General features: G+C 44.2%; 3 protein-coding genes across 7 annotated transcripts; all 3 read right to left on the bottom strand.

The window, feature by feature from the left end:
- Positions 1-5,914: 5,914 nt before the first annotated feature.
- LOC122943115 (urotensin-2 receptor-like) lies at positions 5,915-7,580 on the bottom strand. The gene has a single exon (XM_044300580.1). It carries the CDS (start codon positions 7,313-7,315, stop codon positions 6,326-6,328), a length of 990 nt encoding a protein of 329 aa, XP_044156515.1. The 5' UTR covers positions 7,316-7,580; the 3' UTR covers positions 5,915-6,325.
- Positions 7,581-7,756: 176 nt separating this feature from the next.
- On the bottom strand, positions 7,757-59,804 carry LOC122943114 (arf-GAP with dual PH domain-containing protein 1-like). 5 transcript variants are annotated; one of them, XM_044300579.1, is made up of 11 exons: positions 55,816-56,114; positions 53,784-53,914; positions 49,696-49,787; positions 46,501-46,583; positions 46,087-46,199; positions 45,041-45,187; positions 35,658-35,741; positions 34,366-34,428; positions 31,120-31,191; positions 28,428-28,443; positions 7,757-7,955 (listed from the first exon to the last, which is right to left on the bottom strand). In XM_044300579.1, exons 1-11 carry the CDS (start codon positions 55,904-55,906, stop codon positions 7,927-7,929), a joined length of 921 nt encoding a protein of 306 aa, XP_044156514.1. In that variant the 5' UTR covers positions 55,907-56,114; the 3' UTR covers positions 7,757-7,926. The 5 variants fall into 5 exon arrangements, with proteins under 5 accessions (XP_044156514.1, XP_044156511.1, XP_044156513.1 ...); XM_044300578.1 differs by lacking the exon at positions 55,816-56,114 and adding an exon at positions 59,712-59,804 and having other exon boundaries at positions 7,759-7,955; positions 28,215-28,443; XM_044300577.1 differs by having other exon boundaries at positions 7,759-7,955; positions 28,215-28,443; positions 55,728-55,867.
- A 37,658-nt stretch (positions 59,805-97,462) lies between these two features.
- On the bottom strand, positions 97,463-103,398 carry LOC122944008. The gene is made up of 9 exons (XM_044302203.1): positions 103,357-103,398; positions 102,077-102,140; positions 101,692-101,784; positions 101,538-101,609; positions 101,342-101,434; positions 101,123-101,257; positions 100,913-101,038; positions 99,223-99,590; positions 97,463-99,096 (listed from the first exon to the last, which is right to left on the bottom strand). The coding sequence occupies exons 2-9, from the start codon at positions 102,077-102,079 to the stop codon at positions 98,991-98,993; spliced, it is 996 nt and encodes a 331-aa protein (XP_044158138.1). The 5' UTR covers positions 102,080-102,140; positions 103,357-103,398; the 3' UTR covers positions 97,463-98,990.
- Between the last annotated feature and the right edge of the window lie 40,781 nt (positions 103,399-144,179).

Below are 144,179 nucleotides of genomic sequence, written 5' to 3' on the forward strand. Positions count from 1 at the left end.
GGGATTAAGCTTTTTTTACTCACACTAAAGATAACATTACATTTAGGCCTCATGCAGACTACCACTGTTCTGGTCCGCATCCGAGCCGCAGTTTTTGCGGCTTGGGTGCGGACCCATTCACTTTAATGGCACCGCAAAACATGCGGACAGCACCCCGTGTGCTGTCTGTATCCGTTGCTCCGTTACGAAAAAAAATAACAGTCCTATTCTTGTCCGTTTTGCAGACAAGAATAGGCATTTCTACAATGGGCTGCCTGTTCTGTTTCGCAAATTGCGGAAGGCACACGAGCAGACTGCAAAAAACGGAACGTTCATGTGCATGAGGCCTTATTGTGTGGGTCAGTTCAGTTGTAGCGATGCCAAAATTATATAGGCTTTCTTATGCTTTACTACTTAAATTTTTCTTTAAAAGGATGTTTTTTGCATTACCATATTCTGACACCCATAATTATATACTCACCTAAAGAATTATTAGGGACACCTGTTCTATTTCTCATTAATGCGATTATCTAGTCAACCAATCACATGGCAGTTGCTTCAATGCATGTAGGGTTGTGGTCCTAGTCAAGACAATCTCCTGAACTCCAGACTGAATGTCAGAATGGGAAAGAAAGATGGGCTACAACAGCAGAAGACCCCACCGGGTACCACTCATCTCCACTACAAATAGGAAAAAGAGGCTACAATTTGCACGAGCTCACCAAAATTGGACTGTTGAAAACTGGAAAAATTTTGCCTGGTCTGATGAGTCTCGATTTCTGTTCAGACACTCAAATGGTAGAGTCCGAATTTGGCATAAACAGAATGAGAACATGTATCCATCATGCCTTGTTACGACTGTGCAGGCTGGTGGTGGTGGTGTAATGGTGTGGGGGATGTTTTCTGGGCACACTTTAGGCTCCTTAGTGCCAATTGGCCATCGTTTAAATGCCACGGGCTACCTGAGCATTGTTTCTGACCATGTCCATCCCTTCATGACCACCATGTACCCATCCTCTGATTGCTACTTCCAGCAGGATAATGCACCATGTCACAAAGCTCGAATCATTTAAAATTGGTTTCTTGAACATGACAATGAGTTCACTGTACTAAAATGGCCCCCACAGTCACCAGATCTCAACCCAATAGAGAATCTTTGGGATGTGGTGGAACGGGAGATTCGTGCCCTGGATGTGCATCCTTCAAATCTCCATCAACTGCAAGATACTATCCTATCAATATGGGCCAACATTTCTAAAGAATGCTATCAGCACCTTGTTGAATCAATGCCACGTAGAATTAAGGCAGTTCTGAAGGCAAAAGGGGGTCCAACACCGTATTAGTATGGTGTTCCTAATAATTCTTTAGGTGAGTGTATTTACATCTATAGAGCTGTGTGAGGGCTTGTTTTTTTTCTGGGTGAGCTGTATATTTTTTTATTTTTTTTTGTAAATGCAACTTCTTGATCACAATTTTTTCAGGAGCCAAAAAACAGCAATTCGAGCATTTTATCTGCTATGGAAATTCACTGTTCTGGATAAATAAATTTATATTTTAACAGACATTTTCATACACATTGATACTTACACATTTTTTTTATTTTTACATTTACAACTGGGAAAGGGGGTGATTTGATAAAAAAAATTCTGAACATCTGATCATTCAATTGCTCACAGACTGCATTGCTTAAAGGGGTTGGCCACTTTCTGGTTATTGTTGACCAATGTATTTGTGAGATAATAATACGACACTTACTAATATAGCCTTTGTTGAAATTCTGCATCATTTTCTAAATTTCATAAGGTATACCCCCTTGTTTACAAAGTCTTTTGTGCTGTCCACTCAGAAGTCCTGTCCATAAGATGGCCGCTGCTGATGGAGGGTCATGTGACGAGGCAGATCACCCCCATGTGATGTTTTCTTCATTCAAATACACTGCCATCTGCACTTGTACTGTTGGAGGTTTAGTGCAGGTGCTGTGTGTTTGAATGCAGGAGACTAAGGGCTGTTTCACACGAGCGGATGCCGTGCATGTCATCTGCTGCGTGAATGGCAGTCAAGATGAAAATCACAGTGAGATAAAGTTGTCACTGTCATTTTGTAGTAAAAGTATCACAGAGAGGCACGGAGTATTATCAATTATGTTAATGCTCCGTGTCTCTGCTGTCCAGTGTGGGGCTTGGCTGTCATTCACGCAGCAGATGACACACACGGCATCCGCTCGTGTGAAACAGCACTAAGTGTTGTATCTGCTCACATCTTCATCAGCGGCCATCACAGGCGTACATACAGGGGTCACAGTTGCGACCAGGCCCGGCACTCCAGGGGGCCGGGCCGCCTGTGGACCCCTGGTCCCGCCCTGCAATAGTGCTGTGTACCGTAGTATCCGCCACCCAGTGCTCCTAGTTTCCGCGCAGCCTGCCCCTTTAATATACTTACCCTTCCCGGCCAGTGCTTCACTGTCCTGACCGCGTACAGCGTCAGGATGTAGTGCGCGCACTATGACCTGACGCTGCACGCTGTCAGGAGACAGTGCAGCACTGGCTGGGAAGAAAAAGAGAGGAGCAGAGTGCGACTTCTGTCGGAGGCCCAAAGAGGAAGAGTAGCCCCGCAGCGCAGAACAGGTAAGTATTGGGGCCTGGGGATCACTCTGGGCTGCCGCCGCTGATTGATCTGAGCCGATGGGGGTCTGATGGGGGTCTTTGGGCTGATCTGAGGTCTGATGGGGGCTGAGTGGGGGTCCTTGGCTTGATCTGAGTTCTGATGGGAGCTGAGTGGGGGTCTGATGGTGATGGGGGTTTTTAGGCTAACCTGAGGTCTGATGGGGGTCTTTGGGCTGATCTGAGGTCTGATCAGTTTTGCACCGGGGTCCCATGGATTGTGTGTACACCACTGGCGGCCATCATATGGCCAGGAACTTTGTGTGAACAGCACAAAAGACTTTGTAAACAAGGGAATATACCTTATAAAATATAGAAAATGGTGCAGAATCTTCTACAATTGTACTATTGCTAAGTAACCATGGCAACCAGGGATGCAGTAGCTTCCTGGTTGCCATGGTTACCGATCGGAGCCCCAGCGATTAAACTGGGACTCCGATCGGAACTCCGCTGCCACCAATGATGGGGGGGGGGGGGGGAATGGGAGGCCGCACACTGCCACCAATGGTTGTTACTACTATAGAGAGAGGGGGGGCCGATGGTGGGCGCACACTGTGCCACCAACGATTTTTAACTATAGAGGGAGGAAGGGGGGGCGATGGTGGGTGCACACTGTGCCACCAACGATTTATTACAATAGAGGGAGGGAGGGGGGGGGCGATGGTGGGCGCACACTGTGCCACCAACGATTTATTACAATAGAGGGAGGGAGGGGGGGGGGGGCGATGTGGGGCGCACACTGTGCCACCAACGATTTATAACAATAGAGGGAGGAAGGGGGGTCCGATGGTGGGCGCACACTGTGCCACCAACGATATTCAAACTGGGGAGGGGGGGGGTCTGCCCCCTGCTGCCTGGCAGCCCTGATCTCTTACAGGGGGATATGATAGTACAATTAACCCCTTCAGGTGCGGCACCTGAGGAGTTAATTGTGCTGATCACGGCCCCCTGTAAGAGATCGGGTGCTGCCAGGCAGCAGGGGGCAGTCATGTACACAGTTTTTCAGTATATTCTAACCTGAAGCGTCCCAATCACCATGGGAACGCCTCTGTGTTAGAATATACTGTCGGAAATGAGTTTCACGATGTAGCTCATATCCGACAGTATATTCTAACGTAGAGGCGTTCCCATGGTGATGGGGACGCTTCAAGTTATGTTCGGGTGTCCGCCTGGCCGTGCGGAGGCAAGCGGATCCGTCCAGACTTATAATGTAAGTCAATGGGGACGGATCCGTTTGAAGATGACACACTGTGGCTCAATTTTCAAACGGATCCGTCCCCCATTGACTTTCAATGTAAAGTCTGGACGGATCCGTCTGAGGCTATTTTCACACTTAGAAATGTTTTAACAATATAATGCAGACGGATCCGCTCTGAACGGAGCCACCGTCTGCATTATGAACACAAGTGTGAAAGTAAAGGGACTCCTGACTTTACATTGAAAGTCAATAGGGACGGATCCGTTTGCAATTGCACCATATTGTGTCAACGTCAAACGGATCCGTCCCCATTGACTTGCATTGTAATTCCGGACGGATCCGTTTGGCTCCGCACGGCCAGGCGGACGCCAAAACGACTTTTTTTTCAAGTCCGTGGATCCTCCAAAAACCAAGGAAGACCCACGGACGAAAAAACGGTCACGGATCACGGACCCCGTTTTTGCGGACCGTCAAAAAAAACTGTTGTGTGCATGAGGCCTTAAAGAGGACCTTTCACCACTCCTGACATACCTGTTTAATAGCTTCATGCATTCCACATGTAATAACAATTCTGGAGCATCCATTCCTTTATTATTACTGGGAGTAACCAGTTTGAGGTGTGAACCAGCACAGTCTAAGGCTGCTTTCACACTTGCGTTCAGAGCGGATCCGCTGCAAGCAGCGTTCAAGTGTCCGCCTGCTGAGCGGAGCGGAGGCTGAACGCTGGCAGACTGATGCATTCCGAGCGGATCCGCGTCCACTCAGAATGCATTAGTGCTGGACGGAAGCGTTCGGGTCCGCTTGTGAGCCCCTTCAAACGGAGCTCACAAGCGGACACCCGAACGCTAGTGTGAAAGTAGCCTAAAAATGGCAGCACTGATTAGATAGAATGAGTCTGTGCAGGTACACCTCTCCCCCCCCCCCTCCCTTCCAACTGGTTACCACCCCTCTCTACCCTTACTGCAGACTGCTAGCAGTTAATTTATAACCACATGGGGAATGCATGTAGGCATGTGAGGAGAGGTGACAAGTCCCTTTTAAGGTTGAATACAGTCTTATAGCATACAGACAGTATAAATGACTGTACTAAAACAGAAACAAAGGAATAACAAAAATAATGATTGTGGTTAAAAATATGCAGTAATAGAAGGAAAAACCGTGGCACTGAAACTTCCCAAATCAAGTCTGTGTTTATTCTTCACCCAGCGTGCAACGTTTCAACTCCACTGAGTCTTTATCAAACATGCTTGATAAAGACTCAGTGGAGTCTAAATGTTGCACGCTGGGTGAAGAATAAACACGGACTTGATTTGAGAAATTGGAGTGCCGCAGTTTTTCCTTCAATTTCTGCATCTTGGGATCCCTAGAGGCTAAGATCTAACACCACAGGCACTGCCACCGAATGAATTAACTTAGACACCTCAGAAGGTAGTGCTGTCTTACTTTACTTTTTTCTATAAAAATATGCAGTACCACCTGCTGCCCAGCGACAACTGCAGACTGAAATGACACCTGTTAGGAACTCACAAAATCATCTGAGGTGAGGTTGCGGGGGATCATATGTCGATTCTCTTTCCAAATACCATGTTGTCAGGCAAAAATGTCTTCCTATATTAGGTTTGGCAATATCTAAATAAATCTTTCCCATACCTCAAAGAATTTCTGCAAATGGCACAAAGGTAGTCAGGGGGGAACTGGCCATAGGCTCTACAGGGAAATTCCCTGGTGGGCCAATGCCCAGGGGGGCCGCCAGAGCCTGCCTCATGGCCTCTGCCCAAGTACATAATGATCTGATGCTCTCAGCATTAATGATGGGATAATCAGGCACTTATGCACCTGGCCAATGGCCGCAGGCCCTCCTAAACTCAAATGTATGCCTGTGCTCAGGACACTGATAAAGTTGAATACCGTGGCGAGGGTGGCAGTATTTTATGTGGTCAGTCTGAAGACAGCTGCTTTTCCAAGGTATATGGTAAACCGGTTATAACATGATGTAAACAGAGCCTTACTTCAGAGATACACCAAAATATTAAGGACAATTGGAGACAGGCAGAAACATTTAATAACAGCAAGATTTGTGATGTTATATTCACTTCTGTCTTCATACATGTTGCTTGTATAGTCTTGTGACAATAGCAGTAACATCTCCTTGTTCTCCTAATCTCTCTTCTGAAAGCTGCAGAGCAAGGGGTTAACTACATACGCTGTGTATTCACCTGGACCTCTGCCAGCATATTCCAGATTACAATCTGCTGTGAAGTACACAGTTTCTCTGCTGACCAATAGTAAGTTATCTGCAAGTATTTCAGAAATATCTGTGAAATTCTGTCTAAACCTCTGAAACCTGTGATACTACTTCAATGGCTGGACAGCAGCTCAATGGCCATACAAAATAAGAGTCCAGACAATAGTATCACAATTTACATCACCCACAACATAAGCTCTATCAATGATATGTTCCATACTGTTGTTAAACTAAAACCCTTATTTATCTCCCCAGGGTCCTTCTCTGCACGTCAGTATTGGCCTCACGCATCCGTTTGGTTACATGCTCCCTATAGTTACGAGTCAACAACGTATACAGAAGGGGATTCACACAACTATTGGCATAGGTTAAGCAGGTAACTCCAAAGTTCAAGTAAATGTGAGCAGATGTTGCCAGTCCTAATAACTCATATTGATATGATTTTGCCAGCTGCCATGCCCAGAAAGGAACAAAACAGGCCCAATATACAATGATTATTGCAAATATGCGCAACATAACACATTGATTTAGTTTCCGTCTTGACCGTCGAAGCTCTTGTCCAGACATCCAGTATGCCCTTGCAAGACAGCTATAAAGATATACTATGATCAGACCAGGTCCCAGAATACTTGTAAAGAAAAGGACTGTCAAGTAGTGTCGGAATGACTCTGGTGTCCATGTAGGAAAGCATATTTTCTTGCCTGACCCATACTGGCTGTCCTGTAATCGCATCATGCACATCATGGGCAAGGTAAGGAGAAGAGATATAAGCCAGATTGTCAGGCTTGTTAATTTTCGATAGCACCGAGAAATGCGAGACTTTAGAGGTTGTACTATCACTTGGTATCTCTCTAAACTCATTGCAGTAAGAGTATAGATGCTGGCATGCATAGTGAACAAGTCCATACTTAGAAGAAGTCTGCAACCAATATCTCCAAAGTACCAGTCTCTGGCCAAGTATGTGCTCACAACAAATGGAATGGTGGATAGGTACAAAAGATCTGCCAAAGCAAGGTTCACCAGGTGGACACACATGGAGCCTACTGGTGTTTGTGATAACATAGTAATCACCAATACATATAGGTTTCCAGCCATACCCAGGAGAAACATAATAGCAAGTACCGCACTCAAAGTAGATGTAACCAAGACCTCTTCAGCAGAGCCTGGAGCTTCCATAGACACGTTGGCTTTGTCCTGTATGTCCATTCTCCCATTAGGTGCTGGGTACAACATGTGAATTGGGATGAACAAGAGAAGATCTTTTCTCAAGATTGTTTGTATTCTTCACAATGAAAAGTAAGTTGTCCATAAGCCAGTATCCCTGTAAGCCCAGCAGAAAGAATGATCTTTACCAGAACGTAATCTCAGATGTTAGTCCCCTAACTGTTCATTTCTGGTCTCACCCTTCACATTCTTGATATGTCCACTGGCAGCTCGGGCATAAAGCCAAAAGTTTCCTTCTCGCAGAGGTGCCTAGAGTGAACTAGCAGTGTGACTTGCGTGGTCTTCTCGTTGCCTCCCTGCTCTCCACCCTTTCATGATTTAATCCGAGGGCCACTTCTAAGCAGACCAGGTATGCTGATCCATGTTTACTTTATTTCTACACAAAATATTGTATGAATTTTAAAATAATGCAATAGACAGACTGCATGGGTTACATTTTTTACATGGTTTAATAGGCAGTGCAAACACTTGCCTGGCACAGAGTTAAAAGATTATTTACTATACAATAAAACAGACATATTCAACAACGTGCTGAAACACCACACGTGGATAATAAAGTAGTCCAGTGTCTGAATGGCTGGAATGTTGTGCAGTTTCTTGTGATTTCAGGCAGTGATGTGTTAGAAACGGTGTTTAAACTGAGCTTCAACTAGAAGAAAAGAAAAAAAAAACAGAATCAGTTCACTGAAGAACAAGTAGACCGAAGTACCTGGAGATAGTATAGTTACAACATACAGTATGAAGTGACATGTAAAAATGGAATACATGGATGGTAGCGCTCTGATTGCATCCAAGGATCACTTTGAGGTACACTGTACTTTGCCTCAACGCTGCCTTTAATAGCTGATCTATTGAGTTTCCCCGGAAGGATGCCATATGTGGGCTAAACTCTGCCCAACCACGGTGCCAATGGCTGCATGATTTGGTAGGTAAGCATACGTGCAAAGGAAGAAAGCCTTTGTTGAGGTTTGATCTATGATTGTTTAACCATCTGTGAAGAGATTGGGTGGTGCGCCTGACATAGTGTTTGTCACATTTATGTATTATGTAGTTAGGCTGACATGGTATGTTAGTTTGAATATTTCTCCAGTGAAATTAGACTTGAAGATCTGTTATTTATGTTTAAAAAAGCAGTCCCACAAAAATGTTTATTTTCTGGCAAGGTAGACAGGTAACATGATGTAAATTGTAGTGAAGATAATCTTCTTACCAGTGACTGTATAAATTATCCACTTTTTATGGTCCTTAGCTGTGTCATGTGATCGACACTATGACTCCAGCTGACACGGCGTCTTATGTGTGGACAGGAAGTCAGTATATTTATTCCTACGAGACTCACATCAAGACTCTAGGGATTTTATTCACCGTCCACTGACTCTCAACTCAGACTATGAGAACAAAAGAATCTCTGAAACAATGGTGGGTAGTCCACTGGATCGGACACGAAAGTTTACCATACTAAATGTCTGAGCCTGCTGCACTGTCTCTCCTGCTTTTTTAAGGCTTTGTCATTTTAAGAATAAAACAATAAATACATTTAAGACACCGAATCACACGCTCACTCATACTATATGTCTCCAATGTTACTCATATCATTGTCAGTTCACAGCGATACACTTTATTCAGTGCAATAATGTCGAGTTCAAGCGTGTCCATATTTTATCAAACTTCTGGGGACATCATTTTCTGTTGGTATACAGGATTTTGTATAAAGGAACATATTTATTTATTAGCTGAATCCAGTGAGTAAGGTTAAGCGAGACAGTGGATTTCCAGGACATTATTAATATTTTGCCAGCACAAAAGAGGACAAAATGGAAAAAAGCTTATCATATGCATCTATAATACCTAATAGACATATCTGGGAAGTAAGACTCCTGGGGAATTGGAAATGAGTATTATGGAGCAGTAGGACCTCTGGCCAAAACTTATTGGCCAAAGGACACGACCATGCCGTGTGTATGTACGTCCCAATCATGTGTCGGAGGATGAAACACTAATTTGTCTTACAGGGGTATAGTATATCCTGTTTAAGAATTTCATTTGGATGAGTAAGTCACGGGCACTAACCACTGAGGAAACATAAATGCACTCTACCAACCTCCATTCTTCAACTGCTAATGTTGGGATATCTGCTGACCAATTAGTATAGGATTTGTCAAAGGGCTTAACTCCACTAGACTGCAATAAAGTATAGGCTTTGGTTAGCGGTTTATAGAGTTTCGGGGTGCCAATAAGGACTTCCAATTTGTTTTAAAAACTGTTTTTATTTATTTTGTTGTTCAACAAATAATGATAAAGAAAAATACTTTTCCCGAATGTAACTGTCACGAGGGTGTCAAGAGCCACGTCTGACTCCGTTATACCCGGGGTCAGGAAGTCGCAGCGGGTGGCTGCGCGCTCTATGTCTAAAGATCACGGTGTTTCTTAGTGTTTGTTTTCTGTGTTTGCCTTGCTATCCTTTTTGTCTCACTCAGGGATCCGTAGCTTCTCCTCCTCAGCTGTTTCTTGTCTGCCACTCCCAAACTCCTTATATTCTCCTCTCACACTTCTCTTGTTGCCAGTTATAGAGCTTCCTGCCTGGACATCTATGCTGACCCACTGGAGCTGAGAATCTGGTTGTTGTTCCAGAGTGCTACCCTCCGGATCCCTGTTGGGCTTTTGTTGTCTCCTGTTGTTGCCCTCCTGGGATTATATGTTTAGTTTGTATTGTCTGTCCTCCCCTTGGTGTTTTCCTTTAGAGCTAGTGGTGCGGACTAGTGTTCCCACCGCCCTGTTCACTATCTAGGGCTCATCCTAGGGAAAGCCAGGGTTTTAGGCACGTGATCGGCGTACGGGTGAGGAACCCGTCTAGGGACGACAGGGCAGCCAGGCGCCAGTCGCAAGGTGAGTCAGGGGTCACCACCTTCCCTCTCACTAGGGCAGGGCCTCCCTCTTTTCCTCCCTCCGTATATATATAATTTTTTTTTTATTTTTTTTATTTTTTTTTCTCTACTTAGAATCCAATATGGATCCTATTGCTGCTTTGGCAAAACAGCTTCAAGGCCTGTCTTTGGAGGTGGCAGGATTGAAGGCGTCTGTCCTCCAACAGCAGCAGCAAATGCAGCAGACCGTAAGCCCAGCGGTTGCTATGGGTAACCAGGTTGTTACAGAACCCAAGGTTGTTCTTCCTGACAGATTCTCTGGGGGAAGGGACAAATTTGTGTTGTTCCGTGAGGCCTGCAAATTATATTTTAAGCTGCGCCCTTACTCCTCAGGTAATGAAGAACAGCGGGTGGGGATTGTTATTTCCCTGCTTCAGGGGGACCCGCAATCCTGGGCGTTCTCATTACCCCCTGGTTCCCAGGCTCTCCAGTCAGTGGAGGGATTTTTTGGGGCTTTGGGTCTCATATATGATGACCCTGACCGTGTCGCCCTGGCTGAGTCGAAGTTACGGAGACTCCTACAGGGAGATCGGCCAGCAGAGGAATATTGCTCAGAGTTCCGCAGGTGGGCTACGGATACTCAGTGGAACGACCCGGCTCTCAGGAGTCAGTTCTGCTCTGGGTTATCTGAAAGGGTTAAGGATGCGCTGGCGCTGTATGAGACCCCCCTTTCCCTTGATGCTGTTATGTCCCTCTCTATCAGGATAGATAGACGTCTTAGGGAGAGATCGAAAATTCCTGAGCAATCGGTAACCTCTCCCAAGCAGCAGTTAGTCTGTACTGACTTGGATGAGCCTATGCAGCTAGGAGGAACTTCTCGTCAGGTCCGTCCTCCTGACGTTCGCCGTATGTGGGGGGCTTGTTTTTTCTGTGGGGGGAAGGGTCATTTCATTAATGTCTGTCCCTCCTTTTCCCAAAAACAAAAGACCGTCGGAAAACTACTAACCCCAGGCTGTGCGGAGAATGTCAGCCGGGGGGTATACGTTTCCTCCATACGAACATCTCAATTTGTGTTGCCAGCGGTTATTGTTTTTGGTGTTAAGACGGAGTCTATTTCTTTTTTTCTAGACAGTGGTGCAGGGGTAAATTTGATAGATGCCCATTTTGCCCGCACTATGGGTTTGTCTCTCTGTACGCTGCAGAGACCCATTCCCATATTCGCTATTGACTCTGCTCCTCTGTCTCAGAGAAACCTCACTCACGTTGTCCATAACTTACATCTTCGGGTAGGAGACCACCATAAGGAGCGTCTTTCATGTTACGTTCTGGAGGGCCTTCCCTCTCCTGTGGTATTGGGTCTTCCCTGGTTGGTAGCGCACAATCCAGTGGTGGATTGGCAGGCCAGGGAGATATTGGAGTGGAGTGAGCATTGCAGAGAGAATTGCTTAAATAACAATTGCTTAATCGCCTCCATAGCTTCCCTACCTACATTTATTTCGGACTTTGAGGACATTTTTTCTGAAAAGGGTTGTCAGAAGCTACCACCTCATCGTCCTTATGATTGCCCGGTTAACCTGATTCCCGGTGCAAAATTACCCAAGTCCAGGTTATATAATCTTTCGGGTCCCGAGAGACAAGCCATGAAAGATTATATCTCCGAGAGTCTGGCCAAGGGACACATCAGACCCTCTTCTTCACCCGTGGCTGCAGGGTTTTTCTTTGTTAAAAAGAAAGATGGGGGCCTGCGTCCTTGCCTAGATTTCCGTGAGCTAAACCGGATAACCGTCCGAGACCCATACCCTCTTCCTCTCATTCCTGACCTTTTTAATCAGATTGCGGGTGCTAGGTGGTTCTCCAAACTTGATCTTAGGGGGGCCTACAATCTGATTCGTATCAAGGAAGGGGATGAGTGGAAGACAGCTTTTAACACCCCTGAGGGGCATTACGAAAATTTAGTCATGCCTTTCGGTCTGACCAATGCCCCTGCTGTCTTCCAACATTTCGTTAATGATATTTTTAGTCATCTCATCGGCAGGTTTGTAGTCATATACCTAGATGATATCTTAATTTATTCGGCTGATCTGAAAACACATGAAGTACATGTCAGGCAAGTACTGCAGGTCCTACGGACGAATAAATTATATGCGAAAATTGAAAAATGTGTCTTCGCCGTTCAGGAAATACAATTCCTGGGATATCTATTATCTGCTTCAGGTTTCCGTATGGATCCTGGGAAGGTCCAGGCAATTTTAGATTGGGATCTTCCTGAGAACCTTAAAGCTCTACAACGGTTTTTGGGTTTCGCAAATTTCTACAGAAAGTTTATTAAAAATTATTCAGTGATCGTTAAACCCCTTACTGACATGACTAGGAAGGGGACTGATTTTTCTAAATGGTCTGACGCCGCTAAAATTGCATTTTCCTCTCTAAAAGAGAGATTTACCTCGGCACCTGTCCTAATTCAACCTGATGTCTCCCAGCCTTTTATTGTTGAAGTTGATGCATCGGAGGTGGGAGTGGGGGCTGTATTGTCTCAGGGTCCGTCTCCTGGCAAATGGCGTCCTTGCGCTTTCTTTTCCAAAAAATTATCTGCAGCAGAAAAGAACTATGATATTGGAAATAGGGAACTGTTGGCTATTAAACTGGCGTTTGAAGAGTGGCGTCACTTCTTAGAGGGAGCAATCCACCCCGTCACGGTAATTACGGATCACAAAAACCTTCTGTACCTAGAATCGGCTAAGCGTCTCACCCCTAGACAAGCTAGGTGGTCGCTATTCTTTACCAGATTTAACTTTGTAATCACCTATCGTCCTGGGGCAAAAAATACCAAGGCAGACGCATTGTCTCGTAGTTTCCCTGGAGGGGGTAATGTTAGTGATCCGGTACCTATTTTACAAAGAGGAGTGGTTGTCTCTGCTGTACACTCTGTTCTAGAGGGAAAGGTGTTAGAGGCCCAGGGGGACGCCCCGGCCTCTTGCCCCTCAGAGAAATTGTTTGTACCGTTAAACCTGCGTCTTGAGTTATTGAAGGAACATCATAATTCGGCACTTGCTGGGCACCCGGGTAGTAAAGCAACCTTGGAGCTATTGTCTCGTCGTTTTTGGTGGCCAAGGTTGCGTCAGGATGTAATAGATTTCGTGTCTACTTGTTCTACTTGTGCACGCGCGAAAGTCTCTCATACACGTCCAGCAGGGTCTTTATTGCCACTTTTCATCCCCAATAGACCATGGACACATCTATCAATGGATTTCATCACTGACTTACCTTTGTCTGCGGGTAAAACAGTTATCTTGGTAGTAGTAGACAGGTTTAGCAAAATGGTACACTTTATTGCGCTACCCGCACTTCCTAATGCTAAGACTCTTGCTCAGGTGTTTATCAGTGAAATCGTGAAGCTTCACGGGGTCCCTTCCGATGTGGTTTCGGATCGGGGAACCCAGTTTATTTCTAAGTTTTGGAAAGCTTTTTGTACCCGTTTAGGGGTACACTTATCCTTTTCCTCAGCTTTCCATCCTCAGTCGAATGGACAGACTGAGCGTACCAACCAAAACCTAGAAACATATTTAAGGTGTTTTGCGTCTGAAAACCAAGAGGTGTGGTCATCATATTTACCGTTAGCCGAGTTTGCCATAAATAATCGCCGTCAGGAATCCACTGGCAAGTCACCATTTCTTGGTGCATACGGTTTTCATCCCCAATTTTGTACTTTCAAAGAGGGGGGGTCTTCTGGGGTTCCCGAAGTGGAACGGTTTTCTTCATCTCTTTCATCGGTATGGCAGAAGGTGCAAGCTAACTTGAAAAATATGAGTGGTAAATACAAATGCATGGCCGATAAGAAACGGTCGCCAGGTCCGGACCTAGGAGTGAATGACTATGTGTGGTTGTCTACTAGGAATATTAAGTTGAAGGTTCCCTCTTGGAAACTGGGTCCTAGGTTCATTGGTCCTTATAAAATTGTAGCCGTCATTAACCCTGTGGCTTTTCGCCTGGAGCTACCTCAGACTTTTAAGATCCATAACGTCTTCCATAAGTCGCTGCTCAAGAAGTATGTTCCACCTCTAGAACCATCACCGCTGCCACCTCCTCCTGTTGTTGTGGATGGTAATCTGGAGTTTCAAATATCCAGAATTGTTGATTCTCGTCGGGTCCGCCACTCTCTTCAGTATCTGGTGCATTGGAGGGGTTACGGTCCCGAGGAAAGAATGTGGGTTCCAGCGTCAGAGGTAAACGCCAACAGGTTGATTCAGGCTTTCCATGTCTCTCATCCGGAGAGACCTGGTCCTGAGTGTCCGGAGGCCCCTCGTGAAAGGGGGGGTACTGTCACGAGGGTGTCAAGAGCCACGTCTGACTCCGTTATACCCGGGGTCAGGAAGTCGCAGCGGGTGGCTGCGCGCTCTATGTCTAAAGATCACGGTGTTTCTTAGTGTTTGTTTTCTGTGTTTGCCTTGCTATCCTTTTTGTCTCACTCAGGGATCCGTAGCTTCTCCTCCTAAGCTGTTTCTTGTCTGCCACTCCCAAACTCCTTATATTCTCCTCTCACACTTCTCTTGTTGCCAGTTATAGAGCTTCCTGCCTGGACATCTATGCTGACCCACTGGAGCTGAGAATCTGGTTGTTGTTCCAGAGTGCTACCCTCCGGATCCCTGTTGGGCTTTTGTTGTCTCCTGTTGTTGCCCTCCTGGGATTATATGTTTAGTTTGTATTGTCTGTCCTCCCCTTGGTGTTTTCCTTTAGAGCTAGTGGTGCGGACTAGTGGTCCCACCGCCCTGTTCACTATCTAGGGCTCATCCTAGGGAAAGCCAGGGTTTTAGGCACGTGATCGGCGTACGGGTGAGGAACCCGTCTAGGGACGACAGGGCAGCCAGGCACCAGTCGCAAGGTGAGTCAGGGGTCACCACCTTCCCTCTCACTAGGGCAGGGCCTCCCTCTTTTCCTCCCTCCGTGTCACGTATGTGACAGTTACGCCGATCGTGATAGTAACCAAAAATACATAGTTAGGACTTCCAATTTGGACGGGGTCAGTGTAACAGTCAGGGACCCAAATTGTGCCTGTGTAGCATGCCTAAGTTGAAGGTAGTAAACATGCCATGGGATCACGTATTTGTCTCTAAAAGCATAAAACGTGAGAAAGTTGCTATCAGTTGAAAACAGATGGGTCAGATATTTGATCCCTGCTCTAGTCCACATTTTAGCGCCCGGTAAGCCTAGGAAGTCAGGGAGGTCAGTGTTAGACCAGATAGGAGTCCTATGTGAAAACACATCAACCTCAGTAGCCCTAAAAAGCTTTTGCAAAAGTGACCAAACATGAGCAATAGTTTTAGGAGAGAGGATAGAGACCCATGGACTGATACCTGTATAACAGGTTTGTAAGGCTTTCATATAATCCTAGGAGGGCACCTCGTCCGCCAGATATACTAGTGTATCATCCTTGTACATGGATACTTTTTCAACCAATGGTCCTCGAGTGATGACTGATAGTTGGGAAACTACGGATAGCAGCCGCAAGCTGCTCAATAGCCAGGGCGAACAATAAGGCGGACGGGGGCAAACCTGATGCATACCCCTTTTCAAAGGGAAGGGACCTGATACATCTAGATTTGTTCTAATACGTGCCCTGGGAGAGTCATAAAGCAGTTTAGTCTTGGTATAGAATTGGGGCAGTAGATTCCAGAGATAAGGCCACTAGTGTTGAGCGCGAATATTCGAATTGCAAATTTTTTTCTCGAATATCGCGATTTCGAGATTTCGCTAATATTTAGAATATAGTGCTATATATTCGCAAAATGGAATATTCATTTTTCTTTTTTTTTTTTATGCTCCAGTCAGTGCCCGTTGCCGCTTCTGCCGACTTCCGTGCTCATGGAGCGTCTCCATCACCATGGGAACGTCTCCATATACTAGAATGTAATGTCGGATCTGAGAATTCAAGTTATAATAATCGAATTGCGATTTCAACTTAACACTGCTATATTCCATATTCGTTAATTCTAGCCTAATATGGAATATAGCAGTGCTAAGTTGAAATCGCAATGCGATTACTTTGAGTTATATTAATCGCATTGCGATTTCAACTTGGACCTGGTTTACTATGGTTGGCTTCAATGGCTTGGTAGAATTATTGAATATGACGAATGTATTTGTCATATTCCACAAAACAAAGATATTCTCCATCTTCTTTTAGCTACCTATTCATCAACTTCGCAAATTCTAGCAATCATATAGGAAAGTTGACTATAGAGACAGCTAAGTTTAATTCGCTATGCGATTATATTACTTATAATTATTCTATTTATAAAAAAAAAAGCTAATAATTATCAGGTATTATAATTATTCTATTTATTTTTAAAAAAAAGCTAAGTAATATAATCGCATAGCGAATTAAACTTAGCTGTCTCCATAGTCAACTTTCCTATATGATTGCTAGAATTCGCGAAGTTGATGAATAGGTAGCTAAAACGAAGATGGAGAATATCTTTGTTTTGTGGAATATGACAAATACATTCGTATATTCGTTTTGTGAAATATGACGAATACATTCGTCATATTCGCTAATTCTACCAAGCCATTGAAGCCAACCATAGTAAACCAGGTCCAAGTTGAAATCGCAATGCGATTAATATAACTCAAAGTAATCGCATTGCGATTTCAACTTAGCACTGCTATATTCCATATTAGGCTAGAATTAACGAATATGGAATATAGCAGCAACCATAGTAAAACAGGTCCAAGTTGAAATCGCAATTCGATTAATTCAAGTTATAATAATCGAATTGCGATTTCAACTTTTTACGTATATTCTTAATATTGCTATAACTTCGTATTTTAGAATATTCGTAATATTGCTCTAACTTCGTCTTTTAGAATATGACGAATATTCTAAAAGACGAAGTTAGAGCAATATTACGAAATTTCATAAAATACACATATAGACTGTAATTTAGCTAATATACTGCTATAGTAATTTTTTTAACAGTGTACATATTTTACAAAACTTAAGTTCAGAAGAGGCAAAAAAAATTAGAGGAAAAAAATAATGATTATAGCACTATATTAGCTAAATTACAATCTATTAGTGATGGGAAGTTCGGATCTTTCAGATGAATCGGTTCATTTGAATCAGCTCATTCAAATGAACCGATTCATGAATCGGATCTTCGGTTCACTTCCTGAGCCGGCAGAAGCAAGTGAACTGAAGATCAATGCGCATGCGCAGCTCATCGAATCTTCGGTTCACTTGCTGAGTCGGCTCTCAAGTGAACCGAAGGTCAGGTGGGACTGGCTCCTGGCAAACACAGCTCTGCTGCAGTGAAGCAGACTGTGATGTAGTTGCTATAGTTATTGCAGGGACTCAGATAATTGTCTGAGAGTTTTAGTTAAAAGAATCGTGTCACCGAGTCCCTACCAGACTTCCTGCACTGCTACAGCATGTAGCAGAGCTGTGTGTGTACAGGGTGCATGTAGCAGTGTAGCATGATGCTACACTGCTGCATGCACCCTGTACACACACAGCTCCGCTACATGCTATATTAATGCCCCCCCTTCCCCCCGGACGGACTTACAGGGAGCCGCAGAGCAGGGAGCCTGGCAGGGACTCGGTGACTCACGGTTCTTTTAACTCAAAGAATCAAATGAGTCTCTGACTCATTCGATTCTTTTAACTAATAGACTCAGCCGATTCTCTGAGTCCCTGCGACTCCCCCTGTGCTGGGAGTCAGTGCTGGACTGCTGGCTGCCTCTGATTGGTTGGAGGGCGGGGAGGGGCGGGGGTAGCGTCCACTGTCGGCTCCTATTACACTGCCTGCTGCTGCCTCTATGCTGATCTGACTGAGCCGTGTATATATGTGTATTTTACGAAATTTCGTAATATTGCTCTAACTTCGTCTTTTAGAATATTCGTCATATTCTAAAAGACGAAGTTCGAGCAATATTACGAAATTTCGTAAAATACCGTTGCCTTATACTATTAAAAGAAAAAAATCGCAATACGCGATTAATTAAATCGCATATTATTCGCGATAATTGGAAAAATTACGAATATTCGATTTCGACAAATATAACACGAATATTCAATCGAATATTCGCGAAATATCGCGAAATTGAATATGGCACCTCCCGCTCATCACTAAAGGCCACACAATGGAATCAAAGGCTTTGCAGCTATCCAGAGCTCTCTGCAGCTGCTAAGTTTAAGTATAATCTATGGATGTTTATATCGGTTGACTTCCCTGGTATGAAACCAGTTTGGTCGGGATGAATCAGGGAGAGTATTACTTTGTAAAGCCTCATGGCAAGTATTTTTGCTAGTTCTTTAATTATCACAGCTTCTAAGAGAAAATATGTTTGGTGGCAGTTGAAGCATGGAAGTGAGCATGTGCATCCACCTCAATGAGGTGAACAGAGAATAAAGAAAAGAGCAATTGGTAGGTGGCGCCATACTGCATGTCAGCTCTTAGCTTAGCAGAGCAGGCAGGAGCCCTCTCAGCTAATTCTGGCATAGTACATGGGTACATAATACTCATGTGCTATGCCGTTGTTAGTAATCCTCCGGGGGGGCACGGGCAGGAGCAAAAATATGCGCTACTGCCCGTACTCACAGCGCTGCTGCGGCCCCATTCATAAATGTCATAGTCTGTACTCCATACACCACTGAGCAGTCAGCAGTGTACTGAGTTTTAAAGAGGACCTTTCACTACAATAAAAAATCTAAACTAACTATACAGACATGGAGAGCGGCGCCCAGGGATCTCCCTGCACTTACTATTATCCCTGGGCGCCGCTCCGTTCTCCCGCTATAGGCTCTGGTATCTTCATATTTTCGGCTCAACTGGGTGGAGCCTGTCGGCGTCTCCTTAGCTCATAGCCTGAGAGAGAAAAAAAACTCTCGGGCTATGAGCTAAGCGCTGTGATTGGTCAGCGCTACAGCCTGGGAGAAGGAGACACCGGCAGGCTCCACCGAGTTGAGCCGAAAATATGAAGATACCGGAGCCTATAGCGGGAGAACAGAGCGGTGCCCAGGTATAACAGTAAGTGCAGGGGGATCCCTGGGTGCCGCTCTCCATGTCTGTATAGTGAGTTTAGATTTTTTATTTTAGTGAAAGGTCCTCTTTAAGCGCACAGTGAATGGTGCACTTTAGGTAGGGAAAAGCCTCAAAAATACAAAATTAATTAATAAAGTATATTACAAAAACTTTGTTTAGGGCATTAGGGAGAACATATTAAAATTTGATGCAAAGGTTTAATTACTCTAAATAAAAACAATAAAATCCAGCAGATTTTGCACTGGCCACAATGCCTTATAATAGGCACCACTTCTTGGTCTGTACAGATCACTTTACTGCAGTTACCTGCTTATCTATACACAGAGGCGATATCATTACAGGTAGGATGAGAATGACAGATAAAAAAGGATCCACTATTCACAATAGGTAATTGTCAAAGCTTTTCTATTCTTTCCTTGCACAGGTAACAGAGCATGCCTAGAAAACTCTCCCATAGAAATCAATGAGGTCCCTTCCAGACCATGGTGTTTATTGACCACGGAGCTGCCGTAAAGCAATTTTCTTAAAGGGAACCTGTCATCATCTTGATGTTGCCCATACTAAAAGCAGTATAAAGTAGAGACAGGTGAGTTGATTTCAGCAGTCTGTCGTTTTGAAAAGTAAAAATAAGTGGTTGCCGAGGACCAACATCACAATCCTTGCAGACTGGGCCTGGAAAAGAGTCACGGACACCTGAGAATAGTCATGGTTATTCATGAGTTCTTGCTCTCCTGCCCACCTGCTGATTGACAGTCTTCTACCTAGTTTTCTCCATTTCTGTCTAGGAGAGAACTGCCAATCATCAGCAGATGGGTGAGAGTGCAGGAGATTATGAATAACCAGGACTCTTCTCAGGTAGATTTGACTCTTTTCTAGGCCTGGACTGCAATGATTATGATGTTGGTTCTCGGCAACCACTTACTATTAGCTCATGAGTGACACATCGCTGAGATCAGTATTTCTGTCACTACCTTATTCTCTCCTCAGTGAGGTCAGCATAAAGCTGATGTGAGGTTCCCTTTAATCTTTTTTAAATGCTTTCAAGAATAGCTCAGGCAACATGGCTGCCCCCATAATCATGTTCAGTGTTACTATCTGTTTTATTTGGCGCATCGTCCTGAGTTCCTTGTACTAGAAAAGAAATCTACTCCAGCAAAGGATCTGGCATAGTGTTCTAGTCAAATGTGCACCAATTTTCTGGAGCACATGTTACATGAGTCGGCCCATGAAGGTTCAAGACCACCTCCTGCTGCCCAATTTTTTCAGAAGTGTGGAGGGAGGTGGAAAATGGCAAAAGGTCTCAATTTGTGGCACCCAAAACAAGTGTAGAAAGATGATACATTCACCTCATGAAGTGCCGATCCAACAGATACAAGTAAGCCTCTTCATGGATGAAAGAGTCCACCCACAGGGATGTTGTAATGTCAACGCTTGTTTAGAGTGAAATGACAAAAGCTATAGGTTCTCTGTGATGGCTGCACCATACACCTCCCCTGTATGGGAGCAGGTGATCGCTGCAGCCCACTCTGATGAACTGGGGCTGCTCTGATTTTGCAGGACCCGAAAAACTTGTCATAATTAATGGAACCAGGAATTCTATCAGAAAATCCTGAAAAAGAATGTGTCTCCGTTAATTTGTGACCTAAAGCTCAAGCGTAGTTGGGTTATATAGGTTTTGAATAAATCTTCTTCTTCAGTAAATGGAATGGCCATTTAAAAGCTGCATTGTGTTTTCTTACATTGTCTTTATCTTTTATAAAAACAAGCTGGATGAAATACAACATTTTAATGTGACAAATTAGCAAAAATAGAAGAAAATCGCATGAGAGGCAAATATTTTTTCACAGTACTGCAGGCTGTGTAATAAACACTGTCCGCAAATGCAACCTATATGGCTGAAATCGACAGCAGCAAAATCTGTGCCAAATCCTGTGGATTTGACAGCAGATTTCAGTGTGTAAATACTGTAGATTCACGGCAGATTTGACTTTTTGCATTGCAAACGGTGAAATCCACATTTGAAATATGCAGCATATGTTAACTGCTACGATTCAAAAATTCTAAATGCATGCCAAGTTATGTGCAGATTTGATTGCAGAAACTTTCCACGGCTCATGGAAGAGATTTTAAAAATGTAATCCTCTTTGCTGTTACTGTAAATACTGTGGATTTTCCACATACAATTTAATTGCAGAAGATTCGCAACTTGTAAACCTGCTAAATATGGTTTCTATAGTTGCTACTCTCTGAATGCAGCTATAAGAGCAGAAAAAACGAGATTTTTGTATAACTTACCAGTAAAATCTCTTTCTCGCTCTTTCCTTGGGGGACACAGAAGACCTTGGGTATAGCTCATCTCCATAGGAGGCGTGACACTAAGTGAAAACTGTTAAGCCCCTCCTCCACAGCTATACCCTCAGCCTGGAGAGAGAGACTGCCAGTTGCGTGTCCAAGCAGTGAGAAAAGGCAAAGTCCAACAAGGAACCAACAAGCCAACTACCCAACGGGTAACAAAAACTTGGAAAACGTACAGAGAAAAAACAATGAATGGGTGGGTGCTGTGTCCCCCAAGGAAAGAGCGAGAAAGAGATTTTACTGGTAAGTTATACAAAAATCTCGTTTTCTCGCCCAGTTTCCTTGGGGGACACAGAAGACCTTGGGACGTTCAAAAGCAGTCCAAAAGGGGGAGGGACCACAGCACCAAGGTGAAGCACCCGAAAGGCATCAATGAACCGCCGCCTGTAAACCCAGGCGGGGTAAGGCAGCATCTGCCAAAGTCAGAGTATGCACCCTGTAGAAATCAGTAAGGCGTGCAAGGCAGACCTGTGGCCGCCGTGCCCAAATGCACGGCCGAAGCCCAATGCCTCCGGCCCAGGAGGCACCGACCGCTCTGGTGAAAGGAACGGTGACACCAAAGACAGAATCCTGCCCTTGGTGCGGTAACCTCAGCAATAGCCAATCTGATCAAGCGGAGGAAAACCACCCTGGAGTCTGTCAACCCTATGCACAGCCCTCCTGGAAACCCAAGAGGCCGAACGTCTGCAAGAGTCGGAGATCTCCAAGTAAAAAACGGCAAGGCCCAAACAACGTCCAAATAGGTGAGGTGTTGAAGCGAAAGGCAAACACCACCTTCAGAAGGAAGGAAGGAAGGAAGAAACGGGATGCAGAACAGCCCTGTCCTGGAAAAGACAAAGCTCGTAACAAAAAAAGGGGCCATTCCGGCACCCGTCAGAGACACGACTGATACGGAACACAACCGTACAGGACAGAAGGGGTAGAGAGAACTCCTGTAACGGCTCCAAGGACAAGATTGGAGCGCCGAGAGTACAGTACAGAGGAACCAAAGAGCCACTCCGAGGAAGAAGGTCTGGACAGGCCCCGAGGGCCGGGGAACGCTGGAAGAGGAAGGACAGCGCCGACACTTGACACTTCAAGCAAAGGAGTCCCAGTCCCAGGTCCAGGCCGGACTGGAGAAAGACAGAACCATGGGGGGGAGAAGGGCAGAGTGGGGAATGCCCAGCTACCCACCGACACCCAGACAAAAAACCCTAAGTCCAACGACAGATCCTGGACGAAACACAGCCAGGAGCGAACAGTAGCGAGCCCGCTGGAGTCACCTGGGCAAGCGGATAAAAAACCCAATGTGACCAGGCGCAGACCAGTAACACGGGCAGAAGGGTCGGTAAAACTGGTCCCGTCGGCCTCCGAGCAACGTTGTCCCGTATCCACCCGGAGTGGGGGAGCAGAAGGACAGACGGAAGGGAACCGAAGGGTCCGCCCAGCATCCGCCAGATGCCAGGACAAGACAGGCTAAAGTCCATGCTTATGTAGCCACCACAGGAAGACTATCTACAGTCCTGGTGTGGGAGATCGAAGGACAATCTGGACCGAAGGGCAGTCCCCCCAAGTTACCAAGAAGGTAAGTCTACAGCAGGACCACAGCCTAGAATGGAAAACGCAATCTGCACCCAGCGGGAGGACAGAACGCGGTAGACCCAGCAAGAGGCACACAGCTAATACAGCCAGTGTGAACAAGGGAGACAGTACGAGACCAAAGGAACACCGGAACCATCCACATGAACAACCATGCTCCCCCCAGAGGGGAGGACAGTGAAGGAACAGCCTCTGAAGCCTGGCCGGGCAGAAGCCACATCGGCGTGATCTGTACCGAACGGGGAGCCAAACAGAGCCGGCGAGACAAGGTAGTCGAGACAGAGGCCGGCATCACACCCCCCAACCGAAAGGAGGAGTGGGCAGCAGGGAAGTCATAGGACAGCCCAAAAGCAGAACCCTGCTACACTGTGAGACGCCAGGTTCACCGCCTCGCAGAAGGCAAATACCCTGAAGAACCCAAGGTGGAAGTCCTCCGGACCTGGGTAATAGAGCATCCAAGAGAAGTTGGGTGATCTACCCGAGAAGAGTGGCCCGAACCTGGTAGCAGATCAGACCGAAGCGTAGAGGGCGCCAAGAGGAAGGACTCATACCACACTGCATCCGAAGAGGAGGAAATGGTAATAGGCGAAGGAACCATAGTCCCGCCAGAGCCAACGAAGAATCCGAGGGGCGCTGCAGACAACAGCACGCATCTAGGAACCACGAACACTTCCCGGGAGGAAGGGCCAACGAAATGAATGAGTACCACCCAGCTCGGTGCAGTAGAGAGCACAGAGCCCTCCGGGTCAGGTGGACAGAACGATCTCTGTAGAGACGAGTGCAAGGCTTGCGGCAAGTAACCCAAGAGAACAAAGGGATGTCGCAGGAAGGAGGGGAAGCATACGTACGAGCAGCCCCGTAAGCAGTGAGAAGGCCAACCCACCTACGGGAGGAGAAGGCATAAACGGCCCAAACAACGCACAAGAACGGCCGCTCCCTGCAAAAAAGTCACTCAGAGAAGAGGGCCAGCCACAGAGTGCCCCAGCATCTATGGAAGTGCAAAGTGCAACCTGAAAGGGAGTTATGCATAAGCCTAGCATGGCACGCGATGGAACGTAAGCAGTCCGCCCCGAAAGAGGGGAAATGTACCTGGCAAACTGCAGTCGGCAAGAGTGCAAAGGCCCACCCCAAAAGGGGGTGACGCCTAAGGCCGTACCTACTCCAGAGACATAGGACATACCATACAATCCTGCAGGAGCGCAGGAGGTCCACCTAGTGAAAGGGGGACATGCACAGGGTTATCCTAGCATTAAGAGAGCGTGCAATAATTCCCCCAACACCGAACTTTGTGAGAGTGCAACCACTCCGCCAATGAAGGTGACATGTACAAGTCCAGCACAGCACGTACAAGGACAGCCGTGAATCTCATGAGCGTGCAAAGGTCCGCCCATGGAATGAGGGGTGGTCACACACAAGGCCAGCACCGAATCCAATGGGAGTGCAAGCGTTCCACCCATGTACGGCGCTGGTGCGATGTGTAAACATGACGCCCGCTTGCACGTGCAGCGGGCGTCATGCACATGGCCAGCATCTCATCCAGGGAGAGTGAGAGCACCCTGCCATGTACGGGAGTCATGCACATAGCCAGCAACGTACTGGCGAGAGACAAACACAGTCAGTGAGAATGTGTGTATGTCGCCTGAGGAAGGGAGGCATGCCCATGGCCGGCAGCGAATGCGAATCCAGTGAGAGTGCGTACACCGCCCACGGAAGAGGGGCCATGCACATGGCTGACAGCGGATCCAGCGAGAGTGCAAGCACCCCGCCATGGAAGGGGTTCATGCACATGGCCAGCAACGCACCGGCGAGAGAACAACCACAGACAGAGGGAGTGTATGCATGCCGCCTGAGGGAAGGAGGCGTGCCCAAGGCCGGCAGCGAATCCAATGAGAGTGCAGCATACCACCTATGGAAGGGGGTCATGCCTATGGCCAGCCGCGAATCCAGTGAAAGTGCAGCGTTCCGCCTATGGAAGCGTGTCGTGCACCTGGCCAGCACCGCATCCGGTGAGAGTGCAGATTTCCGCCTAATAAAAGGGGGACATGCACATGATCGGCAACAAATCCAGTGAGAGTATAGCGTTCCGCCAATGGAAGTGGGTCACGCACATGGTCGACCGCGAATCCAGCGAGAGTGCTGCGTTCCGCCAATGGAAGGGGGACGTGCACATGGCCAATACCGTATCCGGTGAGGGTGCAGTATTCCGCCTATGGAAGTTGGTCACGCACACGGCCGGCAGCGAATCCAGTGAGAGTGCTGCGTTCCGCCTATGGAAGGGGGACGTACACAGGGCCAGCCCGCAGCCAGGGAGAGTGCAGTATCCCGCCTGGGAGGGGGGGGGGTCATGCCCATGGCAGGCACCATACCTGGAGAGGGTGACGAATGCTGCCTACAGAACTGACCGCATGCACTTGGCCCGCGCTGCATCCCGGGAGAGGGCAAGAAACCGCCTAAAAGGGGAAATGCACCTGGCAGCGACGCAGGCTGGGAGCGCGAAACCATGCTGCCTATGGAAGGGGGGCATGCAGACAGGCAGCACTACTGCGATGAGGCTGCAGCGTCCTGCGCAGCCCACAAGAATCTGTTAGACATCTGTTTATTCATTATTATTTCATATTTTTTTATTTTTTTATTTTTTTTTATTTAAAACAGCCTCTCTGAGGCTAAAGGGGAACCACCATATAGGGGCACAGATTCTCTTGATGCAAGAGAAAAAAGGGGTGGCCAACCATACAGGCCCATTGGGAGCCGGCCTGCACCCAAAGGGTTAACAGGGAGCCGGCCTGGGGGCCGGCGCTGCGATCCACTGGGGGCGGAGGAAGCCCCAGGCGGGAAGAATTCGCGCCTGGAGAAGTACCCGCCCCCTCCAACAAAGGCCAGAATTTCGCGGCCTAGTAGGCCGTAAAGCCGGGGCCTAAATTTGTGCGGCGCCCGGCCGACCGGGGCCGCATAGTATTATATACCGCCGGGACTGAGGCGGAGCGGCGCATTAAACCGGCCGCGGGAGCCCACCCCGCAGGCCGGAAGAGTCGGGCCCAAATGGAGTGCCGGAATTGCGGCCCCGCAGGCCCGATGGCGGCCCAGCAGGTCATTGCGGCGCCCGGCCGCACCGGAATGTCCATGCCGGCCGGAGGCGAGGTCTGTCAGGAGCGGGCCCCAGGCCCTGAGCAACGCTCCGGTAAGGAGATGGGGGGACCCCGAGATCGGGTGCCCGCGTAGTATCATATACCGGCGGGACATCAAAAGATAAAGGGGGACAGCAGCTGCATGTCCTATGGGGCCAGGAGGGGGAGGGGGGGAGCAGGGAGCAGATTGCCGCCCTGCGGCACCCCAGGGGCCAGCCTAGATCCAGCAGTGGAAGGGTTAAGGTTTGTCCAGGGATTCGAACTCATGACCTCTGCCATCAGAGGCAAGGCATTCACCATCACAGCTATGAAAGCTGTTCAGAGAGGCACAGTATGGGCCATGGGGGGGGGGTTAGGCCCGCAGGAGACCGGGTGGTGGTGGTGGTGGAAAGGGGGGGGTCGTAGGGCTGGAGAAGCCAATCTCTCACCATAGCCGTCTTCACCCTCGGTCCATTCCAGCAGGGTCGCCCCTTCAGCTACTGGCACCGTAGTGGCAGGACGCTGGAAGAGGGGCTTGGCGTGCGGGCGACCCTTGCGCTGGCGGGATACAGGGGAGCTGGGCTGCCCTGGTCCACCTTGCCTTCTGTGGGGGAGGCAGCAGTGCGGTGACCGGCACTGGCGCAGCTCGACCCCGGGAGAAACAGAGAGGTCTAGTGCGACTCTGTTGTCCCTGATGATCTGGAACAAAAAGAAAAGAAAAAAGTAAAAATCAAAATTTAAACAAGGAGAATCAGCCCTGCAGTAGCAGGGAGTGTCTTGCCTCCTTGGACACTAAGCAAAAACTGGCAGTCTCTCTCTCCAGGCTGAGGGTATAGCTGTGGAGGAGGGGCTTAACAGTTTTCACTTAGTGTCACGCCTCCTATGGAGATGAGCTATACCCAAGGTCTTCTGTGTCCCCCAAGGAAACTGGGCGAGAAATTGGCAGCAATAAAAACCACAAGACTAAATGGTAGAATTGTCTGACCAACGTCTGACCAATAGTTCTGACCATCGAACTATTGTGCCAAATCCAACATACTGTATAACAGATTCCAATGGCTCATGAAAGACACAATTGACTTATAATTGGGTCCATCAAACTTTTGCAGTGGTATCCTTTCTTTTGATAGCTGGAATAGTGGTGCATGCTCTGCTATTTTTGTAATCTGATATACTGTCAAATGCAGGTTCCAAACTGAGCTTCCAACAAAATTTATTAATTTATACATAAATAACTCTATGAAAACATCTAGACCATGACAATCGCTGCCTGAAACGTGGGCAGTCTGCAAGGACAACCTCATGGACCTCTGGGGAGCAGGTTAGTAAAACTGTGGAGATGGCTTTTGCAGGAATGTCACTTTTAGCAGATGCAGTAAATGTCAATCATTGCTATTACATTTATATTAGTTTCTATTGTTATTACTATTACAGTTACAATTGCAGTCATCTCAACATACATGCTTTGTGAGTCTGTTAGTAGCTAGAGACATTTTAGTCCATTAAATTAGTAAGTTAAGACTTAAAGTGGTCATCTAGGATTTATTTTTATTTACTAGCAGCCACTCATCCCACATAGCAGGACCTTTGAAGAGATCTATACTTCTTAACTCCCCACCACTCTGTTTCAACTCCATTGCCGTCTCCTGCATAGAAGTGGGTCACATACACTGCTGCAGTCAATGTCTGACCTCAGCGGTGTCAGAGAGCTAATGGATCACATGGCGCTTGGGGAAATGTCACTCCTGGGGCCAATCATTGGCTGCAATGGTAGACATGACTCTGAGCCAGAACAGATAAGTATAGATCTCTTCACAGGTCCCCCTACGTGGGAAAAACTGCAAAAATAAAAATGCTGGACAAACTGTTAAGCAGGCCATACACACTAGATGAGATGTATGTCGGCTGGACCTGATTTACTGGCAAATGCCTGCATAAAAGGGATTAAAAGAGATAAGGGATGTTTTACCTGCATATTCTCGTACTGTCATGGGTCTACTGATAACCTTCTTAAACACACTGAGCCAATTTTCCCTTTCTTGTTCACTTTCACAGGTAAATAGGTAAGTACGGTCAGGAGTATTAAAAGATATGCCATAATTCCATATATTGCTGTATGAACTTGGGATAATCTCAGCCTTTACTTGATAGCCATTTTCACTACTTCCCAAAAACACCTCACCTTTAGCAAAAGCATCCTGAAATAAAAATGGAGAAAACCTTGTTAATAGAGATCGTGAAGTCACAGTCAACTAGAAAAGCTACAATTTCTGGGGAAATTGTGTGAAGTGTTCTTGTAGTTTAAAAATGATAAATCCTACAGTGAAGAGCTTTATATTGTGAGAATTACAAGACCCAGACCTACATTTTGATGCATAGTATGTCTCTGAAATAAATGAAGGCACAGTCGCAGTTTAGAAATTGCCCTTCAAATTTGAGGTGGCTAGAGTGGAGTTTCAATGAATGTCAATGGGCGATGTGAGTTGCAAACAAATAGTTTTCACAATATGACCATCAGGACTATGGCTTAGCCATGGACATTTTTTGTGGCAGCAGGGATAGCTAAACGTTTTGATATAAGATTTGTGTAGGTGGGCTTGAAAATGAGGGAGTGGTGGCAGTTTAGAAATCATGTCCTGATTTTGTCAGCTCCCACTCTAGTTTTGAACATTCCACCATTCATTCCTATGGGACCAATTTTGCCACCAAAACGCAGCTATTTCGTGAAACATTTGGCGAAACGTTCCCCAAAGACGGTATATTACTTTCTATGTAGTGTAAAAACTGTGGGAGGAGTTAGGGTGGTAAATTTGGCTATAATAAGAAGAATATATATGTGAGATAACAGTAAGTGGTCTTGTCATGCAAGGACACTTAAGGTTGAGTAGTATCATCTTCTCATTGGATCTGCCCCTCATTGGATAACCCCTTATTGACCAGCCTGTTTTGAGCCTAATAACCAAGGGAAAACAGCAATACTGCTATTGAGTTTTTAACATGATAAATTTTGCAGCTTTCATTTTTCATCATAAATAATACAATAAATTTACTCTCTGGGTCAGTAAGATTATTATAACGATGCTAAATATATACCGTTTTTCTCCTCGGAGTAAGTACTGAAAGTTCAAAATGTATTTGCTACCAGCAGTTCTCCACGCGATGAACCCTGATGTGCTGGATCTCTTTTGGAGATGCTCCCTACCGAATGCCTCTTTATTTCACATTTTCTGGTCTTGTCCGATAATGCCATTTTGGAGGCAAGTGACACGATTATTACAGGTTGTTATAGATACCCCTATCCCTAGGGATCCATCGACTCTACTCCTAAACATAGTCCCAACTACATTGAGAGGTTAGGGTGCCAAGGCTGCTCCTTCATATACTAACTGCAGCAAAATGTCTGATCGCTCTCCATTGGAAACGCACCGCACCACCTTTGGGATTAGATCTATATGCTGGGATACACAAGACCAGATCTCTGGAGTACTCGGTGGCTCTACTACAGAATACGACAGACAAATTCTTGAAATGCTGGCAACCATGGGACACTCAAAAGACAATGATAGCTTTATAGACTTGGAGAGACATTGTGTTTCATTTTACACACTTTTATTGTTATATCGTGCATTGACATTTACAGAAGTCTATTTGTAAAGTATGCCAAAATTCTTGCAAACTGTGTTTATATTTTGTAAAAAATCAATAAATTATAAATGGGGAATAAAAATTATTTGCTTTAAGGTCTGTATTTAACTGACAATATTTTAGAATTGATACCTGTTATCTCTAAGGCTACTTTCACACTGGCGTTTCTGGGTCCGCTTGTGAGATCCGTTTCAGGGCTCTCACAAGCGGCCCAAAACGGATCAGTTCAGCCCCAATGCATTCTGAATGGATAAGGATCCGTTCAGAATGCATCAGTTTGGCTCCGTTGCGCCTCTATTCATCTCTGGAGGCGGACACCAAACGCTGCTTGCAGCTTTTGGATGTCCGCATGACGATGCAGAGCCAAATGTAAGCCAATGGGGACAGATCAGTTTTCACTGACACAATATGGTGCAATTGAAAAAGGATCCGTTCCCTATTGACTTTCAATGTAAGTCATGATCCGTTTTGACTTAGACTTTTTTTCGAAAGAATAATGCAAACGGATCCGTTCTGAACTGATACAAGTGTTTGCATTATCGGTGCGGATCCGACTGTGCAGATACAAGAGGGATCCGCACCGAACACAGGTGTGAAAGTAGCCTAAGTTAAAGAGGTTGTCCAGGCTTTTAATATCGATGACCTGTCCTCAAGAAAGGTCATCAATATCGGATCGGCGGGGATCCGGCACCGCTGCCGATCAGCTGTTTGAGGAGACAGCGAAGTGCAGTGCGCATGTGCCGTTTCCCTTCTCTCTTCCTGCTCTGCTGCTGTGTGTCTATGGAAGAGCAGCAGCGGACAGGAAGAAAGAAGGGAGGCGGCATGTGCGCACTGTGCGTGCCATCTCCTCAAACAGCTGATTGGTTGGGGTGCCGGATGTCAGACCCCCCTCCGATCTGATATCGGTGACCTATCCTGAGGACAGGTCATCAATAGAAAAAGCCCTGACAACCACTTTAATATTAGGACACGATAAAACATGTCCTTCCAGCATTAGCTGTCCTAGGCTTGCCGGTCCCCTATAGAAAGTTCAATAATTATAAAGTGGTCCTCAGCGTTTCTGCTAATAATCCAGCAGCCTTTCCCTCCAGTAGGCACCGGAGTGCACTTGTCAGTGACAGTACCGCATTAGTCAGCAATGTATTTTTTGTGAGCTACTTTTATGTAACATATAGAAGTCAATTTTTACACAAAATATTAAATCTGAATCTCTGTATATAAAAATTTACCAGAGGGTCTTTGAAGTACATTAATCTCCTGTGATCTAGGGTGAACCATCTCTTCTTAAATGCATCAGTAGGCTATAAAAAAATACAGTGGTTTTAAACATACTATCAGTTCATATTAGACAATATATTTTTTTGCTCTTAAAGGGGTTTTCTTGTACATTTATGTTGATGGCTGGCCATCAATATTTGATCAACAGGAGTCTGACACCCCTAACCTGGTTATTGCAGCGCTTCTCCCATTGAATTGAATGCACTGTCCACTATACAATGGACAGAGCTGTGTAGTTGTGGGTGCCTAGTTCTAGCAGTGGAGTTACTTCAGAACAGCTGATTGACAGCCCCCCCCCCCCCCAATCCTGAGGACAGGCCATCAATATAAAAATATTAGTATAAATACAGCTCTCCCATCTGCTGGTGAGTCTGTCACCTAGTTTTCATGTAATAAAGTATTACCAAATTACAAATGTTCCTGATCCTCCTTTCCCCAGCTTTCTTCACTTCCATTCGCAGCCTTCTTATGAGGTTTTTGTAAAAAAACAAGGAGATCACGTATGTCGTACACTATGCTGGTCAGAAGTAGGGAGACTGGAGGGTTGGGCTTCCCTGATGTGCTTTCCTATTATAAGGCAGTTCAATTAAACAGATGGCTGCAGTTGATGTTCCCAGTAGGAGAGTTTGACCCTTTTGTTATAGCCAGCGTTGAAAACAGCAACTCTGATATAGGGTACATGTGGATCCCAAATCCTAAACCCAGATCGGTTTTGGACATAAACCCAATGTTACAAGGTCCTGTGGAAGTTTGGAGACAAATGGGCAACACCTTAGCCCCATGACCTTCCCCACTTATGCCAATGTCCTCATTGCCAGCTCTTCTCTCTTCCCCAGGTTCAGTTAAGGAGGGTTTGTGGCGCACTCTGGACACTACGGGACGCTTTTACTAGAAAATCGATCCCTACTATAGAAGCGTTTGGGAGCTTTCTCCCAGCAGATACACCTGCAGTGACATTGTCTTTCTATTATACTGACTTCAGATATATTTGCTCAAAATTTTTAGCCCTTGACATAACAGAGAGAGATCTCTGAGCAATTGATGGTTTCAAACCTTTCCAGAAAGAGGAAGATTTCATACTTATATCAACATTTTTTGATAAATTCCCAACATACAAAACTAATCTTCCTGAGCTCCTGGGAAAAAGAACTTGGCCTTACTTTAAGACTTAGAGGTACGCTTTATTTGGCACATGCTCAAGGTTTCTCCCGATGTGTTCGGCTTCAGGAAAACCATTATAAACTCCTGAGCCGTTGGTATAAGACTCCTGAAATCCTCTTCTTGCACAAAAGCCATTGAGTCCGATAGGTGTTGGCAATGTCAGAAGGCTATGGGCTCTTATTTGCACATCTGGTGGACGTGTGACACCATCGCATCATTTTCCATTTGTAATCACCCCTGCGATGTTTTTTCTGGCAAAAACCAGGTGACTCCTATCGTCCCTCTAAATCAAATCTTATCACACATTTGCTGGCTGTGGCAAAATCACTGATCCCGCTACACTGGCTACAAACGTCTCCCCCTTCACTGGAGGAATGGTGTACGAAGGTTGATCAGGTGTGCAATTTTGAAGAGCTTATTAGCTGGACCGAAAGGAAGCATAGGTCCTACTTGAAAATTTGGAACAAATGGAGATCCTGGAGGGGCATAACATGAGTGCGTTTATCCCCATATAAACCTTCCCTTTCCCAGTTTTCCCCCTTCTGTCTTTAGCCCTTTATGTTTTTGTTTGTCAATCCTGTCCTTGGTGTTTTCTGTTTAGTTTCTTCAACATACATATTCGCGTGTGGTATAAACATGTTGCTTGATGTTGGATTGATACCTGAGCTGATTATGTCAAGCTTTAACCTGTAATAGGAGATTTCAAGTGGTGCTGTGGTTAAGGTGCCTCATTATGTATGCTTGTATGTAGTTTATTTGTGACAAAATTAATAAAAGTGAATTTAAATAAATTATTACCAAATTATTGACATACTCTTTCTTGTGTTTCTGTTCTCCAGAAAAGTACGTTTTAATCAATATGTTAATGAGGTCCGAGTGCCCAGGAGGCCATTTCCAGTGCTCAAAGTGCCCATGCCCTCCACTCATTACAGTTCATAGCTCTTCTCCTTTGCTCTTCTTGACAATGGGTGTCCTCCTCTTCCTGGTCCTATAATACACAGCCCGTGGCTCATGCACATTATGTGCTGTGATGCCGATGCCCACAGTAGGTATTTTAATGCAGGGGGGTTGGGCAGTAGTCTGCATCTGCACAAGACTACAAAGTGGAGAAGAGTAATTCAATAGGAGCAAAGATTTGTACGAGTAGAAGGTTTGGGTGGTTTGAGAGCTGGAAACCACCCCTTGGGCACCACCAGGGATCCTAAAATTAACCACTTCTCTGTGATGCACCATCAGGCAGGGAGTCCCAGCACCGGAAACGATATTGTGTAAGCCTTTTTCTCATTAGGCTACTTTCACACTATTTTTTTATTTTTATTTTTTTGAATCAGATAATTTTTATTGAAGTAAAAGTAAATACAAATGTATTCAATAAATACATAACTAAATCTCCCATAACTCCAACATTCACACTAGTTTTAGTTTTCCGGTATTGAGATCCGTCATAGGGGCTCAATACCGCAAAAAAATGCTTCAGTTTTGTCTCCATCTATTCTCAATGGGGACAAAACTGGACTGAACCGAACGGAATGCTCCAAAATGCATTCAGTTCCATTTAGTTGCGATCCCATACCTAAGAGCAAACCGCAAGCCATGCCTTATACTGTTAGCTCTAGGCACTATAGCAGCTGAAAACAGTTGTGGAGGTATCGGATGTCAGTTTCTCCCCTGATAAGTCATCCTTATCTGTAGCCTGGAAAACCCCTTTAACCGCAGAGTTTCTGAGATTAACCCCTTCACTGTCCTAGGCCACCAGCTATACTGACATTAACCCCTTCACTTCACTTGACCACCAGAATTACGACATTAACTGTTTAGTTTCCAACAGGAGCCTATAATGTGCAGCGCTTTCCTAGTGTCACTGACCCTTTGATCTGGTGATCAGTACAGTAGGGCCTACAATGGTTGTACCCAAAATAATCAATCAGTCATCGATACAACTTATGCAATACATCATGAATGTCTTAAGTGATGAAACACATTTAAGTTTAAATTGAAACAATTTCCCTTCATTCTTGGACATTGCCATCACCTACCTTTGGCCCAGTCTTCTCCATATATCCTTCCTTCAAGAATTTCTGAGGCAAACGATTTAAAATCTAAATAATGTCAAACATTTAAGAAAGTCTTGAATATTTTACACATTATTACTTACTTCAGTTTATTACAGATAGTTGCTTATCTATACAGTTGCATACATCTGGAGCATATGTTCAGCAGACCATTTGAAACAGTGGCCTAAATTAAAGGGGTTGTCTGAGTTATTTTTTTTTTACCTTTGTATGTTTCTAACTAGGCAAATGTAAGGGGTTTACAATGCACTTTATCTGCAGTGGCTCCTTTCTCAGATTTCTCTGAGGGTCATAAGACATGTGATATCAGCTTCTCTCCCTGCTCTGATGATGTTTTGTGCACAAGCCGGAGAGAGCAGATAGGTGTCTGCACACAACATCACTGTACTGGCCACACCCCCTGCACTGCTGTCTGCCTTCTCCCTGGATTCAGGACTAGATGCTTTGCTGAGTAGCTGCAGGCAGTGAAGAGACACAGAATCTTCCCTCCTCATCCTGCAGACACAGAGCTAAAAGACTGGAGGAGTTCTACAGAGCGTTGCACAAGAACAGGTAGGGGGAAGATCCTGTATCAGCTGTGTCATTGTACAGCTGGGACTTGTAGTCCTACACATACAACATGCTGTTGAGTCTCCCAGCAGGCGGACATGTCACTCAGGGCAGACTTGTATTCACTCCCTATAAAGAGTAGGGGGAGGGCCACAAATATTCATGAGGGAAACCTCAGAGATTGTTATTATTGAAGGTAAACAAAAGGCCAGAAGAGAACGAGGGAAATGGGGAAATAGAATTTATTTTTGCCTAAAATTGCTTAGCTTAGTTATAAATTGCTGACCATCAGATTTACAGTGCTATATATATTATTTTTTTTCATAACTTGGACAACCCTTTTAACTAATGTGTCTGTGCCATGTCTAAAAAGTGGTATAAGTAGGTGCAAATAGGGTTTATTCAATTATGACTAGCTCAAAAAGGTGTGGGTTTAGTGGAAATTTTGTGGCTTCGAAGAAGGAGGTGTTGCCTTAGATACAGTGTTTTGATTGAAAACTGTCTGAACAAAAGCCAGCCAATAGTTGGTATAGAGTTAGAGAAAAGTGTATATCCTTGCACCAGATGTATTGTCCAGCCTGAGCCCCTGTGATACATCTGGTGCAGGTCTAGACAGTCTGTCTAAGCTTTGGACCATCTACAGGATATCGATACATGTAAATATGGATATTTCTACCACCCACTGACCCTATTTTACACCTGGTTACCTCTTTGTCATTTGCCGTGGGAAATGCGACTTTCATGTAGCGAAATTGAGCAGCTCGGATGGCATTAAACCAGCTGACGATTTCCTAAGAAAAAAAATAATTATAGGCTGCTTAGACTTAACGCATGAAACATGAGCTTCATTCTGACTGCCATTATTTACAAGTAGTCTTTTGGACTAATAATTGCCTTACTTTCAAATATGCCTCTTGTTATTGCTAAGACGTAACTTTTAATACATTATGTTTAAAATGTATTTTTTAAAGAAGTAATAAATCCATTTAAAACTATCAGTTGTGTTAGTAACATAGTAACATAGTTTATAAGGCTGAAAAAAAAAAACTGTGAGGTAGAAGCGAATTTTCCTCACTTTAGGGGAAAAAAAATCCTTCCCGACTCCAATCAGGCAATCAGAATAAATCCCTGGATCAACGACCCCTCTCTAGTATCTATATCCTGTAATATTATTACACCCCAGAAATACATACAGGTCCCTCTTGAACTCTTAGTGAACTCACCATCACCACCTCCTCAGGCAGAGAGTTCCATAGTCTCACTGCTCTTACCATAAAGAATCCTCTTCTATGTTTCTGTACAAACCTTCTTTCCTCCAGACGCAGAGGATGTCCCCTGGTCACAGTCACAGTCTTGGGGATAAATAGATGATGGGATAGATCTCTGTACTGACCCCTGATATATTTATACATAGTAATTAGATCTCCCCTCAGTCGTCTTTTTTCTAAAGTGAATAATCCTAATTTTGATAATCTTTCAGGGTACTGTAGTCCACCCATTCCAGTTATTATTTTAGTTGCCCTCCTCTAAACCCTCTCCAGCTCTGCTATGTCTGCCTTGTTCACAGGAGCCCAGAACTGTACACAGTACTCCATGTTCTTATAACGGGCATCTGTGTCCCTTTTAATGCAACCTATTATCTTCTTGGCAGCAGCTGCCTGACACTGGTTTCTACAGCCTAGTTTGCGGTTCACCAAAATTCCTAGGTCCTTTTCCATGTCAGTGTTACCCAGTGTTTTACCATTTAGTATGTACTGGTGACTTGCATTATTCTTTCCCATGTGTATAACCTTACATTTGTCAGTGTTAAACCTTATCTGCCACTTCTCTGTTCAAGCCTCCAATCTATCCAGATCCATCTGCAGCTGTATACTGTCCCCTAGTCCGAGCATTCTCATTTACTAATCTTTCATGTGGTACAATGTAAAATGCTTTGGAGAAGTCCAGATATACGGCATCCATTAATTCGCCGCGGTCAAGTCTACAACCTACCTCCTCATAGAAACGGATTAAATTAGTTTGACATGACCGATCACTCATGAAGCCATGCTGATATGGCGTTATTTGCTTATTTTCACTGAGGTACTCCAAGATGGCATCTCTTAGAAAACCTTCAAAGTTTACCCATGACAGATGTTAAACTTACTGGCCTATAGTTTCCGGGCTCTGTTTTTGGACCATTTTTTAATATTGGCTATGCGCTAATCCTGTGGAACACTCCCTGTCAGTATTGAGTCCTTAAATTTCAGAAATAAGGGTCTTCTTATGACATTACTTAAGTATCTTAGGATACAGGGGCGTATGCCATTTGGTCCTGGCGATTTGTCTATTTTAATCTTTTTAAGACGCCGCTGTACTTCTTCCTGGGTCAGACAGGGCACTTTTAATGGGGAATTGAATTTTACATTCTGCATTTCATCTGACAGTTTATTTTCCTCAGTGAATACAGTGGAGAAAAAAATATTTAATAGCTTTGCTTTCTCCTCATCACTGTCATGGCTACAGGGGAGGGACAGAGAACTAGGCCTCAAGGCTAAGGAGAGGGAAAAGGTCACCTCCTAGGAAGACCCTAGACCTGGCCCTGACTCCTGTCAGTATGTATAGACCCTGAAGGTGGGAAAATACATACGCCAGAACCTAGACCCTAGGAGCCCTGAAATGCCCTAGGCAGTGGCAGGGAATGAGACTACTGGATCCTTCCCAGGTGAACAAACCAGCATCTGCCTAAGGCCTAGTAACAACAAGCACAGAGGAACAACCAAATAGAAAGAGCAGTGCAACTTATCTTATAGAAAATGGATGAGCAGGAACACAGGTAAGGTCCACACACACCAACTCTTCCAAATCCAAGCAGAGATTATCAACCGCATGGTATGAAGTGTGAGACCAAACTAAGTAGGGAATGCAGTAATGACCACGGGCTGCACCTGATAAGAGGTGTGGTCATTGCCAAACCACAACACTAAGAATCAAGAGACTGATCTTCTAACCTCTGTCTCAGGAGGTACCTTGACAGTACCCCCCCCCCCCCCTTCCTTCTACGGGTGACCTCCGGACACCCAGGACGGAGCTAATTCGGATTAGCCCTGTGAAAGGCTTTCACAAGGCGACTGGCATTAACGTCGGCTGCTGGAACCCACATTCTCTCCTCTGGACCGTAACCCTTCCAGTGAACGAGATACTGGAGGGTTCTACGGAGAATTTTGGAGTCCACTATCCTGGCGATCTGAAATCCAAGATTACCGTCCACCATGACAGGAGGGGTGGCAGGGAGGATGGTTCAGCAGGATCGACTTACTTTTCGGTAATGATTTGTGGAAAACATTATGAATCTTTAAAGCCTGCAGAAGGTCAAGACGAAAGGCTACCGGGTTAATAATGGCAGAAATCTTATATGGACCAATAAATCTTGGGCCCAACTTCCACGAAGGTACTTTCAACTTAGTGTTTCTTGTGGACAGCCACACAGTATCACCCACTCTCAAGTCCGGACCACTCATACGTCTCTTGTTAGCCATTCGTTTATACTTCTTGCCCATCTTTTTTAGATTATTTTGAATTTTCCGCCAAATAGATGACAAAGAAGAGGAAAATCTTTCCTCTTCAGGTATACAAGAAGTCTCAGTACCAGAAAATGTGCCAAACTGCGGATGGAACCCATATACCCCAAATAATGGCGACTTATAAGTGGACTCCTGCCTACGGTTATTTATGGCGAACTCAGCCAAAGACAAAAAAGAAGACCACTCCTCCTGATTGTTTGAGACAAAAACATCTCAGAAAGGTCTCCAGATTCTGGTTAGTGTGCTCAGTCTGTCCGTTTCGACCGAGGGTGAAAGGCCGAAGAGAAGGACAATTGTACCCCCAAGCGAGTGCAAAACGCCTTCCAGAATCTGGAAACAAACTGAATCCCCCTATCACACACCACAGAGGGAATACCATGTAGCTTCACGAACAAACACTTATGCAAGAGTTTTAGCATTAGGTAGCCCTGGTAATGCTATAAAGTGTGACATCTTACTGAAGTGATCAACAACCACCAGAATCAGTTTTTCCTGATAAATTCAGCAAATCTGTGATAAAGTCCATGGGCAAATGAGTCTAAGGTCTGGACGGGATGGACAACGGAAGTAGAGATCCTGAAGGCCGAGTATGTCACCTTAGCACGTGCGCAAGTACTACAGGCTGACACATAGCCCTCCACAATAAATGGCCATGACACATCCGGCTGCGCCAGTAAAGGAGCAGAAGCAAAACATTCCTTTACCGATGAAAAGGCATGTAATGCCTCAGACCAGACTGAGAAATCAGCACCTTTCTAAGTCATATCTGTTAATGGTTTAACAACAGTCGAGTAATTCAAGATAAATTTACGGTAGTAGTTGGTGAACCCCGAAGATTGCATGAGTGCTTTCATATATTCGGGTTGATCCCAGTCCAACACATCACAGACTTTCTCCGGATCCAAATGAAAACCCGAAGATGAAAGTAGATAACTCAGCAATTGCACTTCCGGAACCGCAAATACACACTTCTCCATCTTAGCATACAATTTATTCTCCCTTAGGATCTGTAAGACCTGTCTCACGTGATCATGATGCTTCTCCATGTCGGGGGGAATAAATTAAAATATCATCCAGTAGGGCTGCACGATAAATCGAAAAAATAATCGAATCGCGATAATCGGCAAATGCGATATGGCGATTTGGCCGACCCGAAAATGCAGCGATTATATATAAAGGGGCCCCGCGCACATAACTGCCTTTGCGTGTAAAGTGTTTTACTAGTGTGTGTGTGGGTGAAACAATCTCTCTCCTAACAGGTCCCGCCTCTGTACTCACCATGAATGCAATGCACTGCAGCGAGCGGCAGCGAGCTGGCCGGCGCGTGACTGACATCACTTAGTAACGCTCCTCCCACTTCAGGAAGCAGGAGCGTTACTAAGTGACGTCAGTCACGCGCCGGCCGGCCAGCTCGCTGCAGTGCATTGCTTTCATAGTGAGTACAGAGGCCGGACCTGTTAGGAGAGAGATTGTTTCACCCACACACACACTAGTAAAACACTTTACACGCAAAAGGCAGTTATGTGCCCAGTTTAGAACACATGAGGGGGACCAGCATAAGATGCCATATGTCTTAAGCTGACCCCCCTCATGGCCCTATGTGTCCTCCACACATCCCCTATAACAGTGCCATCCACAGGTCCCCCATAAGTGTCCTCCACAGATCCCCCATATAACAACGCCCTCCACAGATCCCCCATATAACAGCGCCCTCCACAGATCCCCCATATAACAGCGCCCTCCACAGATCCCCCATATAACAGCGCCCTCCACAGATCCCCCATATAACAGCGCCCTCCACAGATCCCCCATATAACAGCGCCCTCCACAGATCCCCCATATAACAGCGCCCTCCACAGATCCCCCATATAACAGCGTCCTCCACAGATCACCCATATAACAGTGTCCTCCACAGATCCCCTATATAACAGCACCCTCCACAGATCTCCCATATAACAGCACCCTCCACAGATCCCCCATATAACAGTACCCTCCACAGATCCCCCATATAACAGCACCCTCCACAGATCCCCCATATAACAGCACCCTCCACAGATCCCCCACAACACAGCGTCATCCACAGATCCCCCACAACTCAGCGTCATCCACAGATCCCCCATAACTATGTCATACCCAGCTGCGTCAGCGGCTCATATGGGAAAATCCAAGCAAATAGACCTCTAGCACAATTCCTTTAAAATATCGCATCTCATATCGTTATCGCAATTTTTAGGGCCCTAATCGCAATCGCACAAAATTCCCATATCGTGCAGCCCTATCATCCAGATACACCACCACAAACCTGCCTACCAGATGATGAAATATGTCATTGATGAAATGTTGAAAAACAATAGGCATGACCAAATTCTCAAAGAGAACACCTTGGCACCGACAATCTGATTGAACAAATCTGGGAACAAAGGAAGGAGATAGGGATCAAGGACAGCTCACGGAAATCCAGACATGGCCTAAGAGTTCCTTCCTTTTTCTTAACAAAGAAAAACCCTGCAGCAACTGGGGATTTGGACGGTCTAATATGTCCCTTAGCCAAACTCTCAGTAATATACTCTTGCATGGCTGTTCTTTCGGGTTCAGAAAGATTATACAACAGAGATTTGGGAAATTTATCTCCGGGAATAAGGTTGATAGGGCAATCATACTCCCGATGTGGGGGGTAACTCCTGGTCTCCACTTTCAGAGAATACATCAGCAAAATCAGAAATAAAGGAAGGTACAGCTTTAGTGGTTACAACAGAAAGCGATGTGCTAAGACAGTTGTCTATGCAATAATCACTCCAATCAAGAATCTGTCTTGCTTGCCAATTGATAGTAGAATTACTTAACCATGGTAAACCTAGCACCACCGGAGCAGTCAGACCCTCCAGCACAAAACACGAGATGGATTCTTCATGAAAATCACCACCTTTAAACCTTAGGCACGAGTCCACTGATAAACCTTTAAACAGATGTCCTGCACAATTTGTGATAAACATTTTTGAGTGAGTGAAGCGTAATCAATTGCAAACACAGAATTTTTTTTGTCTAATGCATTTGTTGTCAAACCATGTATACGAACAAACTGACCATCAATTGGGTTAACCCCTGCCTCACTGTCAATAAACACCTCAATTCCCAGAGTTTTGGAGTCTAGCGCCACCTCGGCCGACAGGAGAAATCGGGTACTACCAGTAAATTTAAAAAAGTACGTTTTCTGGCTCCCCACGCACACTACCAATAGTAAGTTGGGGATGATGAAACTTTTTTAGTTTTTTTTTAGTTTTCACCTTGATGCTGAACGTTCGGACATATATTCACAAAATGTCCTTTCTTTCCCCAACAAAAACAGACTCCCTTGATATGACCAAAGCTCTTGCCTAACTGCATAGGCTTGTCACAAGGCGTAACCACAGGTGTCTCTCCAACATAAGTGTGAAAGGAAGCCGCCACATTATTTAACAGTATGTGAGGAACCCTAGATCTCTCTCTCAGGCATCTAACAAGACGTACAGCAAGGGATATAGCTGCTTCCAATGACTCAGGATTTTCATGAAAGGCCAATAAGTCCTTCAGCCTCTCAGATAGCCCCTGACAGAATTCGCTACAGAGAGCAGGATCATTCCACTCCGTACCTGTAGCTCATCTCCTAAATTCTGAGCAATAGGTCTCCGCGGAGCGCACTCCCTGCCATAAACCACGTAATTTGGTCTCGGCCTGAGAGATCCAATCTGGGTCATCGTAAATAAGACCCAAGGCTCTAAAAAATGTATCTACCGACTGAAGGGACTGTGATCTGGTCTGCAGAGAAAAAGCCCAACACTGGGCATCACCTTTAAGTAATGAAATGATCATACCCACACGTTGACTCTCATCCCCAGAAGAGTATGGACGCAGCTTAAAGTATAATTTACATGACTCTGAACCGAAGGAAATTGTCGATATACCCGGAAAATCTGTCGGGGAGGGCAACCTTAGGTTCAGGGCAGGCCTGGTACCCACCACCGGAACCAGCCGCCTGTGGTCTCTGAATCTTCAAGACGGTCACGCGGTGGTCAGCTACCTCCAAAGAGAGACCCTGCAGCTGTCTGATCGGTGCAGCCATAGGCTCCATAGCTGCACTGATCCGAACAAAATGGCGGTTTTTGGGCAGTTGATAATGTCACGAATACAGGGGAGGGACACAGAACTAGGCCTCAAGGCTAGGCAGAGGGAAAAGGTCACCTCCTAGGAAGCCCCTAAACCTGGCTTTGACTCCTGTCAGTATGTATACACCCTAAAAGGTGGAAAAATACATACGCCGGAACCTAGACCCTAGGAGTCCTGAAATGCCCTAGGTAGTTGCAGGGAATGAGACTACTTCCCAGGTAAATGAACCAGCGTCTCCCTGAGGTCTAGTAACAACAAGCACAGGGGAACAGCCAAATACAAAAAGCAGTACAACTTATCTGATAGAACAGGGCTGGCCAACCTGTGGCTCTCCAGCTGTTGCAGAACTACAACTCCCAGTATGCCCAGTCTGCATACAGCTATCAGCCTACAGCAAGGCATGGTGGGAATTGCAGTTTTACAACAGCTGGAGAGACACAGGTTGGCCAGCCCTGTTATAGAAAATGGATGAGCAGGAACACAGGTAAGGTCCACACACCAACTCTTCAAAATCCAAGCAGAGAATATCAACCGCATGGTATGAATTGTGAGACCAAACTAAGTAGAGAAATCAGTAATGACTACGGGCGGCACCTGACACAGGCTGTACCAAACCACAACACTGGGAATCAAGAGACTCAGTTAACCTCACATGCAGTCAGTCTCTCCGATCTTCTAACCTCTGTCACAGAAGGTACCGTGACAATCGCTCTCTGCAACTCGCCCCTCATTACTCTGTAAAGGGACAACTCCTTCAGATTTATACTTTTTACCATTTATAAATTGAAGAAAATTTTAGGATTAGTTTTACTCTTTGGCAATTAATCGCTCTGTCTCTAGTTTGGCTGCTTTTATTTGTCTTTTACATATCCTATTTTTTTCCTTATAGTTTCAATGCTTCCTCGCTCTCCTCCTGTTTTAGTGATTTAAATGCTTTCTTTTTGTCATTTATTGCTTTCTTTACTATTCTATTTATCCACAATGTTTTTTTATTGTTCCTTAACCTTTTATTCCCATACGGAATTAGATTTTCAGATGCTTTTAAAAATATCCCATTTTGTGGCTGTATTTTTATTTTTGAGGACTTTGTCCCAGTTAGTTAGTTCTATGGTCTCTTAGTTAGCAATTTTTTTTGAAGTTTAGTATTTTTGTTCCTCCCTAAAGAAACACTTTTGAATGACAATTTGTAGGTTATTACTTTATGGTCACTATTTTCAAGGGGTGTCCCCCAACCTGCACATCTGTTATTCTGTCAGGTCCATTGGGTAATATTAAGTCCAGTATGGCTGTCCCTCTAGTCAGGTCCTTAACCAGTTGGGAAAGGTAATTGTCTTTGGTTATTACTTTATGTTGCATTCTTTTTCCTCAATAGTGAGATATATGACGCTATTGTCTTCACAGCGCTCCTATTGTAGCAATAGACTGTGGCAGACTGGTTGCTGCGCGCTGCTACCAGCCTCCTCTGCTAGCAAGGAACAGAGACATAGAGTGCAGCAACCAGCCTGCCACGGCCCATTGCTACAATAGGAGGGCTGTGAAGGCAACAGCGCCATATATCTAATTATTGAGGAAAAAGAATGCAACACAACTGATAGTTTCAAATGGATTTATCAGGTCTTAAAAATACATTTTATACATAATGTATTAAAAGTTATGTCTTAGCAATACCAATAAGAGGCATATGTGAAAGTAAGGCAATTATTAGTCCAAAAGACTACTTGTAAATAATGGCCTGCACATATGTCTTGGGTCTAATTTTGTAATTTTGTACATTTGTAATCAATCTGACTGCCACACATATGGACAACTGATGTTTTACCTCACTTTTGCCAGTAACCTTAAAGAAATAGTACAAAGAATTTGCAGGCAAGAATAATATCCTAATGTGTGCAGGAACATGGCGGCAAGTGTTTAAAGGGGTTGTGTCAAGATTAAATTATATTTTAATATAATTCAGCAAGAAAAAACTGTTACTTTTGAACTTTACTTTCTTTTCCAAAAATGCTCCAGTTTGAGATATTCTCTTTACTTGATTGTAATGGTGCCCCCTGGTGTTTAAGCTGTGTAGTAATGTGCACATCCACCTATTGAGCTGAATGAGTATGCTTGCACATGATCTATTCCATACTTCAACTGCCACCTGCTGTATCTACTGTTAGTAGATGTGACAAAACATGCAAAGGTAGAAAGAGTGAAATATATTACGATGTATTTACAAAGTAGCTGAAGTCTTTTCCTTAATAATATGCAGATGTGTGTGTTAAAGGTGAACCGTTCCTCTAAATGAAAGATGTGCCAGATCAGTTTCACTTGTCAATATACTGCCCCCTACTGGGGCTGAATGTACTGCAACCCATTCAAGCAACAACCCTGCTTCACTTCACCTGCCCATCGTTGTGGTACACAAATAAATTTCTCGCTCTGTTGTCTTTGACATATGTGATCTGTAAACCGTTGTTGTGTTTCATCTTCTCTGGCTGGAAGGTGGCATTAATAGTGTCAATTTTTATGACAGCCTTTGGTTCCTTTGACTGAAATAGAAAGCATACGAGGAGTTAAATAGCTATAATAAATCCTGTGTTTTCTATAGGACTGTACAAAAAGTAACCACAGCCACGTACTGTACATAATAACATGGAGAGTAGAACTATAGCGCAAGTAGGACTTGCTCAGATGCATAACGTTTCATTATTCTGCCATTAATCTTTACTTACATAGACTTTGTCAGACTGGGGTTCCATGGCCCCACCAGAGGAAATTAATCTTGGGCCTTATATTATCAATAAAGTCTAATAGTTTTGAATGAAAGAAATAGACCCCAGTGGCAAGTGATTGGCTCCAAAGGCAGCTCCAAATGGAATTTTTCTCCTGGACTTTTGGGGTTCACTGTGGCGTCAGACACTGGGCCCACCCGAGGATCCTCTGGTACTTGGTGGGTCAGTCCGACCCTGGACTGGACATTTCTTTTTACCTTGATAAACAATGTTTAGGCTACTTTCATATATTCCACATTACACATTGATGCCGTTTCAGACCATGATCAGATGTGGGAGATTTGCAGATGGGTGGTTTCCACTGTGGATTCAAGTCGGCCGCATGCCTATTATGTCACATATTATATCCCTATGGATTTTTGCCATGAACTTCACATTTCGCAGAACAAAACATTAAAACCCACAGCAAATCTGCAGGGAAAATTCAAGGCGGCAAAAAGTTGTAAGCTTTTATATCTGTACTGCTATTTGTATGGAAGCATTAACAATATGAATGTGTGATTTATAAAATGCACAGAAGTAATTCTCCTACGATGGAGCTGTAAACAATGGAGGATGAAACTGTGTTGTGTATGCATGTTAGCCTCCATTGTCTGAACAGGTTTGTAAAAGGAAATCTATTTGATTCTGATCATCCCCATCTCATTGATACTTACATCTGACTTTATGAAATATTTCAAGGTGCCATCCATCTCTGTCAGGACAAACTTCCTTGCTAGATAATGTCCGTTATCTCTTCCTCGCTTGAATAAGGTTCCTTCCTTCACTCCTGATAAGAAGAACATTAAATCTAGTGATAGAGGTGAAGACTACATTCCACAGGCATCAATGATTCTATTCCTATTATTATTTTACTTCACACAGAAATAACCATGGATGGAATCTGCATGTTTAAAAAATATTTTACAAACACAATTGTTTTTTTATTAGAAGGAAGTGTAGAATCAACCTACATGACTATACTATGAAATAATAAGAGATAATGGCTTTCATGTCTATGCTATAATATAAAAAAGACATTGATGACAAGATGCCATGGTCTCCATTTCCAAATGATCACGTCTCCTTACCTTTGGTAAAGTCATCTGAACCTTCCTTTTTCATAAATTGTTTGCGTTCATATTTAGCCCGAATCCACTGTTCTCGCAATACACTGTAAATGAAAGATAAAGCTAGTAAAGAAAATCAGAGATTTCAGAAAACCTTTGCTATGGCAAAAATACAGTTTTGATCAGTTCAGGTCCAATCTCTGTGGGTCCCAATGATTGCTACAAAGAGGAGAGAGAAGCGCTTTGCAGGTAGAGGAAACTAGATGGACTGAATAGAAAGTCTATGGTCATGTCTCACTTGTGTCTCCAGCTGGAAAGAGAACGTGATATACAAGAGCTTCTCTCTCCGCATTCTAGCAATCGTGGCAGTCTGTCTTAGTGCTCAGACCCCCAGCGGGCAAAACTTTTGAGATGTCTGTAAGTTTTCGGAAAACTAAGTGACCCTAAAGGCTACATTCACACGTCAGTATTTTCCTATATCCCGATTTTTGGTCCGTTTTTTGCAGATCCGTTGTTCCTGAAAATGTTTCCGTATGTCATCCATATGTCATCCGTTTTTTGCGGATCCGCAAAAAACGGAAACATGTATAAATTTCAATAATCAAATAAAGTTGTTTGGATTTCTTTGAAAAAAAAAAAAATTTGTTATCTGTTTCCAGGAACGGATTCCGCATAAAACGGATGACATACGGAATGACATCTGAATGTCTTCCGTTTTTTGCGGATCCATTGACTTTGTATTGTACCAGGATCTGAATTTTGCGGAAAAGAATAGGACATGTTTTATATTTAAACGGACATGCGGAACGGAACAACGGAAACGGACAGCACACATTGTGCTGTCCGATTTTTTTCCAGGACCCATTGAAAATGAATGGGTCCAGATCTGGTCCTGATCTGTTCCGCAAAAAACGGAACAGATCAGGAAAGAAAAAACGGACGTGTGAATGGACCCTTAGGCAGGGTTGTCAACCAGAATTTATTTTTTCTGGGCAATTTATCCAAAAATCACGGGCAGCAAAAGTTTTTGGGGGACAAATTGGAAAACCATAAAGAAAGATAAAGATCAGAAGTAATAAATGTACTGTATATAGCTCAATAAAATATTTACCAACAAAATTATCTAACCAAGTACCACCAGCCTCAAAAAAAAAAAAGTCACGGACACAGGAAAAAAGTCACCTATTTTTAAGGAATGTACAGAAATTTAAGAAAAAATGCTACCAATCACTGTTCAAGTCAGGTTTCTTTTTTTTCTTTTTTTGCAAAAAAAAATACAAAAACGCCATAAACAAAAAAGACTGTGTGAAGTAGCCCTGTCAGAGGTTCTTTGGGATTTTTTGGAACAGTGCTGCAGAAATCAGCCCTGGCTGCTACTGTAAATGGAGCTGTGCAATTCCATTGTCTGTTTCTGCCATCAGAGCTACTGAAAAACAGCAGATCAGTGGGGTTGCCGGATGTCAGACCACCTCCAATTTAATACTGATGGCCTATTCGAAGAATAGGTTATCACTATAAAAGTCCCGGAGAACCCCTGTATTTTTAGCAATGCTGCTCGGTGAATGCATTACAACCATCATTACTGATAGGGATCACTGAAGCAACAAAGGAATGTTCAAACACAGCAAACACATTCAGACTAAATAAAAAAAATTGGGTTGATGCAATCTACCGGGAGGCCTCTGAACATAACATTTTCCTTTCTTTTTCAGTAGCTTAGAAAAATAAGTGTCATTAAGTGGCAAAAATGATATTCCTTGAAATTGGTGTGAGACAGTACTGCACTACCATTATACAGTTATACAAGATAACAGCACTACATAGTGTGTATGGCTTGTTCACATCTGTGTTGGAGGCTCCATTTGGGGCCTCAGTCGCAGATTCTGTCAAAAAGACTGGATAAAAAAGCCTGCATGCAGGACTTTTGTCTGGTAAAAGACAGGATCCCGAGCGGAAACTGAATGGACTCCATTGTAGACAATGGAGTCTGTTCAGCTCCATTTGTGTCAGTTATGTGACAAATCCGACACTACCATTATTTTCTGGGCAGAACAATGGAAATATAGAAAGGTGAACTGCTGAACAACAGTATCATACAGTGCAGTAAACCATTCACCACATTACTACTGTGCAGTGCCCATATGACAGTGGCAGGTACCCAAATGCCAGAGTAATGGAGGCAATAGCCCAAAGGTAAGGAAGGTTGGCACTTGGCCTTTCCAACCTATAGATGTAAACCTATAGGATAAAGGGCCATTTTGCTCAAACGTGCAAGTATACAAGGCTATTAATATTTATACGTAGACGTGATGCATACACCAAGTTTTAAAGCAGTGGAAACCATTACAGAAGGTATAATAGATTATGCCAATTTACATGTATAAATTACAGATCTATATTATAATCATATACATTTTCATTTAAAAAGAACCTGTAACCATGAAATGCCGTGTAATTTGCAGCCTATTATAGAGCGGGAAGAGCTGAGCAGATTGGTTTATAGATCTATGAAATTATTTAGTAAAACTTGTAATTTATCCATTTAAATCTCTGCTCTTTCTGAGCTCAGTGGCCAAGACAACCATCTTATGAGTGGTTGTTAGTCTCCCCAGTGTAAAGGGCCCTTTACACTGGCCGTGAATAGCATAGATCATCGCTAAGGAGCGTTCAAAGTCAACACAAAAATTTGAGCAGGAGGAACCGAGCTGATTAATGTATAGTTTATGGCAAACGTTTCCAATAACTTGCATTTCATTCATATCAATTCCTGCTCATTCTGGGCTTTGAAGTCAAGGAGACGGTCCTATCAGTGACTGGAAGCTATCTCTGATATTGACAGCAGTCAGTGATAGGACCGTCTCCTTGACTTCAAAGCTCAGAATGAGCTGAGATAGTAATGGATAAATTATAAGTTTCACTGAATCTTTTTCCACAAATCTGTATATGAATATGTTCAGCTCTTTCTGCTCTATAACATGCTGCCTGAAGATTGTGCTGCATTATCATGGGGACAAACACAACAGTGCTGGTAACTGTGCTGCCACTAACAACCAAAAGAAATGAGGAATTCTTAGCAGTAGGCTTTCTGACCGGCGGAGCACGTTTATATTGGACATAATGGATTGTTCTAAATATATTAACAGCAATTTCCATGGTAACCTGACAACTTCAGGAACAGCAATAAACCAAGAAGAAAGAGATGGAAGGTATGCTTACTGGCAGTCCTCATGTGTGAGTCTGTGGTAATAGATGGGAACATGAGCCTCATATTTAGCTTTAGCTGTATCATTGCCATGCCTGTCAAGAAACTAAGAATTCAAGAAAAGAAGTTAATACATCAGAACAGTTAAAAGAATACAATAAATATAGCTGAAGTCTTCCGCATACTGTATTGTTATGTAAGACATGAGTATTGCAGAATATGCAGTATTTTGTAACCTGCTGAACTATGTGACCATGTAACTCCATCGCATATCATTCACCTGTCATCTACAAAATTTTGCTGACATCAGAAATGGTGTCACAATGAGACATTTCCTGTTTAGCAAGCTTACTGTTTACCTGACGCCTGGTATACTGTATATTGCTGCTGTGAATGCACTGTACATAGGGTAACATAACACACAAGTGTGGGTATAAAAGGCAAAGAGAGGAGGCAGCGCCTCATGTGTGATACTGTTTTATAAACAAATATGGTAAGATAGTAAATTGCGCTTACCGCATGCGCGCCGGGAACTTGCCTAAATTAGAACGGACATTTGAAGAGTGGCGTTTGCCAGCAGTCTGTGACACAGCAATCCAGAGAGGCTGGGTTAGTTTCCAGACTAGATGAGCTCTTCGACGTTGCTCATGCTAATGCTCTTAGCACAATAACAATTGCTGAAAATACGGAGTTCCCACTAGCTCACCGAGAAAAGGGAAGAAGGGGATCAATGGCTGGTATAGATTCAAAATTTGCTGCAAAGAAGACAATCAAAGCAGCTAGACAGAAAGAAATGCTTGCTAGAGAACAGCAATGGGAAGACTTGCAAGGAAGGCATAATAAAATGGTATCTAGTGAAGAAAATGAAGAGGCAGGCAGTAGTCGGGACTGAGATGTTGGGGATGAGGGACCTGTTGAGGGTTGCACTTATCAGACTTCTGCAAAAATAAAAAAAGAGGTAGAGAAAATGCTGTAACACCACAGCTAAAGCTACTATGGACAGAACAAAGATTTTAGATCGGAAAGATGTTTGTCATTGCTGAAACTGCAAACAGCTTAGGTCACAAAATTAAAGACCTTGTCCTCAATCATGACTCAATTTGCCAAAGGAGAATGAGTTTCAAGGCAACGTGCCACTGGTGGTTCAGTGAGATGGCAAACCCACTGCTGATCTAACAGCCATAGAATAAGTTGATAAAGAGCTGTCCACCCGGCACTGGAGGAATGGAGCATATGTTTTGAAACACGGGGCGACTTGTTGGTGCTTATGTTCGTATGGAACAAAAGCTCGCTAAGGAACTACTATCGCTGGCATCCAAACATCATATAATAAAACTGATCACTATGCTATGTTTGAAGTTTGTTTTCGAGTCACATCATCTCCATTATCTCAGTCAATGGATAATTAGAGGGAGTTTTGGGAGGTGGTTTTAATTGTTCTTGAATCTGTCCCAGCGAGAGGAGTCCAATTTGTGGCACCTGGGGCCATGTATCACTCTCTCTGGCCATTGAAAGAAATTAACAATCTTAAAATTTGGGTGTTTCAAGACCAGTTCCATAACTACTGTGAAAAATATCAACTTTATTTTTTTTTATTTTTTAAGTTCCACCCTACTACGTTTATAGTCTGTAAAACAAAACATGCAATGCAACAGCTCTCTGCAAACCAAATAAAGTACAAAAATGCATAATAATTGCTAATGCTATACTTATAAATTAGAGATGCTTGGCAAATCATTTTGTACAAAATTATTTGAGCCCGTCTGCCACACGTCAAGGCGATCTCTGTAAGATGGGCACATAACAGGTAGAATTTAGTGTTAGGAACCCGTCTTACAGAGATCGCCTTGATGTGTGGCAGACGGGCTCAAATTATTTTGTACAAAATGAATTGCCAAGCATCTCTAATTTATAAGTATAGCATTAGCAATTATTATGCATTTTTGTACTTTATTTGTTGCATTGCATGTTTTGTTTTATAGTGTTGTTCTCAGCCATAGAAACGTGCCCCTGTGCATTGGGATGTGCTGACTGACCCCCTTTTTTCTATGCAGTTTGTACTGGAGGTGTGGCTGACTCTTCAGTCGTGCTTTCCTGACCAACTTGTCTGCCCCATAGGCTGATTTTAATTAGTGTGAGTATATAGCTTGACTTTCTCTCCCTCACTCACTGGAAGCCATTTGGCACCAGGAGAGATATAGTTGTGGACTCTCATTGCAGTCTTTGGTGGCCATTTGGCACCAGGAGTGGTGTGCAGTGGGCCCGGCATGCATGTTAGTACCTGCATTCCTTGGATATAATGGAGGCCATTTTGGCACCAAAGATGACAGAAATTAAAGCAGGCCCAGCATGCATGTGGAACCTACACTCCCTGAATTGTATGGTAGCTGTCATGGCACATAACAGGTAATATTTAGTGTTAGGAACCCGTCTTACAGAGATCACCTTGACGTGTGGCAGACAGGCTCAAATAATTTTGTAAAAAATGATTTGCCAAGCATCTCTAATTTATAAGTATAGCATTAGCAATTATTATGCATTTTTGTACTTTATTTGGTTTGCAGAGAGCTTTTGCATTGCATGTTTTGTTTTACAGTGTTGTTCTCAGCCATAGCAACGTGCCCCTGCGCATTGGGATGTGCTGACTGACCCCCTTTTTCTTTTCAGTTTATATTTATGAGTGTAGTGCATACAAAATGTGCGTACCAAGCGTGGCCTCCATTATGTCTCTTTCCCAGACTGCTAAATTCCAAATTTGCCCAGTTATATAGTGATAAATCCCTTCATATACATAGACCAACTTGTCATTCAGGTCTCTGGAAACTCTGGGTGGCAGCACTGTACAACTGCATAGGCCACAACAGTTTATGTTGCCCTTGTACCGTATAATAGATTTACACAATGTATCAGGGCTGCATAGTGTGTATTTTATATAACCAATATGTCCCCCATAACCGCCTCACTGAGATTGGTACCCTTCTTTCCCAGACTGCAGAATGCCAGATCAGCCTTTTTATGAATTGGCGAATCCCCAGTATTGTAGAATACCTAGCTGGATCCTGGGAAAGCTGGTTAACAAATCATATTTAACGTCTACTCATGTAAGCATATGTATTTAATGCTCTTTAGCTATCTATTAAACTATTGCCATTTATAATATACTGCATAATACTGCTAATCTCCTTTATCAACAGCAACGCACAATGCAAACATGTCCATCCTCCACTGCTTTACTTTACACATGTGACCTTCGCTTCTACCTTTTGATATATGTCCAAACCTGCAATAACATTTTTCATGTTTTATGAAGTATTCCAAAAGCTTCTACTATAAATGATTGTTACTCCATGCAATTATTTCTTATATTATCATAGTATATGCCAGGGGCGTAGCTATAGGGGAAGCAGGGGAAGAGGCTGCTTTGGGGCCCTGACCCAGAAAAGGCCCATCCAGGAGGAGGAGGACTAAAAATAAATTGTCAGGGCCCCCTCAACAGTATTACACAATGAAATTATATACAGTGGCAGTATGGACGGATGGAACAGCTGCCGGGCCTGGTCTGAGAGAGTGATCTTTACTAGCCACAGGAATGGGGGTGGCATGAAAGGAAGGGGGTGCAAAAAAAATTACTGGGGGGGGGCCCCATTCAAAAATTTGCTGATGTTTAGTATATTGGGGTGTAATTGTGAATGTTCAGCATTCAGAGACAGGAATTCATACAGCACCTTTTTGGTTAAGAGGGGGATGCAGGCCCACCTGTAATTCAGTTAAACATTCTGAACTTGCAAACTCTACAAATTCACCCGGTTCATACTTCATAATATGAATATTATTACCTCAGCTGGAAACCTTTTTCTTCCACCTCAGTGGGGACATACCCTAGCAATGCACAGAGACCTTTGGCCAGTTTTTACTGTGTCTACGTTGTTGCACACTGATGTGTGTAATGAATAGAATTATCTTATGGTAAGTGGTCAGTAATCACCTCTAAGTTATAAGAGAAAAGAATATATTAAATATCTACTGTGGACATTCTGGTCTATAATAAAGAAGGAAGGAAGGGATTTGGACATGTATGAACTATGAAGGAAGCATCTATTACCTGAATCTGGTCCTCTTCCCATTTGGCCATACTCAAAGACTTCACCTTACTGATTTCGGAGAGGTTTCGATGAATACCACTACAGGTCACACACAAAAAGACACCCAGAGTATAGGAGGCCCATTGAGGATCTTAAATAGAAAATGCAAGATCTTCAGTGAAGATTCTGTTGTGAACTCAAATAAATGGCCGCATTAGGCCTCATTCACAATCACACACAGACATAAAGAGTGAATATGGAAGGTTTTGTGTTATTATGTCAGTACTGTGCCATTATCATGTTGTTCTACTGTTTTTCATCCATACAGAGATCTCATGCACATGACCATAATTTAGGGGGGGGGGGGGGGGGGGGGGGCATGCTCACAGCTGGAATCTATGTTTTGCGGATCTGCGATTTGTGGACCACAGAACACTTACGGTCGTGTGCATGAGGCCTAAAGCATGCAAACAGAATGAACATGGAAGTACAGCCATGAATAGTGCCATAGACTAAGGCCTCATCCACACAGTTGTGTCTGTATTTCAGTCTGCAAAATACAGATACTTGTGTGCATTCAACATATTTCTCACTCCCATCAATGGAAATGATTATTCTCATTTGTAATGTGGACCAGAATAGGTAATGTTTCATAATTTGCAGAATGACTACACGGATCAACAAAAAATATGGATGTGTGCACAGCATGAGATGAATAGGTTAGTGTGCTAGCCGCAAAAATGCAGGTACCACACCATTGAAAAATACAGTCACGTGCATGAGGCCTAACACTGATCTATCTTAGGGACCTATTCTATAAGGTACATGTACATATGGCGGAATATGCGCTGAAAGGCCACAGAATGGTACAGTACCAGCAGAGTGTATGAAATGAAACAAATCTGTACACTTTGCAGATTTTTTTGTGTGGAAAGTGACTTGCCACGTGGATTTACAAATCTGCAGTATGTCAATTATGTTTGCGGTTTTAGCTGCGGATTTCACCCTTTTCTAATGAAGCAAACCACATCTAATCCTCACCAAAATAGCTGTTAGAAATTGCAGTTTTTGGTGCGGTTTGGGTGCACAAACGCACAGATGCCCTAATAGGTTATATACACAGGATGAGATTACCCCTTTCATGGTTCATTCACAACTGCCCCAAGCTGTATATATAGACCAATACTGAAAACTTCACTCCTCAAAATTTCGCTTAATGGGATCCGAACCTGGTTTTGGCACCAGATATGCAGCTCTTAGACAGTCATATTATAGAAATGTAAATAAGTCATTTACTGTCGTGGGATGATGTAGCAGGATATTATGCAATGTTCAGGCAGCTTCCTATTAGCTCTAATCGCGTACAATGGGAAAGTGACTTGTCACTGACTTGGACCATTACAAAAGTCATGCAGGGCTGGATAAGGATGACATTTTTCAACTATGATCCCATCTGGTACCTTCTCCATAATTAAGACCTTGGCACCCACGTGGCATTATAATGTTTTTTCATAACTACTCAAAAAGGCACGAGTTAAGGAGAGAAAACACTATTAGAAGGCAACATAATCTGTAGTCCAAATGAGACAGATACTTCTAAGAAGAAATCCAGCACTTGCTTTAAAAATTCTTGTTGCGTTTTATTAATCCATCGTAGCAATATAAATTACAGGAACACAACGCTCCACAATAGCATTCGTTAACGCGTTTCGAACACAAACTGTGTTCTCAATGGTAACTGAATGAGACTTGCTTAAATCACATGCTGAGCCCCACACCTGGTTAATAGAACAGGAATGAGGATTCTGCAGTCCGGTCAATCCAAGCCTACAATACTCAGTCGCAAACACAGATACTTCTAAGCCCGATGTTCTCACCATAGTTTGCATTTTATGGCTAAAACCCAAGCTGCAGGACAATACAAAGGTGAACAGCCCAGGACAATGCAAAAATGCCTTAATTACCTTGAAATGTCGTCTTCCTCCCATTACTTCCTCGCTTGCTTTGTTAACGTGTTTAACCCACCCTGCCTCTCCTTTCATTTTCTCTCACCTGGCTCTCCGCAGTCGGCACATTTTGTATTTCCTTCTTTTCTCAACAAATTCCTGACTGACTTCTTGTTCCAATCCTGTTCCCCAGACATTGTAATGTAAGGTATAGTTCACAGTTTCAGATTAAAGTGACACTCGTGACATGGAGATATTCCTGGGCCAGATGTGACAGCCATACACTGTCCAGGTGCCCAAGAACAGACTTGCAACCAAGCTTATCTACGTCCAGGTGGCCACATCTACAGCGTCAGAAATGTCTTCGCAGGGCGAGGTGACTGGTACTGTCTGTTAGATCCAGCCTCTTATGCAGACTGCTGCTTAGGGGGAGGGAGGTTTTAATTAGTAAACCTGTTTTTCAACATTTCAGTCTGGCATGACACTTGGAGGAGGCCACAGAATATTCGCCAGGACTTGTACACACACATACTTATAAAGTGAAAAATTATTCTAAATGTCATTATGCATTGGTTTAGTATCACACGTTGCTTAAAGGGAACCTGTCTTTACGCTGACCGTATAAAATAGTGACAGAAATGCTGATTTCAACGGTGTGTCACTCATCAGCTAAAAGTAAGTGGTCGCCGAGAATCAGCATCATAATCATTGCAGCCCAGGCCTTGAAAAGAGTCAAATCTACCTGAGAAGAGTCCTGGTTATTCATAATCTCCTTCTCTATCACCCATCTGCTGATGATTGGTAGTTCTCTACTAGACAGAAAGGGAGAAAACTAGGTAGAAGACTATCAGACATCAGCAGATGGGTGAGAGTCCAGGAACTCATGAATAACCAGGAGTCTTCTCGGGTAGATTTGACTCTTTTCAAGGCCTGGGCTGCAATGGTTATGATGCTGGTTCTCGGTAACCACTTACTTTTAGTAAATACTGCAACAAATAATAAAAAATGTATAAGGTTAAACCTTATATACAGCTAGGAACCAGACAGGTTCTGGAGCAGTTTAATAAGTTTATTAAAGAGATTTTTTAAGATTTTTATATTGATGACCTATCCTCAGGATAGGTCATTAGTATCTGATCTGTGGTGGTCTGACACCCAGGACCCCCGGCGATCAGCTGTTTGAGAAGGGACTGGCACTTGCAGTAGCGCTGCGGCCTTCTCTCAGCTTTCCCTAGGCCAGTAATGACATGTTCATCGATCACATGGCCTAGGAGCAGCTCAGCCCCACTCAAGTGAATAGGGCTGAGGGAGATACCAAGCACAGCCACAATATAATGTACGGGGCTGTGCTGGGTGAGCTGCGCGAAGGCCGCAGTGCTCACAGGTGTGCCGATGCCTTCTCAAACAACTAATCGGTGGGGGTCCTGGGTTTCAGACCCCCATCGATTAGATACTGACGACCTATGCAGAAGATAGGACATCAGTATAAAAATCTTGGAAAACCCTCTTGATGCAAATTTATTTCCCAGGTCAAAAAAAGGGACATTTAGGAGTGGACAGAGAAACTTGGGTCCAAATGAGGGACTGTCCCTCCAAAAGAAAGACACTTGGGGGTATGTATACATTTAAATGAAGTAATGTCTACCTTGGGCCACAGCGAAAAAAAAAAAATTAAAGCCACAAATAAGTTCACATAATAGAAACTCGACAGGAACACTTACTAATGATGGAATATTATTTCCCAGCTGAGTTTCATGCTGTCTGATGTTCAGGTGGAATATTCGGTACACCCCTTTCTAATAAAGCCAGTTTTTGACCCCCCCCCCAACCCCCTGGGGGGGGGTTCTATGGCAAATACCAGAAAATAATTAAAGGGGTTTGTGGGCTAATTATACTGATTACCAATCATAATGGTCATCTATATCAGATCTGTGGGAGTCCAAAACCCAACACCCACACAAGCAGCTGTTACCTGCTAGCACTACCACTAGGGATAAGCGAATCGACTTCGGATGAAACATCCGAAGTCAATTCGCATAAAACTTTGTTTTAATACTGTACGGAGCGAGCACTCCGTACAGTATTAGAATATATTGGCTCAGATGAGCCGAAGTTATTACTTTGCGAAGTCTCGCAAGACTTCGGGTAATAACTTCAAAAATGAATTTCTTCTGTTAAAAACCACTTGGAACCAAACCTGAGTTCAGGAAAAGGTAATAACTTCGGCTCATCTGAGCCAATACATTCTAATACTGTACGGAGCTCCTGCTCCATACAGTATTCAAACAAAACTTTATGCGAATTGACTTCGGATGTTTCATCCGAAGTAGATTCGCTAATCCCTAACTACCACTAAAAACAGAGCCAGAAGAACAACTCTATTCAGGATGTGGAAGCCTTGCAGGGTTACTGCATGAATGGAGGTGAGCTGCAATAACCCAGCATGGTCACAAAATTTTGAATGAAGCTGTGATTCCCAGAGCCGTTCTCAGTAGTTAAGGGGTTTTGACGACACCTTCCCTTGAATAGGGTAGGGTTGCATAATAGTGGTTTAAAGAATTTATTAGCAAAAGAGGTTCTTTTGTTTAGGGATTTAATTGAAAATAGCCACCACCCGATTATATTGTCAGAAATCTGTCCCAGGATGTATATTGCATGCAGTAGAATGAGTAAGCTACGCTCAAGTCCTGTGTGGGAGTGCCGTAAGAGCTCCTTCCTGTTCAGACTGAGCGGCAGCAGCAATATGAGCACATAGTGTACCTGTGCGTTAAAAAAAAAAAAAAATTGATATGTCATACGTACTAATCCACTGATCGCTAGACTTTCTACTGAGCCCGTCTCTTGCACAGAGCACTTGTTTCACATTTGCGTTGTGGCTTTCCTGTTTTGAGATCCGGCAGAGGATCTTATAACCGGAATTTAACGGATCTGTGCCATTTAATACATGCGGATGCATCAGTTTCGCCCAGTTGTATTAAATCCAAACTGGAATACCGGATCAGGTATGAAAATCATTGTTAGTCAATGCCACCGGGTCTGATGCATCCGGGTGTATTCCAAAAAAAATTGATCTGGCACCATTGACTTACATTGATTTTCATGCTGATCTGGTTGGTTCCATTTCACAGACCGGACAGAAAACCACAGCTTGCAGAGGTTTTGTGTCTGGTCAAAAAATGCAACAAAACAGAACAAAATGCATCCTGATCAGTTTTGTCTCCATTGACAAAGAATGAGAACAAAACTGATCTGTTTTGGCCCATGTAATGCTAGTGTAATGATAAAGCTAAACTGATGGCCAGCAAGCGATTTGTACCAGACACACTTTGCGCAAGCCGTCACACTCTGAACACCCCTGAGGGCCGTGGTACTCTTTACCCGCCTCCAGCTGGAAAAGGGACTTTGGCAGAGCCCTTCCCAGGTGTCAGTAGCAGGGCGGTTGGTGGCTGGGCACACCGGCCGCAGTTGGGAAAAACCCAAAGTAAATACCGTGACACTATGCAATGGCCAATAGTGAAACACGAGACTGGTCAGTAAACGTAAGCCAGGGCACAAGAACCAGAAGACAACCAAAACCACTCACCAGAGTCAATAACCAGAGAAACCACTCACCAGATAGCTTCAGATCCAGAACCAGGGAAGTAACTGAATAATCAGCAGTGAGGGAAAAGACCAGGTTTAAATATCCCTCCACAGATCACCTGACACCGCTGAGGTCACACCCAATCTCCACACTCAGACAAGGGAAGCACAGGTGAGGGCTGAGAGTGTGCAGAGGAGGGAACCTCCCACCACATATCTAAGTCAGGAGACATGACAACAGAGGTTCCCTGGGAACAGCTGACGCTAGGGGTTCCGGCGTCCCGTCTCCCAGCAGTAGCAAGATCCGGAGTGGAACTTATAGAGTGACGTGCGTGCGTAAAGCGCAAACCTTTACTAGCTACACCCTCCAGGGTTGACACCCCGCCCCTTGTGGCCAGAGAGGGGTGAGGGATGTCCTACCGGAGGGCCAGTGACCGCCTGGGAGACACGTCTTCGCGTGATGGCATGCTTCCGGTGAGACTGCGTATGTCTCCCTGGCTGCCTGACAGCCCAGTTTTGAGATCCTCTGCCAGGTCTTAAAACCGGAAATCCACAACGCAAGTGTGAAACAGGCCTAAACTTGAGCATGTGTGTTGTGCACAATCAGTCAGACAGGATTTAGAAATTTTGACAAAATCTCTCTTTAGCTGTTCCACAGTCAGTTGCTAATGCTGTTCTTCTAGTCCCCATATAGCTCACCATTTGCTCCAACAAGAAGGTACATTTATAAAACAGTTAAAATACACTTATTGACAACAACAACATGCAACATGAAGTGTAATATAATGATAATATATGTAAGTGGTTACAATATTACCCTAAAAGAATAAGTTTACTGGAGAAAACTGTTCAACTGAAAGCAGGCTCTAGTACAATGTTGGGCGGCCTCTAGCATGGATAACAGATGAGATACAGTTGGGCATGGAGGCATTCATATTCTGTATAGTATCCTGCGGCAGATTGGCCCACAGAAGTTACAGCTGGGTCTGTAGATCCTGCACACTTAGAGATAAATTTGGTGACTGGGCAGCCAAGGAAGTATTGCAGTCTGGTGGAGACATTCCTAGGAACCCCTTACTGTGTGTGGGTGAGGATTATCCTGCTGAAAAATACCAGTTGGAAGCTCTGCCATGAGAGACAATACATGTGGCTTCATGCTCAAACCCAACCATCCAGGTTTCTAGTTCATGACAACACTGCAAACAAAGCAGATAGTGGCTGGTTGTCAATGGCAGGACACGTAATGGACATCATGACACCAAATTTCCTTTTGTTAAGCTCCTGGAAATGGTCCAGGCAGAGACAAGGGTGTATAACCTGTGTCTGAATGGTGAACAACTAAATTGTGGGAGCTGCTCATGCTTGTTGGTAAATCAGATCATCCTCTCTAATGGTGGCCTGTTGGGATTGTCCACAGCCTGTTTGCCATGTACATGACCTCAACAAACCACTGTTCCAGACATCTCCTAACAGCTAGGTCAGAATGGCCTGCATGACGGGCAATTTGTTGAATCAACCATCCTGCATTTCTCAGTCCAATGATGTCCCCTTTCAAAGCCTGTCAACTGGGCAAAACATCTTTGAGTGCATTGTAAAGGCATGTCTACCAGTCAATGATCTCTCTTACACTACCCAAAAGTAGCCTCTGAGAGTCTTTTTAAAGGGCAGCAGGGGAAGCAATGTTATGCCTTCTTGAGGCAACACCCAGACCATACCTGTGATATATTTACATATCTGCCTGAGACATAACTGCATGACGAGTTTTGCATCAATCTAACATTTCTATCTGGGTGCATTATTTTTATTTATTTTTTGTCAAGGAGTTTATTTTATTCGGCCAGTTACTAATATGCTTTATTTTTAATAATTGCTGCCTTTCACCACTCTAAAAACTTGTCATATAACCACACTCCTGCTGTGCTTCTTCTGGATCAGTAATAACATAGCATACATTTGTAATGTGCTTTTCTCACACAAGGGGCTCAAAGTAGATAGTATTAGAACAGGGGAGACCATGGCTGCCATATAGGTGCTCCTCCCCAACACCCACTAGGGCGAATGTCATCGGAAGCCAGTCTACCTTTTTAGAATATTTTTGAAGTGTTTGGAGGAAACCAGAGTATCCAGAGAAATCCCAGCCAAACACACAAACTCTATGCTGATGTTGCCCTTTGTTGGATTTAAACCCATCACTGGAAGGCAACGGTGCTAAGCACTGAGCCACCATTGTGTTTTGCATTCTAATAATATGTCCCATTTTTGAAGCTCATAAGCCCAGAGAAAATGAAACGTCACTGATCATATGACTAATCATGTGTGTAGTGGCATGAACCAAAAGTAATGAGCATGTAGCCATAAGGTTTTTTGCCATACTGGATATAGTATTAACCAATAGACCTGACAGAACAACATATGTGCAGGTGGGGGGATACCTGGGAAATAGTGACCATAAAGTAATAACCTTCCAATTATCCTTTTAAACGAGCATTTCTACAGGGAGGAACAAAAATACCAAACTTCAAAAAAGCTAAATTCAGCCAAATAAGAGAGGCTATAGGCCTAACTAACTGGGACAAAGTCCTAAAAAATATAAATACTGCCACAAAATGGGATATTTTTAAAAGCATCCTAAAATCGAATTGTGAGAGGTACATACCTAATGGGAATAAAAGGTTAAGGAACAAGAAGAATCCAATGTGGATAAAAAGAACTGTAAAGAAGGCAATAAATGACAAAAAGAAAGCATTAAAATCACTAAAATAGGAGGGTAGCGAGGAAGTACTGAAAAACTAAGGAAAAAATAGAATATATAAAAATAATAATAAAAGCCGCCAAACTAGAGACCAAGAGATTAATTGCCAAAGAGAGCAAAACTAACCCTAAAATGTTCTTCAATTATATAAATGGTAAAAAGTATAAATCTGAAGGTGTCGGCCCTCTACAGAGCAATGAGGGAGGAGATGCAGAGAGCGATGAGGAGAAAGCAAGCTATTAAATATTTTTTTCTCCACTGTATTCACTGAGGAAAATAAACTGTCAGATGAAATGCAGAATGTAAAAGTAAATTCCCCATTAAAAGTGCCCTCTCTGACCCAGGAAGAAGTACAACAGTGACTTAAAAAGAATAAAATGGACAAATCGCCAGGGCCAGATGGCATACACCCCCGTATCCGAAGAGAATTAAGTAATGTCATAGCCAGACCCTTATTTCTGATATTTACAGACTCTATACTGACAGGGAGTGTTCCACAGGATTGGCGCATAGCAAATGTGATGGCAACATTCAAAAAGACTATCAGTAGATTTGGCTTTCGATACCATCTCTATGCTGACGACACCCAACTATACACTTCGTCCCCTGACATTACCCCTGTATCTAAAACTGAACCTCTCAAAAACGTAACTTCTTGTCTTTCCCCCATCTACTAACTCACCTAAACTTGATATTTCAATTTTGGTCTACAGCACGATCATAACTCCTGCGCTGTCTTGGGGCCACATTTGACTCCGATCTCTCCTTTGTTCCCCATATTCAATCACTTACATGCTATTGTCATCTGCACCTCAAGAATATCGCCAGAATCCGCCCCTTTCTTATGGTGGAAACGGCAAAAACTCTTGTTGTTGCCTTGATTCATTCTCGTCTTGACTACTGCAACCCATTACTAATCGGTCTCCCTCTCACTAAACTCCCCCCCTTCAGTCTGTTCTAAATGCTGCAGCAAGACTCATCTATCCATCCAACCGCTACACTGATGCTACTAGTCTGTGCCAGTCACTTCCACCACAGAATACAGTTCAAACTTTTCACCCTCACCCACAAAGCTCTCCACAGTGCTGCACCTCCATACATCTCCTCCCTCATCTCCATCTACCACCCTACTCATGCTCTCCGTTCTGTTAGCGACCTAAGATTAATAACCTCCATAATTCGTACCTCTCACTCCCGTCTTCAAGACTTCTCTCGAGCTGCACCTACTTTCTAGAATACTCTGACCCGGAATACTAGGTCAATCCACAACTTCTCCACCTTCAAACATGCCTTAAAAACACATATTTTCAGGCAGGCTTATCAAGCTACCAAAACTGAGTATTCCCCGACTAAACCTCCTCCCACCAACTCCTCTGGCCTAAACTCGATCCTCCAGTAGTTCCAAACCCAAAGCAGATAGGCCAGCACCACTCCTGTCAGTTCAATAATGGCACAAATCAAACTTAGCACAATCAACTACCTTGTGTCACCCCCTATTCCTCATAGATTGTAAGCTCTTGGAAGCAGGGCCCTGACTCCTAGTGTTTCAGTTGCATATTATCCAGTTATTTTTGTCTTGTATATGAACCCTATGAACTTGTAAAGCGCTACGGAATATTGTGGCGCTATATAAATAAATTTTAATATTATTATTAAAAGGGTGCAAAAACAGACCCTGGAAACTATAGGCCGGTAAGTTTAACATCTGTTGTGGATAAACAGTTTGAAGGTTTTCTAAGAGATGCTATCTTGGAGGATCTCAATGAAAACAAGCAAATAACATCATATCAGCATGGCTTCATGAGGGATCGGTCATGTCAAACTAATTCAATCAGTTTCTATGAGGAGGTAATGTTCTAGACTTGACAGAGTTGAATCAATAGATGTCGTACAGTACGACATCCATTGATTCAACTCTGTCAAGTCTAGAACATTACCTCCTCATAGAAACTGCTCGGACTGGGAGAAAACGTCTGTATGTGGGTAAGTAACTGGCTGAATGATAGAAAACAGAGGGTGGTTATTAATGGTACACACTCAGATTGGATCACTGTCACTAGTGGAGTACCTCAGGGGTCAGTATTGGGCCCTATTCTCTTCAATATATTTATTAATGATCTTGTAGAAGGCTTGCACAGTAAAATATCAATTTTTGCAGATGACACTAAACTGTGTAAAGTAATTAACACTGTAGAGGACAATATACAGCTACAGATGGATCTGGATAGATTGGAGGCTTGGGCAGAGAAGTGGCAGATGAGGTTTAACACTGAGAAATGTAAGGTTATGCACATGTGAAGGAATAATGCAAGTCACCCGTACATACTAAATGGTAAAACACTCGGTAACACTGACATGGAAAAGGATCTAGGAATTTTAATAAACAGTAAACTAAGCAGTTAAAAACAAGTGTCAGGCAGCTGCTGCCAAGGCCAATATGATAATGGGTTGCATCAAAAGGGGCATAGATGCCTGTGATGAGAACATAGCCTTACCAGTTTACAAATCACTAGCCAGACCACACATGGAGTACTGTGTACAGTTCTGGGCTCCTGTAGACAAGGCAGATATAGCAGAGCTGGAGAGGGTTCAGAGGAGGGCAACTAAAGTAATAACTGGAATGGGGCAAATTGAGTACCCTAAAAGATGATCAAAATTAGAGTTATTCACTGTAGAAAAAAGACGATTGAGGGGAGATCTAATTACTATGTATAAATATATCAGGGGTCAGTACAGAGATCTCTCCCATCATCTATTCATTCCCAGGACTGTGACTGTGATGAGGGGACATCCTCTGCGTCTGGAGGAAAGAAGGTTTGTACACAAACATAGAAGAGGATTCTTTACGGTAAGAGCAGTTGGACTATGGAACTCTCTGCCTGAGGAGATGGTGATGGTGAGTTCATGAGGGGCCTGGATGTATTTCTGGAGCGTAATAATATTACAGGCTATAGCTACTAGAGGGGGGTCGTTGATCCGGGGAGTTATTCTGATTGCCTGATTGGAGTAATGAAGGAATTTTTACCCTCTTAAAGGGGTTGTCCGGGTTCAGAGCTGAACCCGGACATACCCTTATTTTCACCCAGGCAGCCCCCCTGAGGCTAACATTAGAGCATCTCATGCTCCGATGCCCTCCCTTGCCCTGAGCATGAACTGCTCCGATGCTCCTGTCAGGGGGGCTGCCGGGGTGAAAATGGAGGTATGTCCAGGTTCAGCTGTGAACCCGGACAACCCCTTTAAGTGGGGAAAGTTGGCTTCTACCTCACAGTTTTTTTTTTGCCTTCCTCTGGATCAACTTGCAGGATAACAGGCCGAACTGGATGGACAGATGTCTTTTTTCGGCCTTATATACTATGTTACTAAATGCCCATGCACTTAACATCAGGAAGGAGGGTATGGCTAGGAGGTTACATTATCAAAGGGCAGGCATCCCCAGTGGCTTGGCATTGCAAACAGTTCTCAGTGACAACCTGCAGCTTCTTGTACACACACAAGTTGACAGTCATTACAGGAAGATAACAGTACATAAACGGCTGGAATAATCCCCAGCGACCAATAAAACAGTTTATATTTATGGTATGGACTTTGCACAGAGAAGTACAACTAGACCAGCCCTGGCCGCAAAATGTACAAAGTCACCAATGCAGAGTATGCACCACACCTCCTAAAAGTCCATGGTGTAGGGCTTAAAGGAACTTTACTGTGATAGAGCTGGGAGCTTTCACAAGACTTCTGGTTCTCTATAGAAAAAATATACAATGGCGCACATTGGGCATCACCCAAGTAAAATATAAATGGATGCATGGATAAATGTGCTCAGGAGCATGGATAATCAATAAGGTAACAATCCTTACGTCTGACTGGAACTCAACCAGAAGGTAAAAGGATTTTGCCAGGTGCTGCAGGAGGTGGATACGTTAATTGTTTTCTTTTTACCTTTTATTTAGCTGTGTAACAAGGGATGCATTTCGGGACTGCACTAGTCCCTCCATCAGGCATTACACATGCAATCTAAGGTGTGAGGACCCAGTGGAATAGCTGTCAGGACTTATTTCATCAGAGCTTAATGAGTGGAGCTGGGGCAGTGGTGCATCACCATCAAAGTGCCCGTATCTGTATACCAGGCGGGTGTTTTTTTTAAAGTGATGTGATAAGTATGTTTTTTTTATTACAGCTGTCTGTATTATTGACCACCTTTTTAGTACTGGTGGTCTAGGACTGGCAAAAAATAATGTAGTATAGGCCCAGGAGGCTGCATGGCAGTATGGCAAGTAACATGGACTACTGTGGTACATTTCATACATCCCTTTGTGAAGACATGTTTTTTTAATCCCAAGTGCCAACATGGAAGTATGGTAAGCACCATAAACTACTAGAGTACTCACCATACTTCCATACATCACTATGTGCAAATGTCAGCATGGAAGTATGACAAATGCCATAGAATACTGTGGTACTTGCCATACTTCTATAAGTCATCTTGTGAAGAAATGTGTTTTGGTAGCCCCAAATGGTAGCATGGAAGTATACTAAGTGCCATAGGTTATTGTGGTACTAATCATAATTCCATATTTTACTGTGTAAAGAAATGTGTTTCCCTAGATCAAAGTGGCTGCATGGAAGTAAAAGTATTGTAAGTACCATAGAGTACTGTGGTACTTGCATACTTCCATTATAAAATAAAAAATGACACAACTTGCTAGGCACCAATAACATGTAATTCGAAATGAGTATTTGTTGCCCATAGCAACCATTCACACCACTGAATGGATTTTTTAAATTATACATTGGTCTGAATGATCATCCAGGGCAAGAAATCATTGATATTACATAATAACGGCTTGGACATGCTGGGAGTTTTAGTCCTATCGTCTTATATGTCCCCCTGTAAAGTGCTCTGATATTAAATAATAGACATGCTGGGAGTTATCGTCCTCTCCTGTTATGCCTCCTGCAATAATGTGTTCTGAATTAGGGCTGGGACAATGGATAGGGAAGGGTAGTCATCTGCCTAGGGTGCCACTTCGCTACCCATAAAGGGGGGCGCACTCATGGCGGTCCAACTTCACAAGCCTCAGGCCACTAGGCCTCAAGCCTGTGAGGCGTTAGAACATAGCAAGAAGCCAAAATGACATCACTGCAACCTCCTGTTGTGGGTCTCGCATGATGACGTCATTACGTGAGACTTGCAGGTGCAGGAGTGGTGATGTCATTGGGAACACATGCATCAGGACACAGCAACACAAGCCACAGGAAAAACTGTGGTCTGCATCGCAGACAGCGGCAGGGGGACGGGAGGGAGGCAGTTTTTTTAAAGTTTTTTATACAAAATGTCCACACTGCTGGGGGCACCAGGGAAGGGGAAAGGAGATCATTATATATACTTGGCACTACTGGGGAGGAATGGAGGAGCATTATATACATACTGGCACTATGGTGGAACATTATTATATATTGACACTATGGGGGGAAGCTTTATATATTGGAAATATTGGGGGGGCACTACAGGGGGACATTAGAGCCACTGGGAGCATTATGGTTATATTATTACTACTAGAGTACTGTAGGAGCGTTATTATTTGACGCAATATGGAGGGCATTGCTACTAATGAGGGCTATCTTGGGGAGTATTATCACTATTGGGGGAACCATTACTAATGAGGACAGTCTGGGTGTATAGTTGTCACGGCTGAGGATGGGAGAAACCCTCAGCCGTGCGGCGTTAGAAGATGGAGTCGCTGCAAGGCCAGGACAGAGAATTAGGGAGCAGGTCACCTCCTATTGCATCCCTAATCTGACCCTAAACTCCTAACCATATGAGCCAACCCTGATGGTAGGAGGGCTCATACACCGGAACCTAATAGTCCCTGCTAGCCCTCAGGGTGGCCCTGGACTAGGAGCTGGGAAGACAACCTGTTCCTTCTGGATACGGAGGAACAGGAGTCTCACTGGCCAAGCTGCAAGGAATGGGGGAACAAATACAACATATGACAGGCGAACTAAAGCAGTTCCAAACCTACCTGCCACAGCCACACTGACTGGAACCCATGCATGACTACTGATGTCCACAAAACAATAAGGGACACAGTACACATATCACATATCACACAGGTACCCAGGACATCCATAGTTGCAATAAACAGACTAACCCATAAAGACATAAACTAACACCAGACATAAAGTTTATGACCACCAGGGTGGCCCTCACTGGCAGATGGTAAGTAACCAGGAGGATGTCTCCAGCAAGCATGGCTGAAGAACCCCCACTGACTACTGCTATTCACTGAGGCTTTATAGGGCCAAGTAGCCACACCCACAGTGAGACACACCCAGTGCACACACACACTAGGAAGGAAGTTAACCCTTCCAACACCAGGGAAGGGAAGACATCAACTTAAAGGGGAAGTGCACACAACACATATAACACCCCGTGCACACCGATAAAAGGCACACCTATAAAGAGAGGTTGCCAGGTGCAACCGCATGCCTATTGCAGCAAGCTGCCTAGCACCGCTCAGGCTGCTCTGCTGCCACATACACAATGTTGCCAGCGGCAACCACAGGTGAGGCAACATACTATAGCCCTCACCTGTGATTGACAACAACACCAAGACTGCAGGCAACTGCATGCGGTTACAGGAGTCATGACCATGACCAAGGGTCGTGACAATAGTATAGTATAGTGTTTTTGGACATGGGGGAGCACAACAGGCACAGTATTGGGGGTAGCTTCAAGAGGTTCTCCGGGTGTTTTCATATTGATCAATATTAGATTGGCGGGGGTCTGACACCCGGCACTCCCGATGATCAGCTCTCTTCCTGCTCTGCTGCTGTATGTCTATGAGACAGCAGCACTGAACAGCACGCGCCGTCTCTTCAAACAGCTGATCAGCGGGGGTGTCGGACGTCAGACTGTGATTTTAGCACATTATTACAAGATGTGGGCCCCTGCTTTTGATTTTGCCCAGGGCCACATTTTGTCTAAAACCGACCCTGCCGCAATCCCAGTCCAATAATGCAAGAGTTTGGGACATATCCACACTAAATGAAAGAGACCTGCTTCTTCCATACCTTATCTAGGACATTTGTCAGTAGATTTCAGACCCATCCTTTTGAATAACAGTAGGGAATAGTACAGCCTATAAATAAATAAAAAGTGGAAGACCCCGTGGAAGGCCCTCATTGAGACCAGAGATCTTTCCACAGCTCCTCCGATAAACCGTCAATATCTTTTTTCCATCTCTCTTTATTCAGTAACTCAATCTTACTCTGATTAATTTTTTACAATAATCTTTATCTCCCTTTTTCTTTCCTATTATCCAAAAGCCGATTGATATCTTCCATAGGTGCTTTTTTATATCTCTGAAAATCTACTCCTGATGAAGTAATTGGATCTCTAAGGCCTCTTTCACACCTGCGTTGTCCGGATCCGGCGTGTACTCCACTTGCCAGAATTACACGCCGGATCCGGAAAAACGCAAGTGTACTGAAAGCATTTGAAGACGGATCCGTCTTCAAAATGCGTTCAGTGTTACTATGGCAGCCAGGACGCTATTAAAGTCCTGGTTGCCATAGTAGGAGCGGGGAGCGGTATACTTACAGTCCGTGCGGCTCCCGGGGCGCTCCAGAATGACGTCAGAGCGCCCCATGCGCATGGATGACGTACCATGCGATCACGTTATCCATGCGCGTGGGGCGCCCTGACGTCACTCTGGAGCGCCCCGGGAGCCTCACGTAAGTATGCTGCTCCCCACTACACTTTACCATGGCTGCCAGGACTTTAGCGTCCCGGCAGCCATGGTAAGCATTCAGAAAAAGCTAAACGTCGGATCCGGCAATGCCCCGAAACGACGTTTAGCTTAAGGCCGGATCCGGATCATTCAATGGGCATTAATTCCGGATCCGGCCTTGCAGCAAGTCTTCAGAATTTTTGGCCGGAGCAAAAAGCGCAGCATGCTGCGGTATTTTCTCCGGCCCAAAAACGTTTTGTTCCGGAACTGAAGACATCCTGATGCATCCTGAACAGATTTCACTCCATTCAGAATGCATTAGGATAAAACTGATCAGGATTCTTCCGGCATAGAGCCCCGACAACGGAACTCTATGCCGGAAGAAAAGAACGCAGGTGTGAAAGAGCCCTTAATTGTAAATATTTTAAAAACTCTTTATTCAAAATCCCAAATTATTTTTTCAATGTCTCAAAATCTTTAAACACCTCTCCATCAAACAATTGTGACAAAAAATAAACACCCTTTTTCTCCCAAATTACATACTGCTTTATTTTCAGAATTTCTATTAAATTAATATTAGACCAAATGGGAGTGAAGTCTATGTATCCTTTAATATCCATAATTCTTTTAATTTCTCTCCAAACGTGATCCATTAAATTAAAAATATAATTATTAGTGTTTGTGCTCCCCAATATTCCAGATTCTAATACTACCATCATCTTAAACTGATAATCTTTCCACCCCAAATTCTCAAAGTGCCATCTCAAAGTAGGTGCCATATTAGCCCCAACTATGCACCAAAATTGTGCCACCAAAAATATATATACCAGTTTGGAAGTTCCATTCCCCCCTCTTTAGTTGGTAACTGCAAAATGTCCTTCCTTATCCTAGAGTTCTTACCATTCCAAATAAATTCCCTCATCACCCCATCAATAATAGTGAAAACCCTAGGACAACACAGGGGCACATTGCAGCACATATAGAATCTTTGGGAGAAAAACATCTTTATCAAATTGATCCGTGCCACCATTGACATTGGTAACCTCTTCCAAATATGATTTTTTTTTCAATTCATCTATAAGAGGAAATATATTCAACTTTGTATAATCACCCAAATCCTTTGTAATATTTATTCCCAAATACTTAAAACTACTTCCCCTACCCACAACATGCACATCCAAACACTTATCATCTACCCCTTTACCCAGTGACATCAAATGTGACTTTCCCCAATTTATTTTTAAACCAGAAAAATACCTTCCTTTTTCCAATTATCTCTATTGATTTAATCAACTCCACATCTGTGTTTTGCCAAAAACAATAATATATCATCCACGTACAACATTATTTTCTCCCTTACATTTCCATATTGAAAACCTTTAATTATTTCCCTTTCTCTAATAATGATCGCCAATGGTTCTATTGCAATTGCAAAGAGCAACGGGGATAGGGGACATCCTTGCCTAGTGCTCCTAAAAAGAGAAAAAGGCAGGGACATAACCCCATCCACCGCTACCCTCGCTCAGGGATGTGAATAAATAAACTTAATCCAGCCTATAAAAGAGTCCCCAAATCCAAAGTGCCTGAGGACCTCCCACAGGTATTCCCACTCCATGCAGTCAAATGCTTTGGTTGCGTGCAGTGACAATATCCCTTTATCCCTGTTTTACTATCTTATTTCCTTCTATATTAATAAATAACCTTCTTATATTGGAATATATCAATCGGCCGGGAATAAATCCGGTCTTATCTTCATTTATTATTGTTTTTATTACTTTTGATAATCTATCAACCAATACCCTAGCCAAAAATTTGATATTGGTATTCAGTACGAGATTGGTCTGTATGACTCTGGCTTTAGTAAATCTTTTTCAGCCTTTGGAATCAAAATAATAGTGGCCTCCTCCATAGATTCAGGAAACTTCTTTGATCTCTTGGCCTCAACGATGGCCTCTATTAATTCCAGAAGGAGTTCCTGACTAAACTCTTTATACACCTCAAATGGTAATCCATCACCTCCCGGATCCTTTCTATCTCTAGTTGAGTGCAGGGTCCTCGCCAATTCCTCCAATCGTATATCCTCCTCTAGTTGTTTTTCTTGATCTTCAGTAAGCCTCTTAAAGGGAATACCATCAAGATATTGACACAGATCCCCATTTGTGTACACAATTTTTGACCTGTACTGGTGATATTCCCGAATTGTCCCCTACTAATCTGTTCCGGAGTTCTAACTAATCGTCCCCTACTATTCTGTAATGCACAGAATAGTTTTAATACTGAAAAACAAAATTTCAAACCTTTAAGGCAATTTTTTTTTCATAACCATATTCTGACCCCTATAACTTTTTTGTAGCTATGTGTACGGGGCTCATTTTTTGCGGGACGATCTATTCTTTTCAGTGATATCAGTTTTAAGTGTGTGCGACCTTTTGATCACTTTTTATAAAAAAAATTATTGGGTAGTTGAAGTGACAAAAAATGTCAAATTGGCTGTTTTAATTTTTTTTCCCGCTAAGCCATTTGCCGTATGCCATTAATATTGTTATATTTTAATAGTATTGGCATTTTCGCACGCGGCGATGCCCATGATGTTTATTTTTATTATTGGTTAAGTATTTTTATTTTAAGGAAAGGGGGGTGATTTGAACTTTTAGTTTTTTGTTGTTTTTTTTGTAAAAACTTTTTTTTTACCTTTTTAAGTCACTTTGGGTGACAATAACTGGCAATCATCTAAATAGCCATCATTGAAGACTTAATTTGCACTATATCAATACAAGGCTGCCACCTAGTGGCCTGTATTGATGTATACATCTAATTGACTCTGAAGCCTGCTCGAGGCTTCGGTCAATTAGCGCAAGGTAACAGATTCACCAATCTCAGCCGGGGAAAGTTGTTACCGGACCGGAAGCGCGTGACTTCCGGTTCAGGTCTGCACAGATGCTGTGGTCACATTTGACCACGGCATCTCAAGGGCAAGATGTATGCGATCAGCCTTATGGCGGTAGTTAGGAGGTGTCCTCAATATTAGGCTACTTTCACACTTGCGTTTGGTGCGGATCCGTCATGGATATGCACAGACCGATCCATTCACATAATACAACCGCCTGCATCCGTTCAGAACGGATCCGTTTGTATTATCTTTAAAATAGCCAGGACGGATCCGTCTAGAACACCATTGAAAGTCAATGGAGGACGGGGTGGGCAGAGCTAGCCGCGAGCCGTGATGGACGCCTGATCTCAGAGCGCCTCACTGAAGCTGCCTTTTCCAGCATAACAGGCTCAAACCAGCCACAACATGGTCAAGACAGCTTGTGATCGCTCAGAGAGTATACCGAGCACGCCAAGATCCGTGAAAACTAAGCAGGAGATGGCTAAATTCCTTAAAAAATGGGAAACATCGCCAGCATGGAAAAAAAGATGGTGTCCGGAGGTGACAGAGCAGCCGCCGTGCAGGAGGAGTCGGATGGAGAAAACTCCTATACCATGTCTGAAAGCGCTGGAGACACTGAGAAATTACCCCTCTCAAGTGCATTCTTCAAAAAGGTACTTTACAAAGCACTGTCCCCACTCCAGAGAGACATAACAGATATCAAAACAGACATCAAGCAGATCAGTAATAGAGTGGTAACGCTGGAGGAGACACAGTCAGCCATCATCCAGCATAGTGAGTCTGTTCATACATTGCTATACAATCCCACCTTAATACTGCTCTTCTCCAGACAGAAGACCAGGAGAACAGGAGCAGGAGAAAAAACAAACCTTCACTTAAGGGGTATAACTGAAGATGTATCAGCAAGGCGGTGATGCAAGCGGTGTCTGGCATTTTCTCCTCTTTAGTGGGTGAAGAAAGAGCCTCATCTATCATAGTGGAAAGAGCCCACAGGGCACTAAGACCTTGCCCGCCTTCAGGAGGCCCCCCCCCCCAAGGGACATACTTCATTACCTGGACACCACAGCACTTTTACGTGCTGCCAGGGATAAACAAAAGACCCAACATATAATGGAGCCCCAATCCAGGTTTTTCAGGCCAAGCGCCAAGACTTAAAGCCGCTAACAGATGCGCTCACGGCTCACAAATTACCTGTGAGATGGCTATTCCCTTTTGGCCTAGCCACAGCTAAAGATGGTGTATAAAGGATATTTATAAATACTTCCTCCTCAACTCACACCAGCAAAAGTAACGTCTCCCTATTTACTCTGGGAGCTGTATAGAGCCCATAGGATTAGTGAGGTAGTATGGTCCTTATTGTAAATGAACCACCACTCCACTCAAATGGCGGCTCTGCATGTATCTTAAATCCGTGAAAACTGAACATAAATAGGCGTACTGTGTAACTTGACGCGTTTCCCTGCCTATATAAGTCAGTATTTCCTCAGGAGCAAATAGTACTAAATACGGTATCGTTCAGATATTCTGCTGCAGCACTGTAGTGGTGAGTGTGCAGCGGTATCGCCAGCCTATCTGTACAGTGTATAGGGCTGCCTAAATTGTCTGACTGCAACACTCTGATCGTAAGTGTGTAGCAATCATACCAGCCCATCTATACTGTTAGTACATTCAGTTGTATCCACGCTGCACGCCTCTGATGGCGTGCGTGCAGCACATTGGAGCCTCTGGCACTATTAGAGCTGTAGCGCGGGCGATGCCTGCACTGTTTAAATGGAGAACACTCCTCCTGACTTGGAGTCAATGAGGCGCGACCATAGAGATTGCCACGCCTACTCCTGTCATTCATCATATGCTTACGGCATCGGGGATGTAAAAGTTATTGTGATCTCCGCTTTATTGGGTTCACATAAGTCTTAGGGGACATGAAGTCTATTCAGATGTATGCCATGTATCTACATCAGAGATGACATGCGGTACTGAGTCATCTCGCGTGGCTGCATAGACATCGAAGTACACAATACTGTGATCCCCAATCATTCAGCCATAATAGCTGTAGTATGTTATATAGTAAGGCACTACATGGTATATAAAAATATAGAAATCAAGAGCTGGCAAAAATATAGTGCAGGCTGTATATAGTTGGAATTATACAGCCTGCACTACAAAGGTGGGCATCCCAGGACAGAGGGCCTAAAACTCGTCCCTATTAACAATAAGTAGTTAATATATACAGAATATCTCTACGTGCTGTATCATAGGTCCCTATGACACGCACCTGGACATCATCCAATGTCCTATTCTTCGGATGTAGAAGAATAGGACATCGGATGATGTCCAGGTGCGTGTCATAGGGACCTATGATACAGCACATAGAGAGATTCGGGCACTTCTGGCAGAACACTGGGACATTTTGAGGTCTGACCCAGATGTGGGGGACCTGATGGGGGGAATACACTCGGATCACATATCGCCGTGGTGGTAATCTAATGTATATCTTAACTACTTATTGTTAATAGGGACGAGTTTTAGGCCCTCTGTCCTGGGATGCATACCTTTGTAGTGCAGGCTGTATAATTCCAACTATATACAGCCTGCACTATATTTAGCTCTTGATTTCTATATTTTTATATACCATGTAGTGCCTTACTATATAACATACTACAGCTATTATGGCTGAATGATTGGGGATCACAGTATTGTGTATTTTGATGTCTATGCAGCCACGCGAGATGACTCAGTACCGCACTGCGGAGGTGTGCATATGGCTGTCATCTCTGATATAGGTACATGGCATACATCTGAATAGACTTCATGTCCCCTAAGACTTATGTGAACCCAATGAAGCGGAGATCACGATAACTTTTACATCCCTGATGCCGTAAGCATATGATGAATGACAGGAGTAGGCGTGGCAATCTCTATGGTCGCGCCTCATTGGCTCCTAGTCGGGAGGCCTGGCAATTCAGGGGGAGGAGTGTTCTCCATTTAAACAGCTCAGGCATCGCCCGCGCTACGGCCCTAATAGTGCTGGAGGCTCCAATGTGCTGCACGCACGCCATCAGAGGCGTGCAGCGTGGATACAACTGAATGTACTAAGTCAGCTTTACGAACAGTATAGATGGGCTGGTATGATTGCTACACACTTACTATCTGACCTGACGGATGCCTGGGACAATCTGGGAATCACGCCAATAGAAGTCTCCCCTTGGCTACCACTACCGATAGACTTTCAACTGCCGGAACTTCCCAAGGCTCCATCTTGGCAAGTGGTTCGTGCAAGACGATCTCCCAGGGCCAAGAAGATGGCACAAGAAAGGAATAACACATGACTCTCTCTCCTCTTTCACGAACATAACTGAAACACTCAATGCAAATGACATGGCTTGTGCTGGCTACTTTGGCCTACACTGTAGGTAACACCCAAGATCTCAGGTTAAGGGTAGGGAAAACTCACTATGTTCCATTTAGTCCTTATGTGAGCGAATATACCCAATACAGACACTCCTATCCAAGAGGACGAATACTAGATCTATATGCACTTAGTCCCCTTTGACACGGGTGAGTTTTCCACGCGGGTGCAATACGTGAGGTAAACGCATTGCACCCGCACTGAATCCAGACCCAGTCACTTCTATGGGGCTTTGCACATGAGCAGTGATTTTCACGCATCACTTGTGCATTGCATGAAAATCGCAGCAAGCTTTATATTGTGCGTTTTTCACGCAAGGCAGGCCCCATAGAAGTGAATGGGGCTGCATGAAAATCGCAAGCAAGTGCGGATGCGGTGCGATTTTCACACACGGTTGCTAGGAGACGATCGGGATGGGGACCCGATCTTTATTATTTTCCCTTATGACATGGTTATAAGGGAAAATAATAGCATTCTTAATACAGAATGCATAGTACAATAGGGCTGGAGGGGTTAAAACATTTTTAAAATAATACAACTCACCTTAATCCACTTGTTCACGCAGCCCAGCTTCTCTTCTGTCTTCTTCTTTGAGGAAAAGGACCTGTGGTGACGTCACTGCGCTCATCACATGGTGAGTTAAATAATTTTTCATTTTTTTAACCCCTCCAGCCCTATTGTACTATGCATTATGTATTCAGAATGCTATTATTTTCCCTTATAACCATGTTATAAGGGAAAATAATACAATCTACACAACACCTAACCCAAACCCGAACTTCTGTGAAGTCCGGGTACCAAACATGCCGATTTTTCTCACGTGCGTGCAAAACGCATTAAAATACTTTGCACTCGCAGGGAAAAATCACGCATGTTCCCGCAACGCACCCGCATTTTGTCCTGCAACGCCCGTGTGAAACCAGCCTTAATGTGAAACTGAGAGAAGATTGATCCTCAAGTTTAAGTGATCTTCACATCACTTATTCCTATGAATATAATATTGTTTAGTTTAAGTATAATAGGCAGCTAGTTTCCAGCCAATAATGACTTTTCTCTCCCCTCAACAGGTGCGCTCTACCTCCCTGGGCCTGTTCCAGATAATAACCTCTTTACATACGTGGTCCACATCTGGTTCTGGTCCCAGGAGATGGACGTACCATTAATACTGTATGTATTCTGTATGTATTCTCAGAAGTTAAATTTCATGTATATATGTTCTTGATTCTCGGGGCTTGTGAAATGGTCACATTGTTGGAAAAAATGCCATGTCTACATAACGTTAATGGTTTAAATATCCCACAAAAACTTAAACAATTACTTGCTCTTTTACACAAACAGAAAGCGGACATAATACTTTGGCAAGAAACTCATTTCCACCACATAGCAAAATTACAATACTCTAAGTGGTTTCACTCAACACATTCATCAGTTATAAGGGGTGTATCTATAGCTATAAGGGATTCTATACCGTTTCAACTTACAAAATCGTATATATGGACCCAGAAGGTAGGCTACTAATTATTCAAGGATTACTTTATAACACTAAAATCACGATTGCAAATATGTATGCACCTAATAAGAAACAAATCCTGTGGATCCTTGAAGTTCTTAAAAAAACTGAGAGATTATGCAGAAGGGGTAATAATAGTGGGAGGAGACCTCAATATCTCCTTGGATGCACTGGACGGGTAGATTTTCAAAAAGACAAATGCTAAAACTTACAATGGCAATTGCGGATGCCCACTTAACTGACATGTGGAGACTCACACACCCTACAGCAAAAGATTTCGCATATTTCTCCAATGTTTATAATACATACAGGGGTGTGGAATTTTTTTTTAGAAACTACTTGTCGAAGGACTAAAGCGGGGACTCGATCTACTTGTCCTGATAGAAAAAATAATTTTAAATCAAAACCATATTTCCATGCACCGCCACGCTTACTTATGCAGGGAGGTGGCTGTCTTGCATTCCAGTCTTTGTGGTGTGAAATGACTAAGTTCAGTCCTCGTTCACACCAGAGGATTCTGTCCAGAATGCACTACATTGCGGCCGGCTCACTATGTTGTGGGGCAGGAGGGGGTGTGATGATCCATTGAAGTGAATGGCACCGTAGCCACAGCCGCAGGCGATCGGATGCACAGGATCCCAAGGCACAATTATGCCTGAGGAAAGGTCAAAATGCTGCTTGCAGCATTTTTTGGGGACTGACCACAGGCATAATGTGCCTTGCGATCCTGTGCAGCCGATTGCATTGCAGCCGTTGGGCATGGTTATGGTGGCAATCACTTCAACAGACCACTACGCCCCCTCGTGCCCCACAATGTAGTTAGCCGGCTGCAATGTGGTGCAGTGCATTCTGGACAGAATCAGGCCGGAACGCACTGCCTGGTGTGAACAAGGCCTTAATGTGATCACAACAATTAGTTTAGTGCACACTCTTGCTCTTAGCACATTACTACCCGTACCTCTAGGTGGTTTAGGCAAATTAGATGCTGATGTGGCATGGAAAGGATCCCCCTCACCTTCGCAGTTTGACAACACCTGCAGAAAGGGGGTCCTCTGAGGGATGTTGGCAGAGTGGAGAGCTCTATCAATGCCCCTGGCTCTGTAACGGCTCTGTCACTGCTCCTCCCCCCCGAGCCAGAGACGTGACAGAACTTTTCATTGCTCCACTCCTCCAGCTCTGTCATTTCTTCATCCCGACGCTGTCACTACACCACGCCCCCCCCCCGCTCTGTCATCGCGGCTGGGTCACTGCTCTACGCCCACTGCTCGGTCACTGCCGCTCTACGCCCCCAGCTCATCGCCGATCCACTGCGTCCACTGCTCCGGTAAACAAAGCCATCTCAGCCCTGCTACTTGCCCAAGTTGCCCGCAGCAGGGCTAATCTACTGAACAAACTACCTGCCCGGCACCCGGAACTGCATGTCCCGGGCGTCGGGCGATATGATTTCCACACCCCTGACATATCACCATATAGATAACATGTTCCTATCAGAATCCCACATACAATCAGTTCGCAGAGTGGACATTGGAAATATAGTAATCTTGGATCATGCCCCAATTACGATGTCCCTGACTCTTAAATTCCTCCCTCCGAAACATGGACATAGAGACTTAATAATACAGTTTTGGACTCCCCAACTCTTGTACAGAAGTTAAGCAAAAGATTGGAGGAATACTTCAACCTCATTGCCACACCTAACGTATCTATGCCTATGATCTGGGAAGCACACAAGGCATACATTAGGGGTGAACTTATCGCTCTAGGATCGCATATTAAAAAACAATATACAAAAGAACTTAATTCACTTATGGCCAATATTCAATCACAGGAAAAACTCCATAAAACTGCACAAACAGAAACCCACTGGGCTGCTTTAACCTTATTCAGACAGAAGGTCAAAGACCTTCTCAATATTAAGGCTGCTAAATCCTTACATCTTTTAAAATACAAAATATATGCACACGGTGACAAAGGAAACAAATTAATGTCTCACCTCATAAAAAAAAGAAGACTTTCGTCTTGGTGATCAAAACACAAGGCTCACAAAAGGGTCAATACAACCCCGGCTATAACTAAAGCTTTCCAGACATACTATGCCAATCTTTACAATCTCCCAACGCAAAAGCAAAGTAAAGAAGATCACATAGACCAAACACCTTCAGTAATCTCCTCTTTCCTTCATAACAATAACTCTCCCATGCTATCAGAGGAAGAGCAAGAACAATTGCTAACGCCAGTCACAATTACTGAATTAAAAAAAGTCCATTCCATCAGGGAAGAGCCCAGGCTCAGATGGACTACCAATTATTTACTACAAAAAAATTCAGGAAACAGCTAATGCCACATTTTTTTTAAAACTATGCAATGCTCTTATTAAAGGTGCTTCACTTCCCCCTCAAGCTCTAAGAGCTCACATCACGATCATCCATAAAGAAGGTAAAGCCCCTGAAGATTGTGGTAGCTATAGGACCATATCATCACTCAATTGTGACCTCAAATGGTGGTCAAAATTACTAGCACAAAGAATGGCCCCTCTTCTAAAAAAGTTAATATGTCTGAAACAGGTGGGATTTGTTCCTGGGAGAGAAGGCAAACACAATGTATGGAGAATAATACATGCAATACATGCTCTTGCTCTTAGGAACCGACACAGAAAAAGCGTTTGACCGAGTGAACTGGGAGTTTATGATTGAGACTATGAAAAAATTAAATTATCCACAACAGTTCCTCAATGCGGTATTCTCTTTATACACACAACCGTTAGCACAAGTCATAGTAAATGGTTCCCTGTCAGAAGAGTTTCTCATCAAAAATGGCACAAGACAGGGCTGCCAACTTTCCCCCACTGAATTTATTTTGTGTCTGGAAATGCTCTTATTAAAAATCAGACAGTCAGATGCGATTCAAGGAATATCCTTGGGACGATACACACACAAGACCGCGGAATTCGCGGATGACATGTTACTATTAGTCTCTAACCCTGTTGAAGCCTTCCCAATCATCATGTGGATTCTAAAACATTATAGGAAGGGATCCAATTTTAAAATCAACTTTTCCAAATCTGAAATACTGAATATCAATATACCCATACACCTCCTTCAGGACCTCAAAGCGTCCTCTCACTTTAAATGGCAATCTAAAGCCTTAAAATACCTAGGTATCCAAATACCCTCAGATCCAACTCATCCGTTTAGACTCAACTACACACCACTTATACCAAAAATTAAAGCTTTCCTGAATAATATTCACACTCCCTTTATGTCATGGTTTGGGAGCAAAAATCTATCTACTTATGTGCTCCCACAAATCTTATATGTAATTCAGAAGCTTATTTATCAAATTTCTCTGGAAGGCAAGGAGACCCAGGCTTGCCCACTCATTGCTCATCCAAAAAAAGAATACAGGAGAGATATCATTACCAGATCTTGCTTTATACCATCAATCCATACAATTAGCTAGATGGTCGTTAATAGCCAACCATAACCTAACGGCACCATATCTAGACATAGAGAGACACCTAATGGGACGAAACTTACATACTATACTATGGACACAAAATCTGCTGCCAACCCAACAAAATAGACTAAGTGACATAACAAAGGGGATGATTAAGGTATGTCAGAGATCTTCCCTTTTAACACAATGCACAGGTTTAATTTCTAAACTGGCCCCCATGAGCATCATTCCCAACTTTTTAGACCACAAATTACCAATGGTAGCGAGCTGGTGGCACAAGCTATGCAATATAAGAATAGGAGAGGGCATTAAGTCTTCATCCGCTTTAACTTTAACGGAAATTTTCACCAACTTGAAGTTGGGAAGCCCCTCGACCATTCACAGCTTAGACTTTTCACAAACTTGGAGGACCTCCAATCTTTTACCTGATCCAACATGGTTGGAAAATCTTACCATATGTACAGAACCACCAAAAAATTATATTTCTCTGATATATACTAATCTTCTAAGTAGGCAGACCCACTCCAAACCCTATTATTTGGGATATTGGGAGAAGGAACTGGAGAGGAACTTCACAGAAGAAGAGATAAAGTACATTAAGTCTAATGCATGTGGTTTCTCTAAATGTATTCATTTCCAGGAAAATTCCTATAAAATGATTATAAGATACAAAACACCTGACTTCCTCCATTTAATTGGCTTATTGCCAAATGATAACTGCTGGAGGTGAAACAAGATAAAGGTATCATGCTCTACATTTGGTGGACATGTCCATTGATCATTGATTATTGGAAGGGAATAGAAAAATCCATTAATGACATCTGCTCATCTTCCTTTACTTTAACCCCTGATCTGGTTCTCTTGTGGTTACCTCTCCAATCCTTTTGACCATCCAAACATGATCTTATAACACATAGAATTGTTGTGGCAAAGTTACTGACCAAATGGAGAGAAACCTCACCTCCCATATTAGACATGTGGGTAGGGAAGATGCAACAGGTGAACAGAATGGAGGAAATAGCAGAATGGGAAAATGGTAACAGGGCCAGGTACCTTAGAACTTGGCAACCTTGGCGGAACACACAGCAACAAAAGGGAAATGTGGGATAAATATATCAAAAATACATACAGATATAGCAAAAGTTGTAGACAAATAATCTTACGTACTAACAGAATAATGAACAAGACTAAGTTCACGTTAGTGATTATTTGAAAATGTGAAGATCGTATTTTCCATAGCCTCACAACATACAGGTCCTTCTCAAAAAATTAGCATATTGTGATAAAGTTCACTATTTTCTGTAATGTACTGATAAACATTTAACTTTCATATATTTTAGATTCATTACACACCAACTGAAGTAGTTCAAGCTTTTTATTGTTTTAATATTGATAATTTTGACATACAGCTCATGAAAACCCAAATTTCCTATCTAAAAAAATTAGCATATTTCATCCGACCAATAAAAGAAAAGTGTTTTTAATACAAAAAAAGTCAACCTTCAAATAATTATGTTCAGTTATGCACTCAATACTTGGTCGGGAATCCTTTTGCAGAAATCACTGCTTCAATGCGACGTGGCATGGAGGCAATCGGCCTGTGGCACTGCTGAGGTTTTATGGAGGCCCAGGATGCTTCGATAGCGGCCTTAAGCTCATCCAGAGTGTTGGGTCTTGCGTCTCTCAACTTTCTCTTCCCAATATCCCACAGATTCTCTATGGGGTTCAGGTCAGGAGAGTTGGCAGGCCAATTGAGCACAGTAATACCATGGTCAGTAAACCATTTACCAGTGGTTTTGGCACCGTGAGCAGGTGCCAGGTCGTGCTGAAAAATGAAATCTTCATCTCCATAAAGCTTTTCAGCAGATGGAAGCATGAAGTGCTCCAAAATCTCCTGATAGCCAGCTGCATTGACCCTGCCCTTGATAAAACACAGTGGACCAACACCAGCAGCTGACATGGCACCCCAGACCATCACTGACTGTGGGTACTTGACACTGGACTTCAGGCATTTTGGCATTTCCCCCTCCCCAGTCTTCCTCCAGATTCTGGCACCTTGATTTCCGAATGACATGCAACAGTCCAGTGCCGCTTCTCTGTAGCCCAGGTCAGGCGCTTCTGCCGCTGTTTCTGGTTCAAAAGTGGCTTGACCTGGGGAATGCGGCACCTGTAGCCCATTTCCTGCCCACGCCTGTACACGGTGGCTCTGGATGTTTCTACTCCAGACTCAGTCCACTGCTTCCGCAGGTCCCCCAAGGTCTGGAATCAGTCCTTCTCCACAATCTTCCTCAGGGTCCGGTCACCTCTTCTCGTTGTGCAGTGTTTTCTGCCACACTTTTTCCTTCCCACAGACTTCCCACTGAGGTGCCTTGATACAGCACTCTGGGAACAGCCTATTCGCTCAGAATTTTTTTTCTGTGTCTTACCCTCTTGCTTGAGGGTATCAATGATGGCCTTCTGGACAGCAGTCAGGTCGGCAGTCTTACCCATGATTGCGGTTTTGAGTAATGAACCAGGCTGGGAGTTTTTAAAAGCCTCAGGAATCTTTTGCAGGTGTTTAGAGTTAATTAGTTGATTCAGATGATTAGGTTAATAGCTCGTTTAGAGAACCTTTTCATGATATGCTAATTTTTTTTGATAGGAATTTGGGGTTTTCATGAGCTGTATGCCAAAATCATCAATATTAAAACAATAAAAGGCTTGAACTACTTCAGTTGTGTGTAATGAATCTAAAATATATGAAAGTCTAATGTTTATCAGTACATTACAGAAAATAATGAACTTTATCACAATATGCAATTTTTTTTTAGAAGGACCTGTATGTGATTGAGTATTGTACATGCTGCTCACTGAAATGACTTTGTTATACCTTATAATCTTGATACAAAAAAAAGAGATTAAACAAAAAAAAGAAAGTCAATAGAGGACGGATCAGTTTTCTATTGTGCCTGATTGACTTAAAGGGAGTCTGTCACCACATTTTAGCATGTTAGACCGTTAAAATAGGGTTATGTGATCCAGCCAGAACATAAAAACGGTACCTTTGTGGTAGAAAACAGACTTTTCTATTTGCCGAAAACGAAGTTATAAGATTATCTTCTGAGCCCTCTCAAGTGCCCAGGGCGGTCTCTCAATCCTCGGAGCCCCAGGCAGGCACCTCCTAAACGGCTGATAACTCCGCCCTCCGTGCGCCTCTGCCCGCCCGTTTACTCCCCTCCCCTGTCCCTTTCCACTGCGGCTGTGCGGTACAAATCGTAGCGGGTGCATGCGCAATGCAATGCCCGCTCCTGGCAGGGAATCGCAATACCTATTGCGCATGCGCCGGCTAAACGGCGCGAAATCTGCAGGAAGGAGGCGGCGCGCCAGCTAGTGAGTGAACACAGGGGAAGAAGAGGAGAGCCGAGCAGACGTCTGTGCGATCAGCTGTCCGGAGGGTGCGCAGTGTTGACAGGTAAGTTTAGCAGCTTCAGACCGGCAAACCCAACTCCCTGGGGGCTCCTTTCTTTGGCTACTTATCTTTTAAGATCCCACCCTGCCTCTGAACTTCATGGTCTGTCTACATAAATGTTATATTATTTGAGCACTCTTGTTTTAATGGGGGGGCAATTGGGGGCAGGGGGGGGGGTCATTTCAGCAATTGTGGGCACACTTTTCTGTGGTTCCTGGCTATAGAGAAGAAAGAGAGATAGATCTATCTATCAATGGGGGCCATTATTATTATTTTTTGGTTCTTTGGGGGGGGGGGTAATAATATGTGAGATATTTATATCATTTGGGGGCACTCTTATGGGGTTCCTGGCTATTGGCTATAGAGAAGACAGAGAGAGAGAGATAGATAGATAGATAGATAGATAGATCTCTGTATTCTCTATAGCCAGGAACCCCATAAGAGTGCCCCCAAATGATATAAATATCACATATTATTACCCCCCCCCCCCCAAAGAACCCAAAAAAAATAATAATGGCCCCCATTGATAGATAGATCTATCTATCTATCTCTCTCTGTCTTCTCTATAGCCAATAGCCAGGAACCCCATAAGAGTGCCCCCAAATGATATAAATATCTCACATATTATTACCCCCCCCCCCACACACACACAAAGAACCAAAAAAGAAAATAATGGCCCCCATTGATAGATAGATAGATAGATCTATCTATCTATCAATGGGGGTCATTATTTTCTTTTTTGGTTCTTTGGGGGGGGGGGTAATAATATGTGAGATATTTATATCATTTGGGGGCACTCTTATGGGGTTCCTGGCTATTGGCTATAGAGAAGACAGAGATAGATAGATCTATTATTGGGGGAGATTATTTGTTTATTTTTGGACGCAATAAAAGCACACAGAGCTATGGGGACTGGGTATTGCGGATGTGCTAGCGGCGATCTAGCACAACCATGTCCTCAGCTCTATATTCAAAATCCTGCTGACAGGTTCCCTTTAATGGGGTTGTGGGGTAATAAAAAAAAATTGTGATAGATATTTATATATATTAATATATAAAAGTGGGCTGGGGGGGGGGGGTTATTGAATAGAGACAGATATGAGACCTATATATATCTGTGGGGTCCACTCTGCTTTTATTGAGAGTGTGTTATTGAATAGACACAGATATAATGAGGTATATATCATTGCCAGCCACTCTTCTTTTTTTGGTGTAGGGTCTGGAGATTGAGAGTGTGTGTGTGTGTGTGTATATATATATATATCTATCTCATATCTATCTGTGGATGCAACTCTGTTGTCATAGGTGTTACTGGTTTTGGACACATATATACTGTACTCGAACAATCTATGAGGACCTCTTTATTATAAGTGGTGGTGGAGGCACGGCAATTAACCACACGGAAGCGCTCCCTAGTGCTTCCATGTCGTTCCGCTCCGTGTTAACGCACCGCATCTCCTGTACCAAGGATCCATTGAATAGAATCTTTCCTTGAAACGTGATCTGTCTGGCAAAACGCCTGTGCCCTTGTATTGTGGCCCGTTGTCTGCGGGACGCAATACAACCACGTCAGGCACACGTTCCTGTGCAAGAGGCCTTATATAGTTCTTAAAGAGTACTTTTGTAGACTTTCAGTTTATATTGAAGGGGGTTTCAGTATGTGGATTATGGGTCCCACAGGCTTTGTATGGTTTCTCTTGCGTTAAATTACAGTTCAATTTTTCAAATGAAAAATTATAATGGTATATTTTTATACATTAATATTAATCTAGTTACATTTTTTGTTTTATTGTAGTTTGACTATCATCAGCCTTCGACTTCTAATCCTGTTGGTGATTTTTATAGGTGGGTGAACATCCAATGAAAACTAGAATTCATAATATATTTTTGATATCACCTTATGTTTTTCTATAAGTCAGTGTTGATATTGATTCATATTTGAAAGGCAGGGTTTGTGGGCCACGTCGCTGTAGCCGCACATTATTAGGCTACGTTCACATGACGATATTATTCGCGCCACAAATCGGGCACAACTTTACTGAAACATTTGTTCCGCGACATTTTGTTGCACTATTGTCGTGCAACAATTTTTAGAATGGCAGTCACATTGCGACATGCTTTGACTGCGTAAGTTGCTGAAAAACCGAGCTTAATGGATTTTTTGCGACTGTCGCAGTATGTTGCGTGTCAACTCCGACACCATAGACTCCAATTGCAAAAAATGTCGCACTACAATAAGTTGCATGACAGGGCACAACTACACTGCAACATTAGTCGCGCAACATTTTGTTGCACCAATGATGCGCGACAATTGTTATAATGTCAGTCTATGGTTGCGCACTGCAACATACGACATACTGCGACGCAACAGTTGCAGAAAAAGTTAACCATGCCCATGAAGTTCACATATTTAGCAGTGGCCAGAAAGTTTACTATAGAAGTTTGAGCTTTCACAAGGGCAATCCCCAATTTCAAAAATTTTAGTTTGCCTAGTTTAGTTTTATCAAATTACAAATATTATAAAAATTCCTAATCTATCACAAATCATAAGAGATTAATATCTGTAATCCAAAAAATGGGATTTGATATATACCGGTAATATATATATTTTTTTCATATTTTAAAGACGTAAAAAAATTAATCATGATTTTTTTCAATCTGAATTAACTTTTATTGTTTTTTATTTTTTTTTCTCCAAAATGTCCTAAGGTCAAAATCCCTCAATCAAACATGCCTTCGTGCATTGTTAACCAATGTCTCAGCAAGTCTGGAAGAAAGGGTCAAAGCGAGCATATTATTTTACATAGGTTCCCAAAAGACAAAAATAAAATAAAAATGTGGTTACAGAATACAGGACAACAATTCGACGATATTGATTCTTTATCAAATAAGATCATTGAAGGTGGTGAAAATAACAAATACAGACTTTGCTCTGCACACTTTAACTCGGATAGCTACAACATTGATCCGAACGGAAAGTATTTGAAGAAGGATGCAGTTCCAACCATTTTCTCAATATTGCAGGAAGGAGAAAATATCATTGAGGAAACACTCAAGAAGGATCGAAGGCGATGTAGAAAAAGAGTATTTGAACCAACAACACAGCTATCATCCCCGAATGAAGGTGCTATTATGGTGGACGAATCAAGATATCACATGGGAGAGGAGCCAACATCAACAATCTACAGCACAAATATAGTTGCTTACTGCAGTGTTGCAACGCAGACAGATTTTTCACTTGAAAATTCTATTTTAATTCCCAAGACCGGAAGTGAAGATCAGTACACTGAATACAATGAAGATTTAACACCAGGTAAGTGTAATGAGTCAAGATGGATGTCTACACCCACTCACTGGATGCCAAGCAAACCACATGAAAAGAAATCGGATTTATCATCACCGCAAAAGAAAAGAGCACACATTAGTATTGGTCTTTTTCAAGAAGAAAGAGCAGATAACCTTGAAGGAATCCTACCTTTATCACCAATACTGGAAGAAGCATCATTATCTCCAGATATTCAAAACATAACTATTGACGACGAAGTTGAGGAAACAGAAAATCAGTATGACAGTAGCTATGTTCTGGACAAGTCAAACCTAGACAGCACAGACAACTCAAACTTAAAATTACTTTTTACAGATTCTCTGGAAATTAATCCGCCAACTGTAACAGCGTTGTCCGAAAGAGAAATTGTAAAGGAAAGAAAATTATTGGTTTGGGAATCCTGTCTCGATCTCCTACTCTACAAAGTCAAATGCCAGAAATATGCCAGCTGTAATTCCACGATTAAATCATTTTCAAAATTCTTCGAAGGATCATATTGTAAAGTTAAAGGTACATGCAATGCTGGACACAACTTTATTATGTTTGAGAGTCAACCAAAGGTTGGTAAGTATAGTGCAGGAAATGTACTCACAGCTGCGGCAATTTTGTTTAGTGGTCAAAATTTTCAAAAAGTTAATGAACTCTTCAACCTTCTTGGAATGGTAAGTATCTCTGAAAAAACATATTACAAATACCAAACCATGTTCCTTTTTCCAGCTATCGACATTGCTTGGAAAGCAGAGCAAAGAAATATCAACGAGGACATCAAGACAAAGCCGCTATGCATAGCTGGAGATGGCCAATGTGACAGCCCCGGGCATAGTGCGAAGTACTGCATCTACTCTATGATGGACACAGTCACTACCAAAATTATTGATTTCGAAGTGGTTCAGCGCACTCAATGCACATCGTCGGTAGCCATGGAAAAACATGGCTTTACACTGGTAATGGATCGCCTGTTAAAAAAAGGACTAAACATAAATTTTTTGCATCTGACCGGCATAGCAGCATCCGGAAAAAAGTATGTCTGGACTATTCACAAATTCACCACCAGTTTGATGTATGGCACTATGCCAAGTCATTGAAGAAAAAATTGACCAATGCAAGCCGTCTAAAATTGTGTAAGGAAATTACACCGTGGATCAATAAAATTATACTTCATTTCTGGTGGAGCATTCAAACATGCAACTCCAATTCTGAACAACTGCGTGAAAGATGGTTTTCCTTGCTCAACCATATCGCCAACAAACATCAATGGAATGGCAAACTGTATTGTAAATGCTCCCATGGACACATAGATGATAAAGACAGCAAAATTTTTTGGCTAAATCCTGAAACACCACCATTCACCCAAATTGAAAAAATTGTGACTGGGAAGGCGATCGAAAGGGATTTACCACATTTGACACGCAATTGCCATACGGGTCATCTCGAAAACTTTCACAGTCTTGCCTTAAAATATTGTTCCAAACGAATACACTTCGGCATGGACGCAATGGAGGCCCGCACCAAACTGGCTGCCCTAACTCATAATCATAATGTCGGGAGAGAACAAGCAGTGGTTCGTAGTGCCAAGCGAAACAGTGAATCAATTGGAACAAGAAGAACGTGTTTGGTTGTTCCCAAGGGATCTTCCCGCTGGATAGTTCGTGACGTTTTTGAGAAGGTATCTGTTCATTACCTAGAAGACATCTGTGTAGATGTCCTCAAAATAGTTCAGGGAGAACTACAATCAGAGTGGACCTCAAGAGCACCAACTCTTCCTCCAAACCTATCGAACCAAGAAAGGCCAAATAAAGAAGACCTAAAGCGACAACGTATCAGTCGTTTTAAAACAAATTTCCATTCCGAAACATTAATTTAAAACTTTCAAGTTCTTAATCTATTGTTTTTTCTTCCAAGATTGGTAGATTTCTTTGTAATAATAAGTTAGTTTTCTTTTTTTTTGCATTCATTTTATAATTTGAATTTTTCAGAAACTTTAAGAATTGTTGAAGACAAAAGACGCAAGTTCAGTGACCTTTCGCACGTGCTTGTTTATGATCAAGGTAAATTTATTTAAATTTAAACTTATTAAATCTAAATTAGTTATTTAAATATATTCAAATTTTTTATTTTTATTTTTCTAGGTTACTGAATGTGCTAGTGAACCTGTACTTGTTAATATTATGATTAATTTTATTTCCTAAATTGTGTTAATCAGGATACTGTTTAAGAAAAAAGGTTTATTTAAAATTCTAAAAAATCTAAAAAAAAATCCATATTTTTTAATAGGTTTACAAAAATTAATATATAGTTAGAAAAACATTATTAGGACAGTTAAGTAGGAACTTACGTTGTAAAACTAGAAATTTTTCTTTATAAACGTTGATGTATAATTTTTATTTTTTTATATATATTTAATTCAAATTAGCACAAAACTTACTTATATGATTAGTTTGATAATATATAGGTAAACAACATAGTTCCCTACAGTTTAATATAGCTATAAAATAATAGTATAAATTTAATTACTACATTAAATTAATAATTAATAACTATAGTTTTATCAGTTATGGTAGAGAAGCTACAAATAAAATGGTCTTTTAATATAAAAAAAAATATTTTAAAAAAAAAGCAAAAAAAATTATCAACATTGTCCATGTGGGAGATTAGTGTGATGCTAGTGGACTTAGAGCATGTCTTCAAAACCCCCACTAACAAAATATAAACAAACACCTACCTTTCATTAAATTGTGCCTGATAAAAATAACGCGATCAGTGTTTGCCAACCATGGCACTCCAGCTGTGGTCAGAGTTCGACTGCAAAGATGCCTCTCTTAGGCCACATGTACATGGCATTGAAAAAAATTGTCCATTAAAATTGGACACACTCTATTTTTCATAGCCATTTAGCATCAGTGTGTGCATCCATTTACCGTAAGTGTGTCTTCGTTCTGAATGTACATTTTGCAGCCGTTTTACATCATTTTTTCATGTCCGTGAAAAACGGACATGAAAAAAGGATTAATTTGATTGGCATTTATTTCTCGACCCACCCATCTGACTCAGATCATCTGTGGATGACACTGTCATGGGGGGATCTGTGGGTGAAACATATCTAGCATCTTATGCTATATAAGTGTTACTCACAGATCCCCATAACAGGGTCCTCCACATATCCCTGATTAGTGTACTCCACAAATCCATCATTATGACAGCCTCAGTGTCCTCTTTCAGTATTGAGCAGTATTCAGTGCCTTCATGCATAAACCGCCCCACCTGCCTTGTTCATTCATAAAGTGGTTGGATCAGGCTGTCGGGACCTGAGGCGCTTGGAGGAACTGAGAGTGCGCCTCAATTCCCGCCTGCCTGCTTGGCACACTTTATGAATGAACAAGGAACGCGGGCGTGTGGCGCATTAAGGCACCGAATACTTATGACATACTCTATAGGGGCTGCGGGGCCGGCGTTCATGGCCTGTCTACATATTAACGTCCGTGAGACTGGTGCCTTACTGTCATTCTGCCGTTAAAAACAGTCCTATTGATTTCTTTGGGTCTGCACGGCCGTGTAAACGGACAGAAATAGGACAAGTCCTGTTTTTGGATGGACGCTGTTTAATGGACGCTAGACTTACATTACTGCTAAAAATGTAAGTTTGACGGCCGTTACTTAAAGGGCCATCAGACGGCCATTTTTCATTGTCGTCTGCATAAGGCCATACTGGTCTTGCTGCAGAACTGCATTGACATGAATGGAGCATGCTTGGAGTCGGAGTTTGAAAACAGCTAGAGTGCTACTTTCTGGTCATGGATAGAATGGTACTTTGTCAGTATCTTCAAATTGTAGTACATTAGGTCCAATTGTCAACTATGTAAATAATATAGCAGTTGGATTAGGCATAATTGTAGGGTCTTTGTTGCTTTAAGGGCCCATTCACAACAACGTATGTACTGATCTGCACCCGTTCTACAATTTTGCGAAACAGGTGCGGACCCATTCATTTCAATGGGGACGCAAAAGATGCAGACATCACACAATGTGCTGTCCACAGCCGCAGTTCCCTTCCGCGGCTCCACAATAAATATAGAGCATGTATTATTCTTGTCCGCGTTTGAGGACAAGAATAAACATTTTCTATGATAGTTGCGAGCATATGCGTTCTGAAAATTGCGGAACGCACATGGGCAGGTATCAGTGTTTTGCAAATCCGCAATTTGCGGAACGTAAAACGCACACGGTCGTCTGAATGAGGCCTAAGAAAGATAAAATTGCCCATCCTCTGGGAAATGGATCACCCTCCTAAAGAACTCTATGTATTAAATATAAATATCTGGTTAGAGTGTGTATTAACGATCAAGGTAAAATAGGTAAACAGTTTTTTACACTTAATAAAGTTTCCAAAAATATAGTACTTTCTTGTCTTGTTTTCATTTTCTATGAACTACTCATTAGTATTATAATTTTTGTACAAAAACACAAGAGTCAACTTGATATTATTAAGATTTATTCAGTATAACCTTTAACCACTTCAGCCCCGCTAGCTGAAACCCCCTTCATGACCAGAGCACTTTTTACACTTCGGCACTACACTCCTTTCACCATTTATCGCTCGGTCATGCAACTTACCACCCAAATGAATTTTACCTCCTTTTCTTCTCACTAATAGAGCTTTCATTTGGTGGTATTTTATTGCTGCTGACATTTTTACTTTTTTTGTTATTAATCAAAATGTAACAATTTTTTGGCAAAAAAATGACATTTTTCACTTTCAGCTGTAAAATTTTGCAAAAAAAACGACATCCATATATAAATTTTTCGCCAAATTTATTGTTCTACATGTCTTTGATTAAAAAAAATATGTTTGGGCAAAAAAAAATGGTTTGGGTAAAAGTTATAGCGTTTACACACTATGGTACAAAAATGTGAATTTCCGCTTTTTGAAGCAGCTCTGACTTTCTGAGCACCTGTCATGATTCCTGAGGTTCTACAATGCCCAAACAGTAGAAAAACCCCACAAATGACCCCATTTCGGAAAGTAGACACCCTAAGGTATTCGCTGATGGGCATAGTGAGTTCATAGAACTTTTTATTTTTTGTCACAAGTTAGCGGAAAATGATGATGATTTTTATTTTTTTTCTTACAAAGTCTCATATTCCACTAACTTGCGACAAAAAATAAAAAATTCTAGGAACTCACCATGCCCCTCACAGAATACCTTGGGGTGTCTTCTTTTCCAAAATGGGGTCACTTGTGGGGTAGTTATACTGCCCTGGCAATTTAGGGGCCCAAATGTGTGAGAAGAACTTTGCAATCAAAATGTGTAAAAAATGACCGGTGAAATCCGAAAGGTGCACTTTGGAATATGTGCCCCTTTGCCCACCTTGGCAGCAAAAAAGTGTCACACATCTGGTATCGCCGTACTCAGGAGAAGTTGGGGAATGTGTTTTGGGGTGTCATTTTACATATAACCATGCTGGGTGAGAGAAATATCTTGGCAAAAGACAACTTTTCCCATTTTTTTATACAAAGTTGGCATTTGACCAAGATATTTTTCTCACCCAGCATGGGTATATGTAAAATGACACCCCAAAACACATTCCCCAACTTCTCCTGAGTACGGCGATACCAGATGTGTCACACTTTTTTGCTGCCAAGGTGGGCAAAGGTGCACATATTCCAAAGTGCACCTTTCGGATTTTGCAGGCCATTTTTTACACATTTTGATTGCAAGGTACTTCTCACACATTTGGGCCCCTAAATTGCCAGGGCAGTATAACTACGGCACAAGTGACCCCATTTTGGAAAGAAGACACCCCAAGGTATTCCGTGAGGGGCATGGCGAGTTCCTAGATTCTTTTATTTTTTGTCACAAGTTAGCGGAACATTATGGTTTTTTTTCTTTCTCTTTTTTCCTTACAAAGTCTCATATTCCACTAACTTGCGACAAAAAATAAAAAATTCTAGGAACTCGCCATGCCCCTCACGGAATACCTTGGGGTGTCTTCTTTCCAAAATGGGGTCACTTGTGGCGTAGTTATACTGCCCTTGCAATTTAGGGGCCCATATGTGTGAGAAGTACTTTGCAATCAAAATCTGTAAAAAATGACCGGTGAAATCCGAAAGGTGCACTTTGGAATATGTGCCCCTTTGCCCACCTTGGCATCAAAAAAGTGTCACACATCTGGTATCGCCGTACTCAGGAGAAGTTGGGGAATGTGTTTTGGGGTGTCATTTTACATATACCCATGCTGGGTGAGAGAAATATCTTGGCAAAAGACAACTTTTCCCATTTTTTTATACAAAGTTGGCATTTGACAAAAAAAAAAAAAAAGAAAAAAACAGGCCGCAACGCAATAATTTTATTAACTTTGCAACAGAACATATAAACTTTAACTTTTTTAACTGAACATTAACTTTTTTGCTTACTGGTGTTTTTTTGTTTTTTGTTTTTTTACCTTTATAGAACAAACCTCTCCTTCCCCATGGGTCAATGTGCAAAGCGCAAATCGCCCAAAAATGTGGCGAAGTGCGTTATGCACTTTGTCCCAGGTGAAAGGAGACGTTTGCAGCAGCTGTGTGAGTGAATGGGCCCTAATAGCCCTGTGTGCCTGTCCTGGTGAGATGATCCCTATGCTAATAGTGTACCTGTGAGTGGTACTTCCGGAAACACTCTCCAAAGCATAGGGCAGGGTGGTCAGGACAGTCAGGACAGAAATAGCGGGTGTCACGCCTTTTTCCACTCCTGCTACAGACACAACATCTTTTTCGGGGTGACGGTTGGGTTGAGGTACCAGGAACGACATTGGGGAAATGTCGCTCGTGTAGACGGCTAACTACACTGGTGGATGGGGCCACGGAACCTCCTGGGTACAGGAGGTTCTCGATGATCTCTTCCTGAAATTTGAGGAAGGATCCAGTTCTCCCAGCCTTACTGTAGAGAACAAAACTATTGTACAGAGCCAATTGAATTAAATATACAGACACCTTCTTATACCAGCGTCTGGTTCTGCGGGAAACTAAATACGGAGACAACATCTGGTCATTGAAGTCCACCCCTCCCATGTGAAGGTTATAGTCGTGGACTGAGAGGGGCTTTTCAATGACACGGGTTGCTCGCTCAATTTGTATTGTCGTGTCTGCGTGAATGGAGGAGAGCATGTAAACGTCACGCTTGTCTCTCCATTTCACCGCGAGCAGTTCTTCGTTACACAGTGCGGCCCTCTGCCCCCTTGCAAGACGGGTGGTAACGAGCCGTTGGGGGAAGCCCGCGCGACTAGTTCGCGCGGTACCACAGGCGCCAATCCGTTCTAGAAACAAATGCCTAAAGAGGGCCACACTTGTGTAAAAATTGTCCACATAAAGATGGTACCCCTTGCCGAATAAGGGTGACACCAAGTCCCAAACTGTCTTCCCACTGCTCCCCAGGTAGTCAGGGCAACCGACCGGCTCCAGGGTCTGATCTTTTCCCTCATAGACACGAAATTTGTGGGTATAGCCTGTGGCCCTTTCACAGAGCTTATACAATTTGACCCCATACCGGGCGCGCTTGCTTGGGATGTATTGTTTGAAGCCAAGGCGCCCGGTAAAATGTATCAGGGACTCGTCTATGCAGATGTTTTGCTCTGGGGTATACAAATCTGCAAATTTCAGGTTGAAATGGTCTATGAGGGGCCGAATTTTGTGGAGCCGGTCAAAAGCAGGGTGGCCTCTGGGACGGGAGGTGCTGTTATCACTAAAGTGCAGGAAACGCAGGATGACCTCAAATCGTGTCCTGGACATAGCAGCAGAGAACATGGGCATGTGATGAATCGGGTTCGTGGACCAATATGACCGCAATTCATGCTTTTTTGTCAGGCCCATGTTGAGGAGGAGGCCCAGAAAAGTTTTAATTTCGGAAACTTGGACTGGTTTCCACCGGAAAGGCTGGGCATAATAGCTTCCCGGGTTAGCGGTTATAAATTGTGTGGCATACCGATTTGTTTCTGCCACAACTAAGTCTAAGAGCTCCGCAGTCAAGAACAGCTCAAAAAATCCCAGGGCCGAACCGATCTGAGCTGTCTCAACCCGAACTCCAGACTGGGCGGTGAAAGGGAAAACTACAGGTGCGGCTGAAGTTGGGGACTGCCAATCAGGGTTTGCCAGCACCTCTGGGATTCTAGGGGCTCTACGGGCACGTCTTTGCGGTGGCTGCGACGGGGTCACTACTGCACGTGTCACCGTACCAGCTTCAACTGCCCTTCTGGTGCTCGCTACTTCACCAGGTTGTACGGCAGTGCTGGTACTAGGTCCAGGAAGGGCTGGGCTGCGGGTGTATGCCTCACCACGTAATCCGACAGCACCAGCCCCACTCTGCTGCTCTTGAAGCGGATCCTGCGCAACCTGTGGTCTAGCGACACGGGGCCGGGTACGCCTGGTGCTATCAGGGACCTCAGCCTCCTCGTCCGAACTTTGGGTCAGAGAGCCACTGCTTTTTTACAGGTTCGTATTCTGACCCGCTGGATTCATCAGATGAGGGTTCCCACTCCTCATCCGACTGGGTCATACCTCCTGTTAGACATGTGGGCAACTAAATTTAGGGGTATTCCCTGAGACTACCCAAGAAAAAAAAGCAAGCCTGTCTTACAAAGGGGAGGCTAGCGAAGTACCGGAGGCCGCTGCGGTTGATAAAAAATATCAAAACAGATTTTTTTATCGCGGCAGCGCGTGTAAAGTGAATGTGCAGCGATCAAAAAAAAATATTTTTTTTGTCACTGCGGTGGGGCGGGTGTGGGCGAACGCACGTGTGGGCGAGCGATCAGGCCTGATCGGGCAAACACTGCGTTTTGGGTGGAGGGAGAACTAAAGTGACACTAGTACTATTATAGATCTGACCGTGATCAGTTTTGATCACTTCCAGATACTATAAAAGTACAAATGCTGATTAGCGATACGCTAATCAGCGAATAACGGACTGCGGTGCGGTGGGCTGGGCGCTAACCGATCCCTAAACTACCTAACCAAGGGGCCTAAACTATACTGAAACCTAACGGTCAATACCAGTGAAAAAAAAAAGTGACAGTTTGCACTGATCACTTTTTTCTTTTCACTTGTGATTGTCAGGGGCGATCAAAGGGGTGATCAAAGGGTTAATTGGGGTTCAGGGGGGTGATCTGGGGCTAAAGTGTAGTGTTTGGTGTACTCACTGTGAAGCCTGCTCCTCTGCTGGATCCAACCGACGAAAAGAACCAGCAGAGGAGCAGGCAGCCATATAACAGATCATATTTACAAATATGATCTGTTATCTGGCTTCTGATTGGATTTTTTAAAAATCAGCAACCTGCCAGCCAATGATCGCGGCTGGCAGGTTGCTGACGAAATACTCCTGTACGAAATGCCGGCGCGAACTGCGCATGCGCGGGCGCATATTCGCGTCATCTCGCGTCTCGCGAGATGACGCGTATATGCGTGACTCTGCGCAGCGCTGCCACCTCCGGACCGCACATCTGCGTTAGGAGGTCCGGAGGTGGTTAAAGAGTAACAAAATTGAACAGACATAGTTCATTTAATTAACGATAGTCATTTTATGATTATATTGCACTGTAAAGTACATAAATATGTCAACTATTTTATCCGAAAAAGCACCTACAAAAAAAATTCATACAACCTTTGTTCAAGGCATACCTCACTTGAAAGTGCTAGTGTTTTAAGGCCTCTTTCACAATTGTGTTGTCCGGATCCGTCGTGTACTCCATTTGCAGGAAGTGCCCGCTGGATCCGTACCTCTGCAATTGAACTGAAAGCATTTGAAGACTGATCAGTCTTTAAAATGCGTTCAGTGTTACTATGGCAGCCAGGACGCTATTAAAGTCCAGTTTCCATAGTAGTAGTGTAGAGCGGTGGAGCAGTATACCGACCGCCAGTGCTGCTCCCGGGGCGCTCCAGAATGACATCAGAGCGCCCCATGGGCATGGATGACGTGATCCATGCGATCACGTCATTTATGAGAGTGGGACGCCCTGACGTCACTCTGAAGCGCCCAGTGAGCCGCACGGACGTTCTCCCCAATACACTTTACCAAGGCAAACAGGACTTTAGCACCAAGGCAAACAGGACTTTAGCGTCATAGCATACATGGTAACCATTCATAAATAACTAATCGTCGGATCCAATAATGCGCTGAAACGACGTTTAGCTTAAGGCCAGATCCGGATTAATGCATTTCAATGGGCATTAATTCCGGATACGGCCTTGCACTCTATTGTTCAGGTTTTTTGGCTGGAGCAAAAAGCGCAGCATGCTGCGTTAGTTTCTCTTGCAAAAAAACGTTCTGGTCCTGAACTGAAGACATCCTGAACGGATTTCTCTCCATTCAGAATGCATTTGGATAATCCTGATCAGGATTTTTCAGACATAGAGGCCGGACAAAGGAACTGTATGCCGGAAAAGAACAACGCAAATGTGAAATAGCCCTAATACATACTTTTCAAGTACCATAAAAGGGAACATAAAACTTGATTAAATTCACAACAGATACTGTAAATCTTGTAACATAACTGTTGGGTAGAGAAATATTTAAAGCCACTTTCACATCAGCGTTTTCCTCTTACGTCATAGAGCTCCGTTGGCTGTGCTCTTGGACAGAAAAAAAATTATCCAGATTATCTCAATGCATTCTGATTGGATAGAAATCTGTTAAGGATGTCTTCCATCTAGTCCTGGCAAGTTTTTTTGACCGTGCAAAATCTGCAGCATGTTGTGGAATTTTCTCCGGCCCTAAGTACTGAATGCATGCCGGAAGGAGGAATCCCGAATTAATGCCCATTGAAGAGGATTAATCTGGATCCATATGAAAGCTAAATGTCGTTTAGGCGCATCGCCGGATACGACGATTATCTTTTGTGAATGGTTACCATGGCAGCCAGGACGTTACTATACTGCAGGCTGCCATGGAAAAGCTGCGTGTAGTCAGGGAGACGATACTTAACAAACCTGGGGCAGTGCTCCTCGATGATGTAAACAAGATTCCTACATCTCAGAGTAAAGCGCCATAGATCAACGAACATGCACAACGCAGATGTGAAAGGGCACTAACTTGATTTTGAATTCTGATTTGAATAACAGAAAAATTAATTACTCAAATGCCATAAATTCTGCCGGTCTGTCTTGGGCAAACTTAAAACCCATATACTCAAGATCAGGGTCTGGAAAGGCACTTCAAACTTTATAAACTACACAGGCAGGGATTGGTCTTCTATTTCCTACACCTAGGTAACCGTGTACCCATGCAGTAAACGTTCGATACGCTGTTTTGCTGCGTTGTCTGTGAAAAAAATAAAATAAAATTACTAGTAAATAATTGCTGTGGTACGAGAGAACAGTTGTGGATCAAGCTATACCAGTACACCAAATTGATGATAGTGGAGGACTATTTATTAGTTCAATATACCTGTTCATGTCCTTTTGTGCTGGTGGTAATCTTACTTGACCTATGGTTCTCAAAACTACATTTACGGTATCCTCTCGTTGACAGAAAATATGGAAAAACTCATGCCCAATGATGCAATTAGAATCAGTTATGAATTCCTGGGCATTGTCCACCTCATGACAGCAAATACACTCTATGTTTGTTTTCATTTCTGGACAATTATTACAGGTGCACCAATTCCGATTTCCAATTCGATTTTCCTGTTCTTCATCTCTAGGAAAAACAATATACTGTGTGTTTTCTGAAAGTAGTGGATTACTCCTAAAGCTTTCAGTGTCTTGCAACTGTCCACAATATTTAATCCTTAACTCAGCCATCAGAATGTTCATCTGTCATGGATTAAAAAAAAAAAAAAAATATTAGAATTTCTGTATACTACATCAACATATCTGGACAACAAAGACTTTTTTTGGGGTTAAGCTTAGGAGAAGAAATACATAGTTTTATTTTTGTTGGTTCCGTAACAAAAGTGAATTTTTTTTTCAAACGTATGGCGACTGTTGGCAATGTCATCGTCTGGAATGCGTATGCTCAGGACAAGAAATCAAAAGTACCACAATGCGCAAGTCATGGCCAAGAAATTCAAATTGCAGTGGTTTGATGTCAGACACAGGAGGAGGAATTAATTCCACACAAGATAATGTTATGCATGGACATAGTCAAGTAACTATGCAAAAAAAGGGGGTCAGTCAGCACCGTCCATGAATGCAGGTGCACGAACCAGTGTCAAATTATACATAAAAACAAAAAAGTGCTACAGCACTCTGCAACCAGCACTCTACCTTGAAGTTAAAAGAGGCATCTGTTTATGTTTTGATCAAAAAGTAATTATGCCAATTGCCGCGCCAAGGCCGCCTCTATGAGTGGTCCTAACGCTAAATTATACCTGTTATGGGCCATGATAGCCACATAAAATGCAGAGAGTGCAGGACAAGCATACATGTTGGTTCCACCTTGCTTACAAATTTTTCTTTTGAGCCATAACGGCACCCAAGATGTAACCGACATGTATACTTAGCCTGCACTACCTGCATTTTATGTGTAGCCGGTATGGTGGTGCAAACTCAAGTGAGCTTGAATTTAGTACCGCTCCCGCCTTCATCAAGTCAGCGGAACAGGAGGCCCATGGAGGATGGAGCAATGGTAAAGTTCATGCATTAAACAAATTTTGTATATAAGCAGCGGGCCCGGTGTATGTATGAGAGCAAAGTCAGACTGCACCGGCCGTCCAAAGTGTCCCCACCCCCAAACACTGCAGTGCTGGGACACTGGGTGGCACGAATGTGGATATGTGGATGGGGCTGTGGATGGCACTGTAATGGGGGATATGTGGATGAAAAAAATACATAGCATAAGATGTTATCTATGTGTCATCCACAGATCACCCACAAGTGTGTTCTCCACAAATCCCCCCCATAACAGTGTTGTCCACAGATCCCCCATAAAGTGTGTTCTTACAAAATTTACATTTAATTTATTTTAATTTGCACAAATGCACCATCTACTCTCGGTCCAGCCAGAGGGTCCAATTTAGGAACCCATTGCAACACACGAGCAAAAAAGTTTGGCCACCCCTGGTCTATAATGTCTAGATGTGTTGACTGCTATTTACATGATAGAATTCCTACTCAAAAATGTTTGGGCTAATTACCTCTGGATCATCACAGCTTTCAGTTGCACTCTGTTCATTTATTGACTGAGTTCGAGCTGGGAAAGGAACATTGTTTGTATAAGTTTCAATTGTTTGTTCCGCTTCGTCTTGGGTTTCAAATAAGTTCTAGTAATAGAAGGTGATAAAAAAAATAATGTATACACCTGAATACATTGATAATTACACAATAATTCTAATTGGTAAACTTACCACTAGATTTAGCGAATCATCTTCGATGTAACAGCCTAATACTGTATAGTTGGTAGATACAACAATGTTAGAATCATCGGCCGATATTTGTAACACTACCTCATCGTTGTCATAAACCATCATTTGTTGGACAGTCTAAAAAAAAAAAACAAAAAAAAAAAAACATTAATATATAGAAAAGATAGCGGTACTATTGTATATACCTGGACAAAATTTTACCTCATTTTCTGAATAAATTCCGTGTAATTGATTATGTTCAATTTGTTCTAATCCAGAAATGATATTACCATTTGTGTCACTTTGCGGTACATCCTAGAAAAAAATAAATAAAAATAAAAAATTATATTTATAAAAGATTGCGGTAAAATAGGATACCTTGATGAAATTGTATTATCTCATTTTCTGAATAAATTACCTCTAATTGATATTGTTGAATTTGTTCTAATCCAGAAATGATATTACCATTTGTGTCACTTTGCGGTACATCCTAGTAAAAATAAAAAAACATATAGAATTTGTATTTATATAAGATAGCGGGACTATTGGATACCTTGATGACATTTTATTACCTCATTTTCTAAATAATTTCCATCAAATTGATATTGTTCAATTCGATCTAATCCAGAAGTGATATTACCATTTGTGTCATTTGGCGGTACATCCTAAAATAAAAAATATAAAAAAAAATAGAAAATATAAAAAAAAATATTTAGAGCGAAAAAGTGTTATATTAATAATTAATTATGCTATTTATAAAGATGGCAAACAAATTCAAGGTATAAAATAATTCAGTGAATAGACAGTATTATTGTCTATATATTATTATAATTGGGTCCGATTTTGATAATCCATCTAATTAATGTAATTTAGAAAGGACTATATAGAAAAATTTTAGATTATTACAGTATATAATTTCAGTGCGTTTTTTAGACTGCAAAATTACAGTTAACTTACCATTTCAATTTTTATTAGTGTCTTGTAAAATTATAGTTGAACGTAGGGCGATTTATGTTCATGCCTGTAATAAAAAAAAGAAAATGTAGGATAATGGTGCAATAATCTTTAAAACATAATTACAAAATTAAATAAAAAAATAATTATTATTATTAAGATGCAAAATAACTATAAGTGCTATTTTGTGTGGAATTGAGCCTCGATGATATATACCTTATATATATTAATATATATAAATATCTATCACAATTTTTTTTTATTACCCCACAACCCCATTAAAGGGAACCTGTCACCAGGATTTTGGATATAGAGCTGAGGACATGGTTGTGCTAGATCGCCGCTAGCACATCCGCAATACCCAGTCCCCATAGCTCTGTGTGCTTTTATTGCGTCCAAAAATAAACAAACAATCTCCCCCAATAATAGATCTATCTATCTCTGTCTTCTCTATAGCCAATAGCCAGGAACCCCATAAGAGTGCCCCCAAATGATATAAATATCACATATTATTACCCCCCCCCCCCCCCAAAGAACCAAAAAAGAAAACAATGACCCCCATTGATAGATAGATAGATCTATCTATCTATCTATCTATCAATGGGGGCCATTATTTTCTGTTTTGGTTCTTTGGGGGGGGGGGGGGTAATAATATGTGATATTTATATCATTTGGGGGCACTCTTATGGGGTTCCTGGCTATAGAGAATACAGAGATCTATCTATCTATCTATCAATGGGGGCCATTATTTTCTTTTTTGGTTCTTTGTGGGGGGGGGGGGGGTAATAATATGTGAGATATTTATATCATTTGGGGGCACTCTTATGGGGTTCCTGGCTATTGGCTATAGAGAAGACAGAGAGAAATAGATAGATAGATCTATCTATCAATGGGGGCCATTATTATTATTTTTTGGTTCTTTGGGGGGGGGGGTAATAATATGTGATATTTATATCATTTGGGGGCACTCTTATGGGGTTCCTGGCTATAGAGAATACAGAGATCTATCTATCTCTCTCTCTGTCTTCTCTATAGCCAATAGCCAGGAACCCCATAAGAGTGCCCCCAAATGATATAAATATCTCACATATTATTACCCCCCCCCCCCCGCCAAAGAACCAAAAAATAATAATAATGGCCCCCATTGATAGATAGATCTATCTCTCTTTCTTCTCTTTAGCCAGGAACCACAGAAAAGTGTGCCCACAATTGCTGAAATAATGCCCTCTGTGTCCCCTTCATAGTAGTAATGCCCATTGTGCCCCCTTACAGTAACTACTCACCTTGTCCCATTCCTGAAGCTCACATCCAGCACTCCCCTGCAGACACAGATCACCCATAGTGCTGCGATGTGTAGACAGCGATCTGCCACCCTGCAGTGGAGACGCAGATCCCATACTGACAGCTGTTCACCTTTTACCTTAGGTTCGAGCTAGAAAACATGAATATAAGGCCGAATACGAGTGTATTACTGTAGTGCAGCGGCGGCACGGCATCATAGCAACCATAGACACCGTGTGCTCCTGCTCTCAGCAGGATGCCAGGCTGGGATACCACGGACCGTTCACGGTCGTCCTAAGAGAAATAGGGAGGGGGGGGGGGGATCAAAAAAACACTAACAGTATTATGCTCAATAACACCATGGTGGGGACCTGACATATGCCTCCGTACCCACTATCATTATACCTTATGTCTGTGGAGGCTCCAATCCTGGTTTTGGCTCACAATCAGACTCCTGGCTGCCATAGTGACCGTACAGCTCCAGTGTTCAGTCGCCAGAAGCAGCCGTCGCCCAGTAAGTAACCTCTCACGGTGTGGTTGCAATTGCCACAGCATCTGAGGTCTTAAACGTCTTTGAATGGAGTTGTCTCAACGTCCACTCAGCTCTGGAGCTGGCGCCATGCTGAAAGACCGGGGGGTTTAGCCTTATTTCACTACTGTTTTATGCCACATTATGGCAAAAAATGCTCAGCTAAGTAAAGAGAAATGGCAGTCCATCATTACTTTAAGACATGAAGGTCAGTCAGTCCAGAATATTTCCAGAACTTTTAAAGGAAATGTGTCACCAATTCTTTTTTTCTGACAGTTAAAATCAGATGAAACATCTCCTTTTTTCCTAATCTCTTCTTATTTTCTGATTACAGATTCTTTTCCTGAACATGATTATGGGGGCGGCCATCTTGCCTGAGCTGTTCTTAACAGCATTTACACAGCAGTAGGGCTCATGCACATGACCCTTGTTGTTTTGCAGTCCGCAAAACCTGGATACTGACCGCGTGCATTCTGTATTTTGTGGAAACAGAATAGCTGGCCCCTAATAGAACAGTCATATCCTTGTCCGTAATGTGGATAATAGTAGGACATGTTCTACTTTTTGCGGAAGCAGATATACGGACATGGAATGCACACAGAGTCATTTCAGTTTTTGGGGGGAACAGAAATGGAAGAAAAATACGTTTGTGTGCATGAGCCCTTAAGAAAATTGCTTTACAGCAGCCACATGGGCCATAGAAACAATGGACAGGAGGGGACCTCATTGACTTCACCTATTGTGAATGGTGGGTCCTGTCTTATTTGTCATTCTCATCCTGCCTGTAATGATATCACCTCCGTCTACAGATAACAGGTAACTGCATTAAAGTGATCTGTACAGAGCAAGAAGATGTGATTTAAACAATAGGTCATTTTTTATTACACATTTCCTTTAACCCCTTAAGGACATAGGACGTACCGGTACGCCCTATTTCCCGAGTCCTTAAGGACCGAGGACGTACCGGTACGTCCTGACTTAAAAATGTAATTCCGGCGCCGCGGGGGTTAATCGGAACGGGATTTCGGCTGAAATCATTCAGCCGGCATCCCGTAACAACGCAGGGGGGGGGTCATTGGACCCCCCCGTATCGGCGATCGCAGAAAACCGCAGGTCAATTCAGACCTGCGGTTTTCTGCGTTTCCGGTCCATTCGGGTGTCCTGTGACCCGATGAACCGGAAAAAGACTGCGATCGGTGGCGTAATTTTACACCACCAATCGCAGTCCGAGGATTTGAGGAGGCGGTGCTGGCCCTGGTGCTGAACACTGCTGTCCAGGGTGCTGATTGGTGCAGGGGAGAGAGGCGCGAGATTCAAACTTCCTGCGCTCCTCTCTCCCCTCCTCTTCCTGTCCAGCACCCTGACCGTGCAGCATCGTCCAGCACCAGCTCCTGTGTCCCCCTAATCGGCATCCATCACCCTCCTGCACCCATCGCCACCCAGGTAGGTTAGGTTCAGTGAGGGAGAGGCACCGTTAGGCAGTGAAAGAAGGGAAAAGTAAGTTAGGGAAAAAAAAAAAAAAAAAAGTACTTTTATTCCAAACTTCCAAACTTCCATCTATCCATCTAACCCTAACCCCGACCCCCCCTGCCACTTGCCCCCCCCACCAGCCCCCACCAGCCCCCCCTCACCACTTTTTTTTTTCTGCGTGCGCTGACTGGCCGGCACTTTTTAGCGTCCGTCCACTGTTAGCGCATCGCCCGCCCCACCGCTGATCAGCGTTGTACCGCTGATTAGCAAGTTTTAACTTTTTTTTTTCCTAACACTTGCCCTTTTTTTCTTGCCTTTTTTAGTACGCGAACACCCGTTGCCCCCACACACACGCACATATAATAAAGTTTTCCACACACGCACACCTACACGCACACACACCCATGGCCCGCCGGGTGTTCTCGGCCGAGGAGGCATACGCCCAGATTGCCTCCGACTCCGAGAGCCCCAGTGAGGATGAGGATGACCCCACATTCCTTTTATCATCCGCATCCTCCTCATCATCATCGGATGACGATGAGCCACCAAGGCGGCGGAGACGCCGCCAGGCGGAGCCAGGGGCCGCACATGCTAGGGATCCTGTGGCCCACCCTAGTATGAGCCGCCCTGGGGTTCGTACTGGTTTCCCGGCCCACCAAATAAGTCCACCGGAGCCCCCTGCCGATGAACTTAGCTGGTGTCCCCCAGTGGACTTTGAGCCTGAGATTCCGGATTTCGCTGGCAATCCTGGAATCCAGATTCCCACAGTGGGGTTTACTGAAATAGACTTTTTTAGTTTTTTTTCAGTAACCCACTGGTGAATTTGATGGTGGAGCAGACGAATCTGTACGCCCAACAGTTCGTCGCTCAAAACCCAGGCTCAGTTTTGGCTAGACCCGGTGGCTGGACGCCGGTCAGTGCAGCCGAAATGAGGACATTTTGGGGCCTCGTGCTGCATATGGGTCTAGTCCAAAAACCCAGTGTCAGGCAATACTGGAGTGGGGACGTCCTGTACCAGACCCCACTGTACAGTATGGTCATGACACGTCACCGGTTTGAGGCCATCCGGAAATGTCTGCATTATTCCGATAATGCAGCATGTCCACCCCGAGGTGATCCTGCCTATGACCGGCTGTATAAGATACGGCCGGTCATCGATCACTTTGGGGCCACATTTCAGCAGGCCTACGTACCTGGAAGGGAGGTCGCGGTTGATGAGTCGCTCGTTGCGTTCAAGGGGAGACTCAGTTTCCGCCAATATATTCCCACAAAGTGGGCGAGGTATGGCGTGAAGCTATACAAAATTTGTGAGAGTACCTCAGGGTACACTTACAAATTTCGTGTGTACGAGGGGTGAGATTCCCGTATTCAACCCCCAAAATGTCCCCCCACTCTGGGTGTTAGCGGGAAACTCGTGTGGGACCTTATGTACCCACTGCTGGATAGTGGTTACCACTTGTACGTGGATAACTTTTATACCAGCATTCCCTTGTTCAGGTCCCTTGCCGCCAGATCTACGTTCGCTTGTGGGACCGTGAGGAAAAATCAACGCGGCCTCCCTGCCTACCCCCTCCAGGTACCTATCCCCAGGGGTGAGACCCGTGCACTTACCAGTGGAAACCTGTTGCTGGTCAGGTATAAGGACAAGAGGGATGTCCTTATGCTGTCCACAATCCACGGTAACAGCACCACCCCAGTCCCTGTGCGAGGTACCGCGGCAACGGTCCTCAAGCCCGATTGTATCGTCGACTACAATCGGTATATGGGAGGAGTTGATCTCTCTGATCAAGTCCTCACGCCATATAACGCCATGCGCAAAACCCGGGCATGGTACAAAAAAGTTGCGGTCTACTTGGTGCAGGTTGCCATGTACAACTCTTTTGTACTATCCCGAAGCGCTGGCAGCACAGGGACATTCCTCCAATTCTATGAGGCAGTCCTCAAGGACCTGATCTTTTCGGACCGGGAAAGAGCAGGCCGGAGTACCTCGGGAACTGGAGGAGCCCGGATCGTCCCTGGCCAACACTTTCCAGGTGTGGTCCCCCATACTGGAAAGAAGGGACGAACCCAAAAAAAGTGCAGAGTGTGTCACAAGAGGGGGATACGGAAGGACACCACTACTCAATGTGACACGTGCCCCGATCATCCGGGCCTCTGCATTATCGATTGCTTCAGGGAGTATCACACTTCCATGGAGTACTAAATTTTTATAATCCCCAACAGTTCACTAGAGAACATAAAACACTATGGCTCTCAGACTTTGGAGACACGAAAACAATTTTTCTTTCCCCCAAAAATATTAGTTTTAGTGCAGGCATCCTCAAACTGCGGCCCTCCAGATGTTGTAAAACTATAACTCCCAGCATGCCCAGACAACCTACAGCCATCATCAGGGCATGGTGGGAATTGTAGTTTTACAACATCTGGAGGGCCGCAGTTTTAGGATGCCTGCTTAGTGTCTCTAAAGTCTGAGAGCCATACATATTGGGCATCGTCGCGTGCGTAAAAGTCGCCGCTATAAAAATAACTTTTTACCAAACGCCTCGGATGAACGGTGTTAAAAATATAAAATAAAAACGGTGCCAAAACACCTATTTTTGGGCAAAATTTTAATTTAAATCCATTTTGCCGGTAATAAAGCAAGGGTTAACAGCCAAACAAAACTAAACATCTATTTCCCCAATTCTGTAGTTTGCAGAAACACCCCATATGTGGTCGTAAATGGCTATATAGCCGCACGGCAGGGCATAGAACGAAGGGAACTCCATACGGTTTCTGGAAGGCAGATTTTGATGGACAGTTTTTTTTTTTACACCATGTCCCATTAGAAGCCCCCCCTGATGTAGCCTAGACTAGAAACTCCAAAAAAGTGACCCCATCTAAGAAACTACACCCCTCAAGGTATTCAAAAGTTACTTTACAAACTATGTTAACCCTTTAGGTGTTCCACAAAACTAAATAGCGAATGTAGAAACAATTTTAGAATTTAATTTTTTTGTTACATTGCCTCAAAAAAGAGTAATATAGAGCAACCAAAAATCAAATTTACCCCAAAAATAGTCCCAAAACAACAACCACCTTATCCCATAGTTTCTTAGATGGGGTCACTTTTATGGAGTTTCTACTCTAGGGGTGCATCAGGGGGCTTGAAAGGATACATGGTGTAAATAAACCAGTCCAGCAAAATCTGCCTTCCAAAAACCATATGACGTTCCTCTTCTTCTATGTCCTGCCGTTTAGCCAAATAGTAGTTTACCACCACATATGGGGTGTTTCTGCAAACTACAGAATCAGGGCAACCCATTTTGAGTGTTGTTTGGCAGTTAACCCTTGTTTTACTCCTGGAAAAAACTGATTATATTGGAAAATTTTCCAAAAAATAGAAATTTCAAAATTGGTTCTCCATCTGCCATTAACTCTTGTGGAACACCTAAAGGGTTAACAAAGTTTGTAAACCCAGTTTTGAATACCTTGAGGGGTGTACTTTCTTAGATGGAGTCACTTTTTTGAAATTTATATTCATGGGGTGCAACAGGGGGCTTCAAATGGGACATGGTATAAACAAAACCAGTCCTGCAAAATCTGCCTTCCAAAACCCATATGGTGTTCCCCTCCTTCTATGTGCTACCGTTCGGCCAAACAGTAGTTTACGACCACATATGGGGTGTTTTTGCAAACTACAGAATCAGGGCAACACATTTTGAGTGTTGTTTGGCAGTTAACCCTTGTTTTACTCCTGGAAAAAATTGATTATATTGGAAAATTTTCCAAAAAATAGAAATTTCAAAATTGTTTCTCCATCTGCCATTAACTCTTGTGGAACACCTAAAGGGTTAACAAAGTTTGTAAACCCAGTTTTGAATACCTTGAGGGGTGTACTTTCTTAGATGGAGTCACTTTTTTGAAATTTCTATTCTAGGGGTGCAACAGGGGGCTTCAAATGGGACATGGTATAAACAAAACCAGTCCTGCAAAATCTGCCTTCCAAAACCCATATGGTGTTCCCCTCCTTCTATGTGCTACCGTTCGGCCAAACAGTAGTTTACGACCACATATGGGGTGTTTCTGCAAACTACAGAATCAGGGCAACCCATTTTGAGTGTTGTTTGGCAGTTAACCCTTGTTTTACTCCTGGAAAAAAATGATTATATTGGAAAATTTTCCAAAAAATAGAAATTTCAAAATTGTTTCTCCATCTGCCATTAACTCTTGTGGAAGACCTAAAGGGTTAATAAAGTTTGAAAAAACAGTTTTGAATACCTTGAGGGGTGTAGTTTCTAGAATGGGGTCATTTTTGGGAGCTTTCTATTCTAGGGGTGCAACAGGGGGCTTCAAATGGGACATGGTATAAACAAAACCAGTCCTGCAAAATCTGCCTTCCAAAACCCATATGGTGTTCACCTCCTTTTATGTGCTCCTGTTCGGCCAAACAGTAGTTTACGACCACATATGGGGTGTTTCTGCAAACTACAGAATCAGGGCAACCCATTTTGAGTGTTGTTTGGCAGTTAACCCTTGTTTTACTCCTGGAAAAAAATGATTATATTGGAAAATTTTCCAAAAAATAGAAATTTCAAAATTGTTTCTCCATCTGCCATTAACTCTTGTGGAAGACCTAAAGGGTTAATAAAGTTTGAAAAAACAGTTTTGAATACCTTGAGGGGTGTAGTTTCTAGAATGGGGTCATTTTTGGGAGCTTTCTATTATCTAAGCCTCACAATACGACTTCAAACCTGAACTGGTCCATAAAAAGTGGGATTTTGAAGATTTCTCAAAAATTTCAAAATTTGCTTCTAAACTTCTAAGCCTTGTAACATCCCCAAAAAATAAAATATCATTCCCAAAATGCTACAAACATGAAGTAGACATATGGGGAATGTAAAGTCATCACAATTTTTGGGGGTATTACTATGTATTACAGAAGTAGAGAAACTGAAACTTTGAAATTTGCTAATTTTTCAAAAATTTTGGTAAAAAATTTATTTTTTTATGCAAAAAAATTAACTTTTTTGACCCAATTTTAGCAGTGTCATGAAGTACAATATGTGACGAAAAAACAATCTCAGAACGGCCTGGGTAAGTCAAAGCATTTTAAAGTTATGAGCACTTAAAGTGACACTGGTCAGATTTGCAAAAAATGGCCTGGTCCTTAAGGTGAAAATGAGCCTGGTCCTTAAGGGGTTAAAGGCTATGTACACCTTTGGGGGCAATTTTTTAAATGATTGCATTGTATTCATTTTGAGCTAAAAAAGGTTTATTAGGTGATTGTTACAAAGTGAAAATGAAAGTACCAGTCACACAGTTAAGGGCCCTTTACACAGGCCGACAATTGAACAGATTATCGCTAATGAGTGTTACTAGCCATGAACTGGCGGTGCAAATGCACTGCCGATTAGGGTCTATTCACACGTCCGTAAGTGTTTTGCGGATCCGCAAAACGCAGACACCTGCAATGTGCGATCCACAATTTGCGGACCGCACATCACAGACACTATAATAGAAAATGCCTTTTCTGGTCTGCAATTGCATACAAGGACATGTTCTATTTTTTTCAGGAATGGAATTGCGGATCCCAAAAAAACGGATCCCAAAAAAAATGGATCCCGAAAAAACAGAGGCGGATCCCGGACATGCGTATTCGCATCCGTTCCGCACCCAAATTACGGACGTGTGAATGGACCCTTACCCGATGAACAAGCGAAACGCTCATTTATCGGGTAATTGGATCTTTTGTGCAGCACAAATGATCATCGTTTCCCAGTGACTGATCGTGCTGTGTAAACATGATCTGCTGCTGGGAAGTAGTGTTGGGCACGAATATTCGAATAGCAAATATTAATTGCAAATATTTAGAATATAGTGTTATATATTCGTAGTTTCGAATATTAAATTTTTTTTTTCATCGGTAACCTCCCTTCTTGCTGGTGGGCCAATGAGAAGGCTGCAATGTCTTTGTCTGAGCTTAGCAGCATCCCTAGCAACCAATAGGAAAGTTGCCTACCCCTTACTATATAAGAGCCTCCCCAGCAGCCCTCGTATGCAGTATTTTGCCGATCTGAGAGAGACAGCAGTGTCATTGCTGTGCTCTCTGCTTTCCTGTGTCATTACATTAGATAGTTAGTTAGCACTTTTAGTCCGGCTGCCTCTCGCAGTGTGCTGCCGCCGCCCCCGTTATAGTTAATGGAGATGGAGCAGCAGTCCGGGGCACGTGTGAACTAGCGGCAGGACAGGTCCAACAGGCTGTTCACCCGCCGGAACAGCCTGCCGGAGTCCCCTGCTGCTAGTGTGAAACTAGCCTTAGTTAGTTAGTTAGCTAAGCTACTTTCACACTGGCGTTTTGGCTTTCCGTTTGTGAGATCTGTTCAGGGCTCTCACAAACTGCCCAAAACGGATCAGTTTTGCCCTAATGCATTCTGAATGGAAAAGGATCCGCTCAGAACGCATCAGTTTGCCTCTGTTCTGTCTCCATTCCGCTTTGGAGGCGGACATTAAAACGCTGCCTGCAGTGTTTTGGTGTCCGTCTGACGAAACTGAGCCAAACTGATCCGTCCTTGCACACAATGTAAGTCAATGGGGATGGATCCGTTTTCACTGACACAATCTGGCACAATAGAAAAAAAATCCGTCCTCCACTGACTTTCAATGGTGTTCAATACGGATCCGTCTTGACTATGTTAAAGATAATACAAACGGATCCGTTCTGAACGGATGCAGACGGTTGTATTATCTGAACTGATCCATCTGTGCAGATCCATGACGGATCCGCTCCAAACACGAGTGTGAAAGTAGCCTTATATACGGTATATAATACAGAGAGTTAGTGGGAGATAGTCAGTGTAGGTTATATCCTCATATAGCGTAGCTGTAGCAGTGCAGTGCGTTAAGTAGTGTGATAGGTTCTCCTGTCCATACATACATGCTACAGACATAGTGCTGTGATGCATGTATGTATACTATATACAGACATAGAAACATAGAATGTGTCGGCAGATAAGAACCATTTGGCCCATCTAGTCTGCCCAATATATCTGAATCCCATGAATAGTCCCTGGCCCTATCTTATTTGAAGGATAGCCTTATGCCTATCCCATGCATGCTTAAACTCCTTCACTGTATTTGCAGCTACCACTTCTGCAGGAAGGCTATTCCATGCATCCACTACTCTCTCAGTAAAGTAATACTTCCTTATATTACTTTTAAACCTTTGCCCCTCTAAGTTAAAACTGTGTCCTCTTGTGGTAGTTTTTCTTCTTTTAAATATGCTCTCCTCCTTTACCGAGTTGATTCCCTTTATGTATTTAAAAGTTTCTATCATATCCCCTCTGTCTCTTCTTTCTTCCATGCTATACATGTTAAGGTCCTTTAACCTTTCCTGGTAAGTTTTATCCTGCAATCCATGTACTAGTTTAGTAGCTCTTCTCTGAACTCTCTCTAGAGTATCTATATCCTTCTGGAGATATGGCCTCCAGTACTGCGCACAATACTCCAAGTAAGGTCTCACCAGTGTTCTGTACAGCGGCATAAGCACTTCACTCTTTCTACTGCTTATACCTCTCCCTATACATCCAAGCATTCTGCCGGCATTTCGTGCTGCTTTATTACATTGTCTTCCCACCTTTAAGTCTTCTGAAATAATTACTCCTAAATCCCTTTCCTCAGATACTGAGGTCAGGACTGTGTCAAATAATCTATATTCTGCCCTTGGGTTTTTACGCCCCAGGTGCATTATCTTGCACTTATCCACATTAAATTTCAGTTGCCAGAGTTCTGACTATTCTTCTAGTTTTCCTAAATCCTTTTCCATTTGGCGTTTCCCTCCAGGAACATCAACCCTGTTACATATCTTTGTGTCATCAGCAAAAAGACAAACCTTACCATCGAGGCCTTTTGCAATATCACTTATGAAGATATTAAACAAAATTGGTCCCAGTACAGATTCCTGTGGAATCCCACTGGTAACATGACCTTGTTTTGAATGTTCTCCATTGACTACAACCCTCTGTTGTCTGTCACTCAGCCACTGCCTAATCCACTCAACAATATGGGAGTCCATGCTCAATGACTGCAGTTTATTGATAAGTCTTCTATGTGGGACAGTGTCAAAAGCCTTACTAAAATCTAGATATGCGATGTCTACTGCACCTCCACCGTCTATTATTTTAGTCACCCAGTCAAAAAAATCTATAAGATTTGTTTGACATGACCTCCCTGAAGTAAACCCATGTTGTTTTTCATCTTGCAATCCATAGGATTTTAGATGTTCCACAATCCTATCCTTTAGTAGGGTTTCCATTAATTTGCCTACTATTGATGTCAGACTCACTGGTCTATAGTTGCTCGATTCCTCCCTACTACCTTTCTTGTGAATGGGCACGACATTTGCCAATTTCCAATCTTCCGGGACGACTCCTGTTACTAATGATTGGTTAAATAAATCTGTTAACGGTTTTGCCAGCTCACCACTAAGCTCTTTTAATAATTTTGGGTGTATCTCATCAGGCCCCTGTGACTTATTTGTCTTCACTTTAGACAGCAAACTTAGAACATCTTCCTCTGTAAAGACACATGCATCAAACGATTTAATAGTCATCCTTTCTAGTGGAGGTCCTTCTCCTTCTTTTTCTTTTGTAAAAACTGAACAGAAGTATTCATTAAGGCAGTCGGCTAGCCCTTTATTCTCTTCTACATACCTTCCGTCCTTTGTTTTTAATTTAGTTATTCCTTGTTTTAATTTCCTTTTTTCATTTATATATCTGAAGAATGTCTTATCCCCTTTTTTCATAGACTGAGCTAGTTTTTCTTCTGCCTGAGCTTTAGAAGTTCTTATAACTTGCTTGGCCTCTTTCTGCCTAATCTTGTAGATTTCCTTATCTTCATTGCTCTGGTTTTTTTTATAATTACAAAATGCTAGCTTTTTATTTTTAATGATTTGGGCCACTTCTGCTGAGTACCACAGTGGTCTCTTCCTTTTTTTTCTTTTACTGACATAGTGCTGTGATGTATGTATGTATACTATATACAGACATAGTGCTGTGATGTATGTATGTATGCTATATACAGACATAGTGCTGTGATGTCACACATTCACAACAATACTTGGTGCACCAATCACTAATAAGTAGTCAGACCTGTTAAAATGTGAAGTTGCACGTATTGCACCAAAATATTCGCATCATTAGTGCCGATTTCGCAAATATATTGGAGCACTCTAACTGCATATAAAGCCATTTCGGAACTGCCTGCTCCCGGTGACTGCATTTGATTTCAGACCAGCTCCCGACACAGGCACAGGTAAGGGCTTACCTGTGCATCGCCGGACAGGTGAGTCTACCTTACTAAAGATGGCAGCCCGCATGTGTTTGTTGGCGAACACTGCGAACTGGCCATCACTGTTCTGCCGTGCCAACCATTTTCTCCAGTCTCAGGAAACTTCTAGCAGCTTGAAAAATGTTATAGTAATGTTACACTATATATAGTATAGCTATAGAAAATAATCTTGAATTTGCAAATATATGACAAATATTCTACCAAATATTTGCAAAATATAGCGAATTTGAATATTGCACCAGCCACTCATCACTACCAGGAAGCAACAAGACAGTATGGGGAAGAGCGATGATATTAGTGCTCGCTCCTCCGCATACTCTGAAGGAGATCGTTGCATGTAAATGCACCAGTCTGCTTTGCTAGCTATCAGCACATTTTCGGGAAGGAGCGATTCTTTCCCAAGAATCTGCTAGATCGTCGTCCCGAGTAACCGTCGTTGGACCTTTAGAAAAACAATTAACCCTTTTTGGCAGTACAGCTCAATATTTTTAATGAAGGCCAATTACAAATTTTGGTTCTAGCTTTGTTAGATAGAGATGAAATATTGTCATGTACTATATGATCTCTGATTTTCATTTTTGACATTAGTCATGGGATAACCCCTTCCTATAAATTTACATTGGCGGTCAGGTATTTAAAAATGGTGCCTGCTCATGAGTGCAACAGGCAGCATAGCCTGGAAGGCTTCAGCAGCATTCAGGTTGCCATGGTAACCGATCGGAGCCCCATCAATGGGGGCTCCAATCGGAAGACAGAGGAGCCTCATCCCTCTGCCTTACCTCACAGGTGCCACGATCACTTTTGATCACAGCACCTGAGGAGTTTCGGCGGGATCGCTGTTCCACATCAATGCGGCCGGGTGTCTGCTGTATAATACAGCTGGCACCCACAGAGTCTGGAGCATGTTCTCTGCAGCCTACTCCAGACATTCCCTCAACCATTGTATGTACGGGTGGTTGAAGGGGTTAAAAAGTGCAAACAAAAGAAAAATGTTTTTAAAAATATTTAAAAAATATAAAAATTCTAATCACCAACCTTTTCCCAAAATTAAAATACATAAATATATAAAAAAATAATCAAGTGCATTGCCGTGTACAAAAGCGACAGTGCTACCAAAATACCAAAATATTTATCCCATACAGCTGATTTGCAGTTTTTTTTTGGGTCACTTCACTTACCACAATTTTTTTTAGAAAAAGTGATCAAAAAGTTATACACACCCCATAATGGTATCCATGAAAAGTACAGATCGCCACAAAATATGAGCCCTCACACAGCTCAATAAACATAAAAAAAAAAAGTTATGGGGGTCAGAATATGGAGATACAAAGACAAAATTAGTTTTTTTCCACGTTTTTTTTTTCAGTATTAAATTACAAGAAAAACTAAAAACTAAGCTCAAAATCACGACAAAAGATGCAAAACATCCTACGAAATATAATAAATAAATATGCAGATGTGGAGGACTACGTTTATAAGAGAAAAATAACAGAAAATAATGCACTATTATAGATTCAAACGTTATACACTATATGGACTAAGTCCTCATTCTGATATGATAAAATCTGAGACTCTCAGCCAATATAATTTTTTGGGGAAAATTGTTTTTATTGAACTTTTTTATCGCAATAAGAGTTAGTCATGCACTGTAGCTATAGTATCAAAAGAGAAAGAAGACATGTATCAACCATACAGATACATCAGAAATAAAGAGGGGAAAAAATAAAACATTGCAACTCTTTAAAGGGAATCTGTCACTAGCATATTAGCAAAAAAATGTTTTATGAATCCATGTGTAATAAAGTACCTTATTTCCATATGTCTTGTTCTTTTTATTCTGTGTCTTGTCATTTCTTAAAAAAAACGCTTTTTATGATATTCAAATGAAGCTGTAAGGAGCCCAGAGGGGCGTTATTCTTTGTCCACGGTGCCCAGGAACGCCCCTCTGAAGTGCCGTGCCCGCCTAAATTTGAAAACTAAGAACTCCTCCAAGATCGCCTAAATCGCCTCCCAGACGCACCCCCGATCCTCCTCTCGCCCGCATCCGAAATCCCTTCGGAAAGCTGGCCTAACCGCTAACCCCAAAAAATGTGCGATAGGGTTAGAAGAGTCTAAGTACCTTGGGTATGTCATTGAGCGCGGAGTCATCAAACCCCAAGTGAACAAAATAGAGGCGATACAGAATTTTCCCTGACCTGTCACCACTAGGCAATATAATATAAATTTGACCCACCCCTTCCTGTCAAGGCCAAACCCCTTTCTCTCTAAACCCCACCCCTTCCTTCCTAAACAGTGCCATCCACATATGCCCCTCCCCTAAATAGTGCCATCAACAGATCCCCCTTCCCTAAACAGTGACATCCACAGATCCCCCTCCCCGACGCTCACAGGAGTACGTTTATAAACTAATCAGTAACTTTAACTTTAATCATTGCTGATCTCTTTACTGGATACCTTACTCTGTCTTAGCTCCGGTAACAGCAGGCAGTGCGGGCGGGCGGCGCTCACTCACTGACATCACGCGCCTGATCCGCCTAGTGGGAGGAGGAGGCGCGTGACGTCAGTGAGTGAGCGCCGCCTGCCCGCACTGCCTGCTGTTACCGGAGCTAAGACAGAGTAAGGTATCCAGTAAAGAGATCAGCAATGATTAAAGTTAAAGTTACTGATTAGTTTATAAATGTACTCCTGTGAGCGGCGTGGTCCTGTGTATTCTAACCCCCAGGCAAGCATCCCTGTCACCATAGGAACGACTGGGGGTTAGAATATACCAGTCCATCGGATCTTCTGAGTATACCAGCATATAAAAGACGGATGGGAGAAGGGGCAAACAAGGCATCGAATTTGGACTTCCGGCTCCGGCGCCGCCATGTGAGGAGTTGAGTGCGTGAGCTCCGCAGTACCTGAGACAAAAACGTTCATATTGCCTGTGTGAAGTTGGAGGCAGAACACGAAAAGCCAACCAAGTGCTCCACTGAACGAATGGATAGTTTCCTGACTAGCATGGGCAAGAAAACCAGAGGCAGACCAACTTCTCCCGTGAGGTCGGAGATCCCAGCCCCCCCAGGGATGGCGCCTACCATGCTTGAAACAGAGGTGTCTACAAAACCACAGAGTATAGACAATGATGGCGTGGGGGCAAAGGAGTCTTGAACGCAGTCCCACCGGATCGATTACAAGGAACAGGCGCTGGAGGTGACAGCGCAGTTGGCCCCGGATCTGAGGGAGACGCTGGCAGCGTCCGTGGCGAATGTAATGCATCAGTTGCAAGAGACAGTCCAGCAACATGAGGGCAGGCTAGACGAGGCGGAAGGGCGCATACAAGTTATGGAAAATACCACAGAATCGATTTTACAAAAGCTGCAAACAGCTCTAGCTGATAACAAGCGTCTGTGGGATAAATTGGAGGACCTTGAGAATAGGTCCAGACGCAACAACCTGCGACTTGTGGGCCTTCAGGAAACCATACCGCCTGGAGACCTGGTTAAAATATGTGAAATTGAACTGCCTCAGGCCCTGGGCATATTGCGGCTGTGCAAGGTGGAACATGCGCATCGAGAGGGACCATCTTACTCTGACAAAGATTACAGAAATAATCGCCCAAGGCAAGTAGTCATGAGATACCTGGACTACACTGATAAGGACTCAATCCTCAAGGCGTTCAAAGCCCGCAAGGAACCAGTTCTGGTACGGGGAACGAAAATCCTTTTATTCGGGGACTACTCCGTGGAGGTCACAAAAAAGCGCAAAGCCTTCTCCCCCTTATGCACCCAACTGCATCGAGGAGGGGTAAAGTTCGCCCTGCTGTTTCCAGCTACCTTGAAAGTTTTCCGACCGGATGGTTCCAGCTCAACATTCACCTCGCCGGAAGAGACGGAAATTGCCTTGGATGGAAAGCTGGATCCAGTCACGCGCGGTCAGCGTCCTGTTTCTAGGAAGGTGCCAGACAGACCCTTATCAGATGCAGGGCAAGAGAGGCAGCACGTTAGAGAGCGCTGAAGGACATTCCTAACATCCTGGCGGACTTTTTAGGAAGATCTGACTGACACCGGTACAGGACTTCGGGGGTGACTGTTTGAAAACTATCTCTCACTTATTATTTTCAGTCATGCTTTATATGTTCTTATTTGGGTTTCACTGTCTCTAAGGTAGCCTAGCGAGGGTATTACATAGCTAGTAGTGTGTGGTAAGAGAGCTTTTAGCGCCTGATGTCACAGGGGGAAATAAGTGAAGTCCAGAGGAGCTGAGAAAGGAGCATTATCTAGATCTGTTCCTTCCTTCGCTCCATAACTGTTCATGGTTATTATTGTTTATAACAGTTCTGAGGGGGGATGGGGGAGGGGGGGAGATGTGGAGAAATGTTCAGCCATATGTCGATAATCGCCATGGGAAGTTGTAACGCCTTTTCTATACATTATGAAGATAGTGTCGTGGAACGTTAAAGGGTTGCGTTCACCCCAAAAATGCAATATGGTATTGCGGCGGCTAAAACATTTAGGGGCCGACATTGCAATGCTGCAAGAAACTCATTTGCCAGAAAGCGATTTTTATAGAATGAAGAAACAATGGGTGGGGACGGTGGTGGGTTCCCCCGCAGTGAACCACAAGGCTGGAGTGTTGTTTCTCCTTCACAGGAATCTAGCTTGTGGTGTACTGGGGACTGAATCTGACCATCTGGGCCGCTGTTGTGTCTTACACATCAAAACTGGGTCGGAAGAAGTCATGATTTACAACATTTATAGTCCTAATAGTGACAACAAGCAATTTTTTGCTGATCTGGCCATTAAGATAAACAGAGACCCTGTCCCGAAACGAATTGTTGGAGGAGACCTTAACACTGTAGTCAATACTGTAGAGGATAGGAAAAGATCGAATACCCGCTCTGAGGCGACACATATACACGATAAGGTGTTAGAACCCTTCTTGCGGGACACTGCCTTATTTGACATCTGGAGATATGCGAATCCAGATGGCAGAGATTTTACCTTCTACTCCCCCCCCCCCCCCCCCCCGCATGACTCGTGGTCCAGGATTGATTATTTTCTAGTGTTGGAAGCCCTGAAGCCTAGGGTAGTGGAACCAAAAATTCATGACCTGGTGATTTCGGACCACACCCTGATCTCTGTAGTCTTTTTAGAACAACAGCCTAAAGGTCAAGACATTCTTTGGAGGTTCCCTTCTTACCTGTATAGTGATGACAATTTTAGAGATATTATCCGGGGGTGGTATCTAGAATACAGAGGGGATAATATATCTAGCTTATCTAATCCTTCGTTGTTCTGGGACACTGCCAAAGCTGTACTTAGAGGGAGGATATTGGCTTATGTAAGGGGTCTTAAAAAGAAGATCACACAACAGCTACATGATCTCAGCTTCTCCCTACGCACCGTTTATACCACTTACCAGACCTCCCTTACTGAGCATACCAAGAAGGCCTGGCAATTGGCTAAAAGGGACTATGAACTGTGGTACGAGAGGAAGATGAGATGCGACATGTCTGGATTGAATAATAAGTTATTTAGAGGCAGTAACAAATCGGGTAGGATGCTAGCCAACCTTGTTAAAAACTCCAGGCGACAATCACACGTCTTGAAATTGGCGGATACTAGAGGGGTAATACATGGCAATCCTGGCAAAATAGCCTCTATCTTAGGGGATTATTATAGGGAGTTATATAAAGACCCAGGAATCAAAACTACCTTATCGTACTTTTTATCAAAATGTGTGACGCTACCATCCCTCTCTGACAGCCAGCTGGATTCGTTAAATTCCCCAATATCTGAGGACGAGGTTTTATCACCGATTAAAGGTCTGCACCTACATAAAGCCCCTGGCCCGGACGGGTACACAGGTGAATTAAGATGTTAGGTGAGGACCTTAAAAGCCCCCTTGCGGCGGTGTTCAATGGTATACTGGCGGGTACTCCGTTGTCTGCAACAGACAACTTAGCATACATTAAACTGATTCCTAAACCAGGGAAGGATAGCCTTCATCCCGCCTCGTATCGCCCAATATCGCTGATCAACGTAGACCTCAAATTAGGAGCAAAGATCATAGCCAACAGACTCTCCCATGTCATGCCAGCTCTAGTTTCGCGGCCTCAGTCAGGGTTCATCAAAGGCAGGTCAGCAGTCTCTAACATTAGAAAAGTCCTGACAGTGTTGGATGCGGTGCAGGGAAATCTCAGTTCTTCTCCGCGGCCGTCCCTGATGGCAATTGACGCGGAGAAGGCGTTTGACAATGTTCAATGGGACTGGCTAGATGAAGTGTTATGTAGAATGCACTTTAGTGGCCCAATCTTGTCAGCCCCTTTTCCACTTTGCAGGGGGATGCGCCAGAGGTGTCCACTTTCCCTATTGCTGTTTAACCTGGCACTTGAGCCACTGGCCCGCATGCTTGAGGGCGGGGACGTCTTTAGGGGAATAAAAGTGGGCCAAAAAGAAGTTTATACTTCCCTTTTTGCGGATGACATATCGCTTCATGGCAGATCCAGTTGAGGACCTTGAGAAAGTCTTACAAATCCTAGACTCCTTTGGTCCAGTCTCGGGTTTTAAAATAAACCTGGATAAATCCGTGATATTGCCGTTAACATCCCTGAAGTTGAAAGAATTGCTTCCGGGGTTGTGTAGCAACATTGTGGTGAGTAATTATCACATTACTTACTTGGGAATAAAGATTGGAAAATCCCCATCATCCCTCTATAATCTAAATTACCCGCCCCTATTTAAAGCTATTGCGGGTGACCTTACTAGATGGCAGAGTCTCCCACTATCCTTAACAGGTAGAAGTCATATCCTGAAAATGGTGTGCTTCCCCAAATTGCTATATCCCCTACAGACGATCCCATTACTCCTGAAGCATGCAGATGTCCAGGGCCTTCATTCGGTCTTTACCAGATTTTTGTGGTCAGGGAAGAAGCCCCGTATTGCACTGACAAAACTGATGCTACCAAGATATAAAGGTGGTCTAAGCGTACCGAATATTAGAATATATAACTTAGCATGCCTCTTCAGGCACTGCCTGGACTGGATACATGGGACTAGCCACTTTTCCAACTTCAATCTAGAGACCCACTTGTCCCACCCATGGCCATTGGTTAACTTGCTTCATACGAGGAGGCAGTTCTTGGAACCAAGTTTGAAGCACTCTGCTATCATCCGTGACACGATTGTGGCATGGAATGAAGCACGTAAGCTGGCAAAGAAACCATTCCTAGGGTCCTGGGTCTGTGGAAGCATCCAGAGTTCCCACAGGGGAGCACAAACAAGATGTTTACGGTCTGGAGGGCAAAGGGTATTGTGACTCTGCTTGATCTCCTTCACATCCCTGATAAAAGGTATCTAACCTTTACAGAATTTTGTCAGAAATATGGCCTGGAGGGTTCCCACGCTCTCCCCTTCCAACAAGTCTACCTATTTTGTAGAGAGAGATTGTGTGATGTCGCGGGGGAGTGTATAGGGAATTCACTGGTCTTCTCGCTAGGAGGTGGAAACTCCAGACTTTCCATCTCACACATTTACCAAGTGATGCACGACTCGAATAATAAAACCTCTGCGCAAGCTCTTTTTAAGAAGTGGGAGAGGAAGCTTCATGTCACAGTTGATGCTGAACAAATCCTGCAGGGATGGGTTAGGCTGGGTTCACACGGGCGTGTCCGGATTAGGTCCGGATGCGTCCCGGTGTATTGCGGCAAACCCGCGCGATTGGGTACGCAATTGCAGTCAGTTTTGACTGCGATTGCGTTCCGATGTTCAGTGTTTATCACGCGGGTGCAATGTGTTTTGCACTCGCGTGATAAAAAACCGACTGTGGTACCCAGACCCGAACTTCTTCACAGAAGTTCAGGTTTGGGTTAGTTGTAGTGTAGATTGTATTATTTTCCCTTATAACATGGTTATAAGGGAAAATAATAGCATTCTGAATACAGAATGCTTAGTACAAGGGCAATTGAGGGTTAAAAAAATAAAAAATAAGTTAACTCACCTTGTCCTCTTCATCGCGCAGTTCCCGGTCTCTTCTGATGAGCTGTCGGCTAAAGGACCTTTGGTGACGTCAGATCACATGCTCCAATCACATGGTACATCACCGTGGTGATGTACCATGTGATTGGAGCATGTGATCTGACGTCACCAAAGGTCCTTTAGCCGACAGCTCATCAGAAGAGACCGGGAACTGCGCGATGAAGAGGACAAGGTGAGTTAATTTATTTTTTATTTTTTTAACCCTCAATTGCCCTTGTACTAAGCATTCTGTATTCAGAATGCTATTATTTTCCCTTATAACCATGTTATAAGAGAAAATAATACAGTGAATAGACTGTCACCTAGCAACCATGAGTGAAAATCGCACCGCATCCGCACTTGCTTGCGGATGCTTGCGATTTTCACTCAGCCCCATTCATTTCTATGGGGCCTGTCCTGCGTTACAAACGCAGAATATAGAGCATGCTGCGATTTTAAAGCATTGCAGAAGTGATGCGTGAAAAAAATCGCTCATGTGCACAGCCCCATAGAAATGAATGGTGCCGGATTCAGTGCGGGTGCAATACGTTCACCTACCGCATTGCACCCGCGCGGAAATCTCGCCCGTGTGAACTCAGCCTTAGGGTTTGCAAGGCAGTGCCATGTGAAGTATGGAGGGAAACACATCTTAGGCTAGTTTCACACTAGCGTTCGGCTGTCCGCTTGTGAGCTCCGTTTGAAGGGGCTCACGAGCGGACCCGAATGCTTCCGTCCAGCCCTGATGCAGTCTGAATGGATGCGGATCCGCTCAGACTGCATCAGTCTGGCGGCGTTCAGCCTCCGCTCCGCTCAGCAGGCGGACACCTGAACGCTGCTGGCCGTGCGGAGGCGTGCGGATCCATCCAGACTTACAATGTAAGTCAATGGGGACGGATCCGTTTGAAGATGCCACAATATGGCTCAATCTTCAAGCGGATCCGTCCCCCATTGACTTTCCCCCATTGAACGGAGCCTCCGTCTGCATTATTATGATCGGATCCGTTCAGAACGGATCCGATCGAATGCTAGTGTGAAAGTAGCCTTAGGGTAATACACTCGGCCATTTATGCATTTACCTTTCCCCCAAAAAATTAATAACACAGCTTTCCTTACTGCTTGTCCGAAATGTGGTTTAGATAAAGCAGACCTAGTGCAATGTGTTTGGGTATGCCCACAGGTTCAACGATTCTGGGAAGATGTCAGATGCTGGATCAAGGATACATTGAGATGCGCCTTGAATCTAGAGCCTGAGGCTCTTCTCTTCCATGTCTATCGAGATATCAGCCCTCCCCCCAGGCTATAGTAGATACGGCCTTGTTGGTGTCATTGCGTTGTTTACTGCAAAGTTGGTTGAAGGCAGAGGTGCCTCAGATACAAGAGGTTAAGACGCAGATGACACGTTTTATGTACCTGGCTAAAACAGATGCGGAGCTAAACAAAGACAAAAAGACCAAATGTTTTTTCAAGAGGTGGAGGACCTTTATTACAAATAGCTTTACTCAGGGTGAAATTAAAAACATAATGCAAACGTTCAAATTCACAGAATGGTACAGTTTGGAGGCACTCAAGGGTACATTAGGGGTGCTGTCTCTTGAAGAATTAGCTGCATAGGGTGAAAGGCACATGACACAAAATAAGGTGACATTTAACCAGATGTGCGAATCCGACTGTGGAACTGGCTATTATCGATTTGGTGATTCAGCGGGGGGGGGGAGATGTTTTATTGTTATGAAAAATGAAAATTATGTACCACCGGTTGTATCTGACTTGTACTCAAAAAGTCTGTACTTTTCTTTCTTATTGGTGATACTAATAAAGCAATTTTTCAAAAAACAAAACAAGGCATCAAATTTTAAAACCTCGTTAAGTTTTCGAAAGTGGTTACAAAACAGCAACGTCCCGTCCGGCTTAGGTACCAATACTGTAGGACTGGCCCTCTCACTTTTTGACTCCTTAATGACATCTAGCTACAACATTAGCTGCATCTCCTCAGATATGGCTTGTCGCCGAGCCTTGGGTACCCGGTATGGTTTTGATCAGACTTTTGCCTGAAGCTCAGTGACAATGTCATGCTGGATTATGGAAGTGCGTCCAGGAAGGTCTGAGAACACATCCGTGTTCCGACTAACGAACTCCCTGGCCTCCTGAGTCTGTTTAGAGGAGAGGCTGCCAGCAATTTTTACTGTCGCAGTCGCCTCTCTTGCATCAGACAGAGGGGCCGGTACCTCTTCTCCTAGTAAACCCGGCCGTGGGTTGTCTTCTGTACAGGTTTCCCTATCTTTTCACGGTTTGAGTAAATTCACATGGCAAAGCTATGGCTTTTGCCGCCCTGGCTGGTGTACCTTGTAGTTTACATCTCCAAATTTCTCGAGTACCTTGTAGGGCCCCTGCCACCTAGCCAGGAACTTACTGTCCACGGTCGGCACCAGAACCAAAACCGGATCACCCGGGTTAAAGATCCGGACTTGAGCCTGACAATTATAGACCCGACTCTGGGCTCGCTGAGCTGTCATATGCTCCCTAACAAGAGGCAATACTGTCTCTATACGATCTTGCATCTGGGTAACGCACTGCGAACATGAGATAGGGCAGAAGGAGGTCCCAGTCCTTCCCATCTTTAGACACTACCTTTTTCAACATATTTTTTAATGTTTAGTTAAACCGTTCTACCAGACAGTCCCCTCAACATAGTTGTTTTATGTGCAGTAACTTACAGAGTTCCCTCATCACCTTGGACATAAAAGGGGTCCCTTGGTCGGTCAGAACCTCTTTTGGTAGTCCTACTCGGGAAAACATCTCCATTAAGTCTTTAGCTATGAGTTTGGCCGAGGTATGTTGCAGTGGCACCGCCTCCGGGTAGCGAGTGGCGTAGTCTAGAATGACTAAGATGTGTTGATGCCCTCTGGCGGACTTCGGTACTGGGCCTATGAGGTCCATAGCTATTCGGTCAAAAGGTACTTTGATAATCGGGAGAGATACTAGGGGACTATGGAAATGTGGCTGGGGGCTAGTTATCTGGCAGGTCGGGCAAGACTTACAAAATTCTTCCACTTCTTTGAATATGCTGGGCCAGTAAAACTGCTGTAGAATACGATCCTACGTTTTTTGCAGCCCAGGGTGACCCCCGAGAACGTGTTGGTGGGCTAGATCTAACACAAGCTTGCGATAAGACTTTGGGACCACCAACTGTTCAATAGGCTCACCCCGTAGTTGGTTTACCCGATACAACATATCCTAATGAACCACAAAACGGGGAAACACTGACTCTGCCCCAGGTTGTTTTGGTTCACCATCTACTATTAACACATTTTCCCAGGCACGGGATAGGGTTGGGTCCTGATGTTGGGGCGGTACCAAATATATCCCCGGAGACATTGAGGTCTGCCAATTCAGGACCCGGCGGCAAGTCCTCCACATCTCCCACCATCACACTTAGCGGGGTTGTCTCCCCCTCTTTCACCGAAATGGCGGTCATCCCTACCGCTGGCCCTTCGGTTCCTAGGGTTCTGGTCTCCCCCCTGAGCCTGGCCACTCTGCTAGGGTTACCCCTATCTCTTGGCTTTTAGTCACTCTCATAGCAGGCCACAGTGCCGGGAAGCCCGGGAAGTCTCTCCCTATTATAAGTTTGGGGCAACTGCCACTTTGTGAGTCCATCTGCCAGCCCCTGTGGTTAGAGACACCAGGGCGGTGGGATAGTCTTTTAAGTCTCCATGGATGCACATGACCCCGACTTTCCATTCAGTATACTCGGCTGACCATACCAGGGGAGCCCTTCCTAGGGACACCAGACTCCCTGAGTCCAACAAAGCCTCCGCTGGAGTGTCTCCTACCTCCACCTGGCACAGGTGGTTTAGAGTTCTTGGGGTACCTCCTGCACACAGCTTCCTGGCATATAGCAACTAACGGTAGCCATAGTTAGTATCCATGGGTTCAACCTGATGGGGAAAGTCAGCTCTTACATGGCCCGACTCCTGACACTGCTAGCAGACGATCAGAGCCAGGTCCATAAAGGGTACACCCCAGGTAGGTTTGGTTGGTACAAGTCACCGGGTCTGAGATGGAGATTTACGGGGGTTGACTGCCCCCCTCCCAAAAGAACCCCCTGTAACAGTCTTAGTAGCCTCGTAACTCTCCCCCATTTCTAGGGGGTTGCCAGGAGACACCTGGCCGATCCAGTGCTGGAGAGGGGGTGGCAGAGCCTTCCAGAACATATCAGCCAATAGTCTATCCAGCATAGCCGTGGGACTCAGCACATCAGGCTGTAGCCATTTTTGCAAGAGGTGGAGTAAGTCATAATACTGGGTCCTCGCAGGCTCAGCCGGCTTAAACCCCCACTGATGTACCCGCTGGACCCGGACCAACACATTCAACCTAAGTCTTGCCAAAATCTCCCCCTTTACTTTTTGGTAGTCGGCCGCTTGATCATCCAGCAAGTCAAAATACACCCGCTGGGAATCGGATGCCAGGAATGGAGCGGCGACCTCAGCCCACTGGTCATGGGGTAGCTTTTCCCTGATGGCCACTTTCTCGTACATCGCCAGGTAGGTTTCGATGTCGTCTGCGGGGGTCATTTTAGGAATTGCGGCACGGATTGTTTTCTGGGCATCGTGGACGCTCAGGGTTGCTCCTGCTGTCTGCAAAGCCATCACATGTTGTAGCAGCAATTGGTTAGTCTCCTGCTGCTGATTAGCCTCACGTTGCTGCAGGTTTGTCTCTCGTTGCTGCAGATTAGCCTTCTTGAGGGCCTTCACAACAGCCTCCATTTTGTCGTGGGGCACTGGTTGTAGTATAGTTGGTTTAATGTACGACATACAACCGTGCCTGAAAAATACAGAAACCAAAAATATCAACCTTCATGCCAGCCTCACTGCTCTTGCCCGCATCTTCCACCAATCATGGGGTTTCGCTCTGGTAGATAGGGTAAGAGGCTGCAGTAAAGAGGCAAAATACAAGTTCTTAACTCAAAACCTCAGTGTTTATTCACACTTTAAGCAATTGCATAAAACAGTACGTAACTTTGCAGTCTTGGTGTTAATTCACACACAATTGAAAGTTAATATAACACAAGTCACCTTGCTGGTAGTTCTGCCTCCAATAGTCCACATCAGGCTTTAGGGAGCCTGTTTCCCCAGCATGCGGCTCTCAGCCGTCTAGCACGGCACCAAGCCTCAGATCCCAAAACAGAGACATCTCTGCTGGGCCCAGCTACCTATTTAAGGACAGCCAGGTGCTGCCAAAACCCAGACCGGCACTTAAACTCCGGTCCGGTATTTGACCTTACCTGGCTGGAAACCAGCCCGGCCACACATGCTGGGAGGAAAATACCTGCCTTTCCAGACACAACCCCTCACTGTGTCACACGGCCTACCAGCGCCAAGGTGGTTTCAGTCAGGCAGGACCTACTCTAAACCTATCTATGCCGTTGGGAATTTACGCTCAGAGAGCAGACCCTGCACATATAGTGTGCTGCTCCTAGTTACCCCTGTGTGCATCATGCAACCGATCAGAGGAGGAGCACACACAGCTATATGTACCACCTAATCAAGGTCGCCTGTGGGATAGGCAGGGCAAAAGTACACAAGAATGCTACTCCCAGGATAAAAAAGGAGCACATTCACATGTGAAGGTAGGCTCGGACTGGCCCACCGGGGAGCCGATGAATCCCTCGGTGGGCCCCCCCTGATCTATTCAGAGTCTTTATGAGAGATTCTCTCTGCGCAAGGAAGCACTGCCACTGTATTCCCCTGCCCTGCCCCCTCTTGCTCCAGTTCCCATAAGTATCAGCAGTGGCAAGTGGCAGGATGACATTACAACTTGCCACTTGTATCCTGTGTAGTTGCAGCAATAAGGCACATCCTCTCCAGTCATGGGCTCCACTAACCTGGCTGAACTGACCACACCTCCCATCCTGTTAGCTGCAGGTTCTCTCTGCTGGACGGCTTTTACACGTTCTCTGCTGCCTGCCCGCTCACATCCTAGAGCTCTCTGGCTCTGCAGAGCTGGGCTGGGAAGCAAGTGATGGAGGCATCTGTGTGCTACAGTCTGACAGGCAGGCAGACACTTGCACTTAGTGTGCACTTCTCTCTCCCTGACAGTGACACAGTGAGGAGGAGATGGAGCAAATAAGAAACCTATCAGGCTGCAAGCAAGAGGAGAAAGGGTGAGCATTTCCCCAGGCCAGTCCTAGGTCATCAATATCAAATCGGCGGGGGTCTGACACCCCGCCGATCAGCTGTATGAGGAGACTGCGTCTGCAGTGTGCACGTGCCATCTCCCTACTCTTTTCCTGCTGCTGCTATGTCTTTGGGACAGCAGCAGTGGACAGGAAGAGAGAAGGGAGACGGCACTTGCGCAATGCGTGCGCCATCTCCCTGTAAAGTTGATCAGTCAGACACCCAGCACCGCCATCAATCTGATATTGATGACCTATCCTGAGAATAGGTCAGGATAGAAATGAATAGATCAATAGAAAAAGCCCGGATAACCCCTTTAATGCAAACCACCGTTGCAATGATGCAGGCATAGCAGTTGTGTCCGCACTAGGGGTGCACCGAAATGAAAATTCTGGTCCGAAACCGAAAATTCAGGATGCCCTTGACCGAAAACCGAAACTGCCTTTTTGCCCAAATACTTTTAAAATACTTAATACTTTTTTTAAGTAAAGAAAAAGGAAAGTGAATTAAAATATAAAGTTAAACAGATACATAGATATTATACACACAATGGCACCCAAAGTGGTTATTTTAAAAAAAATGGCACTCTCCCCCCCTCCCTTTGTCACTCTCCCCCTCCCTTCCTTTGTCACTCTCTTCCCCCCCTCCCTCCCTTTTCACTCTCTTCCCCCACTTGTCCGCGGTACAGGAGCATTTGTTTCTTGTACCCGGCCGGACTGAAAGGAAGTGCACACTAAGTGAGCACTTCCTGTCAGTCCGGCTGGGTACAGGAAACAAAAGCTCCTGTACCGCGGAACGAACAGAGCTCGGCCACGCTACACTAACAACAGCAGTAGCACAGAGCAGACACAGCAGGCTGCGCAGCACTGAGCCGGAGATTCTTTAGAGCGGCAAGCGTTTAGGAGGCACACTTGACATTCTCAACTAGAAGTGGTGTCCCCTATAGTGCACAGCCAAGCCAAAATGCTGCCACTCTGTGACCAAAAATCTGAAGTCCACCAACTATCAGTAAGAAAGTAGATAACCCAAATTAATTTTTAGACTGTAGGAACTTCAGGTTTCTGGCCACACGATGGTCACATCTTGTCTCTAAATTTGCTGTGCAGTGGCTACTACATGGAATACCAGCCTTATGGCTGGGATCATTGATAAAAGAATACTGATTCCATACCTCCCAAACTTTTGGAAATCAGAGTAGTAGCGCAATTTTTTAACACTAAGCCATGCACTCCTAATCTGCCCAATGCCTACACCATACATGCCCTATCCAGCCCAGTCTCCTAAGTGCCCCCACAAGGTAATTATTCCCTCTTGTGCCCCTACAAAGTAGTTATGCCCATACTGGGTCCCTTCACAATAGTTATGCCTCTCAGCAGTGCCCCCCCCCCCCCCCCCCCTTTACTGTTAAAAAAAAAACAGGCAGGATGCTGTCACACATACATTGCGCTGCTGTCCTTTGGATGAGCACAGGATAATTCCTGGCCTGCACCACTCCTCCTACACAGCCCGTCAGCGCTATGTATGTGTGACCACATTGTGCCTGCTGGAAAGTGCCGGCATTTGAGTTGAATGGTGAAGCATCGAGGAGACCTAAGGACGCAGAGACAGTTGAGAGCTGGATATACCTCAGCCATTCTGTGACCATGGTACAGCCACTAAAATCTAGGACTGTCCTGTCAGATCCAGGACAGTTGTGAGTTATTTATTTCTGGCTGTTTAACCCCTCAGATGCCACAGACCAGGGATGCCCAACCTGTGGCCCTCCAGCTGTTGCAAAACTACAACTCCCAGCATGCCTGGACAGCCTACATCTGAAGGGCCACGGGTTGACCATCCCTGCCACAGACAATAGTGACTATGGCACGATCAGGTAACACAGATTATATTACATTTATCTTGCATGGCAGGAAAAAAAGAGTTAATTTACTGCTTTTCCTATTCTGACTAAAAAAAATTATAATAAAAATCATTTTATATATATATATATATATATATATATATATCCCCAAATAATGCTAAAAAGAACTATAACTTGTCCCACAAATCAACAAGCTGTGTGGTGACACAAAAATGACTTTTTTCCATAAAGCAGGCTTTTGCAGTGCAAAATTAGTAAAAAAAAATTGGACATATTTGGTATTGCCACCAGTTATATAGTTATTTATTCTACACAGTACTTATCATGAAAAACTATTTCAGATTTACTGCCCCCCCCCCCCCCCCCCAAAGAAATGAATAAAGGTTAATCAATAAAATAAATGTTCCCCCACATGGTGGCATTGAATAGAGTAAGCTCTAGTCTAGCACATCTATATCAGTGCGAAAAAAAAAAAAGATGGATCTTGAAATGCTATGATGAAAACGCAAAAAAAACTGCATTCTGAATGCTGAAAAAATGAATTTGCAATATTTTTATACAACTATAGGGTGGGCCCCAAGAGTCAGTTCTACTGGTAGGCCCTAGGCACCCCAGTCCAACACTGCGTGAAGGTGCCACTCTTTCAAGAACATACGGTAGACATTAAAAATAATGGAAAAAGATACAAAACATCCTGCACGATATAACTGAACCTGGAGAGAGGCTTAGACCTCACTGTGCAGGCACTGACTGGGGTCAGTGAAATGGAGGTGGGAAGAGGAGTGCAAGATCAGGACTATCAGGTCAGTAGTTGGGTTAATGTAGGAAGAAGGGGTAGAGAGAAAGAAAGTGCCAGGGAGGCTAGTCCTGAACTGGAACACCCTAGTAAATATGCATTTTTGGCTGATATTAGGGATGAAAGCCCAGGGCCAGCAACACTGCAGCAAGGCATTTCTCCTAGCAACCAGGAGGATGACCGCTGCAGGAATGATGGGAAAAGGAGTGCAGCAAAGGTTAGACAGATGCTAGTGGTAGGGGACTCTGTTATTAGGAGGACAGACAGTGTCATCTGTCACCGAGATCGTGAATTCCCGAACAGTGTGTTGTCTTCTGGGTGCTCGTGTTCGGCATATTGCGGATCGGATTGACAGATTGCTGGGTGGGGCTGGGGAAGACCCAGCGGTCATGGCACACATTGGCACCAATGACAAAGTCAGGGGGAGAGAAGCTCAAGTCCAGAACCTCCAAGGTAGTGTTTTCAGAAATACTACTAGTGCCACGAGCGTCACCAGAGAGACAACGGGAGCTTAGGGAATTAAATAAGTGGCTCAGGAGCTGGTGCAGGAAGAAAGGTTTTGGGTTCATGGAGAACTGGGCCGACTTCTCTGTCCGTTACAGGCTCTACAGTAGGGATGGGCTGCACCTTAATGGGGAGGGTGAAAGTGCCCATGGGTAAAAAATTGTTTGATGGCTGGATGAGCTTTTAAACTAGGATCTGGGGGAGGGTGGGGGATCATACTAATAAGGGGGTAGATAGTGTAGATAAAGAGTGGGATATAGGAGGGGACAATGGGGATTTAGTGGGGGTTGGGGTTAGTGAGGAAAGTAGGAAGACTGGGCAGAACTATACACCAATGAAAAACACTGGAGTTGCTGGTAACAAGAACCTGTTATATACACACATCAACCAAGGTAACCAAAAAAATCCTGGATATTCACTTTATAGGTAATCGTAATTTAAAATGTATTTTCACAGTCTAGCTAGCAAAATGGGGGAGCTGGAGGCTATGGTACTAGAAGAACACATAGATGTAGTTGGTGTGGATGAGACATGGCTGGACTCTTCACATGATTGGGCTGTAAATATTTAGGGTTTTACACTATTTAGGAAAGACCGGGTCAATAGAAAAGGCGGTGGCCTGTTCCTGTATGTGAGGAGTGATCTGAGGACAAGTGTGAAACAGGCAATTGTGAGTGAGGATGGTGAGGTTGTGGAAACCTTATGGGTGGAATTTCAAAGGTATATAAACACTGAAAAAAATAATATTTGGTGTAATCTATAGACCTCCTAACATCACAGAGGAGATAGAAGCTGTCATGGTCTTACCTTCTCACTGTTCTCCTTCGTTTGACATGTGCTGGCGGCCATCTTGGTTTCTGGGTTTCTTGTAGCCTCCCACCCTGCGGCTTCTCCTTCCCACTGGGAGGAGCTGGATGCCTAGCTCATATATATAGGAGGTCTGTGGCTTCAGTTCCTTGCTTGGTCCTCCTGTGTTCACATGCTTCTAAGACTGCTGCTGCTTCTGGTTCCTGATCCTGGCCTCGTCTGACTACCCCATTGGTTCCTGATCCTGGCTTCGTCTGACTACCCTGTTGGTTCCTGATCCTGGCTTCGTCTGACTACCCTTCTGGTTCCTGACCTCTGTCTACGTAGACCCTGCTTCGGTTTAGCCATCCGTTTGGACTTTTGCTTACAGCTTGATTTTCAATAAAGCCTTCTTATTTCCACTTATCTCTGGTTGTACGTCTGGTTCATGGTTCCATGACATTAGGACCAAGCCATGAATTCTGACGGTACTGGGCCATCCTCGCTACCTACGCTGGTTGCCAGACTTGATCAGCAGGATCACCTGTTGGGTCGGTTCGCTGTGGCGTTGCTTGAACGCACGGCTCATTTCGCTTCCGTTGCCGATGGGTCGGTTGTCGCTCCTGGGCCCGCTCCTACTGCCGATCCGGTTGTTGCGCCAGAGTCTACCCCGACACCTGTTGCTGCGCCTGCGGTGTCTCGGGGTATGACCGGTTCTGCCCCCCTTCCACAGCGCTTTGGGGGAGAGCCTACTCAGTGCCGAGGTTTCCTTAACCAGGTGGGCATTTATTTCGAGTTGCTGCCACATGCCTTTCCTACTGAGAGATCAAAGGTGGGCTTCTTGATCTCGCTGCTCTCGGACAAGGCCTTGGCCTGGGCCAGCCCTTTATGGGAGAACAACAATCCGGTGGTTGCCGAGTTTTCCGGTTTTGTTGCTTCTCTTCGGAAGGTATTCGATGTGCCGGCTCGTGCTGCCTCTGCTGCGAAGCTCCTTATGTCCATCAGACAGGGTTCACGATCCGTAGCTGAATACGCCATTGAGTTTCGTACCCTGGCAGCAGAGGTGGGCTGGAATAATGAGGCTCTGGTCGCTGCTTTCTCTCATGGTCTCTCGGATGCCTTGAAGGATGAGGTTGCAGCTAAGGACCTACCAGTGGAGCTCGAGTCTCTTATTTCTTTCCTGATTTTGATTGACACCAGACTCAGGGAGAGACCTTCCTTTAAGGAGAGCCTGCGGAGGTCTTCTAACAGATTGGCGCCTACGTTTGCTGTCCCACCCGTGCCTCCCTCTCCTCCCACGCCTCCTGGGGATGACTTGTCTGGGGGTGAACCCATGCAGCTGGGGTTTGCTCGCCTGTCCGAGGGGGAGAGGGTACTCCGGAGACGCGAGGGCCGATGCATGTACTGTGGTCTCGGTGGGCATTTTCGGTTGGCATGTCCGAACCGTCCGGGAAACGCTCGCACCTGAGATCCTGTCGGGGGCAGATCTTGGATGGAGTCTCCTCGTCCCCGGTTTCCCGTGTTGACATACCACTGATCACTGTTGTCCTCTCCTGGGTCGGGGGCTCGGTGACGACCCAGGCGTTGGTGGACTCTGGTGCTGGTGGTTTGTTCATTGATAGTGTGTTCGCTGCCGCCAATTCCATTCCTCTGCAGCCTCGAGGTTCCCCACTGGCTCTTGAGGCGATAGACGGCAGACCCCTTCTGCCGCCACACGTGACTCATGAGACCCTTCCAGTGGGGATAGCCATTGGTGCCGTTCACAGAGAGTCGGTCTGTCTCCAGGTGATTTCGTCCCCACACTACTCGGTGGTCTTGGGGTACCCCTGGCTCCAGAAGCATAATCCGACTTTCGATTGGAGATCGGCCGAGATCCTCTCGTGGTCACCGCAGTGTGGGGCTAGTTGCATCCATGGGCCTGTTAAGTTGCTGTGTACTTCCTCGGACTCTCTGTTGCCTCCTGAATACGAAGAGTACCGGGATGTATTCGATAAGGTGCGCGCGGTTGCCCTACCTCCGCACCGCCCATACGATTGTGCCATAGAGTTACAATCTGGTGCCGTTCCTCCTCGTGGCAAAGTCTATCCACTGTCGGTAGCGGAGAATGAGGCCATGGAGGAGTACGTGAGGGAGGCGCTTTCACGCGGACACATTCGCAAATCCTCGTCCCCGGCAGGGGCTGGATTTTTCTTTGTGAAAAAGAAGGGCGGTGAGTTGAGGCCTTGCATCGATTACAGGGGTCTCAATCGCATCACGATCAAGAACGCTTACCCGATACCCTTGATTTCCGAGCTTTTCGATCGCCTCAAAGGGGCCACGGTCTTTACCAAACTCGACCTGAGGGCGGCATATAACCTGGTAAGGATCAAGGCAGGCGATGAGTGGAAGACCGCGTTTAACACCAGGACCGGTCATTATGAATCCTTGGTTATGCCCTTTGGGTTGTGCAATGCGCCCGCAGTCTTCCAGGAATTCATCAACAATGTTTTCCGTGACCTGTTGCAGCAGTGTGTGGTGGTCTATTTGGATGACATCTTGGTATATTCTGAATCCATGGAGGCCCACATTATGGATGTCAGACGAGTGTTGCAATGGTTACGAGAGAACAGGCTGTTCGGTAAGCTTGAGAAATGCGAATTTCACCGATCCCAGGTAACCTTCTTAGGTTACATCATTTCCGCTGAGGGGTTCTCCATGGATCCTGAGAAGGTTTCGGCTGTCTTACAGTGGCCCCAGCCCAGTGGTCTCCGTGCCCTGCAGCGCTTTTTGGGCTTCGCCAATTATTATCGGAAGTTCATCAGGGACTTTTCTATGCTAGCCAAGCCTCTCATGGATCTGACCAGGAAGGGCAGTAATTTCCAGGTCTGGCCGCTCGAGGCCATCCGAGCTTTTGAGGCTCTAAAGTCCGCCTTTGTGTCGGCTCCGATTCTGTCGCATCCCAACCCTGGGTTGCCCTTTGTCCTCGAGGTGGACGCGTCTGAGACGGGAGTAGGCGCCCTCCTGTCTCAGCGTAGAACACCAGAGGGTCCTCTGCTTCCTTGTGGGTTTTACTCCCGGAAACTGTCTTCCGCGGAGTGCAACTATCAGATTGGTGACAGGGAGTTATTGGCCATCGTGCAGGCCCTTAAAGAATGGAGGCACTTGCTCGAGGGTTCGGTGGTTCCGGTTCTCATCCTGACGGACCACAAGAATCTGACCTACCTTTCTGAGGCCAAGAGATTGACACCACGTCAGGCCAGATGGGCTCTGTTCTTGTCACGTTTTAATTACGTGGTCTCCTACCTACCCGGTTCCAAGAACATCAGAGCGGATGCCTTATCACGGCAGTACTCCGAGTTGTCCGGGGAGGAGTCGATTCCGACTTCGGTCATACCTCCGAATCAGATCCTGGCCGCCATTCGCACCAGCCTGACCTCTCCCCTGGGTGAGCAGATTTTGGCGGCTCAATCTGGTGCTCCCTCTGGGAGACCCAACGGCAGGTGTTTTGTGCCTGAGGAGTTGCGCACTCGGTTGTTGCGAACCTACCATAACTCCAAGGCCGCGGGGCATCCTGGAAAGAATCAGCTGTCCTGGGCTGTTTCACGTCTGTTCTGGTGGCCTTCTCTACGTTCCGACATCGCCGCATATGTAGCGGCATGCTCCGTTTGTGCCCAGAGTAAGTCCCCTCGGCACCTTCCGTTGGGCCTTTTGCAACCCATAGCCACCGGGGAGCGCCCATGGTCACACCTGGGGATGGATTTCATTGTGGACCTCCCTGCATCCCGAGGCCATACGGTCATTCTCATGATTGTGGATCGGTTTTCCAAAATGTGCCACTGTGTTCCTCTCAAGAAGTTACCCTCTGCACAGGAGTTGGCCACGATTTTCGCCAGGGAGGTCTTCCGGTTGCACGGTTTGCCCAAGGAGATTGTGTCGGATCGGGGGAGTCAGTTTGTGTCCAGGTTCTGGCGCGCCTTTTGCTCCCAGTTGGGGATTCATCTCTCTTTCTCCTCGGCCTACCACCCTCAGTCCAATGGGGCCGCAGAACGATCCAATCAGGCCTTGGAGCAATTCCTTCGTTGCTATGTCTCCGATCACCAAGACAATTGGGTTGACCTCCTGCCTTGGGCTGAGTTTGCCAGGAACACGGCGGTGAACTCTTCCTCTGGGACGTCTCCCTTCATGGCCAATTATGGGTTCCAACCTGCCGTGTTACCGGAGGTATTCTCTCCCCAGGATATTCCGGCTGTGGAGGATCACCTTTCCGTCCTACGTGCTTCTTGGGTACAGATCCAGAGGTCCCTTGAGGTCTCTGCGCAGCGCCAGAGACTCCAGGCTGATCGCAGACGAGCGCCCGCTCCTTCCTACCAGGTCGGAGACCGTGTATGGTTGTCCACCCGCAACCTCAACCTTCGAGTGCCCACTCCCAAGCTGGCGCCTCGCTTTGTTGGTCCCTTCCGAGTGCTTCGCAGGGTAAACCCGGTAGCCTATGCCCTTGCGCTTCCTCCTGGCATGCGGATCTCCAACGTGTTTCATGTCTCCCTGTTGAAGCCATTGGTGTGTAATCGTTTCACTTCCTCGGTTCCTCGGCCCCGTCCGGTCCAAGTGGGCAATCATGAGGAATATGAGGTGAGCAATATCCTGGACTCACGCCTGGTCCGCGGTCGGTTGCAGTTTTTGGTCCATTGGCGTGGTTATGATCCAGAGGAGCGTTCCTGGGTTCCCTCCGCAGATGTCCATGCTCCTGCTTTGCTCCGAGCCTTCCACGCACGCTTCCCTCAGAAACCGTTCCTTACTCCGCGGAGGAGGGGCCCTTGAGGGGGAGGTACTGTCATGGTCTTACCTTCTCACTGTTCTCCTTCGTTTGACATGTGCTGGCGGCCATCTTGGTTTCTGGGTTTCTTGTAGCCTCCCACCCTGCGGCTTCTCCTTCCCACTGGGAGGAGCTGGATGCCTAGCTCATATATATAGGAGGTCTGTGGCTTCAGTTCCTTGCTTGGTCCTCCTGTGTTCACATGCTTCTAAGACTGCTGCTGCTTCTGGTTCCTGATCCTGGCCTCGTCTGACTACCCCGTTGGTTCCTGATCCTGGCTTCGTCTGACTACCCCGTTGGTTCCTGACCTCTGTCTACGTAGACCCTGCTTCGGTTTAGCCATCCGTTTGGACTTTTGCTTACAGCTTGATTTTCAATAAAGCCTTCTTATTTCCACTTATCTCTGGTTGTACGTCTGGTTCATGGTTCCATGACAGAAGCTCAACTGTATAACCAAATAGAGAGGGCTGCACTGGCAGGAACACTGGTCATAATGGGAGATTTTAACTTCCCAGACATTGACTGGGATCATGGTTCTGCCTCAACCGCAAAGGGGTGAAAATCCCTCAACTTGCTGCAAGACAACTTTATGGGCCAGTTTGTAGAAGCTCCCACTAGGGGCGATGCTCTGTTGGATCTGGTAATTTCTAATGATGCAGAGCTTGTTGGAAATGTTACTATTCGACAAAAACTAGGTAATAGTGACCCAATATAATTATATTCTCTCTACAATATAAGAAGCAAACTCTGTCAGGCAGAGCAAAGACACTGAATTTTAAAAAGGCTAATTTCCCTGGGGTGAGGGCAGCATTTCAGGGTATAGACTGGGTGCAGCTACTGTCACATTATAATACTGAGGATAAATGGGAGAGCTTCAAATCCACATTGAGTAATTGCACTAAAAAAGTTATTCCTTTAGGTAACAAGTATAAACGGATAAAATTACCCCCCCCCCCATGTCTTACAGATACTGTAAAAGGGGCAATAAATGACAAAAAAGGGCATTTAAAAATGCAAACCTGAGGGCTCAGCTATAGCCTTTGAAGTTTACAAAGGGCTTAATAAAATCTGTAAAAAGGAGATAAAATTAGCAAAAATACAAAACGAACAGCAGGTGGCAAAAGAGAGCAAAACAAATCCGCTATCACTGAAAACAACTACCTAAAACGTAACTTTTATTAAAGATCATTAAATACAGGTCCCTAACAGGGGACCAATAATTACATGGACAAACACAGAAAAGAGCTGCTGAGGACCAGGCAGAGGATAGTTGCTGATGGATAGAGGTAGGGGAAACACGTGTGGATCCCTAATGTCTGTCCCTAAGGTGTCCCTCAAAATATCCTCAGCCCAGAGATGCACCTGGATGGTAGGAGCACTCTGTCCACGTGCCTCGACTGCCTGTCCTTATAACGCCCTTGTTAAAGGTAAATTAACCCATACATATACCTGGGTCCTTGTATGCACTAATTGCTAAATACGAAACACATCAAAAACTTGGTATTACATTACTTGACCCGACGCGTTTCCCCTTATAATTCTAAAGGTTCGTCAGGGGACATAAGTATAGAAATGTGTGTCACCGATACACAGCAAAAACAATACCAAAAACAAAAAAACTGGAGCACTTCCAAACCAACACTTATCAATGAGGGAAAGCTTGAAATACGTGTAATCACTAAATTTAAATAAGAGAATACCAGTGTGATACTTATCTGGCGATGAACATCAGATTCCACTCACAGATCAATGGTGCCTGGCTTGACGGGCTCCAGGGGGCAAAAAAGATGTGGTTCCAACTAGTCCATGCAAACACACTCACTTTTAAACCCCATAGGGGGGCGGTCCTTGGTGCTATTAGCCAATCCTGGGCTGTAAATCCTGTCATGTGACCTGGCCCATAGACATGTTAATTAGCCCAAGTCATGCTAGATTCAGATTTTTATTTTATTTAATTCTTACAGCTCCTAGATACATGGATCACAGGTTTAGTGGGGTTCCAGTATACATTCAGACAGTGGAATGTTGCCTGCATACAACGGAGGATATCCATGCGTACCTTGCAGTTGGAACGCACGCCGATTACCAAGATGGCCGCGCGTTCCAAATGAGTCCCATAGTAGATCTGTCCGTGTACATTATTAGTCAGACAAGGCGCACACGCATCAAACACAGGGGGCGTGTCAAGATGGCCGTGCATTCCACTATGGTTCGGTAATAGCCATGCGCCTCACTGCTGTGACGAGGCGCATGCCTCCCAGAACATAAGACGTAGGTGCGCAAAGACGTGTGTTACGCAGTCAAAGTAAAGCAAGCTAAATAGAGCATAAGCATTCCATCTTGCAAGGAAATATCCCGCATCTTGCTCCACCCAGTCAGGGTCAGGGGCTGGGACCTCCAACGGACCTCATATTAACCCTTTTGGTGCCAACTCAGTGTCCCACCATGTCAATCATGGACATCTGTGACAGTGGGGTTCGAGTTACTGAAGGCAACATAGGGGTACAGTGTTTTTTAAGTGTGCTAGGACACAACTCTGTCCTTGCCATGAAAGGGATACAATAGATACACAAATAGATAGGTGCTCAGATAAAGAGCTAGCCCTACAATAATGAACTGACACTTCATGTGTCGATGTTATATTCTATCAGTATAAAGAGGATGAAGATTCTGAATAATCGGAGTTACCGCATTGGACCAGAGAATTTAATGAATTACAGAAAACATGAGAATGTTAATTGTTCGTTCAACCCTCCTGGTGACTGTGAACGGAACCAATAGATCCATTCAGTTTCTTTCTGAAGGATCCTACGGTCCCAATCACCCTTCCTGGGAGAGGGTCTTATCACTTCCAGGGCTGAAAATTTCAGGGACTTGGGGTCACCATTATAAAATTCCCACATATGGTTCGCTATAGGGGTATCCTTTTTCTTTTTTATATCATTAATATGTTCAAGGATACATCTCCGGAACTCCCTGAATGTTTTTCCCACGTAGTCCCTTGGGCAAGATACACCACCCCCTTACTTCTACAATGAATGAAATCTCTGATGTCATAGTTCTTATTAGTGACCGAGCAGGTGTTGATTTTAGTGTTTTTCAGATAACTGCATGCCATACAGGACCCACACCGGAACGTGCCCATTGATTTTCGGTCTAGCCACTTGTCCTCTGGGGCTGGTCGCGAGTAGTGACTATGAACCAGGCGGTCACGGAGGCATCTACCCCGTCTAAAGGTGATACTGGGGCGGGAGGGGAGTACATCTGACACTCCAGGGTCCATCAGGAGAATAGGACAATACTTAATAATAATATCCCTAATCTCCTGGTTCCTTATATCAAAGGTGGAAATAATCCTGATGATATCTCCATGTTTACCTCTAGGTTCCCTAAGTACCAAAAGGCAATTGCGCTCACAAGAGGCCGCGTTTTGGAAGGCGTCTCTCAAGACATGTTGTGGATAAACCCTCTTATTAAAGCGGTTTTGCAATTTCCTCGATTCATAGTGGAAGCTCTCTGGGTCCGAACAATTTCTCCTCATTCGAAGATACTGACCACGGGGGATACCTCTTTTCAAGTTCGTGGGGTGATGGCTGTCCCAGTGGAGTAGATTATTTCTAGCAGTGGTCTTCCTGAAGGTGGGGGTGACAAGTCTGTCCCTGACTTTGGTAACCCTGATGTCAAGAAATGTCAAAGACTCTGGATGGAATTCAAAAGTGAAGGAGAGTCCCAGCTCATTTGTCTTCAGAGTTTTAACAAACCGTTCAAACTCATCGGCAACCGTTCCAGATAATAAAGACATCATCAATATAACGTGTCCAGAAGACAATCTTGTCACCCCACCAGGTATGTACATCAGGGAAGACCACTCTATCTTCCCACCAGCCCAGGAGATTAGCATAAGTAGGGGCACACTGGCTCCCCATTGCAGTCCCCCTGAGCTGGTGGAAGAACTGTGAATCGAACAGGAAAAAATTGTGCATCAAGGCGAACTCGAGGAGGGTCACCACACAGACATTGTGTAAACTATGGCAGACTGCTTTAGTTTTAAGAAACTCAATTGCCTCCATCAGACCCTTTACATGGGGAATGGAGCTATAGAGGGACTCAACGTCTATGCTCGCAAGTGAGCACGATGTTTCGATGTTAATGGTCTCTATTTTCCGTAAAAAGTTCATGGTATCCCTTGTGTAGGACGGGAGAGCGGATACAAAGCCCTTTAAAGCGAACCTTTCACCTGCATTTCGCTTAATAAACTATCAAAAGTACCTTATAGATCATCCTCATTGTGTTATCATACAGTCTTGTCCGGCTTTTCTGCCATGTATATGCATGAAAAAATCGCCTTAAAGTACTCTTCTCCAGCTCCACAAGTCACGATAGAAGTCAAGGGGGTAGCCCTTCCCTAACTCCAGGCTGTAACTCCCCTGCCCTAACCCCGCCTCTATGCAGTCTAAATGACACCCGGCTCAGTCGCCGGGACCGCGCTTGTACAGGCGGCGCATGCGCCGTCGGCCTCAGTAGCAGCGCAATCCCGTCTATCGCGCAGACTCAAGCGCGATCCTGTAACTGAATTACAGGATCGCGCTTGAGTCCGCGCGATAGACGGGATCGCGCTGTTACTGAGGCCGACGGTGCATGCGCCGCCTGTACAAGTGCGGTCCCGGCGACTGAGCCGGGTGTCATTTAGACTGCATAGAGGCGGGGTTAGGGCAGGGGAGTTACAGCCTGGAGTTAGGGAAGGGCTACCCCCTTGACTTCTATCGTGACTTGTGGAGCTGGAGAAGAGTACTTTATAAGGCGATTTTTTCATGCATATACATGGCAGAAAAGCCGGACAAGACTGTATGATAACACAATGAGGATGATCTATAAGGTACTTTTGATAGTTTATTAAGCGAAATGCAGGTGAAAGGTTCGCTTTAAAGGGCTTTGTATCCACTCTTCAATTTCCTTGAAAAGAGGTGAAGGTCCTTAGTCCACACAAAGAGGCTAAACCGAGTTGTGGGGACGAAGGACAATCCCCTCTTGAGCAGAGTCTCTTCCGCTGCACTCAAGATACGTGAGGATAAATTAATGATTTGCAGCTGATCATTCTCCTCTGCAATCCCCCTGGATACGTACGACCAGCCCCAGAGGGCACGTGGCTAGACCGAAAACCAATGGGCACGTTCCGGTGCGGGTCCTGTATGGCATGCAGTTATCTGAAAAACACTAAAATCAACACCTGCTCGGTCACTAATAAGAACTATGACATCAGAGATTTCATTCATTGTAGAAGTAAGGGGGTGGTGTATCTTGCCCAAGGGACTACGTGGGAAAAACATTCAGGGAGTTCCGGAGATGTATCCTTGAACATATTAATGATATAAAAAAATGAAAAAGGATTACCCCTATAGCGAACCATATGTGGGAATTTCATAATGGTGACCCCAAGTCCCTGAAATTTTCAGCCCTGGAAGTGATAAGACCCTCTCCCAGGAAGGGTGATTGGGACCGTAGGATCCTTCAGAAAGAAACTGAATGGGTCTATCGGTTCCGTTCACAGTCACCAGGAGGGTTGAATGAACAATTAACATTCTCATGTTTTCTGTAATTCATTAAATTCTCTGGTCCAATGCGGTAACTCCGATTATTCAGAATCTTCATCCTCTTTATACTGATAGAATATAACATCGACACATGAATTGTCAGTTCATTATTGTAGGGCTAGCTCTTTATCTGAGCACCGATCTATTTGTGTATCTATTGTATCCCTTTAATGGCAAGGACAGAGCACACTTAAAAAGTACTGTATCCCTATGTTGCCTTCAGTAACTCGAACCCCACTGTCACAGATGTCCCTGATTGACATGGTGGGACACTGAGTTGGCACCTAAAGGGTTAATATGCGGTCCGTTGGAGGTCCCAGCCCCTGACTGGGTGGAGCAAGATGCAGGATATTTCCTTGTAAGATGGAATGCTTATGCTCTATTTAGCATGCTCAGAATCTGAATCTAGCATGACTTGGGCTAATTAACATGTCTATGGGCCAGGTCACATGACAGGATTTACAGCCCAGGATTGGCTAATAACACCAAGGACCGCCCCCCTATGGGGTTTAAAAGTGAGCGTGTTTGCATGGACTAGTTGGAGCCACATCTTTTTTGCCCCCTGGAGCCCCTCAAGCCAGGCACCATCGATCTGTGAGTGGAATCTGATGTTCATCGCCAGATAAGTATCACACTGGTATTCTCTTATTTAAATTTAGTGATTACACGTATTTCGTGCTTTCCCTCATTGATAAGTGTTGGTTTGGAGGTGCTCCAGTTTTTGGTATTGTTTTTGCTGTGTATCGGTGACACACATTTCTATACTTATGTCCCCTGACGAACCTTTAGAATTATAAGGGGAAACGCGTCAGGTCATGTAATGTAATACCACGTTTTTGATGTGTATCGTATTTAGCAATTAGTGTATATGAGGACCCAGGTATATGTATGGGTTAATTTACCTTTAACAAGGGCGTTATAAGGACAGGCAGTCGAGGCACGTGGACAGAGTGCTCCTACCATCCAGGTGCATCTCTGGGCTGAGGATATTTTGAGGGACAC

This window comes from Bufo gargarizans, chromosome 7 (assembly GCF_014858855.1).
Source record: "Bufo gargarizans isolate SCDJY-AF-19 chromosome 7, ASM1485885v1, whole genome shotgun sequence".
Taxonomy (NCBI): domain Eukaryota; kingdom Metazoa; phylum Chordata; class Amphibia; order Anura; family Bufonidae; genus Bufo; species Bufo gargarizans.

Coding starts and splice junctions, on each gene's coding strand:
- LOC122943115 (XM_044300580.1), bottom strand. CDS start 7,315: ATGTTGTACCCAGCACCTAATGGGAGAATGGACATACAGGACAAAGCC.
- LOC122943114 (XM_044300575.1), bottom strand. CDS start 55,906: ATGTCTGGGGAACAGGATTGGAACAAGAAGTCAGTCAGGAATTTGTTG. Junction 46,584..49,695: donor CTCACACATGAGGACTGCCA/GTAAGCATACCT, acceptor TTTCATTTACAG/TGTATTGCGAGAACAGTGGA. Junction 46,200..46,500: donor TTCAGATGACTTTACCAAAG/GTAAGGAGACGT, acceptor TCTTCTTATCAG/GAGTGAAGGAAGGAACCTTA.
- LOC122944008 (XM_044302203.1), bottom strand. Junction 101,610..101,691: donor GAAATTATTTAGAAAATGAG/GTAATAAAATGT, acceptor TATTTTTACTAG/GATGTACCGCAAAGTGACAC. Junction 101,258..101,341: donor GAATTTATTCAGAAAATGAG/GTAAAATTTTGT, acceptor TTTTTTTTTTAG/ACTGTCCAACAAATGATGGT.